The sequence below is a fragment of the Mauremys mutica genome, chromosome 1 (assembly GCF_020497125.1).
Source record: "Mauremys mutica isolate MM-2020 ecotype Southern chromosome 1, ASM2049712v1, whole genome shotgun sequence".
Classification (NCBI taxonomy): Eukaryota; Metazoa; Chordata; order Testudines; family Geoemydidae; genus Mauremys; species Mauremys mutica.
Window position 1 is genome coordinate 189,450,734 of NC_059072.1, and position 144,179 is coordinate 189,594,912.

Genomic DNA, 144,179 nt, shown 5'->3' on the forward strand with positions numbered 1-144,179 from the left:
CCCTCTGGCTTTGGTTGCTACAGCTCTGCTCCCAGGGCAGGGCTGCTCTCTCTGGGCCGTGCTCTGGCTTTTTGGGCTGCAGCTCCGCTCCCATCAGCTTAGCTTGGGGCCCCGCTCTCTCCTTAGCTCGGCCCCACTCCATCTGAACCCAGGCACATTCCTGCTCACACGGAGGACGGGACCCACCCCGGCCTCCTGACTCCTTGATTAGCTGCCCGCCCTGTCAATCAGGCTGACCTGGAGCACTGGCCTCTCCACATTGTTCCTGGAGACTGTCAGTCTCAGGCTCCTGATTTCCCATCGACCGCTCCCTTTTTAGTGCTGGGAGCTAGCAACCAAACACCCCCACTGAATGTTAGTAAGGGGGCAACAGTCCCCTTACATTTGCAAATCACAGAAATTTACTCCTTCTAAATCATTGTGCAGGTTTCCATAATGTACTGAGCATTGGCATTTTTAAAATAATATGTCTGTAAGATGGACAAATAGCAAAACCATATCTCATATAGCTGTCAATGTAAAGTGATAAGAACCAGTGGCAAAAGAGACAGCTGATGTTTTGAAATATTGCTTTGTGACATGACAGAGTTTCTTAATATTTAATGTTTTCCTCCTAAAAGTTTGTTTTTGTCTAAATCTCAGTTTGAATGACAGGACTGTATTCATTTTCTCTCACCAGTAGTTCTGAATGCTATGTGGTATATTATAATCTTGCTTAATATTTGTCTCTACATTCTATTTTTGTTTTTTTGTTTGTTTGTTTTTTAAGTCAAGCTAACGTATGAATTGTTTTATCCAGTCCACAAATTGGGTGACTCGAACATACACTCCAGGACGCTGGGGCAATGCACATTTATAGCCAAAGGATATCACACCTGCCAAAAGCCACCTGTTATTGTCTTGACTCATCAGGGACCCTCCTGAATCTCCCTGCAATATTGAAATTCAAGAGTTAAAAAAAGAACTGCTCTCTATCTTAAAGTAACTTTAGATCTTCAAGCTGCTTTGTCTGTGTGTATCCCAGTTTTGGTGCACATGCTCCCAATGTGCCCAGAAGGGGATCCACATGGAGAAATACTCAAAAGAGAACACCGTTTACTGATTTTTTTTAACATAACGTGTTATCTTAAGCTCTTAGACACCTGTCAGTCATGAACTGTATCAATCATGAAGCCCAGTAGAACCCTTTGCATTAATTGTTTTACTTATCAACTTTAGGTTGTATCCTCTTACCTTGCACAAATCCTGATTAAATGGGCTTTGCACAGGGGACTTCTGAAAAATGTCTGGGGGAAATAAAACCTCTCTTTCAAAGCCTGCAGAGCAGCTGCAGAATCTCTCTCACTCTGTCAGCAACCTACAAGCTGTCTGTGCTTGCTGTATCCTTCCTAATTCATGGTTCTTTGGCCATCGATTACAACACTGATCTCTTGCACTCTGTATAATATTAAGGCCTTGCTTTTCCCTCTTCAGTGGGGCATAAGGGAAAGCAAATAAAAGCAAAACAGGTAGGGAAAGCCTCACAAGCTTAAGGAGTTCAGAGTGGAGCCAACGCGGTATGACCTCCTTTTTTCTGAGAGTCTGCTGTAACTCCCTAAAGGCAACTTCATTTGGTCTAGTCTTGCAGTTATGGGGCACAAGTCAGAAGCAGCATAGGGTAGATCCAGTGAGAACCACATTACGTAGCATGCTCCCATTATAATGTGATGAAAGCAGTCAGCAAAAACACAGAGTTCATGCTGCTAGAAGCAGAACTAAGTAACATTCAGTGCTGCCTGCCTCCCCATAGAGAGGGAGTGCATTGTAGGCTGAGCTGGGGTGGACAATGGCTCTTTAGGAAGCTATGCTGCTAGAGGGCAGGAAGATCATAAGAGAGCAACAGTGTTATCTTGTCACAGAGAAGGGCAGCCCCTCCAAGTTGTTGGAGCTTCCATTTCTTGAGGATCCATGGAATCTAAATGTTTGAAGGTAATGCCCCCTTACTGTTCTCCATCCATCTATCTGAAGTATTTCTTAGGCTTATGTCAGCTTGGTGTTTAAGTCTGGCACCTCACATTTCCACCCACAAACATCTCTTCTTCTTGAGGAGACTGCAGACCAGAAACGGTGTGAAGTTCAATATGTGGCACTTCCAACACCCCATATTGCCCTCTAGTGGTTTTTTTTATGTCAGAAAAGTCCCTTCTGGCCTTAAAGTCTATGAGGTACAAAATAGCTTGTAATCTTTAAAGCATGTATCTTGTTACAGTGTGAAATATGTAAGGCTCTGAGTAGAAATTATATTCTGACAGCGAGTGGCTAGTTTTTAATGATCAGAGGACCAACCAGTGAGCTGTTCGGTAATTAGAAGGAATATAATATTAGCAATGCAAATGGGTTGTTTTTACTTACCTGACAGGAGTCGACTCCTCCTTCATCATAGCCTGCACACATCATATTCTCTGTAATATTATATTCTGGCATCATTTGTTGGCATTTCTCATTTGTTATAAGAGGGACCTCTGCTTCTTGCAATATGTTTGAAGTGGAACCTTATCAAAATACAGAGTATATACAACCAAACTGATCAAAATGCATAGCATAAACAACAGCCATTATTCTTAGTGATTCAGATATTTCACTCTCATTACACAGCACTATCCAGGGCCTGGGTTGCCACGTCATTACTTCAGTTTATACCCCACTAAAATGTATCTAGGAATTTATAAGGCCCTGGCTCACTATCATTAATGGATTTTATCCTCTGCGAGGCAGAATATATTAACTCTATTTGGGGAACTGAGATGGAGGTATATTATATCTAGATGGGGAACTGAGGCAGAGGGTATATTATGTGAGTTGCCCAAGATCACAAAGAGAAATAAGGCTGAGCTAGGATTTGAATACAGGTATCCTGAATCCCAGTCCAGTGTGCTGTGCACTAGGCCCCCGCTTCCTCCTCAGTCATTGGAGTTGTTCTTGAGTAAACAGTAGTGAATGAAATCCTGAGCTTTTATAATAGGGATCACAACTAAATTTTGTTTTTCAAATAACTTAATGAAGACCATTAAAATCAGGGCTGCCCGGGGGAAGGGGCAAGTGGTGCAATTTTCCCCAGGTCCCGGGCCCCACGGGGCCCCCCCGGAGAATATAGTATTCTATAGTATTGCAACTTTTTTTTTATGGAAGGGGCCCCTGAAATTGCTTTGCCCCAGTTCCCCTGAGTCCTCTGGGCAGCCCTGATTAAAATAAATGAATATTATGATGCATGGATCTAAGGACTAATTAAAAACATCGCTTCGACTACCTAGATTCTTTGAGTATATTGTATGATTTTCAGTTGGTCATTTTAACCCCCTACACTAATTTATATTATTAATTATTAACCAAAGTTTTACGGTGCAATTGTACTCTGAAAGTAGCTCAGCAAAAATGGCAGAGTTGTTCCATGTTTATTGCTCTGTGACACCAGCTCAATATGCTTGATTTACAAAATGAAAATCTAAATTCTCAGCCCTGGAAATTCAGCCTAGGCTCTAACAGTCAAGCTGCATTCTTTCCTCTGTAGGCATCTTTAGCAGTAATAATAATATCCTATGAGCTACATTCTGCCATCAGATTCCCCTGTGCAACCTCCTTTGTCTCAGGACAGAATTTGGCTCCGTCTGCAATAACAATCTCTGAAAAGTGGAAATCTGCTTTGTTATAAAATAGAGTATAAATACGTTTCAGGGTGTGTTCATTTCTTGGGATCCAAGAAGCCCAGCCCCAGTTTGAAGCTCTGCCCTTTCAGTACTTTTGGTGGAGTCCCGGAGCAGCTGATTAGCCTGTTGGTCCAGCAGCAGGCACAGGAAGCTATCCAAACAACTGGGCTCCACCCTGTTCTGGACTGTGTGCCATCCTGCTCCTGTTCCTCTGGCTTGATTTCCTGGCGTGTGATTCATGGTTCTAACCTCCAGTTTGTCTCCTGACCCTAACTCCTCTCTTGTGACTCTGGCTCTGACTACCAGGTCTGGCTACCCACAACCCAGCCATGACAATATGGGATCTTTGTTAAGAACAAGCAAACAACCCCAGAAATGTTAACACCGGGCCTGAATTTCAGCCTTTTGTCTAAAATGAGCCTAAATATATTTTTTTAATTTTTAAAAGTTTAGATAAACAGCCTTCCCTCACTGAAGTCTCTCAACAGCTGACGTCCCCTTTTCTTTCTCTCACTTCTGACGAGCTTGTGGTATGGCATATGAACTGGGTGCTCATCCAAACTGAATAATCAGATTTGATGAAAGTGGCCTCCCTCTAGAGGTCTGGAACCAACTTCTTGCACCCAAATGCTCCTGAAGGCTGGGATATTAAAAATCTGGATCTGAATTTTATTTCTCTCTGCATCCTATGTTGCTTAGGCAAGATGAAATTGAGTGAAAGGCAGGATTTCAGCCTTACATCTACAGAAACAAGGAAATGATAGACATTTTTTTCCTTATGAAGAGTACTCCATTATAGTGAATGGCAAAAAAACAGTCACAGTACTGTATATGATCTTTTTAGAGACCTTTAATGCTACAGAAGGTGGCTGAATGAAGAGAGCACTAGACTGGGACTGAGGAACCTTAGTTCTGGCTGTGGCTTTGCCACTCACCTGCTGGGTGATATTGGACAAGTCACCTCACCACTCTGTGACTCAGTTTCCTCAATTGCAAAATAATTATAATACTTCTTTTGTAAATCACTTTGAGAAATACTGATGAAAGATGCTATTTAAGAGGCAGGTATTACTATTACATACAAATCCAGCCCACAAATATTTACAGGCAGCTCACATTGACTTCTATTGTGTGCACACAATCAGAAACACGATAATGGAAATCAAACTGGAAATAAGACATACTTTGTTAACAGGGAGGGAAATTAGCCATTGGAACAACTTCCCCAGTGGTGTGGTAGATTTCCCATTACTTCAAGACTTTAACATGTAAAGTAAAAAATACATCTCTGACATCCAACAAAGAGTTTTCCTCATTATTTTTGTGGTATTTTTAAAAGTGTGGTGACTCACCTTGATATCTAGTTCTTCCCCAGCCAGCAATAGAGCAATTCATTCCTGGCAAAAACTGTTGACTTGCTTCTGGTAAGCAAATAGGCTGTATGTAATCTGTGAAAGAGAAATAATTATTTTAAACTTGTTTCCAGTGTTCTGGTGTTTGTGATGTCAGTTACCAAAATGCACATTGATCCAAACCCTCTCTTCCTTGCTTAGGCAAAATTCCTAACAAGCGCAGGACTGAGTCCGCTATGGTTGGTTTTCCCAAGATTATATCTAATTTATAAGTACAAGTCCAAGTATCCCATTAACCCGTCATTACTGAGTAAAGTCAGGTTGACTAGTCCACCTGGAGCTAGCTCAAATTCATTCATACAGAGTAAATAAATGTGTAAGAGAAGATCAACAATCCTACCTGTATAATTCACTTTGAATTGAAGATGCATCATAGCAATGTCATTATTTTTTGTGCGCTTGTTATAATGAGGATGTATGACAATTTGATCGATCTCTTCAATTACCGTTTGAGGATATGTCAGATTCAAAGTGGTATGCAAGCCCAACACTGCTTTCCACTTAGATGGTATTAAATTCCTCCTAGAGATTGCAAGGAATATTCACAATTATTTATGATCAAATGTAGGACTTGAAGAATTTGCCATGTATAATTTGTATTAATCTTTAATCCCCTCACAAATGAATATATATATACACACTTTGTATATTTTTTCAGATTAAGTGGAGTAGCATATTCTCATTTGAAATTGCTTACCGTTTTCTGACAGCACTAGTGGCCTAATTCTTCATATCACAGAATTATTAGTTAATTTTTGGTATTAAGCCAAAAATACATTTATACAGAATTGCTTGGACAATAGTACAATTATGGAAGAATCATTAATTATTATGACCCTTTAAACCGCTGAAATTAAAAATTCCCATGTAATTAATAATCATCCCTCAGATAGAAAATTATGAGCATGAAATACTTTGGGGATGGTAGACTAAGGGTATGTCTAAACTGCAATTGGGAGGTGTGATTGCAGCACATATAGACATACCCAAACTAGCTTTAATTTAGCTAGCTCAAAGATAGCTCAAGTTACAATAGCAGTGAAAACACTGTAGGAGGGGCAGTGGCTTCTTGAGTATGTACTCAGAATTTGGGGTGGACAAGACTAGCCCATGCTGCTGCAACTTCATGGCTATTGTTACTCAAGCTAGCTAGATCAAAGTTAGCTCAGCTATGTCTAGACATGCTTCAATCACACCTTTTGGGTAAGTCTACACTACGGGATTATTCCAATTTTACATAAACCGGTTTAGCAAAACAGATTGTATAAAATCGAGTGCGCGCGGCCAAACTAAACACATTAAATCGGTGGTGTGCATCCACGGTCCGAGGCTAGCGTCGACTTCTGGAGTGTTGCACTGTGGGTAGCTATTCCGTAGCTATCCCATAGTTCCCGCAGCCTCCCCCGCCCCTTGGAATTTCCGGGTTGAGATCCCAGTGCCTGATGGGGCAAAAATCATTGACGCGGGTGGTTCTCGGTACAGCCTCACCCCTCCCTCCCTGAAAGCAGCAGACAACCGTTTCGCGCCTTTTTTGCTTTGTGAACTGTGCAGACACCATAACACAGCAAGTATGGACCCTGCTCAGCTCAATACCGCAATCGTGCATGTTTTAAACACCTCGCGCACTCTCGTGCAGTATATGGTGAACCAGGACCTTCAAACCGAGGCAAGGAGGAGGCGGATATGGCAGCGCGGCGATGACAGTGATGAGGACGTAGACACAGAATTCTTTCAAACCGCGGGCCCCTGCGCTTTGGAGATCCTGATGGTAATGGGGCAGATTCTATCCATTGAACGCCGATTTTGGGCCCGGGAAACAAGCACTGACTGGTGGGACCGCATTGTGTTGCAGGTGTGGGACGATTCCCAGTGGCTGCGAAACTTTCGCATGCGTAAGGGCACTTTCATGGAACTTTGTGACTTGCTTGCCCCTGCTCTGAAACGCCATAATACCAAGATGAGAGCAGCCCTCACAGTAGAGAAGCGAGTGGCGATAGCCCTGTGGAAGCTTGCAATGCCAGACAGCTACCGGTCAGTCGGGAATCAATTTGGAGTTGGAAAATCTACTGTGGGGGCTGCTGTGATGCAAGTAGCCAAAGCAATCACTAAGCTGCTGCTATGAAAGGTTGTGACTCTGGGAAACATACAGGCCATAGTGGATGGCTTTGCTGCACTGGGATTCCCTAACTGTGGGGGGGCGATAGATGGAACCCATATCCCTATTTTGGCACCGGAGCGCCAGGGCACCCAGTACATAAACCGGAAGGGGTACTTTTCCATGGTGCTGCAAGCACTGGTGGATCACAAGGGACGTTTCACCAACATCCACGTGGGATGGCCAGGGAGGGTTCATGACGCTCGCGTATTCAGAAGCACTACTCTGTTTAAACGGCTGCAGCAAGGGAATTACTTCCCAGACCAGAAAATATCAGTTGGGGATGTTGAAATGCCTGTCGTTATCCTGGGGGACCCAGCCTACCCCTTGATGCCATGGCTCATGAAGCCATACACAGGCAGCCTGGACAGTGGTCAGGATCTGTTCAATTACAGGCTGAGCAAGTGCAGAATGGTGGTGGAATGTGCATTTGGCCGTTTAAAGACGCGCTGGTGCACATTACTGACTCGCTCAGACCTCAGCCAAACTAATGTCCCCTATGTTATTGCTGCTTGCTGTATTCTCCACAATCTCTATGAGAGTAAGGGGGAGACCTTTATGGCGGGGTGGGAGGCTGAGGCAAATCACCTGTCCGCTGATTACACGCAGCCAGACACCAGGGAGATTAGAAGAGCACACAAGGGAGCAGTGCGCATCAGAGAAGCTTTGAAAACGAGCTTCATCAATGGCCAGGGTACAGTGTGACTGCTGTGTTTGTTGATGAACACCCACCCCCCTTGATTGACTCATTCCCTGTAAGCAACTCACCCTCCCCCTTCGAGTACAGCTTACTTATGCAAATAAAGTCACTATAGTATAAAAATCATGAATTCTTTATTAATTCATTATAAAAAGAGGGAGAGAAGTAAGGGTGTGGTTTGGGAGGAGGATAGGAGGGATGGAGAAGGCCATTAAAAAATTTTCACAGTAATGACAGCCTTCTGGTTGGGCTGTCCACGGGGGTGGAGTGGGCGGGTGCACGGAGCCTCCCCCCACGCGTTCTTACATGTCTGGGTGAGGAGGATGTGGAACATGGTGAGGGTTGAGCGTGGTTATACAGGGGCTGCAGCGGCACTCTGTGATCCTGCTGCCGTTCCTGAAGCTCCACCAGACGCCGGAGCATGTCAGTTTGATCACACAGCAGCCCCAGAGTTGCATCCCGCCACCGCTGATTTTCCTGCCGGTCTTCCTGCCGCCACCTCTCATCTCGGGTGTCCCTCCTGTCCTTACGTTCACTGGCATCTTTCCTGTAATTTGATACCACGTCCTTCCACTAATTCAGATGAGCTATTTCCTTGCGTGTAACTTCCATAATATCCGAGAACATTTCATCTCGTGTCTTCTTTTTCCTCCGCCTTATCTGTGCTAGTCTTTGGGATGGAGGAGGGCTTGAAAAATGTGTAGCTGCATGAGGGAGAGAAATATTTAAAAAGATACATTTTACAGAACAATGGTTATACTCTTTCACAGTGAACAGCACTATTCACCTTACATAGCACATGTGATTTCCCTACAAGGTCGCATTTTTCATCTTAATACTGAGTGCCTGCAGCTCTGGAGTTACAGATCTCACAGACAGAGGTCCGGGCATCAGAATTCAGCTTGCATGCGGCCATGGTAAGCCACTGTCTTTCGGCTTCTGTAGTGATTTACCCCTCCCCCCAACGCATGGCTAATACCATGCTAGCTCCCTGCTAATCAACACCCTTCCCACCCCCCCACCCACTGCGTGGCTGGTAGCTTGGGGAAGATCCCCGCTGACCAAACACGAAAAAGATCATCGGCATTTCACTCCTCCCCTCCCCCCGCTTGGTTACATGCAGGAAAGGATTTTTTTTAAGCTGCTGCAGTCCACGAACCCAGTAGGAAAATGGCCATCCCCCTTACTTAAATTCCTGATTTTTAACCAGGTTACCCTGAACGATATCACTTTGCTGAGGATAACACAGCGAGATAAAGAACGGATGCTTCTTGAATGCCAACAATCACCGGGACCATACGCAGCTATGCTTTGCCATGCAATGATACCTGATTACTTGCTACATGCATGGCGTGGTAAAGTGTCCTACCATGGTGGATGGAACAAGGCTGTCTTGCCCAGAAACCTTCTGCAAAGGCTTCTGGAGTACCTCCAGGAGCGCTTCATCGAGATGTCCCTGGAGGATTTCCGCTCAATCCCGGGACATGTTAACAAACTTTTCTAAGTAACTATACTGTCTGCGAATGCATCCCAAGTCCTCAGGGCAAATCAATCATTAAAAAACGCTTGCTTAAAAAACAATGTTTGCTATTTGCAAAGGTACACTCACCAGAGGTCCCTTCCATGGTGTCATTGTCTGCGATAGTTGCTTGGGAGGGCTGGGAGGCTAATTCCGTCAGGGTGAGAAAAAGCTCCTGGCTACTGGGGCTCACGGAGTGCTGTGTGCTCTCTGCTAGGTCATCCTCCTCTTCTTCATCTTCATCTTCCCCGTCCGCATAATCCTCAGACATGGCAGAGATTACAACCCTCACCTCGGAATCCACGGTCAGGGGTGGGGTACTTGTGGTGCAGCCCCCTAAAATTGCATGCAGCTCAGCATAGAAGCGGCATGTTTTTCGACCTGCCCCGGACCTTCCGTTTGCTTCTTTGGTTTTCTGGTAGGCTTGTCTGAGCTCCTTAACTTTCACTCTGCACTGCAGTGAGTCCCTGCTGTGGCCTTTATCCGTCATAGCCTTAGAAATTCTTTCAAATACTTTTTCATTTCATCTTTTGGAACGCAGTTCTGTTAGCACTGAATCCTCTCCCCAGATAGCGATCAGATCCAGTATCTCCCATGCAGTCCATGCTGGGGCTCTTTTCCGATTCTCAGGAGACTGCATTGTTACCTGTGCAGATGAGCTGTGCGTGGTCACCTGTGCTGATGAGCTCTCCACGCTGGGGAAGCAGGAAATGAATTTCAAAAGTTCGCGGGGCTTTTCCTGTCTACCTGGCCAGTGCATCAGAGTTCAGAATGCTGTCCAGAGCGGTCACAGTGGCGCACTGTGGGATACCGCCTGGAGGCCAATACCGTCGATTTGCGGCCAGACTAACCCTATTCCAATATGTTAATCCCGATATTAGCGCTACTCGTCTCGTCGGGGAGGAGTACAGAAACTGATTTAAAGAGCCATTAAAATCAATATAAGGTGCCTCCTAGTGTGGACGGGTATGGCGTTAAATCGGTTTTACGCTCCTAAAACCGGTTTAAACGCCTAGTGTAGACCAGGCTACTGATTGCAGAGTAGACATACCGTTAGAAATCTTATTTTTAATTTTGTTAACCCACAGCTGAAAAAAGATCTAGAAAATCAAAAATTAAGACTATCTGAACATAATAGAAACATAGCACTTAAATGAAAAATAAAAAACAAGTTTGTTTCTCTACAATCTGTATTGATTGCTGAGTTGTATAGGATGTACTTTAGTTAGAGACCTGCTTTATAGTTGAAGTTGTTTTGAATAATCAAATGTCTACTGAATTAATTGATTTACAAACAATATAAATACTTATGAGCCTGGTTGAAGCTGAACACCCAGATTTCTTTCAGTTCTCTATAGTGATTGAAATGCAACAAACATTGGTGTATGTAAAAAACAGCTTTCAGAGTTGTAACCGTGCTAGTCTGTATCAGCAAAAACAACCTGAAGCAAATACTCACCAGCAACTACACACCACACAACAGAAACACTAACCCAGGAACCTATCCCTGCAAGAAACCCCGTTGCCAACTCTGTTCACACATCTATTAAAGGGACACCATCATAGGACCTAACCCATCAGCCACACCATCAGGGGCTCGTTCACCTGCACATCTATCAATGTGATATATGTCATCATGTGCCAGCAATGTCCCTCTGCCATGTACATTGGCCAAACCAGACAGTCTATACGCAAAAGAATAAATGGACTCAAATCAGACATCAAGAATTATAACATTCATAAACCAGTCGGAGAACATTTCAGTCTCCCTGGACACTCAGTAACAGACTTAAAAGTGGTAATTCTTCAACAAAAATACTTCAAAAACAGACTCCAATGAGAAAGTGCAGAACTGGAATTAATTTGCAAACTGGACACCATCAAATTAGGCCTGAATAAAGACTGGGAGTGGATGGGTCACTACAAAAACTAATTTCCACCTATTGTTACTCACACCTTCTTGTCAACTGTTTGAAATGGGCCACCCTGATTACGTTGGCCTCATTACCAGTACAAAAGTGGTTTTTCCTCCCTTGGTATTCTACTGTTGAGAATAGCCCACTCCCACTTTAATTGAATTATCTTGTTAGCACTGACCCTCCCCCACCACTTAGTAAAGCAACTCCCATCTTTTCATGTACTGTGTATATATACCCGCCTACTGTATTTTCCATTCCATGCATTTGATGAAGTGGGTTTTAGCCCAGGAAAGCTTATGCCCAAATAAATTTGTTAGTCTCTAAGGTGCCACAAGTACTCCAAGTTGTTTTTGTAAAAAAACAGTTACTGATGAATACAGACTATCTATGAATATGGTGAAAATGAACTTCATGATTCACAAAAACAAGATGTAAGCAAACACCTCGGTTAATGCTCAAGATGTAGAGGTAATAAATGATTTCTGTTATCTGGGGTCATACATATCCAACCAAGGAGGCTGTTTTAAAGAAATTGGAAGAAATATAGGAACAGTTTGCTCCGCAATTAAAAGTTTGGAAAAAAACCATAGAATTTTAAAATGTACAAAGTTTCAACTGGTGAAAAACTTAATTTTCTCAATAGCAACCTACGGATGTGAATTGTGGGAAATTAAGGCTGCTGACAAGAAGAAAACTGAAACCCTTGAAATGTGGTGCTGGCAAAGACTTTTGCATATCTCCTGGATAGAAAATATGAGGAATGTTTATGTTAGGAGCATTGCTGGAGAGAAGCAGACTCTGTAGTTAGAAATCAACAGGCACAAACTCATGTACTTTGGTCACATCAGGCACAGAGATGGAAATAATTTTGAGACAGTTATCACAGAAGGAATGGTGGCAAGTCGTTGTAATAGAGTATGATCATTGAGGAGATGAATAGATGGTATGAAGTTAATTACTGGGAAGTCATCTGCTAAGTGTTCATAGGTAGCAATGAATAGAGAAGGCTTTAGTAAATTCTGCCACGTCACCAATATTCAGACATAAATAAATGGATTTTACTCTCTTACAATAGTGATAGTTCTTCCATGATTTTTTAAACACTATGTTTTCCTATTCTTGGTCCCCTCTACAGCACTTTAATTGTAGACATAATGGTAACATATTGTAGGAAATATTTTAAAATATACTTCATCTCCTCACATTCTGTGTAGTGCACCATAGAGACTACTTGAGGTGATTAAAACATATATTCAGACAAATTGAGATTTATTCCAATTGTGTAGAGTAGTGTAAATCTTGATCGGTCTCTCATGGTGTACAGCAGAGAGTCATAATTACACAGGCAACACTAAATTTACCTTTATGAGTTATGATGTCATTCTTTACTCTCACACCATTGGGAAAGCCTTCAGTGAGTAATGAAGACACCAAATTAATTACAGATAAAGTACAAATGCTTGATGAGGTATCATATATTTAATGTATACAACCTTCCATTTTCAAAAAAGTGTCTCTTGATTTAAATGACTCCTTACTGAAGTCATTGAAATGGGGGCTACTAAGAACTCTGTGAGCTGGACTCCATCTCTTATTAGGTGAATGAATAATTCAGTACATAATAATTAAATGATGAGCTGGGTTATTAACTGTACCTATCACTAATTTCAGGTTTTTCCCTAGTCTGGTGCAGACTTCAGCAGTAATGTCATTTTTATAAAACTGGGTCCCTGCGGTACATGAGTTTCCACCACAACATTATACATCGGGGGATGGGAGAGAAAGAAACAGAGATTAGGTGTTTGAAAAATCCTACAGAACTGTCTCAAGCCCCCTACATTAATTTTTCCCTCATACTTTCTATTGACTCTGGCTATTCTCCATTTGAACAGTTTTGCTACTGAGTATGATTTTCAAGTACCTAATCTGAATAATTTATCTGATGGGCCTTTGGACCACTAAAGAATTCTTTTTCAACTTTGAAAATAAACAATTAATTTGGCAAAACAACATAATTCTAGCACGAAAAAGTCATTTTACTGAGGCAAAAATAACAGAATATTATTAAAAGCATAAATGTGAGCCTTGATTCTGCAGTCAGATCCATCAGAACATAACAATGTAGGATTGGAACATACCTCCTGGGTCAATGAGTTCAGTCCCTTGCTATCAAAGGCAACTACATCTATTCCCTTTCATAGGATCCATAAGGGGAGATCCCTGTGAATACGTGGTTCCCATTGACTTCAATGGGACTCTATGGGTCTGTCCACACTACAATAAAAAACCTGCAGTACCAAGTTCCAGAGCCCATGTTAGCAGGGCTCAGGCTGAGGGTCTAAAAAATTCAGTGCAGGCTTTCAGGCTTGGTTGGGCTGGAGCATGAGATCTGAGACCTGCTCCCCTTGCGGGGTCTCAGAGTCTGTGCTACAGCCCCAGGCTGAATACCTACACTGAAATTTTATAGCCCCGCAGCCTGAGCTCTGTGATCCCAAGTGAGCAGACCAGGGTCAGCCATGGCCATGCCACAGGTCTTTTATCGCAGTGTAGACATACCCTAAGTGGCTAGCAGTGTTGCCCCATACATATCCAATTGACAGGTCAGGGCCATCCTGTAACCCAGCTTTATGAATGAGCATCTTCCCATCAGGGTACATATACATTTTGGGAGGGTCATCATGGTCTATGTATTAACTTAAGGAGAAAGTAAACATTACCCATATACACAGTGCGCTGCTGAGACCAGCCATTCATCACTGATGAGGGAAGCTCCACATGTAGGTATTTCATTAAAAAACAGCGAGACTACCCAAGGCCAAGCTCCTTCTTTGGCATCACTTCCACCTACAATCCTTGCACTGATCTCCTGAGTTATGAGTCGTTTTCCACAAGCTAGAATTAGAAAGGGGAGGGGAAGTCTGAAATTAATTTATGCCATTTTTCAAGATGTGCCCAAGATACAAAGTTCCAGTCTGGAACTGGATCTGATCTTTCCTAAAGTTTGGGGGCAGGGGTGTGGTGTGGATATCTTCTTTTTGTTTGCACCCATTGTATGTTTAAGTCTGAAAACAACTGAAGATTGTAAATGTTCCTGCTTCATTGTTTATATGAAAATACAGTTTATATTTCACTGCCAAAATCTTTCAAACAATAGACATGAAGTTTATGGAGCCAACAATTTGATTTTTAAAGTGGAAGTTTCTTATGAAATATTTACTTACGTTTATTGTTGCATTGCAGATGAATCACCAGATTACCGAGACACTGTTTGCTGGAATGAAAGCACAGTTGTTAAAAATACAGGTATCTGCAGGCCAGGTGACATTACATAAGTACGTTTAAGTGCAATTTAGCATTATTACAAAACTCCTTCTGTACATCGTTTCCTTATTCTAAAGGAAAACCACAGTGTTAATGTGCAGTAATTTGGCTGTACTACCAAATGCTTAAATGTAAGTTTCAATTATAATATACAATATGGATATTGCACATATACATTCTCCTTTGTTGGACATTTGATTAAAAACACCATATTATAGAAATAAAAATAGCCTAATCTTTAGGGGAGAAATGTCATCTGCTAAAATTCTGAATCCAATACAAACTGAATTCAATATGGATTTTTTGCTGCCTTCTTAGGTGTATTCAGGAACTTGCCACTAGATATCAGTGTAACCAAAGAATTTATATATATATATATATATTAGTTTGATATCAGTGTAGCTTTCATGGAGATAACACTGCACTGTAGACTATATATAGACACATATAAAGGCTTAGGAATTATTTAGAAGAGACATAAAGCCAGAAGCCTGAAGAGTACAAGGCCACAGATCAAAACTACTCAAGCATTTCTGACACCCAGAGGTTTTAAGATTATCTTCATAGCTTGTAATATAAATCAGAGCACTGGGGACAGTGCCTGTGCCACCAATTAAATCTGATATATACAAAAATATACCAGGAAAGAATATCAACAGAGGACTAGTTTAATACATAGTTTGTTTTTTTAAATGTATACAGAGTAATATAGCATGATTATAGAAATGTAGCTATCAATATTTCCCTATTATACAATAATATACACTCTCATATTGTGATCCAGCATCACTGTATAGTTTTCACATTGCAAACATCTATTTTCAGTCTTACATATAACGCCAAGAATGTAGTTTACACCACTGAAGTCAAATTCTTCAGTCTTTACTCAAACTCCCATTGAAAACGCATAAGCCCATGTAAACCAGCTGTGCATTGGGCCATCTGGCAGGGAGGATGAATAAGCTAGTACAGAAAGGGGTAAGGCAGGGAATACACCTGCTTCCAGCAGGATTGCACAGTAACTGGGAACTTTTGCAAATGAGCTCCATCTCCACCAAACGGCCTTGTATGGATTCCATGGAGCTGCAGAGGGTGCAGGAACTAATGCTGCCCACTCCTTATGCAGGTTCAGCGGGAGGTGGGATAGAACGTTAGCTCATCTGGACAGGGCCCATGCCTTCTATGATGGTGATACAACATCTAGCATCTCCTACTCTTTAATCTACAGCAGGGAGCTATGGGTAGGAGTGGCAACTCACTGAGGTATTTCTTACACTGCTGACACCCCCTGATTGCCATGATCAGAGGGACTTCAAATGGTGGGCCTTTACTTCATGTTGGAGCTGTCAGTCTGGAGATTGGTTCTGGACTGTTCATCCCTATTTGTCATTCCTATGTCTGCCAGCTGGGTAGCTGAGGAGGATCAATTCCTCTTAGAGCTGGGTGAAAATTTTCAGTTGAATAGTTTATTAGCCAAAACATGCAGTTTGGACCAGCCTAAAAGCATTTCTGAATTTGGAACAAATTTGCCAAATGCTTTTGGCCAAAACAATGATTTGGGATTAGGTGTGATTTGCAAAATGGACAGAAGAGAAGGTGGTGCCACCACCCTTATAACTTTTAGCCTAAACTTTAGTGTTTAGGGCAGTCAGCTGAATCCAGTTGTCTTCTGTACCTGATATGGAGAAAGGATTTGAACTTGGGTGTCCCATATTGCAGAAAAGTCCCCTAACCACTAGAACAGTTTCAATAGGAGAGAGTGAAACACCCCCACGGCAGCCTATCCTATAGTCCAGTGACTAGAGTACACTCCTGCAATGATGGAGACCTGTGTTCAGATCCCTTTTCTACATCTGGCAGAGGGGGAAACTGAACCTGGGTCTCCTACATCCTGTATGAGCGCTCTAATCACGGGGATAAAGATTATAAGATAGTCAGCACTACCTCTTTTCCTTCCCCTCATGCCCATATTTGGTGAATTTAGCCATTAATTTCCTTTGCTATTATTTTTAAAAGCATCTGGAAAGGAAACAATACATTTTATTTTGGGTCAGATGAAATGTTCTGTTCGACACAAAATGAAACTTCTCTTGACTTTTTCAATTTGCCAGTTTTTTTCATAAGTTTTTATTTTGGGTTTGCTTCTAACCAAAATTGTTTTTCAATGTTTCAGAGCTGCCAATGAACCAGACAAATCAATTATTTGCCCAGCTCTAATTCCCCTCCTCCCCCATTGAAATGTCAGGGAGGCCTGGTGCGTGCTGACTGCTTCCCCTGCGTTACCTCCAAAAGGCCCACTTGTCACACTCTATATATGAGTTGGGCTGGCAGCGACTCCTGTGGTGGTGGTGGTGGTGGATGACTTTGATGTCTGCGTAAATATTATCCTTCCCAGCTGCTCTTAGCAGAAATATTTCTTGCTGTGGACAGTGGCGGATTAGCCACTGGGACAACAGGGCCCATGTCCAGGGGCCCTGGACAATTCGGGCCCCCCCCAAAAATAGGTGCCTTTGTGCTCCGACCTGATCCACCTGCCTGGCACTCCTGACGGAGAGTGGGGTCGGGGCGCGGGGGCTTGCACTGCTCCTCTTGCCCTCCCGGTGCTCCATCCGGGCTGTGGGGGAAGCCCCTGCTCCCTGCCAGGAGTTCCGGGGTGGGGTGGGGTGGGACAAGCCTCCATGCCCCAACCCCATTTCCCTGGCAGGAGCGCCGGGGAGACTGCTGGAGGAAGGGGGTGGAGAGGGGCCCCCACTTGCTCTGGCCGAGGTCCCCACAAATCCCTAATCTGTCTCTGGCTGTGGAGCCTGCCATGCCACAGAGTTGCTTAGTGCATTGCCCCACCTATGTTTCTGGCCCAATGCAAATGTTATCCTTCTGCTAGTAAATAGGTTCCTGGGGTGTCCCAGATATGAACAGTGGTTTCATCTCTGGGTCACATTTTACTATCCTTAATCAGTCAAAACTCCTATGACGTTCAAAGGGAGTTTTGACTGAGTAAGGACTAAATGCAGTGTGGGATCTTGCCTTCATGTATTGATTATTAATTGACTTTTATTATTATTAGTTTATTTTACTAAAAGAAAAACACTCTCATCCTCCTCTCATTGTGTAACATTACAATTTCTGTGAAACTACATGAGAATATAATGGTATCACCATAATAAAGTGATCTTTATCAAGAGTCCAGATGATAAACAGAAAATAAATCTCTTTTTGCAGTAGGAATGCAGTTAAGATGAATGGTCTTCTTCCTTTTCCTCTTGCTGTCCTCATTCTTTAGTGTCTAACTGATAGTAATAGAAGACACCTTTAAATCATAGGCTGCTCTTTAAGATCTCTCATGGCAATGCTTGTTTAGACGTACATTTTATTAAAAAAAGAAAAATAGCTTTTAATGATCCTCCATTACTCTAAGATGGTTTTTTTCCACCACCAGTGAGACTGATAAATATTTGGTATTAACAGAATAGAATTAGAACAGAAAATGTATCAATCAGCTTCCAGCAGGGAAAAAGAAAACTCTGCAGCAAATTAAATATTCTCTATAGCTTTACTATTGTGCAATATGGCTCATAAGTGAAGCCTACAAGACTATTGATGCATCCCATCTTCAATCCAGTCTAAGCAACTGAGCAATTATATGGTGATTTTCTGTGTCAGTGCATCTATCAAGGTTCCAGGAAAATGTAACTGTTAATGTGATAGGACTACTAAGCTTTCTTAGCTCCTTTAAGGCACTGCTTTAACTGAAGTGTAAACTGTCTTGCTAGTCAATGGCAAGCACCTCTCCTTTTATAGGTGTGCCTAAAGCACTGCACCCCTTGTGAATGTAATTCTTTGCAACTATTAAATTCAGGGTCTATAGTCAAGAAAAGCTCCCAATTATTCCAAACCCGTAGGAATCCTTCAAAGTCACATCAGATATAATATAGGGTAAAAGAAATTAGGGGCTAGGATATGGTTCTGAACAGCTCTTCGCTTAATGAGCTGATTTCTGTGAGAAAGATACAGAGACAAAGCCAGAAGAACTATACAGGCCTCATTTTAGTTTGGTTACTACCACTTCCTTAAAACATATCCAAGCAGGAAGAGAAGGGCATTTTTTTTTCTAGCCGGCTATTACATTTGTATTGCTCTCTGTTCTTGTTATAGATTGGTCCCAAACTACCAGTTTTCAGTATTTTCCTAACATTTTATATTTCATATGAGAAGCAGTGTGGGCTACAAGATAGAACACTGGACTGGGACTTAAGAGATCTGGGTTCTTCTATTCTTGCCATCAATCTGAGCGATGACATTGGCCAAGTCACCTCACTTCTCTGGACCCCTTATTCTCCATCTGTAAAATGGGGTTAATGATACTTAGTGTAAAAACTTTGAGATCTATGGATACATAATGCTATGCAAAAACAGTACTATTTATTATTGAAATCACAGTAGCACATAGACGCCCTAACCAAGATTGTAAAATACAAACACACAGAGAAAGTCCCTGCCCCAAAGATTACAATACACAACACATGGCAGAGGAAACAGAGACATGAAATGACTTGCCCAAGGTCACACAGAAAGTCAATGGCAGAGGAGGAATAGACTCTAGGTCTCCTGGCTCCCAGTGCAGTGCCTTATATACTAAGACCACACTGGCTCTCAACTAAAGTAAAGTAGAACAAGGCATTTATTATTATATTTATTTTTATTTACCACTATCATCAATTTGATCCTTAATATGAGAAAGATGTACTGATGCCTACCTTGGTGTAAGTATTAGGCTCTGGTTAGCTGCTTTGGTGATTTTTACAAATGGCCCATTTCCAGTGGATAACATCGCTGATGATGTATTCATGTTTCTAGGAGGAGGAAAAAAAGTGGAACATTTTTAAGATACTCATTGTGTTTCTCTGACTGAATAACATTTTTAAAATGATTATGTCTGGTAGTACTGGTTCCTAGAACAGTGGGTATTTATTCAAAGATTTTTGAGGTTTGAAATCTAAAGGAAAAAGAACGGAAACACACACACACACACACACACACAAAACAACAACAAAAAACAAAAAACCTCCCACAAAAGCCAGGTACTACCTTCATTCTAACACACACTTCTTGAAATATTTCATTTAAGATGCCTTAATAGCATTGAAAGGTCAGGATTAATGATTTTAATGACAGTGAGTTATCAGATTTCTGTTTTTCAATGCCACCACTCAAAAGTATTGCACTGCCATTTTTAAAAGACAGAGAGTTAAATTTTATTATGCAGTGTTCAACAATAGTCAATTGAAACTTGTGTAGCACGGTTCTGTACTCTGGGGGGAAATAACTGTATTATGTACACTGGACTTTACAGAACAAATAGAGGTAAATTCTCTATACAGAAGAGTTTAAAGTGAAAGGACTTGATGGAGCTATTTGTGAAATAAGCTATTACTTAATGTGAAAATGGCTCTAAATTAAGAACGGAAGAGACAACAACCCAGAGGGACAGGAATGGATAAGAACAAGTACAATATGATTGCCCAGTTACTTGGGAGGCTAGTGTGTATGTCTTGGTGGTTAGAATTTTTTTTTCTAAAAAAACCTCAATGTTTTTAAACCTGACTATAGAATAGCATACAAAAACCTAGCCAGCTTGAGAATTTCAGCTGAGCAGAAAAGCAGTGAATTTATTCTCCATTGACTTACACTTTGTGTAATTATCACATCTGTGCAATGTCAGGATAATATACTGCCATTCTAATATGGGAGAATCTTACATGAACTTTGCATTGAAGTAAGTGGCTACACAAGATGCAAGGCAGTGGTGAAGCAATTCTACAGTACTTATGTATGAAGTTGGGAGAGAACTATAACTCTGGATATGAAACTCAACTCTCCCAAAACTGATGGTAAATTCTGATCTGAATGTCTGTGTCCTGAGCCAGTTTCTTGAATGAGCTGAACCAGAACCCAGTGGGTGTGATTCTCCACTGTTACATCAGTTCCATTCCAGTTGCACTTTATTGAATTTAACAAAGCCAGGCTAGTGTAAAAGTGGTATAATGGACTAGAGCATTGGGCTGTAAACACTAAACCCCCTATGTTTGGGAGAAAGTTAACTCTGGATTCAATTCCTAGTTACAAGTCCGTTCAAACCAACTTGTCTAAAAAGCAGTCTGGAAAGGGAATGCACCCTTATTACATACCTAATTTTCAATACAGTAAAGTATCATTGTTTCATATTGTTTTACTGTAATGACAAATTCATGTACTTGAAAAATTCCATCCTATCAGTTACTTGGCCTCACAGGCATTTGCAGGAACATAATAATTAATTTTACCAAAAATACACAGTCAAAATTCTGCTCTGATTTACACACAGTGCAACCTCCCTGACATCTTCAGCTTTCTCGAGGACTGGGGAACTTCTCTAATGGCTAATAATAGGGGAGGGATAAGCTGGTTCCAGTGGCAAAGATCTTCTGTCAGAAACCTCAACATCATCTCTTTAAGGGTTCGATTAAACTGCCTTACAAACCCATCAGTCTGCGGGTAATAAATGGACATTTGTAGCTTTTTAATTCATAACAGGTCACAGACCTGTTGGAACAGTTGTGAGTTGAAATTGGTACCTTGGTCTGTCAGGACTTCCTTGGGGAGAGACACCTGGAGAAAGATTCTAAAGAGCTCTGCAGCCACAGTTTTCACCGTGACATTCTGGAGGGGGATCGCCTTCCCGTCAACATGAGTCAACTGCTCATAGGCCTGTCCAAGGGTGGGGTCCTCCCACTAGTCACGGTTAAAGTCTGAGCCTAACAGGGGGTTCGCCATGAGTGAGAGGCCCACAATCACCCCCTTCATCAGGAAGGTCCTGGTCGGACTTTAGGTATTGCTGATTGCTTGGGTTGAGGTTCCTGGGTGCCCAGTCTGTCCCTTCCAGGACCTCTCCCTCAAAGACACCCTGGGGTTGTTGGGACTCGAGGCTCACAGTGCACAGGACCCCCAAGAAGCTGCTCCACTCTCGACCTAAGATGATGGGCTAGGCCAGCCTTGGTGCCAGGCCCACTGTCATAATCCTCATATCCCCTCTCACAGTCAAGGTGATCCAGGCCTGAGGGTAGGGCTTCACATCCCCATGATACACTGCAGCCATGACCAGCTACGGGTGTGGGGGCTTGACAAGGTCCTGACATACCAGAGTCTGTCCACAACTAGAGTTGACGAGGGTAGAGATCCAAATTCCATCCATGTCTAACAGGGTCGTCACTTGGCCACAGGGGCTGCTTACATGCCCAAGATTCCCTGGTCCAGACTCAGCTGAAACTGAGGAAGGCTTCCAGGTCACCTTTGGAACCCATATTTGTCAGGCTCACAGGCACCATGGGGATAGTTGGGGTCACTGCTCCTCCAGGATTGGAGCTGCTGATGTTGGTACCAACACGGCCAGCTGCTGCAAGCACTGCCATTCTTTGTGGTAGTGTTGAGCCCCTGGCTCTTGAATGAGTTGTTGTTGCTGGTTCCTGAGCTGTTGCAGGCATTGCTGCTGCTGCTGCTCAAGCTGCGCTGGATGCCACTGCTTTTGGCACTTGGTGAGCCACTTGGTGAGCTTCTTGACCTTCAGCCTTCCTGGTTGGGAGGTTCACTGTTCTATCGTCCAACAGGTGACGGGGATTTTATATGCTGCTTCTCTGGGCTTGTCCCTTTGTTTCAGGGGTGAGATGATGTCTGAATTCTCCACCAATTGTAGTGGTCTCTCACTCTTGAGTGGCAAGGGAGGCCAATCTGCCTCACTACAGGAAGACAGTAATCAGTAGTCTATGGGGGACGCTTTTGCCCTCTGGGAAGCACAAACAGTCTTTAGTCCACAGCCTCCTGGTTGGGGCAGACTGCAAGTAACAGTTTATAAGGGGCTCTGGCCCTCTGGCCAGGGTAGAGCACAAACAGTCTTTGGTGCAGGCCTCTCCGTCTAGAATGAGTTTGCAGCCACCCCAGGTGTGAGATGGCAGAGCCTCATACCATGATTCTTTAATTGAATACACATTTTAAATTTGATTGATTGAAAGAGATCCTGTAATAGGGCAAAAACGTGTGATCCTTTCTAATTCAAGTCAAAGCTTCCACTGACCTGACTATCTACTCAGTGCTTTCCTTCTCCTACATATCTTGCTCTTTTTTTCAGCTAAATTAGAACTGACTATTTCTCCCTCTTGCTCCTCTATTTGACTAGTGCTATGCTGTCTGGATTACTGTTCTGGATTTCTCTCAATTTTTCTCTAGTCTTTGACACCTCCTCAAGATAATAGCCCCCTCACTTCCTGAAAGCAAGTTTAAAGTGCTTCTCTGAATTAATCCTCAAGAGTTTCTCTTGATTTATCAAATTACAGCAAGTTAGTTGACTACAGGTTTCTTAGATTATTTTGTTGGAACACATAAAACTGTAAATTCCAAAAACATGTACTGGATTGTAATCTGTTGAATAAAATACCACCTCATTAAAAATCAATGAAATGTCTTCTCTATTCTTTCTTCCTTTTCGGTAAAGATAAAAAGAAATAAAGTGCCTTTATTGGAAAGCTAGTATTGTAATAACTTTTATTTCATTCAGTAGAGCCAGGATTTCAGTTATACAGCATTATTATCTCCATTATGCAAGAGAACATACACAAGGTGATGCAGGCCATGTGTGCCCTGAAAGGTTTCAGGCAACTATTCTGACGAGATTCTTCAATTGTTCTGTCAAGTACTGATCAGCAGTTGGAAACAACAGAGAATAAATATGATTTAAAATGAAGGAAAAAGCCATATGCATTTACAAATATGTCCACTCTTACCTTTGCTAATCCATATTCCTTTCTTGTATGATTTAATTTATTAACATAAAGGGCTGAATCTTAAAGTCTGGATTGGGGAATTTAATACTGGAACCTAAATTGATGAAAACAATCCATTGGAAGTTTCCCAAACAGTGATTAAATGCTTACAGTTAAAGAAAGGAAGGTCCAGGGTCCTTACTGAAATTTGGGAGATCCTGGTACAATGTCCTGCTTTTGCACAGACTTTCTGTGTAACCCTGGGCAAGTTGCCTTAGTTCCCCACCTTTAAAATGGGGAAAATAGCACATACCTATCTCATAGGGCTCCCCAAATTCTCTGCACTTATTAACAGTGGAGACTCTGGCTCAGAAGATATTATCAGGTCCCTAGGGATCTGAATTCTTGCAGTACTGACAGTATCAAGGATTGGGACAAGTGGGAACCTATGGATGATGGCTTTAGTACCAATGCAGCTGGCACCAAGCACTTGGTATAGGATTCCCTTGTTACCATAGATAGGTGAGCAGTCTTTCTGGTTATTGGTAATGAGTGTTGTTCAGGGATGGGCTTGGTCTTTTCAAGCCTATCTCTGCTGCTCTGGGTATGGGTACCTGAACTCTGTACTGAGTCTGTCTTAGATGTCTGACTCCTTTTTGCCTTTGCTATACTGGCCTCACTCAGGTCCGGCACAGACACCTTTTAGGACCTGAGGTCTCCGTCGTCTTTTTGTGAGCTGGTGACAGATAACTTCTTGGAGATTTCCTCATCACATACTTTTGCTTAGAGGCAGATGTAGATGAGGACTTCGGCACCATAAATGTATTTGGTGTCATGGTACTGCCTACCTCTCTGCTGGTCTCTGGTGACTGAGATATCAATATGGATGGGGCACTAGCTGTACTGGGAGGTCTATGTACGGGGGGAGGGCTCTCTCCCAAATCTAAAGTTGGATGTAAATCTTGCTCCCTCATAAGGAGTTTAAACTTAATTTCTCTGTTTTGGGGTGTCATAAACAAATAGTTAAGGGTTAATGTCTCTTTTACCTGTAAAGGGTTAAGAAGCTCAGTAAACCTGGCTGACACCTGACCAGAGGACCAATGAGGGGATAAGATACTTTCAAGTCTTTGTTGTTGTTGTTCGCTCTCGGGACTGAGAGGGACGGGACATCAATCCAGGCTCTCCAAATCTTTCCGAATCAGTCTTTCATGTTTCAAACTTGTAAGTAGCCAGGCAAGGCAGATTAGTTTTATTTTTGTTTTTCTCAACTTGTAAATGTTTCTTTTGCTGAGAGGATTTTACCTCTGTTTGCTGTAACTTTGAACCTGAGGCTAGAGGGGGTTTTCTCTGGGCTATATAAATCTAAGTACCCTGTAAAGTATTTTCCATCCTGATTTTACAGAGATGATTTTTACCTTTCTTTTTCTTTAATTAAAAGCTTTATTTTTTAAAAACCTGATTGATTTTTCTTTGTTTTAAGATCCAGGGAATTGGGTCTGGACTCACCAGGAGTTGGTGGGGGGAAGGAGGGGGGAATGGTTAATTTCTCCTTGTGTTAAGATCTAAGGGGTTTGGATCTGTGTTCCCCAGGGAAGGTTTTGGGGGGACAGAAAGTGTGTCAGACACTGATTTCTGGCTGGTGGCAGTGTTACCAGAACTAAGCTAGGAATTAAGCTTAGAAGGGTCCATGCAGGTCCCCACATCTGTACCCTAAAGTTCAGAGTGGGGGAGGAAACCTTGACATGGGTGGATTTCCCCTTGAAGGAAGTGCAGATCTCGCACTTGCTGGGGGTATGAGACAGAAGAGGTACTGGGAGAGTCTGTCACTTATTGGAATAACCTCACAACAGGAGAGGCACCTCTTGAATCCTGGGAAAATTCTAGGCATTCTCGAGCAAAACTAATGAAAATTTAACCCCTAGAAGGGAAAATCTCCTAGCTATGTAACTATCTCTATGAATGAAAAGATTTTTTTAAGAAAGAAAAGAAAAAACAAAAAGGAACAGTTGTTCTAGAAACTATAACACTGTAAGACAAGGAATTATAAGATAACTAGCTGAGAAAAAGCTAAATATTAGAGAACAGGCACGCAGTTGACTCCATCTTGGGCCAAAGAAGGTTGAGAAGGAACTGAGGGCTGTTCGCCTGTGTGGGGCATGAGGATGTGTGGGGTGCATGAGTGGAACAAATTGGCATGGCTACCAAAAATCTCTGATCAAAAGGACAGGGCGCAAGCACAACAAAGTGGAGCATCTGCAGAGGTGCCATTCGAAGAAGAACTAACATAAGAATCTTAACATAATGGGGTTTGTTTTAAGATAAGTTTGCTGTGAAACTGCATGCCTAATATGCATATACAGTTACTATATTTGCATGCATCAATCAGGTAATTGTACATGCAAATTGCCATCATGATTTGTACAGGCAGATACCTGATGTGTACACAAATGCAGTGACTGTTCAGGCAAAAACAACACACATTTCCTCAGCTAATGATGAAAAATAAGACCCTGAATATTTTCTTGAAGGGCTCCTGATTAGGTTGATTTTTGTAGTTTGCTTATTTATCACAAAGGAGCTTTAGGCTGTACTCTTGTTAGACCTCACAAGCTAAGATTTCACTTAATAGTTGGATGGGTGACATCCACTGAAAACCAGCCTGCTGCAAGAAATAGTGCTGGTTATTCAGTGATGCACCAGTGATGTCACTAGAATTGCTCCCAGTGTAAATGAGGCTAAAATATGGTACATAAAACTGCACTGTAAATGTTGAAAGTTTAAAAAAGCAATGTCTTCAGGATCTTACCACACAGGGAATCTCACATACCACTGATTTAAGCCATAGGTAATTTTAGAGTCACTGGGCCATAGGTGATAGGCCAAATTTTATGGCAGCAGCTCTGAACAGATCCTCTTCTTTGATGAAATTAAGAAAAGGAGAACATAGGCCATGAATTATGATAGACTGTGAAATAGTGGGGGAATACCCTTTTGTCATAAAACTAGACTGGACAAAGTAATAGAAAATATACTGAACGGAGCAACCTGGCACTGGCAGGAAGATGGACAAAATGACCTAATAGGTCTTATACCTGTTCAATTTCTTTGATTTTATTATTCAATCTGGCCAGGCCACTTTACTGAAGTATTTGCCCAACAGCAGGACCCACACACAGCTTTGACGGGGAGGTCAGAGCTTACCTGAGTTCAGTTTACTATGCTACAGTAGGTCTCTTTAAAGAGTAAGAATAGAGTTCAGGGAGACCATCTTCTAACTTCTCAAGCAGCAAGGATGACAGAGGAAGTTAATTAAGTCACACATACAGGGATAAGAAAGAGCTCAACTTCTTTTCCCTTGTAAGTTTGATGCTAGACAAAAACTGTCTTCAGGTCACTATCAAGGGAGTTGAATGTAAGAACACTCTGTCCTCTGACTTACTCCTCTTTGCCACTGTGGGAAGGCCAGACTTTTCTATTTTCATCGGTGGTTGGTCTTTTTCCTTCAGGCAATAAATTGATGTGGGCAGACACCAAGTTTCCCTGTGGACCTTGATTGCTGAAGCTTACTCTTTTAAAAGATGTTCCTGCTTTAGAAGAGAAGCTGCTGCTGGGTCCTCTCTTCCCTCCCCACTGCGCTATTGAGTTTACATTTTTATATGTCTCCTTCTTTACAATATCCCTTTCAACATTTACAAATAAGTATTTTACTTCCCTACTGACTGCCTTCTTCCATGTAGGAAATTATTCCCCCTCTTTGTCCCTTATTCCCAGTTTTTCTAATATAGCTGAAATTAGCACTGCTTTTCTTGTTCACTTCTGCCAAGCGACAGCCCAAGCCAGATCACATAAACCAGTGGTTCTCAAAGCTGGTACATCACTTGTTCAGGGAAAGCCCCTGGTGGGCCGGGCCATTTTGTTTACCTGCCATGTCCTCAGGTTCGTCTGATCGCGGCTCCCACAGGCCGCGGTTTGCCTCTCCAGGCCAATGGGGGCTGTGGGAAGCGGTGCGGGCTGAGGGATGTGCTGGCCGCCCTTCCCACAGACCCCATTGGCCTGGAGTGGGGTAAATCATGGCCAGTGGGAGCCGCGATAGGCTGAACCTATGGACACGGCAGGTAAACAAACCGGCCTGGCCCACCAGGGACTTTCTCTGAACAAGCAATGGACTGGCTTTGAGAACCACTGACATAAACTAGATTATTGTTGTTTCTGTAGTGCCCCCACCACCCAAAAAAACAGTGTTTTTTGCAAAACTTCTCTAGCTATAGGGTGCATATATATTTTTTAAAGTGCAAAATTAGCTATTTCGAGAGCTGGTCAGGTCACAGTACAAGTTTTCATGAACAATTCTTCACTTTTTCACTACAATTTCCAATTTTGACTTTTTAAACAGTGGCGGAGTGGCTTTGAGAACCACTGTTCTAAAGAGCTACCATTACATATCCAAATAACTATAAAGGAGCACAATAAGATGGGCCATTATTCCACAGAACACTGGTATATTACAAATGGACACTGGTGTTATTGGGGTTCTGTGATAGCTCTTGGGAAGTAAGGAGGATGAAGAGCCAATATTTTGATAATGGGGCCTAATATTTTGCCCATCCCTTAGTCGCAGAAGATCAGAGAGGAACCTGCAGAGGTAGGGGACAGGATACAATGGCAGGACGAGGTCCCCACTCAATGCTAGCTCAAATTTCACCTTACCAAGGCAGGGAGCATGGATTAAGGTTTCTACAGAGAAGAACACAGGTGACTGTTACTTGGCATATCTTCACCACTCCTCCTCACTAACTTATTAAGGGTTGTTATTCTATTTGAAGAGTCCATAGCACTAACACTGATTAAAAGGTATATCCCAAAAATACTTATCATTTCTTATCATGCTGCCAGTTCTACCATACTGAGGAATAAAAGACTGAAATGGTCTTTGTCTCATTTATAAGGCAGACAGAGCTCTCAGAAGAAGTATGTCTAATGGCTAAGCAGGATGATTGAGACTCTGCTACTGGCTTGGTACGTGAGCGTAGGCAAGTCATATAACCTATATTTCTTCCTCTGTAAAATGAGTAAAACAGATGTTTTGTGAGGCTTAGTCAATATTTGCAAAGCACTAAATCAGAGTCACACACTGAAGTCCATAATTAATTTTTATGCACTACTTATATATTGACCCCGTGTGAACTGAAAGCACAACTCAGAATTATGCTTAGGACTCTCAGAATAAAACACAGATATCTACTAATTGAGCTAAATAAGTGACTTAATTAGCTGACAGCAGTAGCACTTTGTCCAGTCTAGTTCTCCTACTAGTTTTTGAATGTTATGATTCCTGATGTCAGATTTGTGTCCATTTATTCTTTTACATAGAGACTGTCCGGTTTGGCCAAAAGAATAAACGGACACAAATCTGCTATCAGGAATCATAGCATTCAAAAACTAGTAGAACAACACTTCAGACTCTCTGGTCACTCAGTAACAAACTTAAAGGTGGCAATTTTGCAACAGACTCCAACGAGAAAGCGCTGAGCTTGAATTAATATGCAAACTAGGTACCATTAACTTGGGTTTGAATAGAAATCGGGAGTCGCTGGGTCATTACACATATTGAATCTATTTCCCCATGTTCCTCACATCTTCTTGTCAACTGTCTAAAATGGGCCATCTTGATTATCACTACAAAAGATTTTTTTTCTCCTGCTGATAATAGCTCATCTTAATTAATTAGCCTTTTACAGTTGGTATGGCTACTTCCACTTTTTCATGTTTTCTGTATGTATATATATCTTCTTACTATATGTTCTATTCTATTCATCTGATGAAGTGTGCTATAGCCTACAAAAGCTTATGCTCAAATAAATTTGTTAGTTTCTAAGGTGCCACAAGTACTCCTGTTCTTTTTTGCGGATACAGACTAACACGGCTGTTACTCTGAAACTTTTTTGACAGATGCAATAAAGAATATTGGAATGATCAAGCCTCAGGTGGTTCATTTCAAGAAAGTGCTATATATAACAGTTAGAGACTTTTCCATACCAGAGAGATTTGGATATCAGGCTGGAAATCTCATGAAAAAAAAAAGGCTTTCTCACGAGATTTCTGGATTTCCTGGTTTTGGTGAGGTGAGAAACTGACAACATGGAGACAGCCTCTCTGGCAGTATTTCAGTTTTTCCAGTGTTTTATATCCAGCTAAAACCAGGAAATCCAAAGGGTAGTCTTTTTAATATATATTTTCCAAATCTCAAAACAATGTCACTCTCTACAGATATGTGAATGCTTCCTTTTCTGGACAATTCTGAAGTTGTTCAAACCAGCTAGAGAAGCACATGTTTCTTACACAATAGATGTGTAAATGAGTTGCAGACAAAGACAATAAATAACATTACTTACCCTAGTCCTAGCAGTTGACAAACTTCATTTGAAATCTGCTCACTCCAGTAATCTGCACATGCTATATACCAATTATTCTCAATCCTGAACTGTACCAATCCGTTGATGCTTAGAGAACCATTAAACAGACGCACTGTGGACAAAAACAGACATATGGATTGGCAGGTAGGCTTATACTACTGGAAATATAACAGACAGAAAGCCAGATTCACTAGTGCTGGCAGAGGGAAGTGTAAATTACACAGCCTAGCAGAATTGAGGAACCCTCTGCCCAAGAGGTGACACAACCCAACAGGAGGCAGGCATGCTACTGCCACTTCCTCTGGCCAGGGCCAGCACAACCCATTAAGTGACCTAGGCGGTCGCCTAGGGCACTAACATTTGGGAGGCGGAGACCACAGTGGCCGGATCTTAGGCCACCCCGGTTGTCGTCGGTATTTCGGGGGCGGGACCTTCCACCGCCTAGGGCACCAAAAACGCTGGTGGCGCTCCTGCCTCTGGCATTTCTGACATGGGAGAGAGTTTTAATTTACAGCCAGGGGATCTCAGGAATCTTGTCAATGGAAGCTATTGAGCTGATGTGCCGAAGCAGCAAATGCTCCAGCCAGTCTATCCAAGGCCCCTTCCTGGCCAGTATCATCCTCTTTTTAAACCTATTGTACAATGATTTAGTGACCCAATTTTCACTAAAACCAATTGGAGATTAAGTTAAAACCAGAGCTGACTGAAAATTGGAATTTTAATCCAGTAAGAAATTCTGATATTTCAACATTTGTTTTCATCGTTAATTGGGACTAAAAGTTGAAATGTCAAATTTTTTCACAGAGCAAAAAGTAAAAAAAATATTCAAATGTTGAAATGCTTCATTTTGGTTTTCTTCAACATTAAACTGCATCTCCATGGCCAGGCTCACAGGAGCTGTAATCTGATTTAGCAGCCCTGCCCCTAGTGGAGAAGGATAGCATAAAGACTCCAAACTATGACTCTGGTCAGGCACTGCTTGAAGCTCAGGCAGATGAAAATTATTGTCAGCCTGACCTGAAATGAACCATTACATTTCAATTTTCCCAATGGAAAAATCAACATTTCTTGCCCCTCAAAATCAACATTTTCCTGTGAAAATTTCTGATTAGGTAGAAATCACATTTTCCATTAAAAAAAAATCTGCTAAATATTCCTGACTGGCTGAATATAAAACAGCACACAGCAGAGCTTTGAGAATGTCCTCTTCAGTATGCAATTAGTATATGTATGATCCTTCTGGTATTCATATTGGTGAAATATATCATTACAAGGTAGAGATAATGTATAGTAACTAGTGACTGGCAAACTTAAAACATCAGGAAGCTTGGATAAGCCCAGAAAACATTAGAGGCATCTGCATCGGGAGAGCTCCCTTTCCCTCTCTTCTGTATCAATCAGATCTTTCTGCCTTCCTTTTGACTCTATTCCTCTCTTCTCCTTGAATATCCCCTTGAAATTCTTTATCTTCCCATGAACTACGATTCTCTTTCCCACATCTCCAACAGCCCCTGTAATCCCTGATTCACATATGATTCTTAATAGATTCTCTTATTTTGGTAATGTTGGTAAGAGAAGCAGAGAGTTCTGATACAGGACCCCAAACAACTGCTACACTCAGTCTTCAATATATTAAAAAGTTTCCCTAGGTGAGAGAGGGCTTAGAATATGTTGACTTTTCTATGACCCCGAGAAGCCCCAGGAACTAGAGTATTTGAAGATGGCAGCTAGTTTAGCTTGATTGCAACAGCTGATGAGATCTTGAAATGGGTTTCAGCAAAATTAGGAGAAATTTTGGGGACTAAATGGAGGCTAATTGACTTTTCACTTCTTTTTGAGGCTTAGACTGAGGTTAAGGCTAGTTCTTGTGGGTTTTTTGTTTTGTTTTGGTAACAGCTCACTCAGCATTAGATGTCTAACTCAATAGAAGGTGTTAAAGCAATCTGTGCCAAAAACATCTCTTTGGGATCAAGTACATAATAGAGCAGGAAATGACTGCTTTATCCATCTTTTAAATCTGCAATATAAATAGTTGAAAATCTTTTCCAGCTGTTCTTAGCTACATAATTATATTCACAGATTTTCCTGTAGGTGGAGGCTGCAGGTCAGTTTATTTTAGGAAATTAGGGAAAAGAAAAAAAAAAGACGACGACATTCTCATACTCAAAAAGAACACATTGAAATAATGGTAAGAGTTAAATTCTGCTTTTGGATGCATGCACACAGTTCCAGTTTAAGTCAATGGGAGCTGCCAGCACACATCTATGGTCATATCCTGGCCCTACAAGTCATCTTTAAACCAACCAAAGGCAACAATTTGTATCTGAGTCTAAAAGCCTGCCCTTAAATGTTCCCATTTGTGGTCTACAGGACTTTTGTCAGAAATAGCAATTTCATTTTTTGCCAGACCCAACATGATTTTAACATAGTTTTTGCATATAAATTGTCATTTGGGGGCCATTATATCCATTTTACATGAAGCTAAAGTATGTACTGTGCATTTAATTTTTATTATCTTCACTGATGGTAGCATGACAGCAGCTGTTGCTCTTGTTGTCATGGTAACCTGCACACGTGAGCAGCTGTGAAAAGCAGTCATAATGCTGCTCCAACACCTGTATGAGACAGAGCCTAGGCAATCTCTGTGGGTCAGGTATGGGAGCCAGGGGCAGCTCCAGACCCCAGCACACCAAGCGCGTGCTTGGGGCGGCATGCTGTGGGGGGCGCTCTGCCAATCACCGGGAGGGTGGCAGGCGGCTCTGGAGGACCTCCCGCAGGCGTGCCTGTGGAGGGTCCGCTGCTCCTGCGGCTCCGGTGGTCCACCAAAGCCGCGGGACCAGCGGACCCCCCAGACCCCCGGAGCTGCCGGCCTCCCTCCCGGTGACTGGCAGAGCGCCCCCAGCGGCATGCCGCCCTGCTTGGGGCGGTGAAATGTCTAGAGCCGCCCCTGATGGGAGCAGTGGTTTACAAGCAGTAACCAGCAGTCAGACGGGTTTTCTTAGAAGAGAAATCTGCCTGCTTACTGTGGTAGAATTAACTACACAACTGAAAAAGGATATTCTCCTGGCATTTTAAGTAGCCTACACTTTAAAGTGTTGAGAACACTCCCTGCTTTCACAGGCATATTTGCCTGTTCAGATGCAATGTCACAGAATGACTCACTTTGTTTTCTCTCTCTCAGACTTCAAGCCAGACCTTCAGCTTGTATAAATTGGCACAGCTCCATTGAAGTAAATGGAGCTATGTCAATTTATATCTGCAGAGGTTCTGACTCTTTACATTTGTTCTTTCTTGAATGATTATTTCCTTTAATAAAAAAGTAATAAAATAAAATAAAAGAAATTATCATTATTGAAAATACATGTATTGCTCTTTGGGTACGTGGAAAACATTAACACTTACCACACTCTGCTTCATCAGAGCCATCTTTACACTGCCATTGTTTGTCACAAAGGTTAGCAAGGGGTATACATTCCCCACTTCCACACTGATAAGCATTGGGTCCACAGGGTTCTGCAGAAAGATGAAGGAAACAAAAGCATAATTACAGAGTAAGACTAATTACGCAGATCATCCACCCAACTGAAGGGACAAAACTGTGAATCTAGTGATAAAATGGGCAGGGGCTCTTCACTGGTATTTTATTGTTATGGAAACACATGGGTTTTTAAAATTAATTTATACAAAGAAGTTAAATGGAAATAACTATATGCTAGTTACTGCTGCTCTATTGTTAAATACGATACATATCTGAGGAGTGAGAAAGGAACGAAGACTTCAATGGGTTTAGGACTTCACCCCACAGTTTTCAAAAGTGACTAGAGATTTTGGATACTGGGTGCTCTTCACTTTCCATAAATCAGGCCTCTTTAAGGCATCTCAAAACTGGGCACCCAAATCTGGAGGCACACCAAATCATGAGTCACTTTAAAAAAATCTTGTTTGGGGAGAAATATTGCGGAGGGGCAGGGAGATAGGAAGAAAGGGTGCATGCACCAAGCTAGGTGTAATCTAGTTCAATCAGCTGCATACCAGAAGGTTACATTCCTTCAGAATATACGGCTACATTTGTTTTCTCTAGTTAATATAATTTTTTTGAATTACATTGCTTACAGATTGAATTAGGGAGCAAGCAAATGGAAAAAAATTGCCTATTCTATTGACAAACGTTTACTTCAGTTTACTTTGTCTTTCTGGCTACTGTAGCTGAAATTTTATACCTTTGTTTAAGGTGAATCCATTGTTTTATCTTTTGGTAAAATAAGTGATATAATACCAGGTTAGAGTCATACAAACACATATCTGGCTTTTGACACAATTTTGATTAAAACAATTATACACATTATACACACAATGGGCCAGGTTTCCAAAACTTCTTTGGATCAGATTTTCAAGTGTTCAGCACCCAAAATTAGGGCCAAATTTTCAAAATAGCTCAGCTGCTGCTCACTGCCAAAGTCTTTTGAACCACTTTTGGGAAGAGCTGTTACGTGCCCATTCCCAGTAAACAAAAAGGACAGGATTTTTAAAGGCACCTTAAAATATAGGTAGGCACCACATAGGATTTTCAAAAGTGCCTACGCACCTAACTCCCATTGATTTCAATGGAAGTTAGGCACCTAGACACTTTTGAAGTGGGAGTTAGGTGCCTAAGCACTTCTGAAAATCTCGTATTTGCACTGTTACGCACCTAAATATCTTTCAAAATCTGGCCCATAATTACTGTGTACACTAATCTGTTCTAATTTATCATCCCATGATGGACCAAAATGACTCACAAAGCACTATTCTGATTATTGGGCATGAACATAATTAATACCTGTCGGTAACTTTCCATATATTTATTTTTCTAAAAAAAAAAAAAACCAACCAACTCCCCCCCCCCAAAATAAAATAATGGTAAACATGAAAATACTGAGTCAAATTCTGCCCTAAATTCAGTGGCACTGCACAGAGTTCTAGACAGTTCAGAATTTGGACAAATTTAATATTCTGTTTAAATGATGTTATAGTGACAACAGCTGTCCATGATCAGATAATCCAAAGGTTAGACCGACGTGCTGCATACTGCTTTTGCCATTCCCAATTTCATATCAATTTTTCTACAATCTTAACTTTGTTAGAGCATAATTGTGTCTGCTTAAATCCAGCAGATTGCGTACTTTACTCACCAGGCATGCCAAGATTATAACCAGTAGTGAAATTTGCAAGAAATCCTTTCTGAGTTCCAGATTTGTCAGTAATGAAGAGCACTGTCATCTGGTTAGTGGTAGAGAAGACATCTGAAACAGGGTTTCGTCCTGTATAGACAGCTATTCTCAAGAAAAAGATGAGTACATTGCAATGGTGGGTTAGATGATTTTCATTTAGATGGACTGTCAGATGTTTTTGGATGCCATAGGATGAAAGATATTGCTATTCAAATTAAGAGATAGAAACAGCAACATATAGGTAGTAATTATTTCCCAAGCCTCCTACATCCTTGCAGATGTTTATAACAGGGAAGGTATATATTCCAAACCTGATACATTAATATAGCAACACAAGCCTTGATCCTGTCAACACTTACATGTGTGCTGAGCTACAATGGGAGTACTCCTGTGTGGAAAGTTAAGCACATGCATAAGTCGTGACAGGATCACATAAAGTAAATGTATCCTTATGCCTTCTCATTAACTTCCAAGTCTCATGGATCATCCCAAAATACAGGTAAAAATAGAGATGACTAATTCCTTTTCCATCATGTTGATCAGAGTGCTAGAATCATGCCTGATGTAGTACTTGCCTAAAAACAAGGAATCTTCTCCTCTTCCATCTCTGATTTCAACTACATCATAGATATTTTCCAGTTCAAAATATAGAAAATGAAGCTGAATGTTTTTTCCTTTTCCAGCATTTAAATACCACACACCTAGAAAACAACACCAATTAAAACAAACAAAAACAAACACCCCACTCCCCACACATGTACTTTATATTTACTATAGTATTTGCATTTTGACAGGCCATGAGGGAAAAGATCTTGGGTAAAATTTTCAAAAGCATTTAAGTGATTATGAAGCCTAAATCCTATTTTCATCAGTTACTAAGGGTCATATTTTAAAAGATATTTAGGGGCCTAATTCCAAATGATCTTTCTTGGCACTTAAATCCTGTGCAACTTATATGACATAAGTCTGGCCATTCGAATTATGCTCCTTCTATGGAAAAAGCCTTTGCAGCTTGGGGTGTATTAAAGGGAAATATTTGTTTGACAGAAAACAAACAAACAAAAAAAGATTACATGTGCTCTTTTCTCCACAAAGTGAGAACTCATGTAACCAGAGTTGCCAAAGGACACATATACAGCAGCAGAAGTAGGATGTAACTGACAATCTTTTTCTGCGCACCATGCAATTCTCAGAATGTCTTGAGTCCTATACTAAGATCCCAATTCAACAAGGTAATTAAGCCTATACCTAACTTTAACCATGGCCTCACTACCAGTGACCTCAATGTGACTACTGCACATGCTTAAGTCAGACATGTGATTAAGCATCTTGTGGAATTAGTGTCTGAAAGTAGGATACCATACCTTATTGTGACAACCCCCGCCCCCAAGGATGTGATTTCATGTGATTAACACACCAGAGAATTCACACAGCTCTCCTACGACAACTGAATAAAATTTAAATTTAATTGAAAAGCAACAACAGTGCTTTCTTCTTCACTTCAAGTATCAGTAGCAAATATTGTACATTATCAAAACATTGTGGGCCTGATTTTCTTCTGACTTACTCCAGTGTAAATACTCCTGATTTACACCACTGCGAGAAGAGAACCTCCAATCATAACCACTCACAAAATACACATAAATGTTCTTCCTCGTAAACTATTTTAAAATTAATTATTTTATAGGAGGTGTGATTAAAATGCGGCCTGCAGGTCACATACATCAAGCTGACATAGAGTTCTCCAGTGTGGCCCGTTGCTACCCTCACAGCTTTTAGACAGAAATACAGCCTATAAAAACTACAGCTCCTATATTGCTGTGGTGTGTGCACCAAAACTGAGAGTGGGTGCAATCTTCTTCACAATTTATCAGCTAGCTACCATACAGTACCTCAGCCTCCTGGCAAGTTACCAACATGACCCTCAATTAACAGTCATCCAATTACACAGCAAGGTTTCTTCTCCTTTCTCACAGCACATAGTTTCTATAATCTATTTCCATTTTTATTGTACTAATCCTCCCTGAAGATCTGGGGGAGGGGAGACTTACAGGAGGCTTGGTGGGGGTAGCTGTTCGGGAAATTTTTAGAGCTGAATGTAGTATTTGGTTCCCACAGTTCAAATGGTCCCCCGCAGTCAGCTGAAAGAGAAAGCATTTCAGAAATATGTCACCTACTGCCTGTTTGTGCAACCAATTGCCCAGAAAGACCATGTTCCAGTCAGTAAAATTACAGGTCATACATTTAATGATCACTTAATGGTATTTCCTTCTGCTTTATAGACCTGGAAAGAACAGCAACATTTTTATAAAGAGAATGAACTGCTTTAAACTTTACAGTAACAGTATAAAGGTTCATAGCCAGATGGTGCTATTAATACACGATCCTGAACCACGGGCAGCGAGGAGTCAATCTACTCCAGTGGAAGCACTAAGTCTCAGGGAAGCAGAGTATCTAACAGAGCTCCTAAGGAGTACAGCAGCCGCTCCATTCCTTAGGAAGATATACCGGTAATATGCACTACTGTCCAGGGCCAGTCAGCTCGACTGGCTGATGCAGAGGTGGACAGTACCATGATTCAATCAAAAGCTTTTTTGTAGATTCTATTGCTTATGTGGTTCTTGTGTGCTGCAAGTGTGACCACTCTTGGTGAAGTCCTCCCCTTGAACTTTGGCAAAGGAAATGGTCATGATCTGTCCCTTATTTGATGATCAAGGATTCCTAAGGGCATTACATGAGAGCAAATACATGAAAAGACAGTTTTAAATGTACACTGTATTGTTTGGCTGTACAATATTTTAAATGATTGTTATTCAAGAATTACAACAACCCTCCCCCCCCATAAAAATTAATGTAAACCTTGGAATTTTAGTTAGCAACATCTCTGTCATGTACTCTCTTTCTAAATGTCTTTGTATTTGATTTGCTAGCCTGGGAAAATACTGGATGCTCTTAGACACACCAAAGATACTTTCCTTTCTTCATCCACTGAATAAATTGTTAATGGAGACCATGTGGAACTAAAATGGCAAAGTGGGCCAGATAATTTGCCATTTAAAAATTTGACAAATATGAATATGACAAATTTTTAATATATATGAAAAATAATGCCAAGAAAAAATTTTGGGGAAAGATTTAATGATTTTTCATTCAACTTTGGCCATAATTAAAATATTAACCTGCCACAATATCTTGCATGATTCCCTATACTTCTGTATTGCACACTTGTTTAAGTACTATAGTAAGATTCTAGGGCTGAGATTTTCAAAGTTGCCTAAAGAATTTGGATACCTAATTCCCAAAGGGAATTGAGTTTCTGAATCTTGTAGGCAGTTTTGAATGTCTCAGCCCAAATGTTTGCATCTGAAAATACGGAACCAATTTTGGTCTTGATGAAAATGAACACAACTCCCATTGTCTTTCAAGGAGCTACTCATGCTTACACTAGGTCTGGACATGGCCAACAGTGCTTTATTGTATTCAATTCTTGAGGGATACAAGCTGATTATGAGAAATATAAAATTACAGTGAGCTATTCCAGAGCATCCCGTACCATACTGTACTGCCAATCACTGGTATTACTAGTAAAAAGGAAAAACCTGCCAATCCTTGGTTAAGGCCATGCAGAGGATGGGAACAAGGGAAGTAGGCTGTGCAGTGAGCTCCTGATCTCTAGTGCCAGCAGAGGGTAGGATAGTTCCAGATGATGATGAGAGGGAGAAGAGAAATGTGCTTTCAGGGGAGGCTCCAGGCCCCAGCACGCCAAGCGTGTTCTTGGGGCGGCATGCTGCGGGGGGCACTCTGCCGGTCGCCGGGAGGGCGGCAGGCAGGCAGCCTTCGGTGGCATGCCTGCGGAGGGTCCGCTGGTCCTGCGGCTCCGGTGGACCTCCCGCAGGCATGCCTGTGGAGGGTCCGCTGGTCCTGCAGCTTCGGTGGAGCCGCGGGACCGGCAACCGGCAGAGCGCCCCCCACGGCATGCTGCCGTGCTTGGGGTGGCGAAATGTCTAGAGCCGCCCCTGTGTGCTTTGGAACTCACTTTAGTGCTCATCCAAAAGGATAATTTGCAATCCCCTCTATTGCAAACTACTAACTGGAGCATGCACCCAAAAAATCAGGGACCTGACTCTACCTCCAAACTGGTGGATCCTGCCCTATGTGGCAGCAGATGCACTAACCAAGCCCTGTGAAAAGCTTAGAATTATTATTAGGAATTATTATAATTGTGTTCAATAAAGCACTAGGAGGGTATCCATCCCTACTCCTGTGCAGATGCATTGGTGGGTGAAAGGAAGAGTTCCTCCTCAGTGAGCCCATGAAACACAGGGAAGAATTTAGCCCAGTGCACTTAATAGTACAAATTTTCTAATCTAACCTTATAGAAAAGGCTTTAGCAATGCTTTCAATAGACCTTCTGAACCTCTTTGTGTGTGTGCCTCCCCCCCCCCACAAAGAACATTTCCTCAAGCTATGAGATTTTCTCTCTTCTCTGTTTTCTATGCAGCTGCTTTCCTCAGGGCATGAGAGGGAACCTAGCTGTCTTGCTTGGCAGTGCAAAAAACTAGCCTTGTCCTAATTTTAAGATGAATAATTTAACAGACCACAATTGGATTATGGTCTAAAAAAGAGAGCACTGAAGATGTGCCATTATTATTATTCCTATAGAGCCAAAAGTGTGCATGCCACCATTGGCAGTATGTAGCACCATTTGCTGATGTGAGCTTTTATTTGTTTTATGACACTGCATTCTTCCTTCATTCCTGGACACACAGCTAGAACAGAGGACTCAGGTCAGGGGACTTAGGCCCAACTTCTGCTTCACTGTGTGACCTGGAGCAAATCATTTCACCTCTCTATACCTCAGTTTCCCCATATGTAACATGGAGATGGTAATACTTATCCACCTTTTTAAAACACTTCCAACTTTTGGATGTAAAGGGCTATGTACGTGCAGGGTATTATTATAGTGTGACTATACTGAACAAGTGTAGGGGTTACGTATAAAGGGTTTTTTTAACAGAGAGTTTTGAGAGCTCTGCGTGTGTATCTTAGCCTTTCAAAATATATTTTAATGAAATATGTTAAGGTGAGTAGTCAGGACCTCATGCAAATACATCCAGACTTCAGTGGCATTAGTGAGCCTGCCAAAATGGTTAGCACTCGTAGTATTTATACACCAAATGGAAGAGTTTCAAAAGGGTCATTGCTTTTAAATATTTAAGAGCTACTATTTTAGATAAATTTCAAGTATAATTTCACATTAAATAGCTGGCTAGTAAGATATCTTTTATTCTTGGTCTAGCAAGATATATTACGAGCTGTCTAGAGACAAATGATGGTAAGGAATTATTAGAAGCACTTACAGTATCTGCCATTCTAATTATGATGATACCATTTACACTAATGGTGGTCCAGCTATTTAGAAAAGATGGTATGTATTCTATAATAAAGCAACAAAAGACTTGTATTATAATGGATCTTTAGTATCCCTGATATGCAGTGTTATTAGATAAAAGGGCCACAACTACAGAACAAGCGTACAATGGGTGATAGTTGAATTTCTCAAACACTTATGTCAGTTACTTTCACTTCATTGGATACCTATTAGCTCATTCACATAATCTTTCTAAATGCTAAAACTAGCCATTTGTCTTTTCCATGGAACAATTTTTCTCATGAGTTATGATCTGACAAAAAACCTTCTCTATGCACAAGACATATACTAATTGTGTGTGCGTGTACATATGTGTAAATATTAGAATATTTGAAGTAATTATATGTATAATCCTCTTGGTTGAAACTGGCTGTTTCTCTAATAATGCTATTTTATCTGTACAGGATAAAAATTTTAGATCCAGCAGCTTGAACAGAATGCACCATCCTGCACACCAAGAAAAAAACATCCAATTAAAGATTTTGGCTAAAAAAAAAAGCGACATTTGTAAATCAGTCACCAATTCTAAGGTTTATGATTAATGTCAATTGACTAAGAAACTTTCATGCCTTAATTTCTTATGGAGATGAGGGATTTGGAAAAACAATACATATTGCAATATTCTGCTTGCTTAACAATATCTGATCTTTGTTTGTTTTACAAGATTTTATCTCTACTAACACTCATTGGGCCAAACTTTGTCCTTAGTCACATCCCATGCAACCCCACTTAAGTCAGTGGGGTTTTCTTTTAACTATAGGCAGAAACTGAGCTGCTGTCTTTGAGGATGTGAAACTTACATTGTCAAAACTATAAGGGACCATCAGAAATACTTGGAGGTCATTCTCCATTAGTGACTGGTGCCCTCCAAAAGTTATTACATTCATTTCACAGAAGCATCCAAACTTCTGGCATCAAAATACATTTACCTCTCTAGTCTGCAAAACTGAACTAAAAATCCCCTGACAAGAAGCTCTATTAAGTGTAGAAAAAGCCCAGATGAAAATGGCCTTTATTGAGATATGTCATCATTTCCATTTGACAAACTTCATCTGAAGAGCTAAAGATGAGAATGATAATGAAGGAGAGGTAGTAAAACATTTCTAGATTTGGGAGCGGAGGAAAGGCAATTTTATTTGGACTTTTGGTGGAGTTCCCACTGGGTTATTTATTTATCATTTCTATTCAAAATCTGTATCAGTGTGATTCTGGTGTGTGAATCTTTCTGAGTCATCATGCTTTGTATGTACACATGTTTTTATGAAAACACCTTTGGGGATTTTTCCCAGTGATTTTGGGATATCTTATTCTATGATTTGATTCTGTGGATTTTTCTTTTGGGGAATGTCCTTTTGTTTTGTTGTTCAGAAGCAAACCAAAACCCCAGATTTTGTAAATGCACAGTGAGACAATCTCAACAGACATTAGTATGACTCAGCTAGTGAACAGGAGTCACATGAAGACAAGAGGTGAAATTTTATTGATAGAAAAAATCCTTAAACATTTGATACTCTATTTTTTTTAGGCACAGTGATAAAAGATGATTTATGTCTGAAATGTATCGTTGCCATATCTTTTAAGTATACCTCATTTTGAGCGATTTTACTTATTTTTGTCCTGGAGTTAACTATGATTAACACAAATTTGGTGTCTCCTCACTTCTATTGTTGACAATTATTTACAACAAAAATAAAGAACATTGAAATTGAGGTTACAGGAAGAGTCATTTACCCTAAAGGAAGGACTTCCACTATACTGTAATTTTCTTGCATGGATAATTATTTTGTGTATCTAATTTTGGTCTCTGCCACTCATTGCATTCCACATTTGGGCCTCAGTGGTTAGAGAGGGATGAGCATTGTAGAAGGGTAAACAATGAAAGAATGTGATCTTAATTACCTAATATGCAGAGCAATATATTTTTCATTGCAAGTTTAGCAGAATTAAGCAGTGAATTCCTCCACAGCCATTTAGAGACTGCCTGCACAATAGGAAAATTCCTGCTGAGATTGTCCACAAAATTCTCGCAGGAGGAAGCTCTGGGACATAAGGAATGGCTTAATATTTTCCTTTGATGGCCCCACTAAATGGGTTCCTTTTTGACTATTATTCTTGGCAAGAAATGTCAAAAGCTCTAAAAGAGAAAAAAATAGTGCCAGTAGTCTCACGACACATACATTTTATGTAGAAATTATGTAGAGTTAGAAAATATGTCAAGTTAGAGTTATGGTTCCAAAGGTTCTTAGGGAAGTCCACTTTCTATAGATAGGATCAACAACAGTGATGACACTGGCATTCTATTATGAAACACACACACAGAGATATTTCAGCTGATAATTGGCTTTCTGAACCAATATCATCTGATGGTTTTAGCAGAGCAACAACAGCTACCTTAAAATGGTATGGCTTGTTGTTGCTTCGGGCAAAATTTGATCTTGTGAAGTCTGAGCATAAGACACATTCTCACAATCCTCTAAGTGCTACCCTGGCAAGGAAATACAGTAGAAAAGTAATTGATTTTACTCATGTCTGGAAAAAATATTGGCAAAATCATTAGTGGTCTTTATAAAAAATAAAGTATTATGCAGTATTTTGGACTTTATGCTTGATGCTCGTTACCAGTAACAAACTGCACTCAACACTCATTTTTTTTCCACTGATGACGACACTACAGCAGACATGCCAAACATGCAAAAACCCCCACAGAAATTGGGCTTGTTTTTGGCTTAATTGGCTTGTGAGTTGCTTGATAACTAGTTTTTGGCTTGTAGCTTGTTGTTGCTTGCTGTTGTTTCTTCTTCTTTTTTTTTTATTGTCTCCCAGCAAGCAGGGGCAAGGGGGGGAGAAAGTCAGGGTGCACATCATAGTCCCAGACTGCACGCCGGGGGGGATCTAGTCACATAGAATGTTGGGGTTCTTAGGGACTGGCTTGTTTGGGCCTTGTTTTGAAATGGGATTAGCTTGAGTTTTGGTTTATTGTGAAAGTCAGGGTGCTTATTTACCGCGTGACAGTTGGCAACTGTGCACTACAGGAGAAGGTTTTCTGAGCACTTTTGAAGACAGCTCTATTAATTAATCTAAATGGGCCCAGCCCTGAATCCCTTACTCACATAAAGTTCCCTTGTGCACTGGCCATAATCATAATCTAGATGGGTACAACCAACTCAGTTGCAAAAAAACTCTTAGTCATTTCCACTCTATTTGTGTGCTATGCTCAGTGTCAAAAAAGCTACTGAAATGCTTGGCATTTCAATAGCGTTTTGTGATACTAAAAAGACAATGCCACATTTTACTGAAGCATAATGTCTAGCGGAAGAAATTGACTCAACTCAGATTCCTCTCATCTCTTGTTTTCTAATGTGACATTTGTAATGAACTCAGTATCAGTAATAAACTTGCACAAAGTCCATCTTTGTAGTGCAATATTACTTTGAAGCACTCAGGACTTTTGACAGCTTAAAGAGTAGATAATTTTTAGTATACCTTAGATACAGGAATGCAACAAGAAAGCAAACAAGATATGCCCATAGTTTTCTACCATCCTGTGTCCGCAGAAAGCATGCTTTATTTTCACTATGAAGGACAATCAGGGTGCTCACCATCAATTCCATGCTGAACATATGCATTATATATGTTACATGTTGGTCTTGATACTTTAGATAAATGATTTAATTTAATATTTCAACTGTGCAGAAATTTTCAGTTCTTGTGTGATGGCATAGGAAAATGGATAAACCTCAGCTTCAGAAATGTAAAAACAACGAGGAGTCCTTGTGGCACCTTGGAGACTATGCCACAAGGACTCCTCATTATTTTTACTGATACAGACTAAAACGGCTACCCCTCTGAAACCTTCAGAAATGTATTATAGATTTAAAACCAGGTCAGCACATGGCTGTCAGTGGTAAAACAGAAATCTTATACTGATTCCATCATCCCACAGATGGAACTGCTCAGTGTTTTGGTCATTTATCTACCATTAGAACATCCTTCAACGTTCTTTTGCATTATTTTAAAAACTGGTGGAAGTTTACTCATGTGCTTCAATCTTAAAAACTTTCAACTTCTAATGCTGCTCAAATGGAAAAGTATGTATCCGGATTGAAATTAATTAAGATAGCTTCATCACACACCTCCATGAACCAAGAACAATCCGTGTTCTCACTCAGTGAACACCATATTGCTAGATAATATTATTGAAAACTCACTGAGAATTTTACATAAATGAAGGCCTACAAAGCAAAGAACTAAACTAATTTATTATGGTGATTAATATTAATTTGTTGTCCAAGTTTAACTTTGGACACAGAAACTTTTTGTTGAGGTTTCCTTTCCTCTTATATTCATTGCAAGGAAGGTTTAAAATTAACCTTTTATCATATAACCAGAAAGTTTTAGTTTGCTTTCCTTTACTGATGCTTTACATTTAGAGGTTATGGGATTTTTAGTGGAATGTCAATATTAGTAAACAGTACTTTGAGTAATAGGAAACCCAGCCAATAAATTACCCCCGTTATTTTAATTTCAGACCATCATTATTTACTATATGTTGTCAAGTTAGCAACTAGAAGGATTTATAAATGACAGTAAATCCAGTATGAAACAGGATTCTTGTGCACTTATTGTTCATTTCAATTATTTCGGACCTTCTGGGCACACACAAAGTTTTTTTCTTTTTAATTATCAAAAGTCTCATGACTTTTTTCCAAAAAAAAAAGAAAAAGATAAAAGCCCTCCAAAATAAAACAAAATAAATTGTCACCATTTTTTGACCAGTTCTACTCATATGTTTACTAAGGCACCTAGAAGGATTGGTGGATCAAGCCTACAGAATTAATATCAGATATATTGATTCTACACTGTGTTATATGCATGTTCTAAACACAAAATTATGGTTGCATCAAAGATTATTTTTTTAAAAAAAACCTCAAACAATATAAATTCCAAAATTTTAAATCTCTGTGGTCTCCACACAATGGCTCCTGTGAACTTTCCAGGAATGGTGTAGACAGAAGAGTATGGTGCACCAGAAAGGAGGTTTACAGCCAATGTTTTTAATGGCTCATGAACTTTAAATTAAAGTGTTGTTCGGGAGGAATGTTTGAATGGTGCCCCAAACCTGTGCTAGTATTTGTCTCTAAAACCAAGCTTGGAACACTTGAGGCTTGCCCATTTGAACAAGGAAGTTATCTACCAAGCACAGAGTTTTCAGCTCTATTAAAATACAGATGTGCTTACATACTCAGAGCTCTATGAAATTTTAGCCATGTAATCCCTTACTGATGTCAGTGTGTGGCATGGCCAAACCACCTGGATACTCTGTAATGCTTTCAAAATATAAAGTCTAATATAAACATTAAAATAAAATTCCAGGAAACCTCCCTTTCTAACATATTGTTGAGACAGGATTTGAGTTCTTCAGTGGGCCTTAAAAATTTAGATGATTTATTCTTTTATACTTTCAAAATCTAGGCCCTGATCCTCAACAGATGTAAATCAGTGTAGCCCTATGCATGTCAACAGAACCTTGATGATATATGCCAGCTAACATTTTGACCCCTGATTTGTAACTACAAACAAAAGTATAAGTAATTAAAGAGTTGAAAATGTTTAAAAACAAATATATTCACAGAAAATAAACATATACTTTACTTTAAAACTGACTTACTGGGAAGTGAAGGTGGAGTAGTGCTTGTTGGAACTAAAGTTGGTTCTGGATAAATACTTTCCTTACATTGTCCACTTATCAGTCCAATGTCATCCAGAGCAATATTACTTAGACCTGGTTTTTTAAAAGCATCAAAAATAACCTGAAATTCATGGAAAACATACATTTAGAATGTAATGCTAAATTATCTAACCATCTGTGCCTTCAAAACAGATTTTCCCTTCTTTCATGCATTTTTAATTTCTACTGTAATCTCTGGTCTGGAATTCCACTGGGGAGTCACTAGTGAGAAGAGATAATTCCCTGCTAGAACACTCTGTGAAACAGCGCTACACAAGACTAGATTGGGGCTTATGCTTACAAACAGAAAGATCCACTATATATCAAATGAGTCAGGAGACTGAATACACAATTCTATAATTTCATTATCTATTATAATGAAGTTTCCACACACAGAATCTGAAATCATTATGGTTCAAATTCTCTGCTGGCCTTAATTGTCTTAGCTCCTTTGATTTCCAAGGAGCTGCACTAATTTAATCAGAAGAGATTTACTGTTGTTATTGTGCCCCAAATCTACTGTTACCTATAGCAGGCATATTACCAAATATTAAGTGCTGGTGATCTGAACAGCCAAATGCAATATTCTTCATGGTGTTATAAGGAAACCCATGTTTCCTGGAAAACTGACTATACCCATATTACAAAAGCATTTGTTTACTCAGATGGTAACTGCAATCTTTAGCATTCTTTTCCTGCAGTGGTTTTGCTCAAATGGCTGCTCATCTTCACCATCATCATAAGACTAGTCATCCCTAATACTTATGGAATGAATTTGTTGTCTAATCCAGAATAGCTGAAAGAATTACCTAGTGTAGTTCTACTATAGACTAATTCTTTTTGATACAAGTAGAGTCATTTTTTTATCCGACTGGATATAAAAACATTTCCTTTTGAAGCAAAATTTGAATATATAATTATGTAATTAATTGGATGAACTATTTGGGAATCTAAAGTTTCTGGTCGAATCTCATTAGGGACAAATGCTTCGTATTTCATTCATTGTCAAGGTATTTCAACTTTCAATCAGATTTGGATACGTTCTCAGATTTCTCTTGCTGTGACCAAGAGCTCTCTTTGGATACAAAGCTGGCTGTCCTCAGACATCAGTAAGTCTCCCTGTCCTACCATATCAACAACAACAATAATTTAAACTCTAGAAAATACACAGTCCATTTCTGAAGCCCGTCTTCTGCATACTAATAATTATTTGACAGTAAGTGTCAGTAGACAACAAAGGATATTGCTTTTACAGATGTGGAATACTGCAAACGGTTCCAAAGGTTGTTGGAAAATAAAGTGAAAGAGAGTTAGCTTAAAGTAATAAAAAAGATTAATAGCTTAACAAACCTTAAAGTCAGATGTTTCATTTAATGTTACTTGTCCATAATTCCAGTTGTTTCCATAATTTCCTTCTTTCTGGAAAACTGTCTTTTCCACGTTATTGCTATTCACAATGTTAATACTTAAACGACAAACGTTAGTACCATACATATGATACCTGGAGGGGAAATACCAAGATTTTATGTTATTCTATCAGACTGGAATTTATCTAGATGAGTGAATAAAAAGAAATATCATACTGAAAATACTCTTTCAAGCTTTTCATTGCATACATAACTTTATGAAGTCAAGACGGGTCAAAAACTAAAAGGTTTTAATGTATTTTCACTCAATAAATTCTGGGAATTTGTTTCTAATATCCCACAGATATTTGTAAATTTCTACAATACAGGGTATCTAAAGAATATCATATTTAGACTCTGATAACTGATATTCTAAACACATTTTGATTATGACAGCATCCCTCCAATATGTGTCACCAGACTTCCAGCATGTGTCATTCTGAAGGACTAGCATCTGAAAGCTCAACAAGCTAGAATGGTATTATAATATGAGGTTTTCAGCCTCATGACTTCATTATGGGTTTTTGGCAGTGTGCTAAAGGTTGCCAATCCCTGCTATAGGGCCTGATTCAAAGCTCACTGGAGTCAATAAAGACTCTTATTGACTTTTGTGGATTTGGATCAAGGCCCACATTGTAATTTCTTATGGAACTGGATAGTTAGAAACCTGGAGTGAAATCCTAGCTGCAAAATTCCCATTGACTACAATAGGGCCAGGATTTCACCAGAGGAATCTCTAGTTTGTCCAAACTCTTTGCAGAACTGTGCTTCGCTCCTGCTGCATGCTTAAGCAAGGTTGTAGACTTTGAACCAATTGAACAAATAATTTATGACAAAAAATACATTTACATATGATTTAATTCTTAATTAAAGGTTATACTTAGTAATTATGTAACTTGCAGATGCTTTCCAACGTACCAAAAACTTAGACAAAATTGATCTGAAGCCGGAACTAAAGGCAAGCTCTGCTGTCTTGCTGAAAGTCCTATGGGTGTTGAAATATAAAATCCTGTAAAACAATAAATATCTTTCATTGGTAATCAAGCTGATGAAGTTTGATGATGACACTAAATTATTATGGTCAAGAAAAAAAATCTGGTTAGTAAAAAATACCAGAAACAGCAGTGTTAACTGCAGATAGAGCGAAATACACAGAAAGAGTGGGGAGTGTCACAACAGCAGGTGAAAATGTAAGTGTAAAATTATGCATGTTGGTAAGCAATAGTTTTAAAACTTCTTATATATTTTAATGGGCCCTTAACCTGCACAATGACTGAGCAACTACTGAAGGGGTGAGAATCTGGCCCCATTGAAGTTAGTGGGAATTTCACCAGCTGGGGCAGGATTTAACCCAAGGAGTTTATAGTGAATTAATCAAAGTCTGTCCTTATGACAGTTGTATACGCTTTTGGAGAGAGATTATTTCCCACTCCGTACCCTCCATACCACATAATGGGATGTGGGGGGAGGAAAAAAAGATTAGGACAATAATTGTCCTAGCAATATCAACATGAAACATACATTGTTTGGTAATGTGTTTGCTAGAGTTATCTACATTCATTCTTTGAGGCTAGGAGCCCAAACTTTCTTTTCCAATGTGAAAATGCTAAATGGGGTAAAATTAAGTGGAGAAACACTCTCATTTCAGATCAGAAAGACAATGTTATCCACAGAATTAAGAGTCCTAAAGGTGAAATTCTGGTTCCAGTGATGTCAACAAGAAAACTTACAGATGCTAGAATTTCACCTCTGTTGTATAGATGCTTCATGTCTGCAAGATTCATTCAAATACATAAAAGATTGGTTTGTAGAATGAAATCCATATTAGGTCCTTCATTTCTGTATTGATTTAGAGATGCTCATAATCATGGATTCGTAGAATCTAAGACCACTGTGATCATCTAATCTGACCTCCTATATAACACAGGGCACAGAACATTCCGCCCCGCAAAAAAAATCCCTAAAGAATATCTTTTAGAACAACATCTAATCTTAATTTTAAAATTGCCAGCAATGGAGATTCTGGCACAACCCTTGGTAAATTGTTCCAATGGTTAATCACTCTCACTGATAAAAATGTATACCTTATTTCAGGGTGGGCAAACTTTTTGGTCTGAGGGCCACATTGGGGTTCTGAAACTGTATGGAGGGCAGGTGTAGTGTATTAAATTGCTCCCTGTAGGAATGTGCTACTTATGGTGTACTACTTACAGCTGCCAGTCCTGGTACTCCATAAGTAGCATATTTCTACGGGGAGCAATTTAATACACTACACACTGCCCAGCAGGCACGTGCAGCCCTGCCACCCAGAGCGCTGGTGACACGGCGAGCTGAGGCTACAGAGGAGGGGCCAGGAACTAGCCTCCCTGGCTGGGAGTTCAAAGGCCGGACAGGACAGTCCCTTGGGCCACAGTTTGCCCACCTCTGCCTTATTTACACCTTTGTCCAGTTTCAGCTTCCAGATATTGGATTGTGTTATACGTTTCTCTGCTGGATAAAGAGCCCACTATTGAATACTTGTTCACCATGTATGTTCTTATAGACTGTAATCAAATCATCCCTTAACCTTCTTGTTTTTAAGATAAATAGATTGAGCTCCTTGTGTCTATGAATAGAAATATTTTATAATCCTTTTAACCATTCATGTAGTTCTCCTCTGACCCCTCTACAATTTATCAACATCTTTCCTGAACTCTGGACACCAGAACAGGACACAATATTCCAGCAGTGGTTGCACCAGTGCCAAATAAAGAGAGAAAATAACCTCTCCACTCCTACTCAAGATTCCCCTTTTTATGGATCAACAGAACCTTTTAGCCACAGAGCTGCACTGGGAGCTCATGTTCATATGATTATCCACCATGACACCCAAATCTTTTTCAGAGTAACTTCTTCCCAAGATAGAGTTCCCATCCTGTAAGTATGGCATACATTCTTTGTTCCCAGACGTATACATTTACATTTAGCCATATTAAAAATCATTGGCTATTACCCAGGATGGGCAGGGATGGTGTCCCTAGCCTCTGTTTGCCAGAAGCTAGGAATGGGTAACGGGATGGATCACTTGATAATTACCTGCTCTGTTCACTCTCTCTGGACCACCTGGCATTGGCCACTGTTGAAGACAGGATACTGGACTACTGGACTTTGGTCTGACCCAGCATGGCCATTCTTAAGTTTTTATTGCTTCAGCCCAGTTTACAAAGCAATCCAAATTGCTCTGAATCAGTGGAATGACCTGTCATATTTGTTATTTACCACTCCCCCAGTTTTTGTGTCATCTGCAAATTTTATCAATGATGATTTTATGTATTTTTCCAGGTCATTGATATAAATGTTAAATAGCATTGAGCCAAGAATCAATCCCTACAGGACCCTACTAGAGACACATCCTTTTGTTGATAATTACCTATTACAATTACATTTTGAGACCTATCAGAGTTAACCAGCTTTTAATAAATTGAATGTGGGTCATGTTAATTTTATATCACTCTAGTTTTTTGTGGCACCAAGTCAAATGCCTTACAGAAGTCTAAATATATTACATCTACGCTATTACTTTTATTAACCATACTTGTTAATTTCACCAAAAAAAGACGTGGTTAGCTTGACAGGATCTATTTTCCATAAATTCATGTTGAATGGCATTAATTATATTCATCATCATCATCATCATCATGATATTATGCCTCTGGCGTTTAGGGCAGTGACGAAGCTCCTCCACTCCTGTCTGTTTCTGGCAAGTCTTTCAATGGTTCCCCAGCTATGCCCCAGGTTTTTCAGCTTGGCTTCCACAGCTCGTTGCCATGTTGTTTTCAGGCAGACTCATTTTTGCTTGCCTACAGGTGTCTATCTTATTGCCACTCTGGTGATGGAATCAGTTTCCATCTGAAGCACATGACCGATCCATCTCCAACATCTCCTGGCAATGATGGTGCTCAAAACCTCTTGGCTGCACTGTGTCCACAGATCTTGGTTTGAGATTTTTCTGGGCCAAAAGATACAGAGGACTTTTCTGAGGCAAGTTGTATGGAATGAAGACAGTTTGGACATGTCATACTTTTTCATTCTCCAGCATTCTGCACTATAAAGTAATGTTGAAAGTACAGAGCTCTGATAAATCTTGAGTTTGGTTTTGGTTTTGTTTGTTGATGATTTCCAGACTGTATTTATGCTCCTGAAGGTGTTCCTGGCTTTATTGATTTTGTTCTGGGTGTCCTGGCTTGTTCCACCGTTCTGACTGATGGTGCTGCCCAAGTATGTGAATGTTTCTACATTGGTGAGAACATAATCCTCTATCCGTACTGGTGATGGTGAGGCAATATTAAACGTAATGATATCTGTCTTATTGCGGTTGATTTTTCAGTCCAATTTGCTGGCTGAATGTATTGAGTCGAGTTGTTTTTTCTTGTATATGGTGTTTGGTATGTGATAGGAGAGCGAGATCATCTGCAAAGTCCAGGTTTCAAGGGATAAGAAGAGTGTCCATTTAATGCCTCTTGGCATGTCTTCTGTTATACGCTCCATTACCCAGTCAATGGCAACGTTGAAGAGGATTGCAGATGTGAGACACCCCTGACGTACTCCTGTTTTGACTTCAAAACTGAGCTCACTGTGATCAACACTTCATGTAAAGTTGAAATAGAAGCTTTTGGTGATGTTGATTATATGGAGAGGGATTCCATATGCGCTGGTCCTGTGAATGCTATCAAAAGTCTTCTCAAAGACTATGCAGTTTATGTAGAGTTGTCATTGCCATTCTAAGCATTGTTCTATTATGTTTCATAGAGTGAAAATCTGGTCTTTGCATCCATGCATTTTCCAAAAACCAGCTTGCTCTTTTCTGAGAACGCCATTGACTGCCTCTGATATACGCTGGACTATGATCTTATACAATACTTTGCTTGGCACAGATACAAGTGTGATACCATGCCAGTTATTACAATCACGGAGTGTTCCTTTCTTTGGTACCTTCACTATTCCCCCATTGGTCCACTCATTCAGCACTTTTTCCTTTTCCCTGACTTATGTAAATAGAGGGGCCAGAATAGATGCTGCTAATTCAGAATTTACCTTGAACAATTCTGCATTCAAGTTATCCTTGCCAGGAGCTTTCCCATTTTTTAAGGATTTGATGGCTTGAATGATCTCTTCCTTAGTTGGGGTTTCTGTGTTGATATCAAGATCTTCTTCTGCCTCCTGGATGTTTGCTTCCTCTTTAGGTGGTTCTCTGTTCAGCAATTCTTTGAAATGCTCTGTCCAGCACATTTCTGGTTCTTTTTCAGTTGTTAGAAGGTGTCCTTGTTTGTTCCTAATGAGAGAGTTTGTTGGTGTCTGCCATTTACCACTGATAAACGGCCTCATTTCGTAGACGGTTCCTTGTTCACCATGAGCAGCTGCATCCTCTGCTTGTGTTGCCAGATTATGAATATAATGCCTTTTGTCTGGTCTCACAAGGCGGTTGACCTCCTGGTGTGCCTTGCTACACTGCTTGCGGTATTTGTCCTTTAGCTTCTGGGATTTTGTGTCTAAAACATTTTTCTTCAGGGCTCATCTGGTTTTCATGATGTTGCATATGCTGGGTGTAATCGACTCCTTCCTTCTCTTCTGCCTGTAGCCTAGACAGGCTTCACTGCTCTGTTTATAAATTGCTGTTACTTTGTCCCACTTCTGTTGATCTCCTCATCTGCGTTCTCTTCCTCTTCATCAAGGTCTGCAAGTGCTTGAAACCTGTTCTTTAACTGCAGAATGAAGGCTTTCTGTATTTCAGGGGACTTTAGCTTGTCAATGTTATAATCTCTATGTCCCTTGTTTGGTGGACCCACACTTCAGTTTTAGCTCGATGGAGGCTATCACAAGGTGATGGTCACTGCCAATATCTGCACCTCTTCTCACTTTCACATCTGTCAGTGAGCATCGCCATTTGCCATTGATCATGATATGGTCAATCTGGTTCTTATCTCTGTCATTTGGAGAACACCATGTCAGCTTGTGAATTTCATGATGTTGAAATAGGGTTCCGCCGATGACTAGGTCATTCATATTACAGAAATCAATTAGCCTTTCTCCATTTTCATTCATGATGCCATATCCATGTCTTCCCATTGCTCTGTCATTGTTTGTGTTGTCCTTACTGGCCTTGGCATTCAGGTCTCCCATGACGATAGTTAGGTCGTGGCATGGTAATCTCTCTAACTCCACCTGTAGTGTAAGGTAGAATTTGTCCTTTACTTCTTCATCACTGTCATTTGTCATAGCATTATGTCATTCAGTATAGCACTGAATCAGCGTGATATTATTATGTTTCCCTTTCAGTCTGGCTCTCATAAGTCTGCTGATGGACTTCCATTCAAGCAGGGAATGTTCCACTCCCTTCTTCAAAAGGGTGGCAACACCCTTCCAGAATTGTCCATCATTCCATCCAGAATAGAGCAAAGTTTCTCCTGAGGCTGCTGTTAATCTTCCTGATCCCATCCATCTGTTCTCACTGACACCCAGGATGTTTAAGCTTTAACGTCTCATCTCTGCTGTGACTTGAGCTAGCTTTCCTGTTTTGTACATTGTCTGTACATTCCAAAAAACAAGTTTGTTTTTTGTCTTGGTATTCAGCACTTCAGTCTTCATGCCAGTGGCTTCCTTTTGGCTTTCACCACTGGCAGTCATACAGGTCATTGACTCCTGAAGGCCATCATACACAGTAAAGGTCGATTTCTCTGTCGCTGTTTCCGTAGCATATTTTGTTTTTTATGAGACAGGGTTGTTAGCCCTGTGCCTAACCCCCAACCTGGAGGACCAGGGATCTGTTTTGTCTGGCCCCTCACTCACAGACCAATCTGGCATGATTGAACCTACCAGGAGCAAAAAACCCCCGCCAACACAGACTCTGGGGATCATTAGAGCATGCAAGCTGTCCCGCCACAACAAGGCACGGACAGAGAGGACCCTCCTTTAATTATTTATTAATCAAGTCCCATATCAGCCATTCCATGATCCTCAACTAAATTGAAAAAGTTTTCTTTAGAAGTAGGTGAATGAGAGATGTCTGCAAATATTTCAAGCAATGTACTTCTTTCTGACCCTTGGTTCATTAATTCTCTGAGCAATCTGAATCAATTTGGGGAAACTTGTCCAATAATACATATAGGTTTTCTTTGGAGTTTATGCTGTTTATATGTATTATTATGTAGCATGCATCATTTTGGCAAGAGGAATGGCACCGTATAATACAATATGATGTGAAGAAAGTGAGGTGAGGGTTAAGTCTAATTTAAGTTGAAAGTAAATCTTTTATAGTGTAGGTTTCAAGTATTATGCTGATTTGGTTCTGAGGCTTGTTGAATGTGTATTATCTCTTTTGCTTTTTTGGAGAGAAGCGAACAAAATTGAACGTTTTTAATATCTGTGTATAATGATGCAAGCTCATATGTTTACATCAGACTGAGGCAGTAGAAATCTGAATGTTGAAATAATGGTAATGTTGCATATAAGAACTGTCAGTTTAGATCTAGTGAGGTGAAAGAGGAAACATCTAGAATAAATGAAAAATTCAGAGTTGAAAATCACTGCCAAATGTTTTACTATATGAATTCCATGTTATTTCAACTGATTTGGCTTGCAGAATTTGAGAATGAAAATAAGATACTGTTCTCAAGACTGTTTAGGGAGTGTACATTTATGCATTACAGCCAGATGAATACTTTATACCAAATAACATATTGGGTAATTTTGACTTTTTTTCTTCAAGTACCTTATATTTCTGCAGATAACAATTTTCTGTATTTAATTAATCACTGAATAAATTCTGAATAATTCTCAGTCTCACAAACAGTTTGTTGCGATGATTGAAAGTGAAATTCAAACTACATTGATTAGAATTGATTGGGCTGACAGATCATATAGGGATATTTTTGTTTTCCCACTGAATAAGCATAAACTCCAGATTCAGTTTTCTAGAATGAGTATTCACAATTACTAATTCAAAATGTGCAGCCCATGAATATTCTCTATTTGTTTAAAATTAACTTTTTTCTTTGGATGTTCCTTCTATTAAACTCTTTGCTATAATTTGTTCTTACCTGACAAGTTGCCATATGTATGATCATAATCAGGACCAGATATAAAGGGAAAGTTAGGCCCACTAATTCTCTCCCATTCATTTTTAAAATCTTGAATCCAGTAACAAAAGCCATCTTCAAAATTGCAGTTAATTTTTTCATTATCTGTGAATAATATCAGATAAGAGCGTGAGATTGATGATTTCATCAGCATGTCCAACTGTGCATTTTTATGAAAAAAACAGTTTGAATTTTTAAGAGTGCCTATGAAGATTGCAACATATGGCCATTTTTGATTCACTCCGCTCAAGAGCAACATTATAAAGTTGAAACAGTGTATGTTTTCCTAATTAGCCTAAACTAATCAATTCCTTTGATGCTTGATAGCTAAACAATATACCATTCTCTTTTCTCCTCCTTTCCTTGTGTTCACTCCAGCATTGTTTCTTTTGAAGGCTTCCACGATTCTTTTTCTTTCCCACACTATCTTGCTCAGTATTCTTCCTCAATAAGAAGGAGATCTTGTCTTCTGCCCACCATATTTTCTATTGCAGCTCAGACCTTATGCAAGGGTTCCCAGAGCACAGGAATCTTGGCCAGCCAGCTGCCTCGTGTAGCTGTATTCTTCCCCAGGGTCATGCCTTCCTCACCCCCATTACTCAAAATGCAGCATCCTAGACAGCAATCACCTGTCCAGCCTATGACTAATTTTTTTCCTGACTATCTGGAAACATCTAAGTTTAACTCATGTAGTTGTCCTTCATTTGTCACAAACAGATTGGCTACATTTAAATTTTCTTCCAATATTGCTATTGACTGAAGCTGATATGCTCCTCTATTTCCTTTAACTGTTCTAGGACCATCACTCATTGCAATGAGTTAAGCCACCAGTAACTACACAGTTTAATTCAACGTCAAGTGAGCAGATACTGAACAAATGGTAATGCCAATGATTTTCAATTGCTCATTCTTAAATATATTTCTTATGACATATCCACGAGCTTTAGTTTTATTAAACCTATAATATAAATAATATTATAATGTCTTGATACTGCAATCGGTTCCACATAGGCAGATCTTAAGGCTACACAGATTCATGTTGAAGTCAATGGAGCTTCAAAGAAGCAGAAGGGCCCACCAATAAGGATCCAGACACTTACTGCTTAGCTCACTGGTATAAAATGTGGTATATGTTGCTTTGAATCCATTATAATTTTCAGAATAATCTGTAATAAACTCTGCTGTAGCCTCATCAGAAAAAATGTAAACTGTTCCAGGATTTGTCCCCCAGAGCGAAGCTAAGAATAAATAAAAAAGCAACTATCAGTTACAGAAGGTAATTCAATGTCACTTAAAATAAGTGGTGCTATTATAAAAAGAGAGTGAGCATGACTGTTTCTTTCAATTCTGAATAAATCCCTCTTATAGAAGTGGTAGCTCTATCTAAAAAAACAAACAAAACAGCATTTTTCTAATTAGCTAAAATATAATTACTTTTGTGAGGTAAAGCTCTGCCCTCAGATCTGCACATCCATCTTACTTTAACTTCAGCACAGATACCAGCTAGTGAACAAAGTACATTTTCTAATATAATGACTGTAACTAACCTATGGTTGTGATTTAATTGTATTTTGCAATATCTAACTATTCACATATTCACTCTTCAACTTCATACTTATTTCCCTGTAAATATTCTGGAGTTTTTGATACATGTATAAAATCCAAAACTCTAAGACCAGAAGGTCGACTACATGATTTCATTACTTGAGCTTATCCCCATGGTTTGGTAATTAATATTTTTATTTTTAGAATCAAAGAACTTTAAATACACTATGATTACTTTGTAATTTTATTTTTTAAATAATGTATACATCATAAAACTATGAAAAATATAACAAAATCAATACAGTGTAGTCAAAAATCATATAGGACTGGGAATTCTAAAAATTATTTATGAAACTAAAGGGGTAATGCAATAAGTAACTCAGTCATGTAGTTAGCTTCCTGGTTATGAGCATGAGCTAATACCCAACTGAGGTCAGTGGAAAGACTCAAATTAACTTTAGGGGGGAGGGATAGTTCAGTGGTTTGAGCATTGGCCTGCTAAACCCAGGGACCTAGACAAATTAGAGGATTAGGCCAAAAGAAATCAGCACTTAGGACGGAAGAATCTCATGCACTACTACAGACTAGGGACCAAATGGCTAGGCAGCAGTTCTGCAGAAAAGGACCTAGGGGTTACAGTGGACGAGAAGCTGGATATGAGTCAACAGTGTGCCCTTGTTGCCAAGAAGGCTAAGGGCATTTTGGGCTGTATAAGTAGGGGCATTGCAAGCAGATCAAGAGACATGATCGTTCCCATCTATTCAACATTGGTGAGGCCTCATCTGGAGTACTGTGTCCAGTTTTGGGCCCCACACTACAAGAAGGATGTGGAAAAATTGGAATGAGTCCAGCGAGGGCAACAAAAATGATTAGGGGGCTGGAGCACATGACTTATGAGGACAGGCTGAGGGAACTGAGATTGTTTAGTCTGCAGAAGAGAAGAATGAGTGGGGATTTGAGAGCTGCTTTCAACTACCTGAAAGGGGGTTTCAAAGAGGATGGATCTATATTGTTCTCAGTGGTAGCAGAAGACAGAACATGGAGTAATGGTCTCAAGTTGCAGTGGGAGAGGTTTAGGTTGGATATTAGGAAAAACTTTTTCACTAAGTGGTAAAGCACTGGAATGGGTTACCTAGGGAGGTGGTGGACTCTCCTTCCTTAGAGGTTTTTAAGGTCAGGCTTGACAAAGCCCTGGCTAGGATGATTTAGTTGAGGATTGGCCCTGCTTTGAGCAGGGGGTTGGACTAGATGACCTCCTGAGGTTCCTTCCAACCCTGATAGTCTATGATTCTATGAAATCTTTAAAAATATGCCAAAATGATAATTTAAAACTAGGGTGATATAGATATGTATGTACCAAATTATTCCCTTCTACATTTTTTTCCTTCTTAGCAGAATGGAAACTCTGTGTGGAAATCCCTTGTAATTCTCCCTTCATGGGATATGTAGTGCCCCATGGAAGAGGCCAACGTTCAGTCCCCTGGATCTACAGATCTTGGAGAGAGCTAATGGTGGTAAAGTGCATATGGGTGTCCTATGCCTTTATACTACCACCAAATCTTTTCCCCAACGATTCCTTCAGCTGCTGGGAAGCATGGCTGCTGCAGAAGCAATACTACCAAGGGATCTCCCAACTGAAGCTTCCTGATCCCCCACAAAGGAACCATGCGTGTATAAGGGTGAGGTGAGATAATGTCACAGAGGCAGAATTTCATCTTTCTTCAATATATATCCCTTTCTCCATCCAGACACTATTTGTAGTGCACATTTCCCTTCTCTTACAAAGGCAAAGAAGACTATAATGATAAGGAAACCTCCCAACTTTTTTTATAAATATGTATTTAAACCCCTTATCAAAATATGGAGGTTACTTAAATGTTTTTTTTTCAGGTAAAATACAGGTGGAATCCCACTTCTTTAAAATAAGACACAGTGGTAAATACTATGCCTTGGTGATCTTCTGATTTATTTAGACCATAAGCCAAATAAAGCATTAAAAAGTGACTCTCTCCTTTGTATTTTGGAAAAAAAATTAGCAAGTTACTTTAAATGAGTAAGCAAATATGTTTAGATCAGAACTCTTCAGAGAAAAAAGTAATTTGGACAACTATATACATGCATTTGATTCACCTCAAAATATAATAATGATTGAAAAGTAATCCTGCCTTACCTCTTAAAATCTTGCTTGGTCCTGTACCTTCATAAATATTTAAAATGTCCACATATCGTTGGGTATGAAAGGAAGTGAAGTTTAGTTTAATGGATAATCCTTGATTTGTACTAAAATAACAAAAACAAAAGAAAAAAAGTAAGATTATATGCTTCAGTAATTTTCCTTTTCTGTAGTAAATTAACTGTTCATATGAAGGCTCTTTAATGAATAGTTCAGAAAGGTTATGGGAATTGTATTATCAGCTTTCTTAATCTGTGCTAATCATGGTGAAATTTTAGATGAAGCATTACACTTTGTATAATAGCAAAAGAGAACAGACGGGAAAGCCTCTTCAACAGTGGAAACTGTAGGAAAGAGAGGGTACAAAACAAACCTCACTTAAGCAACTGCTTAATTGATTATCCATACCACCTTTTTTAGGGTTCTTTTAATTTTGCTTAACTAGAGAAATGGACTTGAGAGTTGAATTTTAGTTGTATAGATTTTTATTAAATATCCTTACCAGCAGCAACTAATATAATAAGATGTAGGAAGACAAAACTAATGTTGGACTATGATTGGATAACACAAACTAAAAAATTGGTTGATATAACCATTCAGGTTTTCAGAATCAAATTAAACAACCACAATAGAAAATAATATTTATCCTCAATTACTATCTTGGGAAGGTGACTTAGTTTAGATATTTGACCAAAAATCCTTTAGAACAGGGCCCCGCTTGTGTCATTTGTTTATCAATTCCAATGTTGCTAACAGAGAGGAAAAAAACAATCCAAAGCTAGATCACAACACAGTTTGGTCAGTTACTTTCATAACAATTCACCAACGTCTCTTTCCCAATGGATCTATAGTAGTCAACTGTTATTACCTATTTCCCAGTGAATTATATTAGCTCCAGGATCTAACTAACACTCCTAACCATCTAACAAACTCATACCTTTATGACAAACTGTATAGAGTGAGTGTAGTACAAGAATCTTGTACACTTGGTCTCATTTTATGTCTGTATACACCTAGAATTTAAAAGGCAGTATGAAACCATTCATTATGGTAGCTGAATGCACTTTTTTTTTTACAATCTTAGTAAACAACAGAAACTTTTTCATTTCTAAAGCTACTTTACAATAATCTTGATTGGAACCTATTACAAAGCAAGGACACACACTATAACTCTGTGGGTACATCTACACTACGGGACTATTCCGAATTTGCATAAACCGGTTTTGTAAAACAGATTGTATAAAATCGAGTGCGCGCGGCCACACTAAACACATTAAATTGGTGGTGTGCGTCCACGGTCCGAGGCTAGCATCGACTTCTGGAGCGTTGCACTGTGGGTAGCTATTCCGTAGCTATCCCATAGTTCCCGCAGCCTCCCCCGCCCCTTGGAATTTCCGGGTTGAGATCCCAGTGCCTGATGGGGCAAAAATCATTGTCACGGGTGGTTCTGGGTAAATGTCATCAGTCACTCCTTCCTCTGGGAAAGCAACGGCAGACAAGCATTTCGTGCCTTTTTTCCCTGGATTGCCCTGGCAGATGCCATAGCATGGCAATCATGGAGCCTGTTTTGCCTTTTGTGACTGTCACCATATGTGTACTAGATGCCGCTCACAGAGGCGATTCAGCAGCGCTACACAGCAGCATGCTTTTGCTTTTGCATGACAGCAGAGATGGTTACCAGCCATACTGCACCATCTACCAATCCATAAATTGGTAAAAAGATATATATTTATGAAAATAAAAAAATGAAGAATGCTGTGAAAAGTAAATGCACTGGGAGAGGACTTGTGTAATTAAATATGATGGAGTGAAATTGACCACACTGTTGGTATCATATTATGTTTAAGCTTTTAGTAAAAAAAAACAACAATGAAATTATGTCTTTGTTAAGGAAACAAATAGAAAAGGGAACACAGCTCCCACTGGCCACTGTTCACTGCTCCAGGCCAATGGGGGTGGAGGGAAGTGGCAGACAGCACATCCCTCGGCCCACAGCGCTTCCCGCAGCCCCCATTGGCCTGGAGCGGCGAACCATGGCCAGTGGGAGCCGTGATCGTCTGAACCTGCAGACGCGGCAGGTAAACAAACCTGCCTGGCCTGCCAGGGGGCTTACCCTGGTGGGCTGCAAGCCAAAGGTTGCCAGTACCTGGTGTATAGTATATACAGCAGTATAAACAAATCACTGTCTGCATGAAATTTTAGTTTGTATTGACTTCGCTAGTGCTTTTTATGTAGCTTGCTGTAAAACTAGGCAAATATCTAGAAGAGTTGATGTACCCATTGGAAGACCATTGTGTACCCACAGGGGTACATGTACCCCTGGTTGAGAACCACTGCTCTAGGGGCTAGGTAATAGCAGTTCATATTTGGACACATATGCATAATCATAATTCCTCTTGGAGTAATCATAGCCTCTACAGCAACATTTGAAAGAGTGTAGCGTATGGTCCCCTCACTAGCCTACCTGGAGGTAGCATAATCCAGACAATTATTCACCATGCTTCAAATTCTGGGAAACATCAGGCTAAGGAGCACAAGTTGTCATGCATCTGAAGATAAAATCTGACTCTTAATATATAGTACCCACTATATCTGATTATTAGTGTTTGCCAGAAATTACTAGTGAATGGCACTGCAGATATCAGAAACTGAAGAGTGGTCAATGTGTTTATAAAAAGGAAAACACAAGACTTAAATGTACTGCTGACTAGTTGAGATAAATGGGCATGTTAAGGACCTGCTGTGACAGAACAACCTCAAAGACTGGGACTTTCAAAGGAGCCTGTGTGATTTAGGATCCCAATTGCCACTGAGTTTCAGTAGAATTTGGGTGTCTAACTCCCAAATTAATCACACTCATTGGGTACATGAGGATCACAAGACTGCCATCTTTTACAAAGCCATTACAAGAGCCTTTGCCTCTCAAAGTACTTTTGAGTTTGCCACTTGGCATTGAGTGGGATTTTCAGAAGCAACTAAGGCCCTGATCTTTGAAGATAAGTCCATTGAAATCAATGGGAGTTAAATGTCTAAAAACCTTTGAAGAGCTGGCCAAAGTGACTTAGGAACAGAAGTCCCATTGACTTCCAGCAGAGACTTGTGCCCCTAAGTCACTTAGGCATGTCTGAAAATCCCACTGGTCAACAACAGCGTTATCTCTTTCAAAACTACTGCTTTGAAGGTAATATTTCCAGTAATATTTTATGAAAGACAATATTCTGCGCTATGGAGAGTCAATTGAGTGGCAATACACCCAAATTATCCAGAGCAGACATGTACTTCCATATACAGAAATTCAGTACCCAAGGTTTCTCACACCATCCCTACCACCTCATGCATCAAATATCTTAAGTGAGAAAACTGATGGCATATTTAACTCTTGAAGTTTGTGCCTTGTTTTAAGGAAAGCTGTGTACAGAAATGGAAGAAATTTCTATTGTACATTTTACAGGGACATCTTAACAGAGAATACAAAACACAAGGAATAAGTTCTGATATACAGGAAATGAGAACACCTTACAATCAAATAGATGCTAGGTAACAACGTTTTGAAGCTACTTACCGTATAATCCACTGACAAACAATATTTGAATTATAAGGTTTTGGATAATTAATAGAGTGGAAAGATCCAGAGGAGCCAGTCAACATAAATTTTCCGTCACAAGTTGTAGCTGTAAAGAAATAATTATTAATATTTGCCATAGAACAATATGAAATTTGAAGGTATTGCCTAAATTAAACTGGACTCAGAAACAGGCTTACATCCACAATTTTGAAAATGTATTATAGGGAACAATCCTGCATTGACAGAGGGATAAACTAAATGACCCAATAGATCTTTCCTATCTCTAACTCCTATAACTGTATGATTTCACAATACAAGCTTGACTTTTTTTTGTCTCACTGACACCTTATGGAAAAACACTGTACAGTAGCCAGAGACAACATTGCTTATCTAGCCATTCATTTTTTTGTATTCTCCTTCTCTATTTCATTATTATTAAGTGCATTTGCAGAGAAACAGGATCTTGCCTTTAGAGTTCATATTTCCTACTGCTCATTCATCCTTGAACTCATGAAGGATGTGGTTCACACCTTTTTTTAAAAATCAATGAATTTAAGCAAAAACACAAATGCAAAAAGCCCAGTAAGAACTCATGAAAATGGACAAAGTTTTACGTTTGCACATTTTGAATTTCATAGGGTATTTTTTTGGCTAAAACAGAGGGATTGTCCAAATCTTACATTAAATACTCTTCCTGTATCCTCACTGACATTGATCATTATGGTAGTCTTATTTTTAAAATTACGTAAGTGTTTTCCCCTACGCTTTCTATTTACCATTTAGATATTTTACTTGAAAAATGGACAGTCACTATATTTTAAATGCAATGCCACATATTACTCAGGGAGCAAAAGAAAGTTGGTCAATTTGATACAGACCATAAGAAGTTATATATTGTTAGTAAGAAATTTTTGTCTTTATTAATATGGATGTGGCTATTACCCCATTATTAATAATAATAATGTGTTAAATTTATAAAGCGCACAAAGGTGTAGTATTTTCTTATAGAGGTGTAGCAAAATAGGTGACAGCCTCGTAGAGTTATCACCCCATCATGACTAAGGCAAAGTTTGGCATATGCTTTGTTTGTTCAACAATATCCTTTTGCTCCTCTCCCATCCCCCTTTCCTTTATCTGCTCTCTCTCACTATCTGCCCCTCATCCAACCCTCCCCATCACAGACCTTGGACTGACTGTAAGAGGACTACACAACACAAGGGCATTAAAGCATCAATGCACATATCCAATCAGGCGATTTCCCCAACAGTCACAAAGGGTTAGTGTTTAAAGGTACTGGCACAGGGCTGGCTGGAGTTGTCCCCTAGCCACCTCACTGGTTACTTTGGGCTGTTCCAACTACTTCCCTTGCAGAGAGAGGAGGCATCTCTGGTCAGAGCAAGGCAGAGTCTGAGCTGTCATTTTAACTCCTTCTGCCTCATTGCTGTAGCCTCTGGGAAGCTCCAGCTGCTTCCCTTGCTGGGACAGAAGAAGGTCCTTTTGGTCCAATGTGTGGTTTCCTGGAGATTGCTCTTGTTGCTTCTCCATCCCAGGAGAATCTGGACAGCTCCAGCCACTTGTCTTGGGGGCTGGGTGCATTTAGGATTTAATCCTGCTCTCATTTAAGTCAATGACAAAACTCCCATTAACGTCAAAAGAGTAGGATCCAGCCCATCTGTTTCATGTGCAGAATCTTTTCCTGCCAATGAAGGTTTACTTCTTCACCGCTAACGTAGGTTAATCTCTTTTAGCCAAGTAACAATGCTGTGAAGTAGGTTTATTACGGTAGACAAAAACAGGGTTGTTAGCGCCCATTATGAAAAATAATGTCCCCAAGGGATGAGCCTCCAGACTCCCTTTCCTTAGACTGATGTGCTATACTGCTGCGTTTCCAACAAAACTGTTTAATAATATAAACAGTTTAGGCTTTCCCTACTTCTCTGGAGACTCCTTAACTGCTATTTCTAACTGCCCTTCAGTATTGCCTATTGATGCTACTGCCCATAGCAGAGCCAGAAGGAAACATTTTATTGATAAAACTAGAAAATGAATGTATTTTTCATCATCTGTTGTCTGAATCTCTGCTTAAAAGCTTATAGATTTCACTACACTTTGTCAAAGGCAGGAAGAAACTGTTAGAATTTCACCTTTCCTGTAATGTATCTATACATCTCTAGCATATGCTAAACTCAGTAACACTAGAGGGAGAAAATAAACCAGGCAGGAGTGTGGTGGTGGGGGGGAGGAGGAATCAAGTTTAGTTGTTTAAAGGGAAATAGCACTTTTTGTGTGCAAAAGCACTTGCAACAAGAATTATAAATTGGCTATGAATCTCATTGTAAAACTCTGTGGCACTTCTGAAAAGCCAGACAACTTTAGCTATTATACGGCTGTATTAAGTCACTCTGCGGGATGGGACAGGAGTGAAAAATCAAAGCGGTGGAAAACTTGGCAGGTCTCCCAAATGTGCACATGGCTTATTGCCATTCTGTACACTGGCTCTGCAAATGTTGCTAAGAAACCTAAATATAGAAGCCTGGAAAAGCTCTTCATTTTGAGCATAAGATTTAAGAATCAAAATCTAAAATAAAGGTGATGGGCCAAATAACGTGTTGTCCTGAAACCAGACTTTTATTTTCCCCCAGGCGGTGAAGAGCAGCTTTCAGTGAAAATGTGAACTGAAAAGAATAGGTTGGATGCTTGATCCACCAGGCACAAATTAAAAGGAAAAGGATACCACCAGTAACTCCCTAGAACAGGCTGTAACTCCTGGATTTTGCTTTGTGAATACTCTATATCAAGCTCCTGTGTGACATAATTGCACATCATCTCTGTCTTAAAGACCCACACAAGTTTGGACTCATTTTTACATATTCAATGCAATCTAAAGAAATGTTGCTATGAGTAAGAAATAATGTTCTGATTTTTCAAAGGAACTGAGCATTCAAAGAGTCCACTGAAGTCTCTCTTATTTTACAAGTGTTTCTATTAGTTCTCTACAAAACATAAGCAAAATTTGTGAGCAAAATTGACCTCACAAGCAAACGTGGTTTTGCCTCAGTGCAGGGGGCTGGACTTGATGACTCTCAAGGTCCCTTCCAGCCCTGCATTTTATGATGCTATGAAAAAGTGTTATTTATTGTAATGAAAAACGTATGCAATTACTGTTAAAAAAAAAGAGAGAAAAAAAAGATGAGTTTATTTCTTTAATTGTAGCAAGCAGAATACTTTGTATTATAGATAATATGGAACATTTATGTATGGCTTCAGACCACTGTACAAACTTTAGCTAAGTCATTGGCAGGAACTATTGCATCAAACATTGTTCTTAGTCAAAGGCCCAATTGCACAAACTCCTGAATTCCCTCCAATTCCACTGATTTAATGGGAACTGATGGCTGGGATGAAGCCTATTTGGCTTAGTTTGTAGCGAAGTGCAAGATTACAAGAGATTTAAGAATGCGTGGTGGCTTTTTGTTGTTTTAAACAGCTTTTTTTCCTCTAGTGTTTTGTTCCAATTGTTAAAGAACTATATTTTTTTCCAAGATGGTCACTAACACAAGTCACAAGTTCCTGAAAGGAGAAACTCAGGTGTCCAAAACCCTGATGGACCTGCAGAGTGATAAGTGGTGGTTCTCAGAGGGGAGTATAACTTGGTTTTGAGCTAAGTGTGAGGAGAAGAATGAGATTCCACCCTTAGACAGGTACGAGCAAGGGACCAGAGAGACCAGAAGGGGGCAGAGGTGCAGTTAGCCCATAACAAGAGCAGTCAACAACTTGAAGAAGAGGCTCAGCACCATTTGACATCAGGCCTATTCTTGAGATGTTCGTGAGTCATTTTTGGTACTATTTGATCAGTTTGTCACAACCCACTGGTCCCCGGGGGAGACAGATCAGTACTGTATGTTGCTAACACTGTTGAAAGCATCGCAAGGCATTCTGGGAAGGGTTAAGGATTAAAGGTGTGTGTGCGTGGAATGAAAGGTTTCTTTACAGGCGATGAAAGGCTGGAGGGGGAGGAAAGGAGAAAAGAACGGGTTAACTTGATGTTCCAGCTACATCCAAAGATAAGGAACTGACTCCAGCCCAAGGCCATTGCACACACTCTGCTACCTGCCAAGAAGGAAGGGGGAGAGTCCACCACTCCCACACCACCCAACCAGCCGTGAGACAGGAGAGTGGCTGAACAAATTGCAGGGGCTGCGAAAAGGAGTGAGACAACAAGGTCAATGAGGGAAAAATAACTGTCTCATGGCCCTAAAGCTGATGTGTTTTGGGAAAAGCTGAGAAGGCCACAGAAAGCCGGTTTGGACTGATACAAAGAGCATCTGGAGCAGAAGTCCCTGTACAAAACACCCCCAAAAGAACCCAGGACTTAAAAGCCCTTCCGAGAGCCAAAGCAAGTCGGAGATCACAGTGGACCCTGGATGACCCATGCATGGGATAAGAACTCCATCCACCCCTCTCCCTCTTCTTCTTACATTACATGCAGGCTTGGTCAGCCTCGGGTTGTGTGTGTGTGAGTATGAGAGTGGGTTAGGGCTGGGGTACTAATGCTTTCTTGCTTCCTCTGTGTGATGTGGGAGCAGTCCCAACACTCACCGCTGTTATTTTATTAATAAAGCTTTAAAATTCAGACACTTGGTGCACTCTTCATCTCCTCCCCTAAAGATCCTGAGGCCTCAGCCTGATCACCTGACACCCCAGGCAGATTGGTAACATAAATTTGTCACAAGTTCCATTGCAAACATTCTAGTAAGATGAAAACCAGGTTTGAGATAATAAAGAAAGACCTATAAATTGCCTCAGTTCAGTAGAATTCCCCTGGTCAACTTAATTAGCTTAAAAGCTAATTAAGAACAGTAAGCACTGGAAGAACATCAGATTGAAGTAGGATACCATTATCAACTCTCACAAGCAGGGGCGGCTCTAGGTATTTTGCTGCCCCAAGCACGGGAGACAGGCTGCCTTCGGCAGCTTGCCTGCGGGAGGTCCCCGGTCCCATGGATTCGGCGGCACGCCTGTGGGAGGTCCGCCAAAGCTGCGGGACCAGCAGACCCTCCGTAGGCATGCCGCCGAAGGCAACCTGCCTGCCGCCCTCACAGCGACTGGCAGAGCGCCCCCCGTGGCTTGCCGCCCCAGGCACGCGCTTGGCGTGTTGGTGTCTGGAGCTGCCCCTGGTCACAAGAGACATCTTTGTACTGGTTCCACCAAGAAATTAAGATTAATGCATCCTGGAGATGGGGTATGTGGTTCTGCAGCTGCATAGCAACATCATTTGATAGCACAATGTTGGCTATCATTGATAAATTATTTGATAACGACTTTTCCATTAGATTAATATAGCTGGCTTATGCTGCTTCAGCATTATACCATACAAATATTCATAAAAATATCAAGCCAATCTGTAATTTCATACATTTCTTGAAGAGTAAAATATCTTCTTGAATTCTATTTTTCATTTCTATTGGGATTGGTTTGGAAGATACTTTTGTTGCTTAATATATTGACAAGTACAAGCAGATATAAAGATTGATTCAGAGCTTTACATTCTTACCACATATTTTTTCAGATTCATCTGAACCATCTGGGCAGTTTGGTACTCCATCACAAAATAAGTCTTTACTTATGCAGTTTATGGCATCAGCACAAGGTTCCTCAGGAGGCAAACACTTCACTGAAATAATAATTGAGATAAGAAAAGGGGAAAAAAAGAAAATTATATTACAAAGGAAAACTGACTTGCCTTTGGGACTCCAGCACAAGCCTGATTACACAACAGTTGTGTGAGTTGTATGTCTAACTTGCTTATGATGTTTTTACATGCTCTGAGTCAATAAATAATAGCTGAAAAACATATAAGAAAGGTGAATATTAGTACAGAAGGGTGAATAAGTTCAGAAATATGAAAACTTAACATTCATTTCTTGTTAGAACTATGCTCAAAACTAGGGCGGGTGGACATTTTTTCATCACTTATTTTTTTGCAAAATGAACAAAAAAATTTTTTATTTGACTCAATTGGAAATTCATTTTTTCCTCCTTCAATCATTTCATCAATAATTTAAAATTTGTCATGGAAAATAATTCCCACATTTTGACCAGCACTAATAAAAAAGCCTTTTTCAGGACAAGTTTTAGTAATATTATAAATCTCTGAGAAAAAAATCAATGTTTGTTCAATTTTCTGCCCAGATTCTGCAATCAGCTCCCTGGGGGTGGACTCTTAAATCTCTATGGAGTCACACTAACAGGACTGCCCAAGGGTGTAAGCATCCCTTCACATGAATCTAATTGTTCAATCAGGGTCAAAGAGTGCAGTCTTGTCCCCATTTAAGTGAATAAGAATTCTGCCAATGGAACAGGATTGGACCATAAAGACATTTTGGATAAGCATCATGGAAGTACATACCTGATGGTATGGAGGTGGGGAGAAGGGAAATCACTCAGTTCTACGTACATTTGTTTTTGCCTTTGTTAGTAAATGCATATGAGTGAAGGTGGAAAAGATCTGACTTAAGAAAAAAGCTGCAAAATACTTATAAGAACATAAGATTGACCATACTGAATCAGACATATGGTCTTTGTATTGTATTCGCAATACAAACTGAAGGTGTAAGAAAGAAAATCTGCCATTTTGCATTCAAGCAATAGGCTATACAACTTCATAGCCTTTATATCATAGCCTGTTTTATGCAGAATGGGAATGTTGGCCAGGGCACTGCACATTTGTAATGAGAGTTCCAGCTTTCCACAGGACAACCACCTAGGATAAGCAGAAGAACCTTAAACACACCATTCAATACAAAACACAACACCCCTCTGAAGTATCAGCAAAGGGAACGACCACAAATCTTGGTGAGATGCTTGAACCCAGTAAATTTCTAGACTCAATGAAAAAAACACCAAAAAAACTACACCAAATACCCAGAGATATGCTTTGAGTGAAATGAATATGCAATAAGAAGGTTGTGTTGACAAAAGATATCTTCAAGTCTTTTCATTTCTATTCAAAAAAGCAAACTGCACTGCTATCTTCTGGGCACAAGAAAACTGATATTTTGTTTGAAAATGCTTCTTTTTTATTTTAAGATTGAAGAATTACCTATAAATCACAATCCATAGAGGAGTATAAATTGCTACTGTACATGTAAAAATTACTAATGCTTAGACATATCTGAAATGCATTTGTGTTTCTCATACTTTTCACTAATTAATGATTCTGGGAAATATTTTCAAAGTAGGTGCTAAACTTCCACTGAAAGTCAGTGGGAATTAAGCACCTGAGTGTAATTTGTGTTTTTAAAAATATTCCTGTAGTCCACAATTTGCAAAAATAGCTCTATTAATCCAACACGGTATACTATACAATATCCTTTGTGTTTAGGGCCAGTCTTGAAAGGTCTGCTTTGTGCATGGCTCTCCCTTTTCAGTCAATGGAAATTCTATGTATAAAGTATGTGTAGGGGCAGGCCCATAGTTTGTACAACTGAATGGATACCAAAGTCTTCTATGTAAAACATCAACCTATTCACTATATTTAAATTACCAACCTGAAGTTGTTGAAGACATGCTTGTAGTGAGTGGTTCTGAATCTATGTAAACAAACCTCAAGATTAAAACATTTCAGAAGCACAGTTCCTATCCCTTCTTAAAGGCCTAAAAGAGATCTTCCTACTATTGGAAAACTGGTAATTGTTGCTTTAAAGAAGCCCATATTTGCTACTCTGACATTGTCCAGAGTTACCAGCTCTCATGAGTCTCAAGACTCCAGCTCCTGCAGTCAGGTGAGAATCTCAGTTTTGATTTTCTAAATAGGTAAGTTTCTGTTGCTCCTGACTTTGTAGAAAAGCTTGAAAATGTTAACTTTAAAAAGTCAAAAATCTGTAACATAACATAAATAATCCAACATATATTATTTTTAAATCTCATGATTTATTAAGCCAATCTCATCATAGATGTGTGTATGCACACACATACACACACACACACACAGAGACTTCAGGTAGATACCAGGTTCTTCCATTAACAAACAATAGCATTATCTTGTATTCTCATGATATGCAAAGGTTCTGACCTGATGGAAAGGGGCTTGTAGTGAGATTCACAGGATCTGCTAGAACAAAACACAGTTGAGATAACCCATAGTTTAGTTCTAATCTATATCTGTAAACACTCTAGCATATAGATTTAGTTTATTGATGGTTCTAAAAAAAAATCTTCAAAGTTTGGGTGCTTATCTGTTGGTTAACACCTTCCTCTTAACCTTCCTAACAACAGTCTATTATTTTCTTCTTACTCATGATGACCCAAAATCTCCCAACTCCTCCTGAAGCACCTTCTTCCTCTATCACAGGCCCTTGGCTGCTGATTAAGGTATTGGTTATTGTGCCACTTCTCGGCTCTCTGTGAGCTAAGATCAAGCGTAGTATCTGTACCAGGGGCGGCTCCAGGCCCCAGCACGCCAAGCGTGTGCTTGGGACGGCAAGCTGGGGGGGGGCGCTCTGCCGGTCGCCGGAAGGGTGGCAGGCAGGATGCCTTCGGCGGCATGCCTGCGGAGGGTCTGCTGGTCCAGTGGCTCTGGTGGACCTCCCGCAGGCGTGCCTGCGGAGGGTCCGCTGGTCCCGGGGCTTCGGTGGAGCTGCAGGACCAGCGGACCCTCCGCAGGCACGCCTGCGGGAGGTCCACCGAAGCCGCGGGACCGGCGACCAGCAGAGCGCCCCCCGTGGCATGCCGCTGTGCTTGGGGCGGCGAAATGTCTAGAGCCGCCCCTGATCTGTACTATTGTCAAGACCTCCTCAAGTGTGATCGTGTCATCTTTATCTCAAAAAAGATGTGTTATCACAGCCAGTGAAGAGCATCTTTCAGTTCAGGAGATAGAGGTTTTGTTTTTGGAGGAAGAGCAGACCTGAGTTGCAAATCAGGTGCAAAATGTGTGGTGTAGTTGACAACAAAGATGCTTGTGTGCACGTAGTGATTGATTATTTAGGGTACAACTTTCTCTCATTACAATCGCTTGCAGGGTCCAGTTAGTTTTGAATTAAGGGGATCACTGCATATTTCAGTCTTTCCCTCTGACCCTCTTCTAACTGGCTTTAATTTCTCATCTTTCAATCTGAATTTGTAAGGCCCAGCAGCTGTTGCAACATCTCCATATCAAGGGAAACCTAAGTGTGCCTTTCCCCATAAGATTTCCATTGAGAATTGAACCAAAGCTTAGCAAAGTTATTGCACTAACCATCTCTCATAACATAAGTATGGATAGCTTTGGCTCTATCTAAACCAATCTGAACCTTTAAGAAATTTTTGTTTGGAATCAATGGGTGGGCAAAGATTTATTCTTTTTTTTTTTTTTTACTTTTTTCCAGACTGGTTTAAATCACTAGACTCCAAGGACTTCCATACAAAATGCAAAAGCTTATCTCCTCATTATAGGTGAGTTCAAATCCAAGCATCTTGGATTATCTAAGGTATTACTTCAGGTAACTTCAGTATATCTCCAATGAAGTCAATGCAGCTATGCCAATTTACACAAGGTGAATATCTGGCCCTACATTTGTTATCATACCTTACTTGTGCACACAAGCTAGTTTTCATTTACAAGAAGTACTGACCTGACGATGTTAGAGGTAGGCTTGTAGTCAGACTTTCAGGAGCTGTTGGAACAAAATCAAGTTAAGTGTAAACTTTCTGTATAAAGTATTTTGGAGTTTCACATTAGTGTAGAAATACCGCAAATATTTTTGAGACTGTTTTTTACTTGAATGTTCCTCTGAGCCATTTGAAATTTTCCAGTTCTCTCCTGGTGAATATCTTACCTCTCTTTCAGCTTTTCCTCCCACTCTGCAAGCTCACCAAGGATTACAACTTCACATCAAGCCTTTCTCCCATCTCTCTCTCTCATGCTTACAGGCTCCTCAATCCCTATTCCTTCTCCTCTTCAAGAAGGATTTTATAGAGAATGTGTGTCTGGGGACTCATGGGGACTCATCTGTGACTGTCAGAAGGGACATATCTTTTCAAGCAGCCATCTTGAGTCATATTATCACTTATATTACAGTACTCCTTGAGGCACCTGCATCTCATAAGACAATATTTGGATCAGTTAAATGAGCTGAAATTAAAATGGGTGTGGCAGCAATTTTCCAAAAAGAAAGTTATTTTCTATCACTATGGAAGCTGTGGGACCATAGACAAGTCACTTCACCTCTGTGCCTCAATTTTCTCATCTGTAAAATGGAGATGAGACTTTTCTTGCTATAGCATGTTGAGATTTAGGAAGTTAAAGTGCTATATACAATTATCATTCTAATTATTAATTGGATGCTCAATTCCCGATATCACATTGTTGCAGTAGTCCTGGAGGAATACACAGTTGTTGTCTCATTTTAAGTCAGACCTGTTACTCCCTCACAGCAAGAAAAGTTTGGCTACTCCGAAGCTCACAAGTAGATATATTGTCCTTAGTTCATAATTTTCTTCTACAGAATTTCTGGGATATAGTGGTCAATCATTGCCCACAGTGATGTGCTGTTATATAGAAAAAAAACAAACTTCTAGATGGTTCAAATAGTCAAGATAAATAATGATGTCAAGGCTCTGAATTTAGTCATTGAATAACTAAAGTACCTAGCATGAAATGTGCCTTTAGAATATAGAGTATAAGAGACTTTACACACCAGATGTCTCCCTCCCCTTATGAAGGTAATCAGTGGCTACCTATTAGTATCTCCAACAGAGGTTGAAAATGTCAGTTAATCAACTTCCACATTCAAATTAATTTTTTATCCTCTTCCTCACTGAGATCCTGTTCTGAAACTCATTGAAGTCCATGAGAAGATTCCCACATATTTCACTGGGCTTTGGATCAGGTCTTATCCATTGCTCATACATCTCTTCCCACTGGTACCGAGGGTCCCAGCACCACTTTTTAATCATATTTATGATGCTTAGAATCACCTCATCCACTTATTGACAAGTCAGAGTTTTTCCTTTCTGGTTAAATGCAACTGAATCATCAAAGCTTTTTAAATTCTCTTCTTAATGTTTGTTTCCACTTACCTGAGATCCCACTTTCAGCAATGAGCAAGATATATCATCCTTCTTTCCCTTATCTGCCCCCACAAGTTAAGCAGAACATCTCATTTTCTATGAAGACTAGAACTTCTCACTATCCCTGGTCCGAATGTTGGGTAAAATAACTGTATTTAGTTATGAAATAGCATTATTGGGCCTTAATTACATTACCTTGAAGGACATTGGTAGGCATCACAAATGATGGACACCATAAATAAAGGATTAATATTATGGAATTTCACTGGGAGTCCACCATTATTTACCCTCTTGTTTCCTTTTTAAAGCGTATATATCATGCTGACACAGCCTTCTGTGAAGATGGCTCTACATGGCTCCCAGTGTGGTTTGTGAATACTGCTTCCAGGTTGGCTAAAGGAGATCACTTGAGAACAGCTCACAGGCTATTGGTCAAGATTTTAAAAAATATTTAGGTACCTAACTCCCACTGAGGATTGGGACCTTCTTCTCTACAGCTTCTGATTATATAGTCTCTGTTGTGCCAGCTAGTAAAGGCATCTCCTGTAATGAAATTTTTATGGGTGGACTTGTATACCTGCACACATGCCATTGCAGGATTGAGTGTCAACATCTGCAATGACTTATATGTCAAGATTTCAAAGAAAGCAAATAATTTTCATAGTTACCTGTGATTTCTATGCTGTTCACATCAATGTTAATAGTCTGCAAAAGGCTACTTTTATTTGCTTCAATGCCTAAAACCAGTTCATTCTTTGCTTTCTCATTAGATACCCACTGTGCAAAGTATAGGTTGAATATTACGATAATGCTGCCATTTCTGCCAAACAGAAAACATCACAGAAAAAAAAAGTTAATCACATAAAATACCAAGTGAATAAAATAGATGACATTTTTTAAAATCAAGATTAGATTTTTTTCCTAAAAGATATTCTCTATTTCAAACAAGAATTTTTTTGGTGAAGTTCTGTTGCCAGTGTTTATATAGGAGATCAGACTAGATGATCACAGTGGTCTCTTCTGGCTATAGAATATATGAATCTAATGAGGACCTCGTTCTAATAATAGGTTCCATCCACTAAACTCAAACTGTCAGGGTATAATGGACGGGCAACTAGAGATATGGCGAAAGGGGCTAATTTTTAAAAAGAACTGACCATCTTAGAAACTTGTGGTCTGACTATCCTTTCACTTACATTGCTGTAAATCAAAAGTAACTCCATTTATGTCAAAGGAGTGAATGGTGTTATATTGGTGTAAATGAAAGGAGAATCAGGACCTGTGTTTTGCTAAACCCACACTGAGTCTTGATTAGGTCTCATATTTTAGGCTTTATAACAATGACAGATAGCCTTGAAATATCCACATGATAAAACATCATGTAAAGTACTCATTTTTGTGACCCCAAAGTTAAGTATGTTTGTGTCACAGGTGGATTCCATAAGCACTGGGACTGCTCGCATGAAACAATAGAGCATGAAATAGTGGTTTCACTGAAGTCAATGGCAAAATTTCCATTCATTTCTTTGGGGACAGGCTTTCATTTAAAGTGATGCCCTGGTAATTAGAGCAGGGCAAGATTTTCTGCAGAAATGTTATTTCACTAATAAACGCAGATTTGTGAGACCAAAACATGTGGTGAATTTTTCTCAACTTTGGCAAGTTGTCTCACTTGAAAAAAAAATCCGAAATTTCAAAATGAATCATTTTGACGTGTCCAAACTGAAATAGTTTGATTTTGGGCGTTATATTCACAAAGGGACTTAGGTGCCGTTCCCATAAGTGAGAAGGTGGTGGTGGTATCCCCTTAAGCCCACTAGAACTCATAATCAGCTGGACTGTGGGGAAACCCAGGTTCAAATTCCCATTCTGGAGATGAACCTTGAACCAAGGTCTCTCATACCCCAGATAGCTGTCATTATCACCAAGATATCAGGTCTTTCCCATTGAAGCTGTCCCACTTTCTATAAGTAATTAAATATTAATTGGAACTGGAACCTGGGTGTGCCCCTTCTCAGGTGAATGCTCTAATCACCAAGATATAGGGTTGCTTGTTCTCTCTTTGGCCCAGTGAATATTTCACTATTGAATACAAAGTGGAGCAGCTTCAACAGGCAAAACTGAAAGAATACCAAATAGCCAGATGGTTAGGGAATTCACCTGGTATATAGGAGATCTGGGTTCAAGTTCCTGCTCCAGACTGGAGATATGAACCCAGGTTTCCCACATTCCAGGTAAATGCCCTTGATATAAAAGAGGACAGCACCCCATCCTCCTCCTGTTTTGTGAATGGCCTTAAGTCACTTATATTTCTTTTGCTTTTATTAAGAAATATTTAAAGTTGTCTGCAATTGGGAAAAAAAAACACGTTGTTTAACCTGCAACAATTTTTCTGACTTTTTGATTCACCAAAAATTGCCCCAAAATTTAGTTTTGAGTCAGCCCCAAACCATTTCCTCCTGATTTTTCAGAACTGCCATAAACTGAAAAAGTATCTATTCACCCGGTTCTATTGGTGACCCCTGTTATTCAGGTCTATACTTATAGCAACATCTTGGTTGAGTTGAATATATAATTTTGCTTACTGGAGAAAAGGACATTTTCTCTCCTTGCTGAAAAACAGCAGTGACCATCCTTATTGCAAATTATTTGTGCTAGCAGAGTGCCACTGATTCAACAGCGCTCTTTTATATGAGGTGATTAATCCTATCACTGCACTGAGCACAGTTAGCAATATATTAATAGACTAATTTCTTAAATGATTCTGATAACCTCTAGGCCATGCTGAGTAAACAAAAGCTTGTATTGCTATCTTTGTGACTCAGCTGAGTTCCAAGGGTGAAACAATAACCAGATTGCCCAAAAGGGTAAACAATTTTTTATGAAAAGAGTCAACTAGAAAATGATTGCTGAGTCAAAGTAATAATTTAAGTATTTTCACAGTGGACAGGAATAGAGATTATTCCAAAGAATTTAGGGGCCTGATACAAATTGAAATCAATGGACTCTCCCTGTGACTTCACAGGGGTTTAGCTCTCACTTTAGCTGCACAAAAGGAAAAGAAAAGGAAAACAATCAATTTTGCCATAAAATGTCTAGAGGGCATACATGAACAGGAATGTATTGGGGGGATGGGAATAGGGAGCCTCAAACCTCAGGAAAATCAATCCACTTAGGGTAAATCTACACTGCTGCCAGGGGTATCATTTCTGTCTTGGGTAAATGTACCTGTGCTAGCTATGATTGAACCAGCATGCGAAAAATAATAGCCTAGCCATGGTTAGTGACCGCAACAATAATCCCACTTGTCCCCCGTGGTGCTTGAGTGTCTAGTGCAAGCCACTGCGTATGTCGCAGCAGTCATGTCTCCACAGCAACATCATTATTTTTAGCACACTAGATCAATCAGAGCTAGAGTGAGTATGTCTATCTAACCTGGAAATTGCTCCCCAGCTGCAGTGTAGATCAACCCTAAGATGAGGCATTTTTTCTAAAATCTGAATGCTTGTCAGGTGTATAAATATTAATTAAAATCTATTGGGGAGGGGAGGGGTGAAAATGAAACACCTCTACATATTATTTTGAAGCTCACAAAAATAGAAATAATATTAGATATGTAATCATCTATGATTAGGAAAATGGCCATGGGAGAATATTTCATGCTCACTAACACTTCACTAACATTTCCTCCTGTATGCTTATAAATGGAGAAAACAGCTCTTTACGGATATATGAACCCCCTACACTTTTAAATACATATTAATAGGGCTGCTCTGGGATCCTCTCTCTCTCTCTCTCTCTCTCTGTTTCTCTCACTTCAGTCTCTTACAGTTGTATTAAAAGGAATGAAAATGCAGTGTTGAGTTTCTATGTCTCTTCTCTTTTCTCTATTGAAAGCCTGATTCTCTGTAGTCATTTATGCCCATTCAGAGTCAGCTATGCCAATGCAGGGTTTACAATACTACTAGATCAGAAAAGCAATGTTTTACATGCACTCTGCAATGGAGTAACGGAGAATCAGATGTTTTATTTTATTATTTTGGAAGATTTTGTGGGGGGAAAGTATTGTTAGGGGCATAGTAATTACCGGTACATAGTCTTCTGTCTGTCTGATACAATCCTTGAATGTATGGTACACCAGCAGATATTGCTCAAGAGCATTACTTCTGCTTCAGTAGAACTGATGTCTCCTGCCCTTGTACAAGTTAACATTGTCTGATGACCTGATTTTGGGCTGTTTTTGAACTCTCAGGCCCTGATTCAGCGATCCATCCCTAAGCCTGAGGTCAAGTGCTCTGCTGTGTGCCTTTGAAGCTACATTGAGCATGTCCTGAAGTTGTTAGTGAATAGGGATGGTCCTGAGCATATGCTCTGCTGAATCAGGGCCGCACTGAAACATGAGTGGACTGGACTGAACTCAAGTTTGGTTAGACTTGTGGCATAACTGGCATGAGGGATATTGGAAAATAAAGCTAACCATCCTTTAATAAAACAGAGTATACCCCACGTTTTATATTGTACAAAATACATGAAGTGTGGGTCTGTCTGGGTTATAATAGTAGCCTAATCACTACCACTAAAAAGAGCTGATCCTAAACTGTTGTACATTGATGTAGCTCCATTGGTGCTAGGTCAGTTTAAATCAGCTGAGGATCTGTCCCTCAATGTTGAACTTGTCTTTTGTTCTCTCAGCCACCAAGTCCTGGGAGCACCGTGGATGAAGCACACTCAGTAGAACTTGAAAAAAGGCAAACACATTTTCTGTGAAAATTTTTACAGATTTTGACTTTTTTTTGGCTTTGGAAGAGAAGCACTGTATATTGCTTGACACCCTTTGCCCAAGGCTTGGCATTGCATCAATAGGTTCTGAGAAGAAGCTGTATCCAGAGGAATATAACTACACCGTGCTTTCCACAACAGTGTTCATCAAAGGAAGGAGAGAGATGAAATGTCCCAACGGACTTCTTTGAGAGATACAATCTTTTTTATGCACTGTTGACATTCATAATCTAATGATTTTTAAACTTAAAAATTATGAACTATATTATATACCCACTTGAACTGCAAAACTTCAGAATTCTTATATTCATTCTTCAGCTTACTTGCTTGATAGATTTCATTTATCTATACAAAAAATATGAAAAATTCTGAAGAACTATAATAGTTAGAAATATACACAATTACACATTACAATTATGATTTTAACACTGCACATGTTTTTCTTCCTAAATGAAATATGCTCCTTGAGGTGACTGAAATTAACATTTTTGTCAGTTTCACTGCTGCTATTCAAATAACAGTGGTTAAAGGGACAAGAATCATGTCAATTTCAGTCACCAGCTACAAGAGCTCCTAGACAGCCAGGCCATGGCATTGAGGACAGGGACCAAGGGATATCAGGGTATGTCTACATTACCTGCCAGATCGGAGGGCAGCGATCGATCCAGTGGGGATTGATTTATCACATCTAGTCTAGACCTGATAAATTGACCCCCGAGCGCTCTCCCATCAACTCCTGTACTCCAGTGCCATGAGAGGCGCAGGCAGAGTCGATGGGGGAGCAGCAGCAATCGACACACCGTGGTGAAGACACCACGGTAAATCAATCTAAGTACATTGATTTCAGCTATGTGAATAACGTAGCTGAAGTTGCGTAACTTAGATCGACCCCTCCCCCCCAGAGTAGACCAGGGCTCAGTCTGTGGTCCTGTGCCAGCTGAATCCCCAGGCAGGTTTCTGATGGAACCATCTCATATTTGATGAATCTGCATTTTCCAAAAATGTTTTGTCAGAAATTTCCTAACCAGTTATAACGATATTAGATGCCTTTAAGCAATCAATACAGTTAATGACATGTTATCAGTTATATCCTCTTGAATTAACCATAGACTCTTACCAATTGTTGAACATCAAAGGCAAGAGCCTTGAAGTCAGCTGACGAGTTGTCTTGTAAACCAGGGCTGAATGATGCTCCTGACAGTATTTTAAATGTTCCTGTGGGTGCATGACTGTTTCCATATACTTCAGTTGGATTATTTAAAGAAAAACAAAACAGTGGAAGTTTTGAATTATGTAGAAATGTAAGCAAGAGGTTGCATTTGACTTTTCCAGTAAAGATCATAATAAAATATTGCTACCCTCTCCTTTCACATTCTATTCAGAGTTTTTCTTTGTAGTGATTTCAAAAGAAAAGTCAGATTCTTTTCAGCTGCTTAAAGGACACTATTTCACAACGCTAACAACTTTAAATCCATGCTATTTCTTTCTAATCCCATTACTTTCAATTCTATCTTCATTTCAGAGCTTTCTGGAACCACTATATTACCCGCTGAAAGAGGCAATGACTGGTCAGCTTCCTCCAGTTAGAGCAACTGACTGATACAAGTGAAGCATGGTGGGCAATGAGCTATTAAAAGTTTGTCAGTTCTTGGACTGCAGGCACCAAGATCTCACACTGTTGGCTTTCTACAATTAAAAGCTCTGTGAACGTCTAAATACATGTACACCCCTTTGAGATGCAGCTTTGAAAATACTACTTTCACTGAACTAATTATTATATGGTATGTCTGACTGACCTTTTCTACCAGAACGTACACGATTGTGTGGATGAATTTATAAAAAAAAACAAGTTCAAACAGGAATTCATTCAAGGAAAATCCTATGGCCTGTGGCATACTGAAGGTCAGATTAAAAGATCACAGTGGTCCCTTGTGGCTTTATAATCTATGAAAAAAAATGTGAAAGTAGGTAGCACACAGGGGCGGCTCCAGGCCCCAGCACGCCAAGCGCGTGCTTCGGGCCGCATGCCACGGGGAGGCGCTCTGCCAGTCACCGGGAGGGCGGCAGGCAGGGTGCCTTTGGCGGCATGCCTGCGGAGGGTCCGCTGGTTCCGCGGCTCCGGTGGACCTCCCACAGGCGTGCCTGTGGAGGGTCCACTGGTCCCGCAGCTTCAGTGGAGCCGCGGGACCAGCGGACCCTCCGCAGCCACGCCTGCGGGAGGTCCACCGGAGCCGCGGGACTGGCAGAGCGCCTCCGGCGGCATGCCGCCGTGCTTGGGGCGGCGAAATGTCTAGAGCCGCCCCTGGTAGCACAGGCTAGATCCAGAAAAGGACAGACATCTCACTGCCACTTTAGGCACCTAAGTCCAACATTTAGGCACCAGTACAGTTCTCAACCCCCCTGTCCAGCTGCTGCTCAACTCTGTAGGCATCTAAAGTCTCTAGAGCAGCTAAATTTCTGCCGTTAAAGTCCCCATGATGCTTAAAAATCTGCTAGTGAGCATGCACACAGCTGCCTCAGTCTAGGCACCCAGGTGCCTATCTCACACCTAAGTCCCAGCAGGATCTTCAGACTTGGTGTTTCCTCACCAATCTCACTTGCCAGGACCCAGTCTGGTAGTACAAAAAAAAAAAGAGGTTCACTGCCATATGCCCCTATATAATGATTTTGCAAAAAGTATTTTAAAAAGAAATAAGATAGTTAAAATGATTCATGTCTGCACTTTCCCATTAGAAATGTCATTAACATGGAAACATTCCTGTGACAGGTTTTGATTTTAGTGAAACTGCATTTTCCTATGGAAAATTTTTTTTTTTTTTTTTTACTAGCACTGATGGTGACCGTAACCCACCTTGACTATCGAGGGCTTTACAGTGCAATGTGCCAAGAACCTATTACTACCAGCTGACTGACCTCACATCTCACTATCCACAAGGTTGGGAGATGAAAGCACTGTGCAGGATGGCACTGCAAATCAAAATATTACATAAACTAGTAACATTGTTTGTCTCTGAAAAAAAATGTGATCCTAAGATGTGCTGAGAATCTGCAACAGTACATGGAAATCAGTACCTCACAGGATCAAGCCAGAAGCTTGTAAAATAAAATGGTATTCCAATAAAGGACATTTACAAAAATGATACAGCCTACTTTAATGAAAAACAAAACAAAAATACCCCAACTAGTGCTTTTAATTTTTCCTCTGACACATCGGATCAAATATCATAATCTTTACTATTTAGATTAAAGTCCAGGGGCCTGGCCAAAAGCCCACTGAAGTCAGTAAGTGTCTTCCCATCAACTTCAATGAACTTTGGATGAGGCCTGAAGTGCTTAAATTTTTGCTTATCTTGTTTGTACCAATTATCAGTGGGAAAAAATGGTAATGAATCTTTTTAAAGCAACAGGGTAACAGCAAAGCATGAAACATAAAAAATAATTACAATGACAACAACAGTCTGAACACTTACCAGAGAGCTCCTTTAAAGGTTAAATCTTGACTACTTACCTTGTTGCGACTCCTTGATTAGTATCCACGAAAGTGTAATTAATCCAGCACAAACACACACAAAAATTGCAAGCAGAGCTGCAAGCCAGATTTCAAAGGCACTAAGAGGGATACTTCTCTTAGATAATAATTTTTTCAGACTCATTTCCAGCTAGGAAGTTTATATCAATTAAGAATTGTCACAAGAAACATATAAGCATGACAAAGAGGGCAGCGATCTACATGAACAGATATTTATAGGAGAAATTTGTAAATTAATGGCACCATTAATCTTCATTTACTCTCAGTCAGTATGATGTAGTTTTTATATCATTCCTGAATGGTTATATCAATGTACAGTATATGCTGGTATAAACAGAAAATAAAATTCTCATTAAGGAAGATGATAATGTCTAAGATAAAAAATACGTATGCAAACAGCTACCCAAAGTTGTAAATGTTAATCATCAGCTTTATAATTACCTGTCATTTGCCAATTTTAAATTTAAAATAAATGTTGTGAATACAGTTTATTGCAGTGTGGTTTACTATTTTAGGAGTAACTATGTAAGTATGTGGCCTGGTTACATGCCTTTGCATACCTTGCTGAGTCATAGCAGCCATTACTTACAGGCTATGTGGAACATTTACAGGAAGGTTAAGTTCTTCCAGGGTCCATTGTCTTTGTTGATGGGCCATCAGGACTGTCTGGCTTCTTCATTGTTGTACCTGAAAGGCTTGTTGTGAGTGCCACCCAGAGTAAGCACATTTGAAATACAGATACATAGTCAATATTCCTAACTTTAGAAACAAAAATGATACTTGCATACAAATAGGATAATCATATTCAGCAAATCATAACTTTTCCAGTGACACCTCACATGACCCGTCTAGTACAAAATGCATCATAATTATACCATAATCATATCATAATATCACTGTGAAAAATATGGTGAAATCCTTCATCTGGCAACTCTTCCATCAAAGTCATCAAGAGTTCTCTGCATAAAGTTTAAGTGAATATTGAGTGAGGACTTCTGGATTTCTAGCTATATAAATATTTGCACTACATCCATTTTTCACATTTGAACAAGAATAAAGAATCATAGTTGGAAACTTTTTTTGAATTTTGAATATATGCCTACACAGTGAACTGATGGACTCATTATATGAGAAGTAGCAGAAGAGGCTGCAGTAATCCACAGCTCAGCTGCTTTATGTTTTATGAAGCATGGCATACATAGTCAAGCTATGTATATGCTTGGATTTACTCAAATTTGGCCAAGGGCATAAACTTGAAGGGATGTCTCCAATTCTGGTCATATTGAAAAAAAATAATAAGATAACCGATGCTTTTTTCTCAGTTTCAGTTGGAAACCTTCAAGACTTTGGAGATAGGTATATTTTGACATAATGTTTAATTAGTGGTGGTATCATACCAGTTGAATGCCTTCTTGTACAGTGTCCAAACATGTCTCCCCACTAAGATGTTTTTGCAGGCACTCACCCAGTTCATTACTACAGAGAAAGCACTTAAAAAGGCCCTTCAAGCATCCATTTTACAATATGATAATTCACAATTAAAATAGTGAATGAAGCCCTTTTGCCTGCCAAGCGTATAGTGTTACTGCATCAGTTCTTTTCTCCATGAAATCTCTTGGATGATTGTAATCAAATAAAGAGCCAAATTAGAAAGCCTGGGGAAAGCTTAGTCAAGCACATAAATTAATCTTTTAACTGAAGTTGGAAGAGCACAATCTCATTGTGACACTGGAAGACCAGCTGCCAGCTCTTGTCAAGGCTTTAGGCCTCAGCTAAGCACTGGCAAATTTATTGTTGGAAACCAGTCTGTTTCACCTCTGTGTTAGTATGGTTAACGTGAGTATTGAACAAATAACAATGTGTTTAGACATTATGAAATGCTTGTAAGTTGCTGCATGAATTATTCTCACTTTAATATATTTATCACCGGCTATAAGGTAATATTTAAGTTTTTGTTTTTTAACTTTAAAAAAATGTTTGCTCTGAAACTGTGAACCCAGCCGGAGGGATCATCTCCTGCTCCTCCAGTTCTGTGCATTTTCCAAATTGCAAATTGCAATAATTTATAATTCACCATCAACCTAATTATTTACTGAAGAAATTAATGGATAATTTAGAATAATAAGTGAGAATGTTATGCTCTATTGGTAAACAATTTGCAACCAGAAAAAAGGTGAAATGAATCAAATTATCAGTTACAAATTATTTGCTAAACTGTAGTTCCGTGAATGAATACAGACGTCATGATTGAGTTTTTTTGTTCACTAACGATGTCAGAAAAAATAATTTTGGGTCGATTGGAAACCAAAATTCTTCAGAATTTTCCTCTTCCTCCTTGGTTTCTTTGAATGATACTCAAAGTCAACATTTGAAAGTCAAAATGTTTTATTTTGGAAATGATGAACTACATCTTTTCTGATCTTTTTTTCCTCTTTTTTTTGACTGAAATAATTCAGTGAAACCAACACAAATTAACAATATGTTTAGGTTGTCCTGAATCTGCATTTTTAATCAAAAACAGTTTCAGCAGAACAATTTCACCCAGTTTGAGCTATGAACAACATATTTTTTTAAATATTATAATTTCAAAGAGTACAATGTTTAACTGTTATATGGACAAATGTTGTACCTGTCCCTGTGTTCAAAAATAGAGAGGAATGGACAACTTTTTCTAAAAAATGATTTAGTGTTATTACATATAAGTATTGTTTTACTGATAGCTGCTTTTCATTATCAACTCCATAGTCTCAGTAATCAAATTCTAGTTCAGGTCATTTCCTAAGAAATATATTAGAGTGAAATCCCAGCAGATTGACAGAACAATCACTTTATATTGTGCCAACATTATCTGAAGACCAAGCAAAATTTACAGTATCATTGTGATGTTTTTATTTTCTTTTTTAATCATACTATTGCACAGGGCAAAGAGGTTGCTGACATAGAAAGAGGGGAAATGTTGTATTCAAATAATTCCTCTAATACTCAGTCTACGACAAACACACCCAAAGCCTGACATTCTGTTAATCCGTCTGTGGGGAAATGATTTGGTTACATTCACAGGAATGCCCTCCATTAACAAGATGAAGTGGTGTTTTCAGTTATGGGAGTGCATTTTGCTGTGCAGGCTTCTGTGGAAAGCGCTGGAAAACTGCATCAATACTTCTACGATGAAAACCTAGTAACAGACCGTTAACTTATTTTTGCTGATGCTTATGAACTAGCATTTTAAAACAGAACTCAGGCATATATATGGCTTCCTAGGTTTGTTATACTGGTAAATTCTAGCAATTGCAATGTTAAGAAACACAGACTTAAATGACTTGCCATCAAGCTTTACAATTGCAGAACTTAAATGAGATTCCAAATGAGGACAGTGGCATATTTATTGTCAAACCTCACATGTGGGAGAAAAAAGGCTCACATGATTCTTAATTCCATCCACAGCATGAGTTACCTGCCTTGTTTTTGGTAACGTAAAGGACTATGTGACTCCTTATTTGCGTCTCTCTTGTGCAACCTCTTCTCTCCACCGTGGCACAGCTAGCTTGGGCTTGGTATTGCCTGCATGGCAATGACATAACATACATCACTAGCATTCTATAAAATTCTGTTGCCCGTACAATTTCTTTTCTTGATGCCTGGTTATCCAACTTGAAAGCAATCCAGCAGAGGAGTTACATCATTGTTGGCCTGTGTGTGATATAATACATCATATTTTTGGAAAACATTTGTCAATAATCCATTGTGGAACAACTGTTGTGTTCCTAGTCTTTTCGGAAACAAACTTCCATCAAATTATTTATCTGATATTATGAGTTGCTCAGCACCAAAATAAGTTCCACTGAGGCTGATATTTTACTCATGTGATAGTGTATCAAGGAGCAGTGCATGTGTTTGCTGGTCAAAGCCGGCATCTTGGACCAAGAATGTAGGAAACCCCATGTCTAGCTATTGATTAAACATTGAGAGATAAGATCCATGGATCTGCTCATGTTGGGAGAGCCACAGGCAATGGAAAGACCCACTCATGGGCATACCCAAGAGGAGTATGCTTTAAGCTATTGTCCTAGAACTTTCACACACAAGATTGCTAAATAATAGAAGGTTTTTTAGGGGCACTGGCTGAACAGATGCACAAAATCATACTTTTATGGGTAACTACATGCAATGAAGTAACTGATACATTTACTTTATAAATAGGAGAATGCCGAGGATCTAAAGAATGGGGTTTGAGTATATTCAGATTCATATCACATAAGCCAATATCTGAGCTGTATCATGTTTTGTGCATTCACAATTTAATTAAAATCTGGTTTTCAATAACCCTATGATAAAAAATATAGTCTAAACCCCCTGAAGACATCATACATTTTCTGAAGAGGGTTCAGAAATAGGAACTGAAATTAAGTATCCAGTGAAATGATCCAAATGGATTGCTGGGAACTAATCTGTTGCAATGTGAATTGATCCATATCAGGGAAATAATTAAAAACACACTGCTGTCTTAAGCATCTGTAAGTCTTAGACAACTCAGGTGAAAATAAAATCTGCACATAAAGCAAAACTGGAGACATTGCTGAAAGACAATAAAAAAGTTGCATCCTTAACTCTCTGTGCTCAACGGAGGCCAGCAGGATCTTGCTAGCCTGGGTTGAAGTGCATTGCCAGACCTGAGTGTGGAAACTTTCATTACACCTGGCCACACTTTGCCCAGATCTAGGCAGCTTCTGTTCATCATTCATTTTCTCTAGTACTAGTTCCAAACTTGTGCTCCAACACATACAGCACTGGATAGACGTGTCTCAAAAAAGGGCCACAATCAGAGACCCTTCCTCACATGGAATAACACCTTGCTCTGTGATGAATTCCACTGACTTCAGTAGCACTACTTGTGGAGCTAAGTGCTTCTCACTGTAAGTAAAGCTGTCAGAATTTAACCCCAAATATTTCCATTCATGGCTTTGTGGTTTTTTTTTAAAATATTTGTTTCTGAGTGCTGTGTTTGGTGACATGAAAGGTGGGAGGAAATGTGTGGGTCATGGGAGAAATTGAAATATAAAGCCCAAGTGAATGACAAAAATGACACATGGTGCAAGAAAAACAGTAGGAGAAAAGGCATGAACCATGGACTAGTGAACAAACAGTACATATAAGCCCAAAGTTCTCACTGTCAAAGATAAATAATAGCAAAGGGAAGGGACAGATAAGACAAATTAAGGAGGAATCAGCCTCTTATCTCCACTGATAATGTTAACAGCAAAACACAAAGGCAAAAGAGAAAGGTCAAGAGGGAGTAAAAACATCACTGGTGCTCAGATTAAATTGGTATAAAAGCCAGTGAGTTAATAATATATCAATGACTGGAAAACAGCAGTAAGTCCAAGGACAATATAATGGGGTAAAGGGGTGGCAGGCAATTATAAAATATTTTATCTATGTAGATCTCCTTCTTGGAGACAAATATGGAAATCCTGAAAAGAAAATCAAGATGGATGGTATATATGGGTCTCTGTCCCACCCCCCACTCTCTGTTCTGTGCATTTGAACGAATGAAATTATACTATCTGCAGGTTGTATAGAAGCACTGCTCAACTGTCAGTGTGGATTCACCTGAGCCTTTAAGCAGCTTTTTGAACAAAGAGTACATTGTCCAGGTAGAAATATCTCTACAGTGATGATACTAAGGGATCACCAAGAGATGGAAAAGGAAAAGAGGATAGGACTGAAAGAAGGATTTAAGTCACAGGCCGGAATCATCTATTATCTATTAAAGATATCTGTACTGGGAGATGTATAAAAAGGTGGGGAGATCACTGGTTTTAACTATATATAGATGCACCCTCTTTTTCTTTATAATCTCAGGCATTTCCTGTATATTTCTGATATGCCTATTCATTGGCCAGTTCAAATTGATGAACTATTCTTCAGGACACATTAAAAAAGAGGTGACAATACAATGTTCAGATCCAAAGGTTGGATACTCACATTGCTATTTAAACACTTAAAATGGGAAATGCCTAAATGCCTATTTGAGCCTAAATGCATCTGGATTTAAGGAGCATATATAGAATACATTTGTTATAAATTTTGAGATCTACAGTAAATAAAGTTATATACATAAAACTCAGTGAGCCTCCAGGAGAGGTTGTACTCGAACCTTCTGACTGCCAGTTCTGTACATCACTCAAGTCTTTGGTCAATCTGCGATGCCTCAGCTCTTTGGAAAACCTACTCTAGAACCCTGTTTGAAACTGAGCTCTACCTTTACAGATCTGAAAAAACAAAACAAAAAACAAAACACAAGATGCAAATGACTGCATTGGAGAAGCTGGATGAAATGATTACCAAGTAGCTTTCATTGCCCTCTGGGTCTTCTGCCTTTGATAATAGGCTATAAAGACTGGGATACTTTGTCCATGAGTCTTGTTTGCCACATTGCTTTCAATTGCCTAAGCAAAGTGGAAGAATATGGAAAATCCACAGGACTCTTCAGGTTTCTTTTTTAAATATTTATTTTTATTATCATTGAGGATACAATAGAAATCCTGGATATACTCTGGAGACGATTCCAAGTGGGATTTGTATGTGGTCTAACAGCTATGCTACTTCTAAAATACTCCTCATTGAAAATAGGAGTAACCAAACTGATGTGCAAAACATGTCTGAGAAGAATCTCATTGTAATCTCTATAATGGTGAAATAATTCAAAGTCACAATAATTTCTGCCCCTTCCCCCATCACTAAGCTATTGTACATATATACTGTCAAGGTTCCTCCCCTACTCTGAATGTGGGGACCTGCATGGACACTTCTAAGCTTAATTACTAGCTTAGATCTGGTAACACTGCCACCATGCAGAAATTTCAGTGTCTGGATCACTTTCTGTCCCCCCAAAACCTTCCCCTCCCTGGGCAGCCTTGAGAGGCCTTTTCACCAAGTTCCTGGTGAACACCGACCCAATCCCTTGGATCTTAACACAAGGAGAATTTAACCATCCCCCTCCTTTCCCCCACCAATTTCTGGTGAGTCCAGATCCAATCCCCTTGGATCTTAACATAAGGGAAAAAAATCAATCAGGTTCTTAAAAAGAAAGCTTTTAATTAAAGAAAGAAAGGTAAAAATTATCTCTGTAAAATTAGGATGGAAAATACTTTACAGGGTAATCATATTCATATAGCCCAGAGGAACCCCCTTTAGCCTTAGGTTCAAAGTTACAGCAAACAGAGGTAAAATCCTCACAGCCAAAAGGAACATTTACAAGTTGAGAAAACAAAAATAAGACTAACACGCCTTGCCTAGCTATTGCTTACAAGTTTGAAACATGAGAGACTGATTCAGAAAGATTTGGAGAGCCTGGATTGATGTCTGGTCCCTCTTAGTCCCAAGAGCGAACAACCCCCAAACAAAGAGCACAAACAAAAGACTTCCCTCCACCAAGATTTGAAAGTATCTTGTCCCCTTATTGGTCCTCTGGTCAGGTGTCAGCCAGGTTTACTGAGCTTCTTAACCCTTTACAGGTAAAAGAGACATTAACCCTTAACTATCTGTTTATGACATATACAATAAGCTATGAGTCTTGAAAACACTCTGCAATGATTAACAACCACCTTCCTGTGTGACAACATGAAATCAGTCACTTTGATTCCTTTAACACAGTCAGTCCTTCAAAGAGAATTTGACCATGTACAAAGGGAAGTAGTGGGGAAATAAATGATAAGCATATAATTCCAAACTTTTTAGTTAAAAGTGACTTTGTGCCCTTCCAAATCTCAGTGCCTCTTTATTACAACTGGTCAAAAATGAAGAAAAAAAACCCCATGAAAATTAAAGGAAAAAAATATTTTTTTTTGTTCCATAGGATTTGAAAAGGAAGGAAGTTTTCTGATTGTATTTTTTGGAAACATTTTTATCAAACAAATCTGAGTTTTATTTGTTTTGTTTTCCCCAAATTTTCCCTTGCTCCCTTGCCTTTACTCTCTCCTATTTTTCTTTTGCCCACTTTGTTACTATAGAGTGGGGAAAGAAGAAAGGGGAAGAAAAACAAAAACAAATCCTGAAATAATGAAAAAAAGGAAAAAGGTGGCTACATTTTTTCAGAAAAAAATGGACATTTTTGAAAAAAATTGTGCTCACATTTTCCAATTAAAAAGGGCTATTTTTCAAATAAAAGTTTTTTTCTTTCCCATACTTCTCTCCAGTTCTATTTATCATAGTGTTCCTTACATCAAATTAAAAAATTGTATATATTTTATAAAAGAAACTGATTGCTGATCATCAAGGGGACATGATTTCCAAAAGTAGAGGGAGTTCAACAAATGACAAAAAGATAGGAAAAAGAGGGAAGATCTGAGCACTCAGCACAAAATTGAGATGTTGAGAAGAAAATTAATCAAGGAACCAAAGGACACAAAGACAAGAAATTATTGAATTGCCTATATATTAATGCTAGGAACCTAGACAGCAAACAAGAGAAATTGGAATTGCTCATTTATTGGCATAAATTCTGTCTAGTAGGTATCACAGAAACCTGGTAGGATGATTCACATAACTGGAATGCTAAAATCATTGGTTATAACCTATTTAAGAAGGATAACTTGACATGATACTCAATCTCTCTCAGAAGGATCCACTGAGTTTGCGTGATGAATGTGTCTAGTTTCTTGAGACTGAAGATGAGAGCACTAGTAAAGAATTATGAGAGGTTTCTCCAGTAACTAGTTGCACCATTCTAGATTAATGCATACATTGTAGTCCATTGTAATTACTGTGGAGTATTCTGAATACTAATATTTAGCTAACATTTTAAAATTCACAATTATTTTTAACTTTTTAAAATTTGTACAAGAACTTTTAAACATAGTAAAATAAAGGAAACAAAGGTACTATTAAATTTGCATTCAAGGTGTAAATCCTTACCCTGCTGAATCAATGGCAAAACTCTAATTGACTTCAGTGGGGCTAGAATTTCACCAAGAATATTTATGCATTATTTTTGCCAATGTATAATTTAATTGTTTCAGTATTATTATTATTTATTATTATTTTGCTGGTTACTTTTGATACTTATCCTTTTGAGATCAAGTCTGCAAGTGAGAAAAAGGGAGCCATAAATTACAAATTTAAATCACTTTCTATCTACAGTTCTACATGGCTCTCAAACAATATGTGCTGACTGAAAGTACCATAATTTAGAAAACCAATGGTTTATACTAAGTTCATGCAGCTGAATAGTCAAATATGAACACAAAGGTCAAAGATTTTGGAGTGAAGTAGGCTAATTAAAGTACCTATGAAAGAGTATAGAACATTTGTCCTTTTTTGCAACCATAAAGATTATAGAATTAATAGATATATAGTATAAAACTTATATGAATGATATGGAATTGACGATTTATGGAAAACTGCTGCATAATGTTAAATGTTTGATTTTGGGCTGGGGATTATGTGAAGCAAATTATGATAATTAGATACAGAAATGAAATCTAAGTATTTTCCCACTTACTGTTCCCAGAATTTTATTCTGAAAATAATTTCTATTCTATAAAGCATAAAAACAAGAGAAACAATATCTGAATAGCCAGGGTGGGATATTCAGAAGCACTCAGAAACTCTGGTTCAGAGAAAATCAATGGGATTTATCCATCTGTTCAGAGACAATTCACAAACAGAAAAAAATAGATTACATTTGTCAATAAAGTATTCACTATGAATTTTCACCCAGTTTTAACAAACAATACTCCTGGGAATGGACCATTGTCTACCTGAAGAATAAAAATGCGGAGAATCAGGATGAACATGAAATTAATCAAAAGGAGACTGAGGATCAATAGACAAGTTGTCTGGTAAAGAAATTAAAGAAAGAGAACATCTTAAGGGCAGGTGTGAAAGCCTCAAAAAACCCAGAGTAATGAGTTTATAACTCTTCTGGAGAAATTAGAGAATTACTAGAGAAGTACGAAAGACTTTGTAAAAGAAAATTATACAAATAATATATTTAAAAACTGCATTCAGAAGCATTAAAGTGAAAGGCTTAAATATATAATATGAGAAAAATGTAGTCTATGAACTAACAACCTTAACACAGGTATTAAATAATCTAAATAAGGAGTGTTCTTTCTTGAAATGAACAATGCACATCATTATTATTTTTTTAAAGAAAAAACAGTTTGGTTCTCTTCCCAGTAATAATACTTACTTTTCTACAAGTCATATTTGGAAAACTGTTAAAGAGAAAATTTAGCAGATGTCAAAAAGTGTTAAAAATGATACATTAATCATTAATCTTTGTCACAGAAACATTCAACGATACAGATAAATTAATCTGCTTTAAATCATTAGATGTAGAACACCAAGAGCAAATAAATTACTAAGCGTAGACTTTTTGCATGCCTATTAAAATATGTATATTTGGTTGAACAAAATATTTGCTTAACTTAATCCTTGATCATCACTCCTGCATAGTAGCATAACTACTACCACTCAAACTGTGGGTAGCAGGCATAATGTCATGTACTTCGGGAACATATGTGAGACATCTATTTTCAATGTGTGTTTTTTGTTACTTACTCTTTTTTAAAATACTCATCACATACATTCACATAAACTCAATAAAGATTTCAGAGGGTGGCTGTGAGCAGAAGTTGGAATTTGTTAAATATGAGAAGAACGTTGTCCTGTGAACTCAGGCTGGGAATCACAATGCCATCTATAGAAGTGTTTGAATTTTAAATGTTTTTATCCAACTCATGCCCCCCTTCAAGAAAACATAAACAGTGCGCTAGTCCATGCCTATTCAGGAAAACACAGGCTTATATTTAAGCTTGTGCTTAAGCCCCTTTCCTGACTAGGGATGCTTTCCTGAATCAGGGCCCCTCAGATGACAATTTCAGGTTCAACGCAACTGAAAATAAGCAGATGAATTCAGACCCAATATCAGTTTTGATTGTTAAGAAGTCTCCCTAATCTTGTGATTGACCATTTTTTATACTATCAGGCCTTAGAGATCTTTGCTCTCTTTTCTTCACTGATCTACCCTGTTAGCAGAGAAAAAGCCACACCTCAGTATTTTTGATCCATGACCCATTTAACAGTCTTTTCCTATCTCAATTTGAAAAGAACTCACCCCAAAGTTAAGACACCAGAAGACCCCTGGAGAACGCTCACTTATGTACCTAGTGCAATTTCTAAAGTAAATAAAGCACAAGATAAAAACTCATCACATGCACCTACTGTAAATAAAAGAAAAGAAAGGTAGGGAACCTTTAAAATATTTACAGCTTAAAACTAAATCTTGCAGTTCTGAGTGAATATCATTGCTGATTTGAAAGATTGTTCTTATCCTTTCCATTTCAGTAGAGCACATGATGAATCAATATCTCAGGAGGCTATTCTGAAGTGTACTTTCTGGGGCTGGGACTGTTTTTTTGTTCTGTGTGTGTGCAGCGCCTAGCTCAATGGGGTCCTGTGCTATGATTATACAAATAGATTAAGTAATAATAGTAATAATAATAATAATAATATTAAATAATAATAATAATTAGTTGCCCAAACCGTGTGACTTCATTTTTAATACTTTCTTTCTATTAGTTCAATTTCAGGAGGCTGATGTTAAGGAACTTGGATCTAGTGTCATGGACCACTGTGTGAGAGGTCATCTGTTATCAACAGAAAAAATATATATTTCCAAAGAACACATTTGAATACTTATTACAGCTGTCTCCTCCATACATATTTTACCTAAAATAAATGATGACTCTCCAACTGTTTGAGAGTTAAAGAAATATGGCACTGTCATCATATTAATTTATCTATCATGTTAATTATCTTAACAAACCCAGACATTTTATCAACATTTTCTTGAAGGCTTTGTAGGCCAAATTTTGCTTTCAGTCACAAATCCACAAAGTACAAATCCAGAGTAATTCCATTGACTTTAGTGGAGTTACTTCAGATACACACCAGTATAACAGAGGTTAGAATATGTCCCTATCTGTACATTTTGCCATATATATATATATATATATATATATATATATATATAGGAAGCGCCTCATTCAACCACTCCCTAGCCAACTATTTATTTTATATGTACTGCTGCAATGAATTTGTGGCAGTAGCATCACAGTAAATTATATATCCCTATTCAGTCTATTCCTATAGTTTTTGTTCCAGCAATGATGCCTGCAAGTTTCCTATAATGCAGATTTTGACAAGAGTTTCAATAAAACTTGTTTTCATTCAAAAACATTTTTTTATTTTGACTTCTAAATGGAGCAGTCACACAGGTAGAAGGCAAACAGCAGTGGGACTGTCAATATTTAAGGAATGCAACCTGCCAAACACTAACCTTTACTGATAGTGGGTGAACCTCAAATTGTTTGAAAGCTTGAATAAGTGCACAGAAGTTTGGATGCCTACTGTCCCAGAGGTGAATGTGGTAGCTCAGAATCTTGTGACTAAGCACAAGTCTGCACTGATGTAGAGCTTTCATCTTCTCCACGTTATCTAAATGAATTTGACCTGAAAAATGAGATAAAACTCATACTGGAAGAGTCTTTTTTAATGAAATGTATGATACGTCTTGTTTATAGTTGGGTTGGTCCTATATAGAAGGGGTACACATATACTATAGAAAAAGTAATTGAACATTTTCAAATATCAAGTATGGTTCATTTTGAAGAACAGATTAAGTTTTAAAAGTACTTTTAATTGTATCCAAACCAACTCACCTTTTCTGGATAATAAAAGTAGCATCTTCTATAGTCTTTGTGGAAAGGCCTGCAGAAAGACAGCCATTACTAACACAATGCTTCTTAATCCCTTCCTATCAAAAATTGGTAGAAAAAATTTGTTTAAAACTTTAAAACCATTGTCATTCTGCAGGTTTTGAAAAGGAATTTTATTTATTATTTACTTGAACTTTTTGATAAAAAAATATTATTTTTTGGTTTTGAGATTTTCAAGTTTTAGTTTTCCAGTTTTTTCTCTCTTTCTCTTCTTCCCTCCCACTTTTCCTCACTGAAAAAGGGGGTAAAAAGGAAAAAAATCCAAAAAACCCTCCACTTTTTTGTTTTCAGGTTTCCTTTAAAACCCAGACTTTTTTTTAAAAAGTCATTTTTTGACAAAATTTTGCATTCAAAAATATTTCAGGCAGCTTTACTTTTAAGTTTCTCACAGACATCTGAAATTGTCTGCCTATCAGGCTTACAGCTTTGGAAAAAACTCTCTCTTTGGACACGAAAGAAAGAACTGGGGCCAGAGATTGAAATCAAATAATCATTCAGCCTCCTCTCTCATAATCCATTAGTTACAATAAATTAAAGTTTGGTATATTTAAATCCTGTATAATTTTAATATAAAGAACTGTCAATATATTCATAAATGGCTATTAGCTAGGATGGGTAAGAATGGTGTCCCTAGCCTCTGTTCGTCAGAGGATGGAGATGGATGGCAGGAGAGAGATCACTTGATCATTACCTGTTAGGTTCACTCCCTCTGGGGCACCTGGCATTGGCCACTGTCGGTAGACAGATATTGCGCTAGATAGACCTTTGGTCTGACCCGGTACGGCCGTTCTTATGTTCTTAATATGGAATTCTCTAGATTTATACATACACCTGATAACTTGATGACCATTAACAATCCAAGCTAAAATAACTATAGGGTCATCAAGTCTAATGTTTCAGGGTAAAAGCTGAATGAGGGTTAAGGAGGATTTTTGTCTATGTACTGCATTGCACACAATTTCACTGGGGCTTGGATCCAAAGGCTGTTAAAATTCAATGGAAAGACTCTAGCTGAGTTCAGTGGGCTTTGGCACAAACCCGAGGTGAATTATAGGTGCTTCCCCCCGGTCCCTCCTCTAAGACATCAGACATGTGGTCATTACCTGATGCTGAACAACAGACTAAGTCCCCTATCCTGCGACTGGATTTACCCTGGTGGATCTCACTGTAGGACTGAGGATGAAATAAAGTAACATTCTGATGTGGCATTGCAAAAAGTCTGTAACAGTCCATGCAAAATGCATTTTAATTATAAAATTAGTATAGGAAAACTCAAGGAATTATTTTCTTCAAAAGGAACGGAAGTACACTTTGCACAGATAGTAAAGAACTGCTTGAGAATTAAGAGGTGCCCAAGAATATAAAAGTTAACTAGTTAGTAAAATATTTATAGAACTCTGTGGATTAAATTTCTTCTCCAGAAGATTTCACAGAACTGCAGCAGCAATTTTCTATTTCCTGAAATGAAAAGGAAAGTCCAATGTCACATTTTCATTTAACAGGTATTTAAACAAATTAATTTTACCTTAGAAATTATAGACCATAAAGACTTAAATCAACATTTCTTTCCCACATGAAAATAAACTATAGTGGTATAAACAATTTTATACCAGTATAACAGCGGAGGGGAGAGGATTAGCATTTTAACTATACCTACGTAGTTAAAGTGGTGCAGCTTTTGTGTGTAGACAAGCCCTGAGAGTGTTAAAGATGAGAGAGTGTGGATGAACCCCTGGGTACAAGAGCCCCCTAGTGTTATAAGAGATGAGGGTTTTGAATTCTTCTCTCTGATGATTCCTTGATATTGGGTTAGAGATGCAGAAACCCCAGAAGTGAGTGATTGTATTAATGTTCCTCTCTTTCTGGCCACAGTAGAAGTACAGTTACGGAGGGGAGACAATGGTGGAGTAATATTTTGGATCTGGTTTTTAGATTGGGATTGGAGATCAGACAATTTGAATTTAAACCTGTGCCATGTGTCAACCATTTTGAATGGGGTCTCTCAACAGATACTGCACAAAACAGAACGTGTACATTCATGCATCTTTACTTGGTTGGTTCAAATGCCTGTGTTGGCATTATCAATAGTCTAACACCAGTTACAATCTGCATCCTCAAAACGTGTTGGGGCCAATTGTTTTTGAAGACATACATTGAAATCTGGCCCCTCGAAAGTCATTGGCAAAAATCTCATTTAAAAATTTCTTCCCATTGGGGATTTCACTCAGATATTAAAAATCTTTATGTGCAAGTGTTGTTCTAATGAAAATAGACCACAGACACAGACATTTTTTAAGCATGCACACAAGTGCTTGCTAAGTCCTGGTGCATGTACTTGCATGTGCAGAAATGAAAGCCAGGCTTTTAAAGCATATCCCACAGTTAAAGTCTCTCCTTTCTGTGGGACTTCCTGGGGTTGGAAAGTCTTCTTAATGGTCAGACCCTTGATAAAACCTGTTGCAGATTTTATTTATTTTGGGGGAAAAAACTGATGGTTTGCCTGATCAGCAGGTGACAGAGGTTGGGGTGTGGTAAAAGAGATTGGAGAAAAAATGCATCCTCAACTAGATGTAGCCCCAAGAGAGGACACTACATTGTTCTCCTAAATTAAAATTTTCATTTTAAATTGTTTGGCTTTCAATGTTCTCTCATTGTGTCTGCCCTACTTTTAAACTTTATTTTCTATTTTAAAAGAAAGCTCCCAATTTAGAATTATATTTTCTTTTGAACGTGTAATTCCCATTAGTGCTAATGAGACTTATGTGCAGGCACCAGGGGATGAATCATGTCCCTTAGCTTATTTAATAAAAAGTGAAAGTTGAAAGGAATTGCAGCTGTGCTATTTGAAAGCCTTTACTCTTGTGGTTTACTCTTTCACCAGAACCCCTGAATGGTTTTATAGCTTTATTGAATACAAATGAACTTTATTCTACTGCACTTCCTTTGGGGAATGGGGATGATCAATTCAGTTTATTTAGTAGAAAAGGGAGAAATGATTGCTTTCTTTGCAACGCAGAAACTACCACATGTACCCTCCATTTCCCTTGGATGTGGCTGAAATCAGACAGGATATTTGAATGGGTCACTATCTTTATCCACTTTTGAGAACAAAGAAACACATGTTGTGAGGGTTACAGTTCCATAAGTCATCCTTCTTTTCCCCTTAAGCCATCCTCAATCCTTCTTCTAGCTGCCTCAGTTTGTTTTCTTGTGCCCAGAGGCATTGTTCTACTTCTGCTATCCATGAAAACAAGATCTATTAAAGTTGCTTTAAATAAATCAAGGCCAAGATTATTTCTGAGTTATCTGCACCCCAACAACTTCTGGACAAAACGACTTTTTCCACTCTTTATACTTCTCAATGTTGTTATGAGTGCTTCAAGTTTTCATAACTTAAAATCAGTATGTTTAAGAACATTGTGGTTGGAAACAGAAAAGGGAGATGGGATAAAATGAAATTCTACCTGAACTTTTGACCAAAGTCAAAATCAAACCTGCACTGAACCGCTTCCAAAGTTAAATTTAAATGAAAAAGGATAGGTAAGAGAAAAGTTAATGTGTTTCTCCAATCCTTGGCTCTGCAAAGGTGCCAACCTTTGATATGTAATATAAATTCCACACTCATGTACAAAATGTCAACTTGGAACTGGTAGAAGATAGGACCTCTGCCCCAGCATTCATCATTATTGTATTTGCTGATAAGTAAAAGCTTCTGCAAAGTTACTGTTTAACTTAAACGACTATGAGAATAATATTGGGGTATTTTACTGTGGAACTATAGAACAGATTTAAACATACATGCCTGATGTATGTCATGTGGCTTGGAAAATGAACTGGGTGGTAGACCCTGAGCCAGAGACTGAAAGAAAAAGGGTACTTTAAGGGAACCAGCCTAAGAACCCAGGACTATACATGTGAGCTAGGAATGACATGAGGCACAAAGCTTAGAAAGGGGCTGGAAACAGGGCCCAGAGGCTGGTCTGAAAAGAAGCCCTGAAGGACAGAGAGATTTTTTGTTGGTTTGTGACTATTTATTTTGGACTCAGTACTCAGAAGAGGTTATGTTTGTTGTGATTTGGCCAGAGGGCTAAGCCACATCTCCAGCACATCTCCAGTCTGTGCGAAGCTGAGGGTATGTCTACACGACGGGATTATTCCAAATTTACATAAACCGGTTTTGTAAAACAGATTGTATAAAGTCGATTGCACACGGCCACACAACGCACAATTGTGCATCCATGGTCCGAGACTAGCGTCGATTTCTGGAGCGTTGCACTGTGGGTAGGTATCCTGAAGCTATCCCATAGTTCCTGCAGTCTCCCCTGCCCCTTGGAATTCTGGGTTGAGATCCCAGTGCCTGATGGGGCAAAAATCATTGACGCGGGTGGTTCTGGGTACAGCCTCACCCCTCCCTCCGTGAAAGCAGCAGACAACCATTTCGCACCTTTTTTCCTGGGTGAACTGTGCAGACGCCATAGCACAGCAAGCATGGACCCTGCTCAGCTCAATACCGCAATCGTGGACATTTTAAATACCTCGTGCATTCTCGTGCAGTCTATGGTGAACCAGGACCTGCAAAGCCAGGCGAGGAGGAGGCGGCTACAGCAGCGCGGCGATGAGAGTGATGAAGACATGGACACAGAATTCTCTCAAACCGCGGGCCCCTGCGCTTTGGAGATCCTGATGGTAATGGGGCAGGTTCTAGCCATTGAATGCCGATTTTGGGCCCGGGAAACAAGCACAGACTGGTGGGACCGCATTGTGTTGCAGGTGTGGGATGATTTGCAGTGGCTGCGAAACTTTTGCATGCGTAAGGGCACTTTCATGGAACTTTGTGACTTGCTTTCCCCTGCCCTGAAACACCATAATACCAAGATGAGAGCAGCCCTCACAGTGGAGAAGTGAGTGGCAATAGCCCTCTGGAAGCTTGCAACGCCAGACAGCTACCCGTCAGTCAGGAATCAATTTGGAGTTGGAAAATCTACTGTGGGGGCTGCTGTGATGCAAGTAGCCAAAGCAATCATTAAGCTGCTGCTACGAAAGGTTGTGACTCTGGGAAACGTGCAGGCCATAGTGGATGGCTTTGCTGCAATGGGATTCCCTAACTGTGGGGGGGGCAATAGATGGAACCCATATCCCTATATTGGCACCGGAGCACCAGGGCACCCAGTACGTAAACCGCAAGGGGTACTTTTCCATGGTGCTGCAAGCACTGGTGGATCACAAGGGACATTTCACCAACATCCACGTGGGATGGCCAGGGAGGGTTCATGATGCTCGCGTCTTCAGAAGCACTACTCTGTTTAAATGGCTGCAGCAAGGGAATTACTTCCCAGACCAGAAAATAACAGTTGGGGATGTTGAAATGCCTGTCGTTATCCTGGGGGACCCAGCCTACCCTTTGATGCCATGGCTCATGAAGCCATACACAGGCAGCCTGGACAGTGGTCAGGAGCTGTTCAACTACAGGCTGAGCAAGTGCAGAATGGTGGTAGAATGTGCCTTTGGCCGTTTAAAGGCACGCTGGTGCACATTACTGACTCGCTCAGACCTCAGCCAAACCAATGTCCCCTATGTTATTGCTGCTTGCTGTGTTCTCCACAATCTCTGTGAGAATAAGGGGGAGACCTTTATGGCGGGGTGGGAGGCTGAGGCAAATCACCTGGCTGCTGATTATGCGCAGCCAGACACCAGGGAGATTAGAAGAGCACACCAGGAAGTGGTGCGCATCAGAGAAGCTTTGAAAACGAGCTTCATCACTGGCCAGGGTAGGGTGCGACTGCTGTGTTTGTTGATGAACACCCACCCCCCTTGATTGAGTCATGCCCTGTAAGCAACCCACCCTCCCCCTTCGATTACGGCTTGCTTATGGAAATAAAGTCACTATAGTTTAAAAATCATGTATTCTTTATTAATTCATTATAAAAAGAGGGAGAGAACTGAGAAGGTAGCCCGGGTGTGGTTTGGGAGGAGGATAGGAGGGTTGGAAAAGCCCACTAAAAAAATTTCACAGTAATGACAGCCTTCTGGTTGGGCTGTCCACGGGGGTGGAGTGGGTGGGTGCACGGAGCCTCCCCCCACACGTTCTTACACGTCTGGGTGAGGAGGATGTGGAACATGGTGAGGGTTGAGGGTGGTTATACAGGGGCTGCAGTGGCACTCTGTGATCCTGCTGCCATTCCTGAAGCTCCACCAGATGCCGGAGCATGTCAGTTTGATCACGCAGCAGCCCCAGAGTTGCATCCCGCCACCGCTGATCTTCCTGCCGCCACCTCTGATCTTCCTGCCGATCTTCCTGCCGCCTCCTCTCATCTCGGGTGTCCCTCCTGTCCTCAAGTTCACTGGCATCTTTCCTGTAATTTGATACCACCTCCTTCCACTCATTCAGATGAGCTCTTTCCTTGCGGGTTACTTCCATTATATTCGAGACATCTCATCTCGTGTCTTCTTTTTCTTCCACCTTATCTGAGCTAGCCTTTGGGATGGAGTAGGGAGGCTTGAAAAATTTGCAGCTGCATAAGGGAGGGAAAAAAGGGAGAGAAGTATTTAAAAAGATACATTTTACAGAACAATGGTTATACTCTTTCACAGTGAACAGCACTATTCACCTTACATAGCACATGTGATTTCACTACAAGGTCGCATTTTTCATCTTAATACTGAGTGCCTGCAGCTCTGGGGTTACAGATCTCTCAGACACAGGTCCGGGCATCAGAATTCAGCTTGCATGCGGCCATGGTAAGCCACTGTCTTTCGGCTTCTGCAGTGCTTTACCCCTCCCCCCACCACGGCTGGTACCATGAAAGCTCACTGCTAATCACCCCACTTCACACACCCCCCACCGCGTGGCTGTTAGCTGGGAAGATCCCTGCTGACCAAATGCGAAAAAGCTCATCGGTATTTCACTCCTCCCCTCCCCCCGCTTGGCTACGTGCAGGAAAGGATTTTTTTTTTAAGCTGCAGTCCACGAACCCAGTAGGAAAATGGCCATCTCTGTCCCCTTAATTAAATTCCTGATTTTCAACCAGGTTACCCTGAACGATATCACTTTGCTGAGGATAACACAGCGAGATAAAGAACGGATGTTTCTTGAATGCCAGCAATCACCGGGACCATACGCAGCTATGCTTTGCCATGCAATGATACCCGATTACTTGCTACATGCATGGCGTGGTAAAGTGTCCTACCATGGTGGATGGAACAAGGCTGCCTTGCCCAGAAACCTTCTGCAAAGGCTTTTGGAGTACCTCCAGGAGCGCTTCATGGAGATGTCCCTGGAGGATTTCTGCTCAATCCCCAGACATGTTAACAAACTTTTCTAAGTAACTTTACTGGCTGCGAATGCATCCCAAGTCCTCAGGGCAAATCAATCATTAAAAAACGCTTGCTTAAAAAACAATGTTTGATATTTACAAAGGTACACTCACCAGAGGTCCTTTCCATGGCTTCATTGTCTGCGATAGTTGCTTGGGAGGGCTGGGAGGCTAATTCCGTCTGGGTCAGAAAAAGCTCCTGGCTGTTGGGGCTAACGGAGTGCTGTGTGCTCTCTGCAAGGTCATCTTCATCAGCTTCATCATCGTATTCTTCCCCGTCCGCATAATCCTCAGCCATGGCTGAGATTACAACCCCCACCTCGGAATCCACGGACAGGGGTGGGGTAGTTGTGGCACAGCCCCCTAAAATTGCATGCAGCTCAGCGTAGAAGCGGCATGTTTTTGGCCCTGCACTGGACCTTCCGTTTGCTTCTTTGGTTTTCTGGTAGCCTTGTCTGAGCTCCTTAACTTTCACTCTGCAATGCACTGAGTCCCTGATATGGCCTTTATCCATCATAGCCTTGGAAATTCTTTCAAATACTTTTTCATTTCGTCTTTTGGAACGCAGTTCTGTTAGCACTGAATCCTCTCCCCATATAGCGATCAGATCCAGTACCTCCCGAGTAGTCCATGCTGGAGCTCTTTTTCGATTCTCAGGAGACTGCATTGTTACCTGTGCAGATGAGCTGTGCATGGTCACCTGTGCTGATGAGCTCTCCATGCTGGGGAAGCAGGAAGTGAATTTCAAAAGTTTGCGGGGCTTTTCCTGTGTACCTGGCCAGTGCATCCGAGTTCAGAATGCTGTCCAGAGCGGTCACAGTGGTGCACTGTGGGATACCGCCCGGAGGCCAATACCGTCGATTTGCGGCCACACTAACCCTATTCCAATATGGTAATCTCGATATTAGCGCTACTCCTCTCGTCGGGGAGGAGTACAGAAACCGGTTTAAAGAGCCCTTTATATCGATATAACGGGCCTCATAATGTGGATGGGTGCGGCGTTAAGTCGGTTTAACGCTGCTAAAATCGGTTTAAACGCGTAGTGTAGACCAGGCCTGAGACGACCAACTTTGGGGAAGAAAACTGAGGCAAGGAAAGTCACCCACTCTGACCAAAAATGGATTATATGGGGCAGCCATGTCCCTATGACTGGCCCATACAAGAAGGCTGGTCTGTCCACTAAAGAATACTCCATGTGCAAGGAGTTTGCCTGAGGCATGTAGGGCATGACTAAGGAAAGGAGACATGGCTGATGTACTATTGCACTTCAGTTATTCTTGGCTTCTGGGATGATCCCTTAGAACCAGGGGAAACTGGGTGTAATGTATAGCAGCCCTGAAGATGCTTTATGTTGGGAGGCTGGGCTGATCCTAGCCAGCTCCAGAATAAGCAAAGCACCCCTCATACCAGTTACTGTGTTCAGCCCGAACAAAGAATGGAGAATCTCTTTGCACACTACACATACCTAAATGAAAGTAAGACAAAATATTAGAAGAGAATAGAGGGGCAGTGAAAGTTGAAATAAAATAACTTGATTATGTAATTAAAAGCTTAACATAAAATAGAAGACATTCTATAAATAAAGAAATGGTCCCAAACTCTATGTAATTTCACAGGAAACTTCTTGTCTTTTAAGCACATTATTATTTAGGTAATTAATTCAGAATCAAAAAGCATGCTAGGTTTCTGACAAAAGGCCCCTCCAAACTCTGCCATCAAATTACACTTGTCTACAATTTTTGAGAAGTCGTCTGCTTCAGAGATAAAATGTGCTATTTATTATGTATTTTGATGTGCTAAATTCAAATATGACAATTAAAATAACTGATTGGCTACTGTTTTTAAGTTATTTAAGTTTTTACATTTTATGTCTATGTATATTGTGTAGATAGTAGAGTTTTAATCAAATTGTAAACCTAGGTCTTTTCATGTGTTTATGGTTGCTTTACATGATAATATTTCACCTGTCCTGTTTATGTAACACTTTAAAAATCAGCAAAAGGGTTATATAAATAAAATTTATTATGAAACAAAAGGCAAAAAATTATTATGTACATAGTTTAGTCCTATTCAGTGTCTACTCGGCGCTTCTTGGCTTGTCTCTTGTATTCATTAAATGAAGCATCTCGTCACTGTCCAGCAATAGTCTGCAAGCTCCATTTGCCCTGATAGCGTTTCTCCATTGTTGCAATGTCCTGGTGAAATCGCTCGCCGTGCTCGTCGCTCACTGCTCCGCAGTTCGGTGGAAAAAAAATCTAGATGAGAGTGCAAAAAATGTATCTTTAGTGACATGTTGAAACCAAGGCTTTTGTATGCCTTGAGGAGGTTTTCCACCAACAACCTGTAGTTGTCTGCCTTGTTGTTTCCGAGAAAATGTATTGCCACTAACTGGAAGGCTTTCCACGCTGTCTTTTCCTTGCCATGCAGTGCATGGTCAAATGCATCATCTCGAAGAAGTTCACTAATCTGAGGACCAACAAAGACACCTTCCTTTATCTTAGCTTCACTTAACCTTGGAAATTTTCCATGGAGGTACTTGAAAGCTGCTTGTGTTTTGTCAATGGCCTTGACAAAGTTCTTCATCAGACCCAGCTTGATGTGTAAAGGTGGTAACAAAATCTTCCTTGATTCAACAAGTGGTGGATGCTGAACACTTTTCATCCCAGGCTCCAATGACTGTCGGAGTGGCCAATCTTTCTTGATGTAGTGGGAATCTCTTGCACGACTATCCCATTCGCAGAGAAAACAGCAGTACTTTGTGTATCCAGTCTGCAGACCAAGCAAGAGAGCAACAACCTTCAAATCACCACAAAGCTGCCACTGATGTTGGTCATAGTTTATGCACCTCAAAAGTTGTTTCATGTTGTCATAGGTTTCCTTCATATGGACTGCATGACCAACTGGAATTGATGGCAAAACATTGCCATTATGCAGTAAAACAGCTTTAAGACTCGTCTTCGATGAATCAATGAACAGTCTCCACTCATCTGGATCGTGAACGATGTTAAGGGCTGCCATCACACCATCGATGTTGTTGCAGGCTACAAGATCACCTTCCATGAAGAAGAATGGGACAAGATCCTTTTGACGGTCACGGAACATGGAAACCCTAACATCACCTGCCAGGAGATTCCACTGCTGTAGTCTGGAGCCCAACAGCTCTGCCTTACTCTTGGGTAGTTCCAAATCCCTGACAAGGTCATTCAGTTCACCTTGTGTTATGAGGTGTGGTTCAGAGGAGGAGGATGGGAGAAAATGTAGGTCCTGTGACATTGATGGTTCAGGACCAGAAGTTTCATCCTCTTCCTCTTCCTCGTCTGACTCAAGTGAGAATGATTCTGATGCATCAGGAACCGGCAGTCCTTCTTCGTGGGGTACTGGGCGTATAGCTGGTGGAATGTTTGGATAATGCACAGTCCACTTTTTCTTCTTTGACACACCTTTCCCAACTGGAGGCACCATGCAGAAGTAACAATTGCTGGTATGATCTGTTGGCTCTCTCCAAATCATTGGCACTGCAAAAGGCTTAGATTTCCTTTTCCTGTTCAACCACAGGCGAAGATTTGTTGCACAAGTGTTGCAGCATATGCGTGGGGCCCACCTCTTGTCCTGATCTCCAATTTTGCAGCCAAAATAAAGGTGATAGGCTTTCTTAACCATAGTGGTTATACTGCGCTTTTGGGATGCAAAAGTCACTTCACCACAAACATAGCAGAAGTTATCTGCACTGTTCACACAAGTACGAGGCATCTCTGCTCACTTCGGCTAAACAGAAATGTGTCCCTTTGCAAAATCAAACACTGACAAATAAGAGAGCACGACACTGTATGATTTCTAGAGCTGATATAGGGCAATTTGTTCAGCAGAGTGATGTAAGCTTCGTTATGATTGCATCATCCATGACTTCTAGGAATAACATGATGCAATTCATATCATGTATGACGCAATACCAGCTTCAGATTGCATCATTCATTGTTTTGCCTAAAAAGCAAGTACTGTCCAAACCCAGTCATAGATTTATTCATAGATCCAGTCAAAGATTTATTTTAGTCATTTCTGGTTTAAATTGAGATCCCTTCCCTTTATAACTCACTTATCCTCCGCTATTCCCAAGTCAAGGGTCGTATATACTGACCCAATAGCATAACTTGAAAACTAGAGCCAATCAACAATTTTAAGCATCATTTTCATTCTCAGTGACCCAGAATTAGTAAAGTTTGACTACATTTATTTCAGAAGCATTTTGGCTGCAGAGCAGTGTTATCAAAGATTTGCAGGACTCTGTCCATAATGTGAAGATGTTTCTTTTTTACATTAAAGGATCAATAAGACAGCTGGATAGGAAATTGTTTTCCTGTCATTTGAACATTTTTGAGATTTCAAAACTTTCCCCATTCTGCATTGGGATGAAACTCAGACCTTTCAAAATGTTTAATGGGAAAAAAAAAGACTGAAAGCAAGAGACCAGAATATCCAATAACCCAGTGGTTAGGGCATTTACCTTGGATATAAGAGATGACGCTGCAAGTCCCTTTGCCTGATTCAAAGCAGCAACTTGAATCTGATTCTTCCACATCTTAAGTGAGTGTTATAACCACCAGATTATAGAACAGGGGTCGGCAACCTTTCAGAAGTGGTGTGCCAAGTCTTCATTTATTCACTCTAATTTAAGGTTTCGCGTGCCAGTAATACATGTTAACATTTTTAGACGATATCTTTCTATAAGTCTGTAATATATAACTAAACTATTGTTGTATGTAAAGTAAATAAGGTTTTTAAAATGTTTAAGAAACTTCATTTAAAATTAAATTAAAATGCAGAGCCCCCCAAACTGGTGGCCAGGACCTGGGCAGCGTTAGTGCCACTGAAAATCAGCTCGAGTGCCGCCTTCGGCACGCGTGCCATAGGTTGCCTACCCCTGTTATAGAATTCAGTCTCTCTCTAGCCCAGTGAATGTTTAATTATTTATACAAAATATAACAGCTCCAGTAGGAGAGACAGAGAAAGATCAAACCTAGATTGGTCGTTAACCTAGTGGTTAGGTCACTCAGCTAAGACATAAGAAATCCAGGATCAAGTACCAGCTCACATGAGGGTAGACTCTTTCCTTCTTCTCTCTGCTTTTGGCCAGAAATTCAATCCTGGACCTGAGAAACCTTCCTGATCAAAGTTTTGTTGAAACCAACCCTTCCCTGCAAAAAGTTTCAGTTTAGACAAATAAGCATTTTCTGACAAAAACACATTCAATCAGTAAATTCCCTGCCAATTCTATTCAATAATAGTCTTCCTCATCTCCAATATGTGTGGTATAATTTCAGAAAGGTGACGTGAATCTCTCTATATTACAGATAAAGCCTACAAATTGTAAACTGTCATGAGGCAATTGTATTGATTGAATGCTTACTGTTACTTGAACTTTTGCCTTTTAAGAGGATAATTTTTGGACTTTGTGCAGATTTTATTTCCTCTTACATAAAATTTGGCCCTTATCTATCCCATTAGATGTAAGATTTAATTATATTGACACACAAGCAGGAATGTTTTATTAATCACTAAATGCCTTCAGATGCTGCTGATGGAAGTTAATGTATTAATGTAAATTGTATTTTATTGTGTTCCACAGAATCATTTAAGAACTGGCACTAACATAAAATGTGCAGGTCTAGATGATAAGAACATTCATACAGAATTAAGAAATTATATTCAATAAAATAATTTTATCTCAATCATATTTCTCAGTAACTTCAACTATTAAATATTGTTATATCCTACAGATGATATATGCAACCTCTTAGACAGGATATATGTGTTCTATAACCTTAGGGAGGGGTCTAACCTCTATTCTTCTCAACACTTATTTTACAGTCAGTCGCAGCTTATCTTATTCACTAGAGAAGCATATGAGAAGGTATTTAAACTAAGAACTAATCATGACATGTAACAACAGAAATCTTTGAGCATTTAAAATATGAATGGTAATTGGTAAAAAATCAGTTTCTGATTTGACTGAAAAAGAAATGTGTTCTAATAAAAAGAAGAGTTTATTGAATGTTAAAAGTGAACAAGTTTATTATGAACTGTATATGACTTTACAATCAAGGTTCCATTGCAAAATGAAACAGAGTTACTAGTGATTGGCTGATTTATTCTTCTTTAAGGCATTTGTTTAATATTTGATACATGAATACAATAGATAATAAATGTGACAAGCTTATTTTTCTAGTACAGTATAGGAACAGTTCATACTATCATTCAGTGCTCCAGTCATGAAACTGTACTAGTTATACCTTTTGCTTTTGTGCTTTATATTTTGCTAGAGTATTTATTAGCCCACTAGCTTCTAAGGAGTGGACTGTTCTAAGGATTTATATATTTAATGCACCAATATATAAAATAATTAACCCTCACTATATCACTGTGATATGGTTTGATAATGATTATACCCCCTGCCCCTCTCCCCCCTATACACACACACACACACACACACACACACACACACACACACACACACACACACACACACACACACACACACACACACACACACACACACACGCCTCCAAGAGTCCTGTGGCACCTTATAGACTAACAGACGTATTGGAGCATGAGCTTTTGTGGGTGAATACCCACTTCATCAGATGCAAGTAGTGGAAATTTCCAGGGGCAGGTATATATATGCAAGCAAGAAGCAGGCTAGAGATAACGAGGTTAGTTCAATCAGGGAGGATGAGGCCCTCTTCTAGCAGTTGAGGTGTGAAAACCAAGGGAGGAGAAACTGCTTTTGTAGTTGGCAAGCCATTCACAGTCTTTTTTTAATCCTGAGCTGATGGTGTCAAATTTGCAAGTGAACTGAAGCTCAGCAGTTTCTCCTTGAAGTCTGGTCCTGAAGTTTTTTTGCTGCAGGATAGCTACCTTTAAATCTGCTATTGTGCATCCAGGGAGGTTGACGTGTTCTCCTACAGGCTTTTGTATATTGCCATTCTTAATATTTGATTTGTGTCCATTTATCCTTTTCCATAGGGACTGTACAGTTTGGCCGATGTACATAGCAGAGGGGCATTGCTAGCATATGATGGCGTATATTACATTGGTGGACATGCAGGTGAATGAACCGGTGATGGTGTGGCTGATCTGGTTAGGTCCTATGATGATGTCACTGGTGTAGATATGTGGCAGAGATGGCATCGAGGTTTGTTGCATGGATTGGTTCCTGAGCTAGAGTTACTATGGTGCGGTGTGCAGTTACTGGTGAGAATATGCTTCAGGTTGGCAGGTTGTCTGTGGGCGAGGACTGGCCTGCCACCCAAGGCCTGTGAAAGTGTGGGATCATTGTCCAGGATGGGTTGTAGATCCCTGATGATGCGTTGGAGAGGTTTTAGCTAGGGATTGTATGTGATGGCCAGTGGAGTTCTGTTGGTTTCTTTCTTGGGTTTGTCTTGCAATAGGAGGCTTCTGGGTACACGTCTGGCTCTGTTGATCTGTTTCCTTATTTCCTCGTGCAGGTATTGCAGTTTTGAGAATGCTTGGTGAAGATTTTGTAGGTGTTGGTCTCTGTCTGAGGGGTTGGAGCAGATGCGGTTGTACCTCAGTGCTTGGCTGTAGACAATGGATATTGTGGTGTGCCCGGGATGGAAGCTGGAGGCATGAAGGTAGGCATAGCGGTCAGTAGGTTTTTGGTATAGGGTGGTGTTAACGTGACCATCACTTATTTGCATCCGACGAAGTGGGTATTCACCCACAAAAGCTCATGCTCCAATATGTCTGTTAGTCTATAAGGTGCCACAGGACTCTTTGCTGCTTTTACAGATCCAGACTAACACAGCTACCCCTCTGATACTTGACTCCTCCAAGAGTGAGAGGAAAAGATGAAGTAGCTTACCTGAGACCACAGTTAGTGTCAAAGTCAGAAATGCCTGATTCTCAAACCAGGAGCCATTCCTCCAGCCCATACTGCCTTCATCTCAGATCTAGTGTACATAGCCATCAAAACTGGGGCAGAAAGAGGCTGTGAAAAAGATCAACATTTTATCTAGAAACAGAAACATATTTCAAGTGGGCTGTTCAAAGACGTCCACTGACCTTTAGTCTGCTCCCACTGAAGTCAATGAGAGTTTTACCATTGACTTTAATTAAAATAGGCCATCACTGAGCAGTTTTGAAAATTCCACTTGAATTCAAATGTAGATTTTCTCGATGAGCAACAAGTGGATAGAAAAATACACTGTATATTGTACTTTAGAAGTCCATTACCTGAAATCTGGTCAATTATAGAATTAAAAGTAGTTTCAGGTACTGTCCCTGCCCCCAAGCCCTACAGGTAATATTGTGAATTTACAACTACATTTTAATTTGTTTTCATAGAGAACTGTGATTTTTAGGTTGACAGAATACCTTTAATATTTGTCACAAATGGCCCAGTGGAAAGGAAACTTTATCAAGATGTTTCCCACACTGGTAATAAATCAGCAACACTAATCATAATTAATATTTGAATCAAAGTTTTGGTATTTAATAATAAAAAGGGTGGACAACAACAAACTATCTGCCGGTAACTGGATAGAATGACTCACTTGGACCATGGAATTGGCTAGGGAAGAATTCAGGACTGAAAGAACCTGTGAGAGACTAGAACATATGTGAATTCAGACCTAGGAATATCTTTGATTAAATTTTGTTTTAAATGGGATTTAAATTAACTTTCTACTCCAAGATGGGGTGTATTTTAGGGTATGAAAGTGTGAATACCTGCACACATGAGCACCAAGTGAAATCCACCCCAGGAAGATGGCAGAAGGTCTATTTCCCAGATTTATATATATATATATATATATATAGCCCTAAATCAATGCCTCATAAAAGTGATGAATGTTTCAAAGTGTGAGTCTCCTAAGAAGTTAAACTAAAACTGTCAACTTAAGTTCAAAGTGCCAGCGGTAGACTGTCATGGATAAGTTGTTAAGTAAAACTATTGAACTTCTGCTTTTCAGAAACTGTTACCAAGGTCTGCAGTGTGATCTATGTTGAGGAAAGGAAGAAAAAGACCTACCACCGCATTAAAGGAAATCTAAGGAGGAAGCTCTGTTAGCCTTGAGACTGTGGTCTCAGACAGCAGATAATTTGCTTTTATTAGCAAACCATTAAGTCAGTTGCAATTTATATATTTGATTGAGTTGGTTGAAATTTTTTAGTTGAGGTTTGTGACCAAACATACAGCCACCTCCTTGGATTTCCTTTTAGGATTTATAAGTTAAGTGTTGATTTTTTATTTTTTAACCTGAGGATGTAATTGATTTGATCTCAATCCAATATTGCTGCTAATTAATTTGATTTAATGTCTATTGTTCTATTTATTTTAGTATTGTTAATGGAAGGTTAGGGATGTGTTTCTTGATTTTAATTTTGCTTGTCTATATATTTGATAAAATTGACAAAATTGACAAAATTGACACAGAGTCACTGTTGTTTCATTTCGCGATATAGTCCAGAACCACTGAGAATCTGAGTGAGCTGGTCTTCCCTAATCCTGATTAGTTCCCTATAAAAGAACCCTTTGGCGCTCACAACTTTGAGAACCTGGCTTTTTTCAAAGCATTGAAGTCAAAATTTTCATAAACAACGAGTTATTGAGTGCCTAACTAGAAACTCTTTAATGGAGCCTGATCTTCAGAAAGTGCTGAGCTTCCACCTACTGAAAAATCAAGCCTCTTTGATGTGTCTCAAGTTGGGCACCCAAAAACTGAGACAACTGAAACCACTAGTCTTTTGGAAAATCTTGGCCTTAATTTTTAATGTTGTATATTTCTTGAATACATTTATTTTTAAGCTATATAGGATACAACTGGTGGATTAAATCCCCCCCGCCCCCCCACACACGCTGCTGAAGTTGAAATGTAATTCATCATTTGAATACTAGCTCACATATCTGTGATACTTCTCAATTTACTTCTGATCACTCATTACTCTTTTTCTTCCTTACATTAAAATCAAAACGTTAACCTCTCATTTTCCTTATCTTGGATTGGAGCTTGTCCAATCTTTCTTCTGTTTAGACTGTTAATCACAGCCTTTTCCACAGGTACCACAGACTGCAGTATAATAGGCTAAAATAATGTAATATTTGGACTTCAAAGATTCTATTATATGCATATAGGCACACACCACAAAATAGATCAGCAGAGGGAAAGGCTAGGGTGGAAGTTTATTTCACCGAATATAAACCCACAAAGTTGTTATTTTGCAGCAATTTCAAAACAGAAGGTGTGGAGGGGTATTTTTAATGGTGCGGTAGACATGACTCCATGTTTGTGTGAAGACCTCCAGGTTGACTGATGGGAAATATAAAATCAGGATTATGCAGGCTATTCACGGCCCTAAACAAATAATGTGGGGGGAAGGAGGGGAAGGGTGATGTTGGAGTCTTATGCTGGAGATAGGGACTGTGAGGTTATTGCCAGTCAAAATAAAGGTGAACAAAATGTCTGTCCTGGAAGAATTTTGTAATGAGTTTTTGTAATAGTTTCAAAAATTTGCCCCATCATAGGGAGAACAAAAGCGGGGAGCCTTTTTACATCTCATTGGTAAATCATACTGCAAAAATCAATGCCTTTCTGTACACCACTGTCTTCTTTCTCTTTCTCCAGAGCTGGAACAGCAGGCTCAATAATAATCTGCTATCAGGAGCCCCCGTGCACCTAAACACTCTCTATCTAGATGTATCTAGAACAGTTTGTCAGTCACCTGAAAAAGCATATTAGTGGTCTGGATGAGCAAATTTTGAGGATGAATCCCAGAATTTTATTTTATTGTATGTGCTTTCCATAATCTTACATTTACACAGATATGACCAGATGTTCCTGTTCTATGGCTAGAGTGTGAAATTCTTGAATCCCACATAGAGCCCAAGTTATCAGGCTTTGTGTGTCTGTGCTAAACAGGAACTGAGCTATCTGATGCATAGACCACCTGTCTTGGCCAACGTTTAGTGTTTCTTTCTGGAGTCAATGCAGAGTCCACCATGCAGGACCACTTCTCCCATATTGTCTCCATCCCATCCAACCACACACACACACACAAGGACACAAAGGAGTTCCACAGGAGAAAGGCCTTTTTGTGCCTCTCTTCTTGCAGGAGTGTTTCATCCACACAGAAGACTTCAGGCTCTTTGGGTCTGAGAATGCAGCATACTTATTAGGCACTGGTATTATTCACTGATCAACCACCACAGCCTTGTGTATAAAAATGTTAAGAGAATCTCAGGATTATCCCAGAAAATGGACAATAAAAATGGTAATGCCTCTTCCTCAAAATATACTGAATGCAAATTTTACTTTGTAACTTCATAGTGTTTCTTGTTCATATGCTGATCAGTTCAGTTCACAATTACATGGTGACAACAAAGAGTTTATCCTTTTGTTTTCTATTTTGATTTGTAATTACAAATGTAATTGAATATTATCAATTTCCATTCAGTTTATGAATTTTTCACAGTGCCTCATGCTTTGGTAATTATAATTTAATAGTCAGGAAATTTTTAAAATCTTTGATACTCTGAAACTTATGAATATAATTGCTTATGTTAATGATAAAGTTCCCTTCACCTCACTCTGTAAAGAGACAATATATTCCAGGAAATTATAACTTTGTTTAATTTTATTCCTCTTATTTCTTGTCTTTATTATTTGGTTTATTAATTAATCCTGTAATATAAACAGCCTTCAGAGATGGCATAAAATAAATTAAATATTATCTCTCAGTCTAAGTAGAATATGGTTACTTACTCTATAGTAACTGAAACTCTTTGAGACGTTGTACTAAATGCTGATCCCACTCTAGGTGTGCATGCACCCCATATGTGAGACCAGATATTTTTAAACAGAAACTTTGGGAAGAAGACAGCTAAGGCAATAGACTGGTTCACGTGGAATTCTGAAACCACTTAAGGGATGAATTTAGTGTGCTGTTTCATCACCACTTTGTCCCCATGGAAGGGTCAGTATGGTGGTCCAGCTGTAAGAGATTATAATTTGCTGACTCTTCACACTGATGTGATGACTATGAGAAAAAAACATCTAGATGGTGAGATGATGAAACAAACATTCCTTAATGGTTCTAATGCTGGCTCTGTGAGCTATAGGAGAGCCACATTAAGCTCCTTTGTGGGAGAAGGGTCCTTAACTGTAGGAGAGATATGAAGAATTCCCCTATGGAATCTCAACAATGTAGGGTTTGAAAAGACCAAGAGTGACTGTACTGGAGCATGACATGCTCATATTGTTTCCAGATGGATATTAAGGGAGCTAAAGAGTAGTCGTGCCTACTTCACGAGCAGTACAGAATTTTTGACATCAGCTGGCTTCACATTGTTTTGATCATATGGAAATTCTTTTCTGCTTCAAAGTGTAAATCTCACTGGTAGAAGGCTTCTGACCCTACAAAGAATCTCCTGCACCAGTCAGGAGACAGTCTATGTGAATCCTGCACACCCAGCCAACATCCAGGCCATCAGATGCAATTACTGTAGGTCCAGGTGCAATAACCTTGGCTCTGTGAGAACATGTCTGGATAGATGGAAAAGCATATGGGTGGCTGGCAGGACATCTGTAGGTTATCCAAAAGACAAAATTGCCTTGACCAGTAAGGTGCTGATGACTGTGTCTTTGTTCCTTTTGATCTTTGATATGATCCTGGGAATCCGGGGGATTGGTGGCAAGGCACACAATAGTCCTCAAGACCACCAAAGTTGAAAGACATTTGGAAGGGAGCCAGGAGTCCCTGCAGTGAATACTTATGTCTCATTACCTGCTCTGAAAGTCTGACAGGTCTTAGTTGACCCCTGTTAGGTGCAGAACTCTCAGTCACTCCATGCTGTTGGCACCATTCCCAGGAATTGATCACCTCCAGGGAGAGAGGGAATGATCAAACACATCGACTCCTTGTTTCCTTAAATGCACTGCTACTATGGCTAGACACTTGGTGAACACTAAGTGCTGTAGTGAGCCCAAAGGCTAGACTCCTGTAGTGGTTATGGTTCAGCCCCATTGTAAATCATAGGTACATCTAGAGGGCCAGATGCATGACTATGTGGAAGTATGCATCCTACAAGTCAAGAGCTGCAAACCAATCTTGAGCTTGAAGCAATGAGATGATGGAGGCAAATGTAACCTTCCTGAACCTGAGACAGCCTATATATTTGTTGAGTTTCTTCAGGCTAGGATGGGACAAAGAGACCTTTTTTCCCTTAAGAGTAAGAAAATAACAGAAGTTGAAGCCTCTTCCCCTGCATTTTTGAGGAAACCACCTCTAAGGTTCCTAGCTGAAGCAACAAGGCCACTTCTCTTTGTAATAGGTTCTCAGAAGAAAGGTCTCTGTAGATGGAAAGGGAAGGTGATGGGTAGGGCATAGGGAACAGATTTATTTGGGGTAGCTGTGGTCTATGATTCCCAATATCCATCTGTCTGATGTTATACAGACCCTGTCTGGTGGAAGAGTATGAGGTACATACCAAAGTTTGTGTTCCCCGGATTAGTTTCTATGCAGCTCTCACCCATTCCATCAAATTTGCTGGTGGTGATCACAGAAGAGTGAGGGGCTGAGATGGAGGAAGGTGATGCACCTTGTTGTACCTCAGGCATTTCCTGGCCTGCTACTCCACTAGTTGGTGGTACAACAGGATGAGTGTTGTTTGTTGGTGCGATGGTTGAGGATAGTACACCTTTCAATAGGGTGGGAGAATGTAGATCCCCATTGAATATAGGATTGCTGTGGGGTGCTGTCTATTTGCTTAACAGCCCCAAGCCCTCACAGGGGAAATTCTCAATCATGGATTGTTCCTTGCAAAGGATAATTGAGGTTTGGAGCCTCAAAACTCTCTACATGGTCACCTCTGCACTGTCAGAAGTGTCTATTGCCACCTGTGAGCCAACTTGTCCAGGAGCTGTCCTTTTAAGATGTCTTTTCAGATCCTCTCTGTTTTCATGAGGGAGCTTAGCCATGAAGGGTGTCACTTTGTCCCATGTCAAAAACTTTTATTTGGCTAGCAATGGTGGGCAGCTGGTCACCTTCAGTTGGAGCAAGACCAATGAGTATGCATTTCTTCCAAACAGATCGTACAATCCTTGTTTTTATGCCTGTTTTTGGCAGATCTCAACTTCTCCTAGACAGCTGAGACCACTACAGAACCAGGTTTGGGTGTTGGAGTAAAAATAATCAAAACCCCAGGGGGAAGTTCCTGGTATAATTTCTGACATGTTTTTTCCATAGGTGAAATATTGGCTGTCATTTGCCTCAAAGTTCTTGCTGAGTCTAAGAGGCTTTCATTTATAGGAAGGGCAATCCGGAAGGAACCAGCAGGTGACAAAATGTTGAATTGTTTGAGAGATTTTTTTTGCAGAGGACCAAAGTCTTAATATCTAAGGTGTCCATGATTCATATCTTGAAATTGTCTGGTGCCAGCATTGGTGCCAAGGTTACTGTTTCATCTGGGGATGATGAGAAGAGGTCTTCAGGTGACAAGAGGTGTCATTCAGCTTCCAGGTCTCATTTGTCTCTATATTGTGGAGACTAAGTCTCACTAGTGAAGCTATAGAAGGGGATTTTCTCCACTTCTATAAAGGTGGGGACCATCATCTACAGGCCCAACTGGCTGGGCCCCAATAGCCTCACTAGGGCCATCTGGTGGCGTTCTGTATATGTATGGAGGTTAGCAAGTAGATGACCAGGTCAGCACCAGTCTTGGTGTTCCAGTGGTTGAGGTCTGTAGAGATCCTTTGGTCTCTGGGTGACACTGCTAGTAACCTCAGTGACGACAGGTTTCTCCTTGATTCTGACAAAAAGATGTGTCCAAGGGATGGTGATGAGGAATATGCCTCTTCCATAAATAGCATCATCTGGTAGGGTGGTATCAGTTGGGGCTGTAATGGTACACGTGCCCATATTGGTGCTGAGTGTGGCTCCAATACACTGAGTTTTCACTGTTGGTGCCAGAGTTGATTTTGCTGGGGGTACTTCTGGTGCTGATCCCATATTGATGGAGTTCATTGCAGCACAGTCCACTCTTTTTGCCCACCTTTGACACCATGCTTACCTTGGCTGGAGTGTCTTCCTGTGACCCTCTTATGAGAGCATCTCAAGCTCTACCTTCAGCTATTGCATCAGTTCTTGGGACAGCCCCTTTTGGCACCCTGCACTGATGTCTGAGGCCACTGATAGCTTCATTACTGGTGCCAATGTCAACATCAATGTTGCCACTGGTCGGGCTTCAGTACTACCCTCTTTGCAGAGATGTTCAGTTTCCTGCCTGCTGGATAGACCACCGGAAGACACGGGCTTGACCATTAAAGGAGGTTTTCAAATTTGAGTCTTCTGAATCTAATGCTATTCTCATAGATTGCTCCAGAAGATGGAGCTTCAACCTTGTATCCCTGGACATGTGGGTTTCTGTAGAGAAGGAGAGGTAGACCAATCACCAGCTTGGGATGTGAGACTCTCCCTAAGCTGAACCTATGGCTGTCTTTCAATGGAATTAGCCCATTACAGGATGGACATGGCTTGAAGTCTGTCATTCTAAAAATCTATAAGGGTGTGTGTGTACTGGGAAGGGGTTTGAATATGCTGGAGGGTCGTACAGGAGGGTCTGCAAGCATCTTTCAGTTTGACAACCACTAGAGCAGACTGGGGTTGTAAAAATAATAGAATAAATATAGATCTCCTGAGTCTCAGAGAGTTTAGAGAAGCTTTAGAGAAATTTAGCTGCAGCTAAAGTCTCGTGAGTCGGACACCAGCTAGGTTCTGTCTTGCTGCCACAGGCATTCAAAGGAAACTGAGGGACGATCACGACTGCCAGTCTCAAGCACATGGGGTCATGTGCACCTAGCGTGCATTAAGAAAGAGCTACATATAGACACATACTCAAAGAAAAGCAAATTATCTATTCTTAGTTTAATCATAGTATCCATGCCATGCTTCAACTATTCGTAGGGCCAGATTGCAACCTTAGGCACAGCCCTCTGTAAGGCGTGGTGTATGAATTGTACCATCTCTCACATAGTCCTGGATGACACTGTTACTTAAAAACACATCTCAGTCATGATTCCTCTCCGGCTTTCTACTTGTTCTTACAGGCAGAGGGGAAGGGGTGTGATTTTCTGCTGGACTAAACCAGCAGCAATTTATGACGCGCCCTGCACAGGTTCAGGTGTACTGGTGAGCAAGAAAGGAGGTCAATCCAAGGCTCTGCATGATCTCTAATCCACCTCACTGACCTGCTGAAGGAAGGGCGTAAATGGGACCAGAGCTCCACATACCTGGCTCAAGGAAGGTCCAGATAGCCCATTCAAGGAAATAAAAACAGATGTATAGTCCAAGTCCAAGTCACAATCTAATACATTATATAAAATTCTTCCTTTTTATGTAGCAGAATTACTGATGACTGAGATAAATGTAGGATGTCAAAGGGATCATCATATTATTTTGTCAACATCATTTTCAGTTGCAAACAATATTTCTGCAATATTTCTAATAATGGACAACATTAGTATCTCACTCCCCACACAACTCTGTAATCTGCCTGAACACTAATATAGAGGTGGGATCACTATGGGTAAAATGGTAACTTAAGCTTCCATGCCCTTTCAGTCCTTGACTTCACTGCTGAGGCTGCTCAGTGCCAGTTGTGCTGGAGGCTTTTGTTTTATGAACACAATCATTCTAAAAGCTGGATAGATACTATCAACTTATTTGCCATCGGCCAACAAAGAGGCATCAGATGGTAATGCCTATCACTCTCTTGCTCGCTATCAGCCTGGCCTGAATTTGAACCTGAGACAAAGATGAAGCATTTTGAGAATTATTACCACAGATGAATATTTAAAGATAAAGAGCCAGATCATGAGATAGAAAATCCTTATTTGGAGTTGAAGTAAGGGCTGAAGTCCAGTGTCTCAAAAGTATTTAGCTGCCTGATTCCCATTGAAATAAATGGGAATAGGTGCTTAAATACCTTTGATAATCTGATGTAGTCTGAGAAAGAACTTTAGGTTTTGTCCACATATTAATATCCATAATGGGTGTCTGGAGAAGCTAACTCTCTCTTTTGTTGTGTATATATAAAGAATGTACATCTGTATAGTTTAGGAGAAAGTAAAACTGTTGCATTTTTTTCTCTTTGCTGATCTTGTAGAGACTTGGAGTTTTGCCTGATCATTTCCTGATGCCTAATGGAAAAGATCAAGATCAAGCGAAGATCAGCTTTCACCATCTGCATTCACAGTCTCTAAGAGGAAAAGGGCCAATTTCACAAAACTAAAGTGACGGTGACGGCAAAGGTTCCAAACACTCTTCCCTTCTGCGAAAAACGGAGCTTTACAAGCAGATTAAAAACCAATCATATTTCTACAGTAAAATAAACCCAGGAGTGACCAGATAAGATATTTATGGAGACTGAGAGGAAAGTGTTTTGATTTGGAATCAGGTACCATAAAAGAATGTACAGCTAGGTTAATTCATTTTGCAAACGTCCACAGACTGTACTGGACCTCTTGCAATTTTGTAGAATAATAGAACTAAAATACTCTTCCTAGATCTGTGGGTTCAGCTTCATCACGTCTCTTTACTGGATACTGGCACCTGGATACCAAGGTGACAGGAGCCTTATAAACACCTAAGATGGATAGGCACAGCTCATCTTTATTTAACTACTTTGACACAATTCAGTGTTTGAGAGAATGAGGAAATCTGAGAGAGGTAGCAATAACAAGCAGCAATGTGACCAAGGATAATATTCTGTTCTGACATCTCATGAAACCTCAGTAAAGACAATGGTATTGCATAAGTGTAAATCAGAACAGAATTTGCCTCAGAATCTATCTCCAGTTCTGAGTTTTCATGGCCCATATAGCTTCAATTAGGTAGAATTAGTGAAATTATGAGCTTAAGATTTCTTTATTAACATTATGCCTTTAAAACTATTGGGGCTAGCACTATTGCCTTTTCCCAAAGGAAATGGGAAAAAGAGGGAGCATTGTTACAGTAATAGGTTATGCCTTGAAGTTTGCCTTTTCGATCTATTAAGGAATCAGCTGAGTTTGGAGTTGGTGTGGTTTTGCTCTTTCAAGAGCCCAGTGAGTAACCCACAGTCATTGGGGGAACATGCAAACCAAATGATATAAAACAGCTAGAGATGGGGTTGACATTTGTTTTTTATGGGCCTGTTCTGATGCCTGTTGAAATCTGTGAATGGGAAGGCTCCCACTGACTTCAGAAGGCTTTGGATAAGGCCCTATGAAATAATAGAAAGTTGTTATATAAATAAACTTTACCTATATTTTAATCTTGCTACACTAAATATTAACAGAGACAGACCCAAATGAAAACTTAAGCTATTTATCCCTGAATTTTATTATGTTCAGAATCTACATCTGGATCCAAATATTGTGGCTTGAGTATATCTTTAAAAAACAAAAATGAAAACAAAAACTTGTAATAGAAAAAAAATCAATTCTGCTGCAAAGCATAGAGATGATGTTCAGTTATTATTTTTAACTTACCTGTAAATCTATAGAATATGAGTAAAATTTTCAAAAGCACTTACATCCCCTTTTCAAAACTGATTTAGGCATTTCAAGGCAGGTACACACAGGGATTTAAGCACTGAACTTTAGTTGCCAACATCCAAAATTTAGATCCTCAGACCCTCTGCTCATCTATTGCCTAATCCTATAAGCACCTAAATTCCCTAGACCACTAAAAATCTGCTAGAGCACATGTGCACAGCTGCTTAAGTCCTGATGCCCAGTGCCTATCTCATGAGTAGCCCTGGGAGGATCTTCATACTAGATTTTCCTCCATCTATCTCACTTCTGGGCCTGCTCTGTTAAATGTTGTCAGAAGCTGCCTAACAGAATGGGCCCCACACAGAGCCCAGTCACTGGCGGTGGTGGTCACCTTATAACCTTTAGACTAGTGGTTAGAACACTCGCTCAGGATCTGGGATATTGGAATAAGGACCTGAACTTTGGTTGTCCCACATGCAAAGTAAGTGCCCTAGCCACTGGCTATAGAGTCTTCTCACTCTTTTTCTGGCTCAATGACTATTTAGTTATTTATAATAAGTGGAACAGTTTCTATGGGAGAGATTGAGACAGAGATCTCAGAATGGCCCATATTCCCAGTATTTTTAAAACAATTATAAAGTTAATAAAGAAAACTTGAGCTCAGAATTTGATCAGTTTTGCCCATATCCCTGTTTCAATTCGGGCTGAGAGAGTATTTGAACCAGGGGTCTCCCACATGTTGGGTGAGTGGGCTCCCCCTTGGGATAAAGATTATAAAGGGAAGTAAAGGAGGATGGGGACTGCAGCACCCGCATCAATTTTTGTGGGAAAGGGGATACCTAATACCTAGTACCTAATACCAAGAGGGGTTTCATGGGTGTGAATCCCCAGTGGAGATAGGCACAGAGGCTAGGCAGCCACGTAGGGCAACAGATTTCTGGGCAGCCACCAAACCAGCAGATTTGAATCTGTTGGAGAATTAGGCACCTAACTCCTTGTGAAGGGCAGGGCTTTGGCCACATCCCTCTCATTGGCATTTCCTATTGGCTAATGAGATGGCTCCCCACTCACCATGTTGGTTTCTTTGAATCCTTTTTTAGAAGCCGAACTCTCCCCATGTATTGCATAGGGAGCCTGGGCATGTAACTCACAGTTGTGAAATCCACTTGTCTGCAGGGTGGCTAAACATTAGGCATTGCAACACTGAACCTGAGCTCCCCTTGGGAATCCCACCCTTATGTGCCAGCGTCTATGTCTCTTTGAAAGTCAGTGGGACTTAGGGCCAGATTTTTAAAGGTATTTAGGCACCTAAAGGTGTCAATAAGCACCTAAAGATGCAGACAGATGCTTAGGCATTTACATCTTTAGGATTCTAGATACAGTGAAATATCTGGTTGTAAGTGTCTCAGGCTATGTCTACACAGGGATATGAAACCTGCAGCTAGCCCAAGTCAGCTGACTTGGGCTCATTGGGATTGTGCGCCAGAGCTCAAAAATTGTTGTGTCAATGTCAATGCTTGGACTCAAACTGGAGGGTCCCAGAGCTCAGGCCTAGCTGAATCTGAACGTGTACATTGAGATTGATAGCCCTGCAGCCCAAGTGATGCGAGACCAAGTCAGCGGACTCAGGCCAGCCACGGTCATGCCATAGGTCTTTTACTCAGTGTAGACATACCTTAAGTCACTTTTGAAAATGGGACTTGTGTTCCCAAGTCAGATAGACACTTCTGAGAAATTTACTCTGTGTCACCAATCACAAGTCCCACAGGGGCTTACAAAATTAAAATGTGATGCACGTCTGAATAAATATACAGGTTAGCTTTGAAAGTAACTATTGAGCCTATGAGCCTCATCCCTTCCCAGAAAGAAAGCCATTGGAGCATATCAAAACATTCATTATTCAATTCTATATTTTTAATCTGCAAATAGAAGTGATGGGCTAATCAGCAGCTTGGCTATAAGGTGAATATAAAACACTTACTAGTGAATACAAAACAAACCAATTGCTGAAGGAAAAATATTGTCACAGCCTTAAGGATTTTGAAAGTCAGTAACAGAAGCAATGCACTTAAACACACTTTAAGTTAGGAACTTTCTGAGGTGCTTTGCTGAATGAGGGCCTTGCTGAACAGCCAGTGTACATGAGTAAACATTAATAGAGAAGCATGTGAGTGATGGGGTGGTGAAGATTAGACTAATAGCATGGCTTTAAATGATTTTCGGAGTTGGCAGAGGAAAGAGGGAGTCTGTCAGGAGGGCTAAGGGAATAGCCAGCTGTGGAATAAATAATGAGTGATTTAAAGATATACCCGAAGAACAAATTTAGAAGTTAAACATTTTAAAAAATGTAAAATAGGTAGCATCCAGAGGGACAAGTGAGGGTGCATGTCAGACTCAGCAAAGGCACCCAAGCTCTTTGGCACTGCCATGACTGTGATAAAAAAGAAGTCAACTTCAAAGGGAGAACAACAGGAAAGTACTGCACTATTCCAAGTCAATGAAAGAACCTCACCTGTAGGCATATTCAGCACGAAGGCCAGATATAAGGGGCCAATTTCTGTTCAATCCAGAGGACTGTATCAGGATAACAATGGAACACTTGGCTTGATGTCTACTAAGCCACGAGTAATATGAGAATGGCCATCAGTGGAGAAATCAGGAAATTAAATATAGTTCGGAGTATGTATTAATATGGGATTTTCATAGGAGCCTAAGGAAGTAAGGCAGCCAACTTTCATTGAATTTCAATGGAAGTTGGGCACCTTATTCTCTGAGAATCCTTAGAAAATTTCAGCTTGATGTATAACTCTAAGGGTAATATTGGGTAGCCTGCAAATATTAAATATGAATTTACTTTCATGAGTGAATGAATTGAAACGTAAAATATCTGCCACACCTGTGCCGTGTGCTGAATGGTAAGAGGTAGGCTACAAAAGGCAGGCTGTTCTGATTCTCTTCAATACCAGATTTTTTCCCCCAATATAGAGACGTAAGAAAAAAAACTTGATCAGCAAAGAGTAAATTAACTATTATTTGATAAAGATCTAAGTGCAGCCCACCCAGCAGCTCTGACACTCAAAACTGGTAGAATCTGCCTGGAATAATATTCTTGCTTCACCTAAGACGTTTCATCATTCAGTAGTTAGTGGAAACAACATAAGTGGGTGCAATATGTCAACAAAATTATTTCCAGCTGCTAGGAGCTAAGGAAAACCTGATTGCTGACAGCATTGCTTGAAAAATTGGTTTACAGTAAAATGCTCTGTTAGAATTAGTCTTTTCACTGAATCATGACTCTTTTCAGTGGACAGCAGGTATAGTTCAGCAATGCCTGTGGATAAAAGATAACATATTGGGCAGAGGCAAGCCAAGCCCAAATGTTACATATAATCCAGCTTTGGAAAATGGCCATGGGAATTTAGAAGCTAAACCTCAAATTCTATTTGCCTTTATTTAGAATGATGATGTTAATAACAAAAGAAATGGTATTTTAGTCATGAATTTAAACAAAGAACAAGAAAAACAAAGTTACTTTCCACATGCAAGTGGCTGAGTAGATTTTTGAAACACTGGTAAAGTCATAGCGAAAAAGAAATAACGTATGAAAATCTAAGTATTTTTTTTCAAAATGACCTTAATAAAACTTTGTTTTTACGGTTAAAGACAAAGGTCCCAATTCGGATCTCAATTATATCAGTGTACAACCAGAGTAACTCCTTTGAAAATATAGTAAAAGAAGAGGAAGAATTATTCATATTTCAAACAATAGATACAAGAAAAAAAATACAAATGTATGGAAATCATACTAATTTTGTTCTCCTTTTTTTCTGATTTGCTTTGTGGAAGGAATGGTTCTGTTACTGACTTGTCCTACAGTCTATTCTGCTTTACCCAGATATTAAAATATTTGGATTTCAATTGTTAATTGTTTACTTTTAAACCAATTAATCACAAAACATTTTAAATTGTCTATAAACATAGCCAAAGGGCTAAGAAGCTTTACAATACATTGAACTACAGAGTAAATGAGCTCATTATCAGAGAGACTGATTTGATTGTAGATTATTTACTGAAGCCTTAATTCTTTACTACAGTCTTTTGTTTTCCACTGTAGCCTTGCATTTCTTTAGTACTTGACGTTTCTGATGCCATTGGTGTGGAAATATTTGTGCAGAGTACTGTAAGAACACTCATTGCTATCAGATATAATACATGCCAAGAAAGCTTAAGTTGCATGAACATATATTTTGCTGACATAATTATTGTTGGTGAAATCTTTTAAGGAAGCCTTTACTTGAGAATCAAAGGAAAATCAAAAAGGATCTCACATTTGTGAAGGATAAATCTGGCCACTGGAGGGCATTGCTGCTCTTCATCAAGGTCATTTCCAGAGATAGCAGTTAAAAATCAGAAAGTACAAATACAGCAAACTTAGGTTTCAGTGTATATCTCTATTGAGAGAGAGAGAGAGAGACTTTAATACATTTAATATTATTTCTCATAAAATTCAAAATTTGGAAAAGCTTATATGTGCACTTCCACCATTCCAATTTAAGTTTATGTGCCAGCTGACCTATTTGTAGTATATAATTTATTGAGTGGCTGTGCAGTCACACTTTCAGAAGCAATCACTAGTTGTCTAAGCTTCAAACTATTTGGTTCCTAAAGTAACATAGCTTGTGCCTGGTTTTCAGAGGTGCAGAGGATGCAGAATTTTGATAGAAACCAATGGGTTTCATTTTGGGAAGCCTCAAAATCGAGGTGCCTTAAAATAGTGAACATTTCTGAAAGTGATGGATTAGTACTTTGTATCTATCTGCCCTCCCATCTTTTTATTTTAGTGAATTATTGGCAAACAGATTTTGTTTTTTTATAAATGTGCCAGTTATTTGAAATTATTCATCTTTTGTTTTATACAACCAAATTTCAGCCTGTGAGTTGTTTTGAATTATTTGGTCCAGTTTCTCACTCTTTGATGTTAATGGTAGGCCAGTGGTGGTGTAAAACAGCTGTATCATTTCTGTTTCCTAATTGGATGACTGCCTTTTTTATTAAAGGGGGCAAGGAAATCAATTAATTATGACTGCATTAACTTTTTGGGAGTGAATCTTCTCACTAGCACATTTGCACAAGTATTTACAAAATGTTCATTTTCTATTAATATTCTTGCAAAAAAAATAATTCTTGTGCATTTTTGTGGAAATTTTTCTTGTTAAAAAGGATGGAAGTATGGAAGGAGAAGAAATACTGTTAAAGCCAGTACATGGTTTTTAATCAAACAAATACTGACAAATACTTTTTAAAGTACTAACTCAGTTTGAGCACTGCATATTAAAATGCAACAACAGACAGACATTTTTTATGTTCTGCTTTACTTCTGCTTGAGTAAATCCTGCTACTTTGTCAACTTGAAATATAAGGAAATGGGTAAAAGAAATTGAATATAATTACTCTAACTTCTTGGCACTGAAACAAAGTTACAAAAATTGTTCTCCATGGGAAATGTATTTAATTTTAATGTGTAATAATAATTTACAATTTTAAGGCACTTGAAGGATCCCAAAGAGCTTTTCGAACCGATGCACAAACCGTACTGAGAAATAACTTTTCCCATCAATTTTAATGCTGCCTTCCATGCAGTAGAATATAGTACCTTTCTAACATTGCTCAGCCAAACTCAGCAATAGCGGAGGACAGAAAGGGAAGCAGAATATTGTGGGGCAGCTTCCCTGGAGCGTTGAGCTTCTGCTCGGCACAGCAGAATGGGGGCAATGAGGGAATCTGTAAGGGCTCCTAGAGTCTCTTCCCCCAATCCCAGCATGGTTGACCAGAGCCCAGGGGCTGCTCTTACTTGTGCCATCTGACTATGAGCTTCTAGGGACTATATCCCAGCTAAGGCTAACCAAACCACATTGCACTCTGGCCAGTCCTTCCAGCTCCCCTTCAACCCTGACACACTCCTCCTGACCCCAAATGTGCCCCCATGTTGGTGGCTATGGTGAGGGAGACAGACATAGAAGCTGGACTTGATGACTCTATACCTGCTGGGAATTACTTCATAGTGGAGGGATCCCAAGCAGGGCTATTAAAAAACATTTTCACTCCCTTGGCATTACCAGAGTGTCCCCGAGTTAGAGGCACAGAATCTGATCCTGTATTTCATTATTCTGAGATATTTCAGGCGGGTAGGGCATCAAATTCACTCCCTATTGAAATGCATCTCTCAGCACTTCAAGAAACTACTTAAAACATTTTTTCCCCAAGCAGGTAACTCTACTATGATTATTGTTGCTCCTATATTTGTAACCTAATTTTTTTTTGTTTCTCTTATTTTTCTATATATATAAAAAATAATATTAATTTATTTATTTTAATCGACATGTTCATCCAAGAACTAGTGCCTCTCAGTTTAACAGGACAAGTCAACAGAAGGAAACCACATTTTTTGAAAGGCCTATAATTCAGGAACCTTTTGGTCAAATGACCCCAAATTTGGATCACTTATCCTACCCCACAACCTCCTGAGGGACACTAAATTTTAGTGAAATCTGACTAAGCTGATTGATTTTAGAGGACTTAGGCTGACATTAAAACAGATACGATGCAACAATAACTATAGTGGCACTCCTGCACCACTATAATTAACTACATACGGACTTATATCACATCCCTCACTTCCTCTTGTGAATGTCACATGCTGTGCACTGATTCAGAGCTGTCTGCCATATTTCACCACTGCAGTTGTTGTGTTTCAATAACAGATGAACTGATCTTTTTGTATCATTTTGTAAATTCCTTTGTGATCCTTTGGAATAAATGACAGTATACGCATATACTGGTATTAATATTGTTTCTCTCCTAAAATTGATTTTAGGTCTTGATTCAAGCCTTTATAGCTTCTAGGCTTAATTATTGTTATTCCCCATTTGCTTAACTTTCTGCCACATGATTGATTACAGTTTACTTAAAACTCAACCACTAAATTTCTCAACAATATTCAACTAATAGCACGTTACAGCCTGACAAACTTTTCTCCCTGCCTTTGATGAACCTCAATTTTCTGTCCTCTTTTTTTTTAAACTGAAATCCGATGTCACTGAAAAGCTTATTCTTTTCACGCACTGTGTCAATGCAGTCTGCTGCCTCCTCATAAGGAATTCCAAATCTCTTATTCTGAATATATAATTTGTATTGTATTAAACACAGTTTGTGTGCCTGTGAACACCTGAAAATTGTATATGGGGAAGTGAAGTATTCTGACTACTAAACTAACAATCATATATCATTTTTACTGGTGCTGTCTCTAAATAGTCTACCCCTGGACAGTGGTACTTCCAGGATACATGTAATTGAAAATGGATGTTTTTCTATTGACTTCAATAAAAGCAGGATCGGCTTCTAATATCGAACAATAAAGTGTTGCCTAGTCTACTTATTTTCACTTGTTACTGAACAATTCACTGGAACATTGAATTGTCCTAATAATCCCTGGACACACAGGAAGTATAAAGAGACACAAAGATAGAGATTTTCTGAGCAGTAAAGGGGATTTACCTGCACATCTTTCATTAAAATTAATGGGTGAGGATGGGATTTCCAAAAGCCCTTGTCAATGGAGCTTACTACCTTAGGTGATTTGGAAAATCTCACCCTGAATCTCCTGAGTTGCTTGGAAAATTTCAACCTGACCATGCCCAGAGAATCAGAAATAACACTCACAAACGTCTCACCCCAAATTCCAACCATTGCTACCGTTGGATCCAATTGGATATCAGAAATAGACTGTATTCTCTTTTCAAGAAAGTCATTAGAAGAATTGAGAAGTCTGGCATATCCCATCTGTATTCCATACAATAGAAGGCATTAGTAACACAGATAAAAAGGACCTTACCTTGGAGCTCCATCATTTATGAGCAGTCAGAGCTTCTTTAACTCAGGAAATAAAACATGTTCAGCCTTCAACAATAACATGACTTATAGACATTCTTAAAGTGGTGGAAGTGAGATACCAGGGAGGATTAGATGCCTCAGTAATAGTTTGCAATCTAGATGCCACCTCTACAGTGGCTTACTTTTTGAGCAACCTTCAGAAAACAAGAAGTGTTTTCATTACACTACGAATATGCACATTCTTTTCTTTTAATGAACAATTACCCAGGGCCATGCATATTGAAAAGGTATTCAAAGACATTTAGATTGAACTGTAACATCTGCAATCAAAAGAATAATGAAAACCAAAACATATTAGAAATGAATGAATATAATGACAAAAATAAACAAGGGTAAAATATAAGAATGTAATATTTCTCTTTGTTATCATGAAAATAAATTAAAGCTCTTTAAAAAGACCTATGTTTGCCTTTTGTTATTCTTCATTTCCAAAGACATTGTCAGTAAAAGAATGGCGTTTTCAGGTTAGTCAACACACCTCTTCTAACTGCACTAAATTAGATCACCATTTGAAATGCACAGCTTGCTACAAGAAGTGTCCTCATGCTATCTTGCCTCTTTGGGCATTTACAAATGATTTGAAGCCAGTTCATTAGATTTTTCCCCCTTTCTAAAGACATGAGTGTCCACAGTTTTGATAACAAAAACAAATGTTGGGTATCTTGGGTGCAGTCCTGTATTTCAATTCAGAGCTCTGCTTTTAATGGTGAGTACCATACTTCCAAAAAAGTGGTAGATACCCAAAATAGTATTGTGGTTAAGTCACTGCAGGAGACTTTGAAACTACATTCAATTCCCATCTTTGCCACAGACTTCTTGTATGATATTAGGCAAGTCACTTACTTTGGTTGACATACAGTTTTTGTACAATGTAATTATTTTGGTTAGTGTAGCAGGGTGACCACCTGCACCAGCCGGGAAGGGATTGGAAAAGCCCTGCAGAGGGCTGGATCTGGGCATGGTAAAACCCTGGCTGATTGGGGGAAGTTGCTGCAGCTGGGGCCACGCCCCAAATTGAGCAACAGGGCCTTATAAAAAGGCCAGGGAAGCCAGAAGAGGCAGTCTCCCTCTGCCTGTAGAGGGAGATGGGCCTGGCTGCTGGGGAGATAGAGACAGGGTATCTGAGTGGAGCAGGGCTTGGGAAAGGTAGAGTAGCTGGGAGCTCCAGCCTGGAAAGCTCCAGGCTGCGGCCTAGGATAAGGCCAACAGGTACTGGGGGTTGCAGAGGACAGCCCGGGTGTAGGCCAAGGCAGCAGGTCCAAACCCAACCTTGCTGATGAGTAGGCTGATACCCCAGGGCGTGGGGGCTAGACGATGACTGGCAGTAGCCTTATTCTGAGGTGAAGTGGGGATAGTGGGTGGGGGTTCCCCTGGGAGGGGGGGATCCAGAATTGTGGGATACTGGGGGGCAGCACCCAGGTAAAGGGGCAACAGGTCCGGGAGGGACATGGGGTCAGAGGACAGGTGGATCAGAGGGTGCTCTGGAGCTGGAATGAGCTAATTCCTGAAAGTCACTAGCAGGAGGCACTGCAGGGTGTGCCTGCATGTCTACAGTTAGGAATGTGATTTTTTTGTTTAAAGATATAGATAAATCAATTCCACCTCTCACAAAAGTGCATTATTGTCAGGGACAAATGAGTGAATGTTGCTGAATAAGATTATATGATGGGGTTGCCTGTGAAATAAGAGGATTGGCCTCCCTTCCAGTTCAGTGTCCCAATATTATAGATAGTTCCAAGACACAATTTTTTTTTCCAATTTGCGGTGGTGAAATCTGGGTTTGCCAGTGAAAATAACAAAATTCTGCACTTGACCAAACTAAGGGTATGTCTACACTACAAGACTATTTCGAATCAACTTAAGTCGAATTTGTGGAATCGACCTTATGAAGTCAAATTTGTGTATCCACACTAAAAACACTAATTCAACTATGTGAGTCCACAGTAACAGGGCCAGCGTCGAATTTGGAAGTGGTGCACTGTGGGAAGCTATCCCACAGTTCCCGCACTCCCTGCTGCCCATTGGAATTCTGGGATTTCCCCCCAATGCCTGCTGGGGGAAAAAATGTGTCGAGGGTGGTTTTGGGTAACTGTCATCATTGAACCGTCAATCACGCCCTCCCTCCCTCCCCGAAAGCGCCTGCGGGCAATCTGTTCGTGCACTTTTCTGCTCAGACACAGCACGGGCACCACAGCACTGCGAGCACGGAGCCCGCGGCAGTTATGGCCGTTGTCAACTCCTCGCACTTTATCGTCCACCTCTTCCACAGTCAGCTGCTGAGAAATCGGGCTTCTTTTCAATGGTGCTGCGAGCACTGGTGGACCATGGGGGACGTTTTACCAACATCAACGTTGGGTGGCCAGGCAAAGTTCACGACGCGCGTGTTTTCAGGAACTCTGCTCTGTTTAGACGCCTGCAGGAAGGTAGTTTCTTCCCGGACCACAAAATAACTCTTGGGGATGTGCAGATGCCTATAGTGATCCTCGGGGACCCAGCCTACCCGCTAATGCCCTGCCTCGTGAAGCCCTATGCAGGCACCTTGCACAGCGACAAGGAACTCTTCAAGTACCAGCGAGCAGCGTGACCTGTGACTGTTCAGTTTCTTTACAGAGAAGCTGAACCTGCCCCTGTTTCTTTACCAAGTTACTGTTGACCAGCATCTGCAGTTACATACCCCGTCCACCCTGCTTCCCCCACTTCCAATACACGTTTAAAAATAAAATACATGTTCCACTGTAACTTTACAAAGGTTTCTTTATTGATGACTTTGCATTAAAGGGTTGAAACTGGGATGCAGACTGTGCTGGGTAGGGTGTGCGGTGATGTAAAGACCACCTCTAAACTCGAGGAATGACAGGCTCCTGCTCCCAGAGTGGTCTGCAGTGCCGGACTGGTTGTTTTAACGGAGCCTGCCAGCCCTCCTTTTTGGGACTCTGTGTGCGGGGGCTATGTGGCCTTGTGGCGGGGGAGGACGGATACAGATTCCTCTGCTGCGTGGCTCTGTGGTCCAGGACAGGGACCGTTGCATGAGATCTGTAACCCCCCTCCCCCGCTACAAAGTCACGTACCCCCCACCCACACAGAACCTGCAAACCACCTCCCATACTGACCAGGGTGCCTACTGACTGCACTGTGTGTGTGACCTGCTGCTGATCCTGCCCCCGTCTCTGTACCCTGCTAAAGGTGACTGTCCTATGCAATACCCTACCCCCTTCCCCACCCACCCCTTCAAACGCAGCGTTGTGTAAAAAAGCATGACGGAAACAGTAATTAACAACAAAGTATTTTTAATAATTAACCAGACAGTCAGGGGATGAAACTGGGATTGGGGCTAGGGTGAGTCAGGAAGGGAAGGAATTCTCAAAAATTAGGGTATGAGAGCTTTTGGGTACTTGAGCACTCTGCTGGGGTGCAGTGACAGTTTTCACGGGCCCTGGCGCCACTCCTTCTGGTTACTTTGGGTGACGGGAGGTATGGGACTTTGTGGCGGGGGAGGGCGGTTGCAGATACACTGCGGGGGGGCTCTGTCCTCCTGGCTGCGGTCCTGCAGAACATCCACAAGGCGCCGGAGCGTGTCCGTTTGCTCCCTCATTAGTCCAAGCAGCGTTTGAGTCGCCTGCTTGTCTTCCTCACGCCACCTCTCCTCCCGTTTGCTGTGTGAGTGCTGCTGCTGAGAGAGGGTCTCCCTCCACTGGCTCTGCTGGTCCGCCTCAGCTCAGCAGCACCCCATAACTTCAGCGATCATCTCGTCCCGTGTCTTTCTCTTTTGCCGCCTAATCTTTGCCAGCCTCTGCGAGGGGGATGCTGTGGCAGGTCTGGAGACAGTCGAAGCTGTGTGATGGGAAAGAGGGAGTGAATTCCTTGCAAAGATACATTTCTGCGAACAATGAACACAGTCTAGTCTGTGTCTGTGAACAAGACCATGCACAACACCTATCTCGTCCGCACTCCTGCAGCAGGCAATCCGGAAAGCATAAACTCTGCCCCTGTTCTACCCCATCGCAGTGTCCCCCGACCCTTGCCCTTCTGGGTTGAGATCCCAGTGCGTGATGGTGCAAATTTCATTGTCGCGGGTGGTTCTGGGTAAAGGTAGGCAGTCATTCCTTCCTCCGGGAAAGCAATGCCAGACAATCATTTCGAGTTCGTTTTCCCTGGATTGCCCTGGCAGATGCCATAGCGTGGCAACCATGGAGCCTGTTTTGCCTTTTGTCACTGTCACCGTATGTGTACTAGATGCCGCGGACAGAGGTGATTCAGCAGCGCTACACAGCAGCATTCATTTGCTTTTGCATGACAGCAGAGATGGTTATCAGCTATATTGCACCATCAACCACGCCAATGTAAATTGGCAAGGTGATGATGGGTAGCTGTCCTATTGCACTACACCTTCTGCTGCTGTCATCAGAAGATCGGCCGGGGGGCGCAAAAGACAAAACTGGGAATGACTCCCCGAGTCAATCCCTCCTTTATGGTATCTAAAAATAGAAACAGTCCCGCCTAGAATATGGGGCAACTGTACTAGGGTTTTAGTGTATCAGAGAACTACAGAGCACAGCCGCTCTGTGTCAGATCCCACAGGAATGACGAGCTGCGTGCCAATCACAGGGGGTGCCCCTGTAACACCCTACCAGTTGCTTCCCTCCTCCTCAAGCCTTCCTGGGTTACCATTGTAGTGTCCCCCCATTTGTATGCTGAAGTAATAAGGAATGCAGGAATAAGAAACAGTGACTTGTTATTGAAATGAAATGAGGGTAAGGCAGCCTCCAGCTGCTATGATAGTCCAGGCATTACAGAATCTTTTCTTTACACATGAAGGGCGGGGGCTGATGGAGCTCAGCCCCCTGTTGCTATGATGAAGATGGTTAGCAGGCCATCTACTTATGGGCTGATGATGAGGACAGGTAGCAGTCCTATTGCACTACATCATCTACCGCAAGGCTGATGATGAGGACGGGTACCAGTCGTTTGGCACCATCAGTCACCCATGAGGCGGGGGAGCGGGGGGCGAGGATGCTACCGTAGCGTGCCGCAGCATCGCATCTACCAGCAGCATTCAGTACACATAGGGTGACATTTACAAGAGTCAAGAGATGATTTCTTTCCCTTTTCCTTCTGGGGGTGGGGGGTGGCTGTACATTGACGAGCTATGCCCTGAACCACCGCGGACCCTGTGTTTGACCCTAGAAGCATTTGGAGCTCAGCCAAGAATGCAAATGATTTTCGGACACAGCGGGAACTGTGGGATAGCTTGCGTCCTCAGCCCCCACCCTCCTTCCCTCCATGAGCGTCCATTTGATTCTTTGGCTTCCCGTTACGCTTGTCACGCAGCAGCATGCTGACTCTCTGCTACGCCGTCTGTCCGGAGATTTTTTTAAAATACTTTGGACCAGGCGTAACATTATGGTAATTTTCCTAATTAGATGCAGGAGTCGCCAAGCGAGATCGCCCTGAGGAGGGTCACTGAAGGAGATAGAGAGCACATGCTGCGTGAAAGCCAGCACAAACCAGGGGCCTATGCAGCCGTGCTCGGGGAGGCAATGCTTCCTGAGTACCTCATGAAAGCCTGGCGCGGAAAAGTGTGCTACCACGGAGCACCCAATAAGGCATCTCTCCCCAGGAACCTCCTGTGGAGGCTTTTCGATTACCTCCAGGAGAGCTTCGTGGAGATCTCCCAGGAGGATTTCTGATTTATCCCCCTATATATAGAGACCTCCTTTTCACATACTTCAGATTCCTGTTATATTAAGAATAAAAGTTTACATGTTTAAAGCACTTACCGAGTGATCCTTCCCCTGATTCAGGGTCCGGGTTAATGGCCGGGGAAGGTTGGTAGGGGCTCTCCGTGAGGGTGATGAAGAGATCCTGGCTGTCAGGGAAACCAGCGTTGTAAGCGCTGTCGCCTGCCTCGTCCTCCACAAACCCTTCCTCATCTTCCCCATCCGCGAACATCGCCGAGGAACTGGCCGTCGACACTGTCCCATCGTCAGAGTCCATGGTCACTGGTGGGGCAGTGGTGGCAGGCTTCATAGCGTCCGTTTGCCGCTTTGATTTTTTGGTAGCCTTGTCTGGGGTCCTTGATTTTCACGCGGCGCTGCGTTGCATCCCGCCTGTATCCTGTGTCTCTCATGGCTTTGGAGACCTTCTCGTAGGTCTTTGCATTCCGTTTTTTGGAGCGCAGCTCCGAAAGCACAGACTCCTCGCCCCACACACCGATCAGATCCAAGACTTCCCGGTCAGTCTATGCTGGGTCCCTCTTTCTATTCAGAGATTACATGAATTCCTCTGCTGGAGAGCTCTGCATTGCTGCCGGTGCTGCTGAGCTCGCCCCGATGTCCAACCACGAAATGAGATTCAAACTGTCCAGACAGGAAAAGGAATTCAAATTTTCCCGGGGCTTTTCCTGTGTCACTGGTCAGAACATTGAAGCTCGGACTGCTGTCCAGAGCGTCAACAGAGTGGTGCACTGTGGGATAGCTCCCGGAGCTACTAAGTTCGATTTGCATCCACACCTAGCCTAATTTGACATAGCCATGTCGAATTTAGCGCTACTCCCCTCGTCGGGGAGGAGTACAGAATTCGAACTAAAGAGCCCTCTATGTCGAATTAAATGGCTTCCTGGTGTGGACGGGTGCACGGTTAATTCGAATTAACGCTGCTAAATTCGAATTAAAGTCCTAGTGTAGACCAGGCCTAATACAGAAATCTTAGATTAGCATTTTTGTCTGAAAGTAATAAGTGGCTGAATATAGCTGTGGTGGAAATGACAAAATTACTAAGGTATTCACTGGAAATGCAGAGATTACTGGGGACACTTCAGTATCATAGTACATAGTTTCAAAACCTCCAATTAGAGGGCCATTAACCAAGCACAATTCATAGCAGGTGATATTACTCACCAGATTCCAGGCTGTAAAAAAATTACTGTCATTTATCACATCCAACAACAGGAGATATAATAGACCTGCTGAGATGAACATTTGCTAACTAGCCCAAAAGCCAAAGGTTAGCAAAGAGACATTTTTAGATTTCTTGTAAATTCATCACAGTTCTCCAGTGACAGGATACAAGTTTTTTTTCCCCCCAGCTCCCACGCAAATACTAGCCAGAAATTGGATAACTGAAGCTAACAAAGTACACCAGTGTCTCTTAAATAGTGTTACAGGCTTTGGCTACACTTGCATTTCAAAGCGCTGCCGCGGCAGCGCTTTGAAGCGCTTAAGTGTAATCAAAGCGCCAGCGCTGGGAGAAAACTCTCCCAGAGCTGTCCGTACTCCACTTCCCTGTGGGGAATAACAGACAGTGCTGGGAGCGCGGCTCCCAGCGCTGGGGCTTTGACTACACTGGCGCTTTGTAGCGCCGCAATTTGCAGCGCTGCAGAGGGTGTGTTTTCACACCCTGCTGCAGCGCTGCAAATTTGTAAGTGTAGCCAAGCCCACAGTGTCTGTTGCCTATGCTTGATCAGGCTTTTCTTTATAGAGGCCACAGTTCAGCAAGCTATCAGTATCTAAGTACTTCAGTAGTCCTGTTGTTTCCAGTGGCAGTTGTGTATGCATTCGTGGAAGATGGGTCCTGTCAAATTAACTTGTTATTGTTCTTTGACAAGACTAGTTGATAAAAAATGACAACTGTGTTGATGTAATATACTTAGACGTCTGCAAGGCATTTGACACAGTGCCATGTGACATATTGATTCAAAAATTATCATGACACAAATTTAACATGGCCCATATTAGATGGCTGTAAAACAAGCTGAGAGATATATCTCAGAAAAGCAATTGCAAATCATCCATTGGGGGACTTTCTAGTGGGGTCCCTCTGGGGTCTCTTCAAGGATTATCTCTTCTTTCCTCCCCCTTCCCGCATGCCCTCTGTAGGTGATCAGTCTTGTCCTGGGGATCCTTGGCTAGATAGAAGGGTGCACTGGAAGCTCATTGGATCCTGTGATGAGGAGACGAGATTTTATAAGACCATTCCCCTTCCTGAGGCACCATCCCTTGGGAGCAACAGCTTTCCTGAAGCTCACTCACCCCTTTGGAATTAGAATAGGAGTGGGTCTTTGGACCTTGCTATGGCTCATCATACTAGTTACCCTTTTGGGGCTGGGAAGGAATTTTTCTCATACTGCCAGATAGGTTTAAGGTATGTAGAGTTGTTTTTCTTCCTCCCATTGGCAGGCCAGAGACTCAGTGAGCAGGTTAGGTTTTAGAATATTCATGATTGATTAGTAGGGGGTCTAGTTTCCTTGTAAATTGAAATTAGAAATAGGCTTATAGCAGGGCATCCCCTAAAGGAGATGTCTGGTCCAGACAGGCACCAAGCCATATCCCTATACCCTCAACACTTCTATGGAGGGAGGTTGAGGGGATCCCAGCCAGGGCCGGCTCCAGACCCCAGCACGCCAAGCGCGCGCTTGGGGTGGCATTTTGCCAGGAGGGCGGCAGGCGACTCTGGCGGACCTTCCGCAGTCATGGTCCCACCGGAGCCGCGGGACCAGCGGACCCTCCGCAGGCATGACTGCGGATGCTCCATCGGAGCCGCGGGACCAGAGGACCCTCCGCAGGCACGTTTGCAAGAGGTCCCCCGGAGCCGCGGGACCGGCGTGCTTGGGGCGGCCAAATTCCTAGAGCCGCCCCTGATCCCAGCACTGGTGTTGCTACAAGTTAAACTTTGGGAGGGGCAGGGTGGAGGTCCTTTCTCCAGTTGTATGGTTTATGGAAGAAGGTTGACCTGCAGTGGACAAGTTGTTCGAATAGTTTCCTATGTTGTCATTTCCTAATGTTGTGGTGTACTTCAAACACATTTGTGATGTCTGCTCTTTCTGTCTTGGCAACGACTGATGTTCTGGAAAACACATTTTAAAATGAGATATTCTAGGAGTTCAATCTGTTTAGTAGAGTGGGATTGAAGTTTTCCAGTGGAACATTTTTAGCTGGAAAAATATGGATTTGTCAAAAATAAAATGTTTTGTGGAAATATGTTGATTTTGATGAAATGTTTGTTTTAGAAAAAACAGACTAAAGAATTCTGTTAAAGTTTTATTTTAGGAATGGAACATTTCAATTTGTGTTTCATTTTTTAAAAATTAATCTATATGTATACACACACAATATAAAAAATTAAAAGACAAAGAATGAAACATTTTGCTTTTATCAAAATGAAATGTTTTGATTGACTTGAAAATATTTTTTCTAGAATTTTGTTTCATGAGAGATTCCATTTTTTTGTTTTCATTGATGTGGAATGGGGAAAAAATCAAAATAATGGAATTTCCTGTGAAACAGAAAAATCTGGTTAACCATCCAGCCCTACCATTTAGCTTATCAAAGGAAAGTCTAACAAGTGACTTAATCATAGTATTTACATACCTATAATGGGGAGAAGATGTCTGATAGCAGAAGGCTCTTTAATGTAGCAGATGAAGCCATAACAAATTCCACCAACTGGAAGTTGAAGTCAGAAAAAAATCAAACTCGAAAAAAGATTATGGGGTAATTAACCATTAGAACAGTTTACCATTAGATGTGGCACCATGTGGCATCCTTACATCGAGCCTAGATTTTTCTAATTGATGTGAAATCATAAATTTTGGGGTTAAATGCAGGAATCACCGGATGAAATTTTATGTTATACAGGACAATAGATTTGAGGATGATGATAATGATCCTTTCTGGACTCATAATTTATTAATCTGTAACAAGGAGTGGAATTTGGTCCTAAATATCTGTGATCTCATCAACTGTTTTATGGAAAATGAAGAATCCCAAATTCAGTCTTTTCTAGTATGTGAAGAAGGGACACACTTTCAAAATACCATGCATAATTCTGTTCTCACTTGTACTTGTATAAATCTGTAATAATTCCATTGATTTGAATGTAATCGCTCTGGATCTACATAAGTATAAACGACAGCAGAATTTGGACATTAAGCTACATATATGTTTTGATTTAGGATCTTAAATAAATTTCAGAACAGGTACAATATATTAGTTTATTTGCTTCAGCACACGCTTATAGTAAGGTAGTAGGCATACTGAGGGATTTTGCTGCCGAGTCTTAGCTCATTGTTCAATTCCACTGTAACAGCTTTTTTTTCTCACCGAGTTTCAGCACAAATGATTACTGAAGAGTACTTTTCCTGCTAAACTGACTCCTGTTGGCAGATTGCATTTTGCTTTCACTCATGGACCTTAAATCATTTGCCCCTCCTGGTTACTGTGTGGTGGGTACTGTCTCATTTTGCTGATTTTCGAGATGAGAAAACTAAGGCTCAGACAGATTAAGACCCATATGTTTTAAAGTGAACATGCAAAGGTGCAAACCCTCTGATTCCACATGGAAAATATCATCTACATATAGGCATGTCAGGGCTGTAGACACAGAAGTACATACATACACTAATCCCCGAGTGCTGCATGCATGTGCAATTTAAGCATGAACAAAAGCAATGTGCCTGTTTGTGCACTCACTTTGAAATATTGGGGTCTGTATGACCCCAAATGTCTGACTTTGGATTTGGACTCCCCAAGCAAAAGCTGCCTCTTAAAAGGCAGTTGACAGAGAGTATAGATAAGAGGAATGTGGGACTTTTGCCTACTCCTTGATTTTGTGCTGCCCTTCTTTTGGTATAACCCCAGTCCTTTTTTGTTACCAACACGATCCTGTCAACCTCTTTGTTTCCTTCTCTTAAAAGGAAATTGTAAATTCTCTCATTTTGCCTCTATACCTGGAATGTCACCTCTGCTCGTGTATGCATCCTCCTTCAGCTTCCTTCTTTCAAATCCATTTCCCCCCACAGTCTCTCCAGGAAGGACTTCCAGACCAACACCTGAAATTAGAAATTGACATAATACATGCCTTGCAAAAATAAAAAGCCACATCATAATCTTATTGTACGGCTGGTCAAAAATTTTCTGTCTATACTGTTTTGACAGAAAACCAGTTTTTTGAATAAACAAATTTTGTTGTAAAACGTTTCTACTTCCCATGGAAAATTTTGACTTTTCATTGAAACTAAACACTCAAATCCAGAAATACTTTGATTTGGACATGCTGTTGCAGTGCCTCATGGGCATTGTAGTTGGGTGGCTCATATCCCCTTTCTTCTCTCTGAATTGGGCTCCCCTGCTGCACTATCTTTCCCGTAATGCACCACAACTTCCTTCTTGGACGTCCATTGGCCATGCTGCATCACGACCAATACTATCCAGCTGAGGACCCCAGCCAACAGAGGAGAATGGGGACATAAACCACTCAAACTATAATTCCCACAATGTACTATAGTAGCATTTTCATTTTTTTCCCCAAAAAAGCTTTTCGGTACTCAAATTTTAAATGAAAAATCTATTTTTTTCCACTGGAAATTTAGCCAATTTTCCATGGTTTTTTTCTTCTCTTTGACCAGCTGTACTTATTTTATTTAAGGCTCCCTCCCTGGCCTGATAATCTCTAACCTAAATTGTAAATTCCACAAGTCAGAGACTGCAACTATTTTGGGGCAGGGAACATCTAAATACTCTATAGTTGTATAGTTGTACAGTGCTTAGCACAACAGGGTCTCAATCTTGGTTGGCCCTTAAACACTCTTGTAGTACAAATAATAAATCGTTCTTCTCTCTCTAACGTGCCATATACAGCTATGGTGCAATATACAAATCTTAAATAATAATGGTTACTGCACTCAAAGTGCAATTTGGAAAGCAGGACAACAAGACCTCTCCCACAAGACCCCAGTGTGGCTCTATAATCAGACCTTGGACAAGCAGTGCTGAAGGTTAATATAGATGCTGCACTTTGCAAAAGTCAGCTGAGAGTGTCTGCTCAATAATGCTTCCAGCTGCCCAGAAGAAGAGGCTCTGTCTTTTCCAAATTCATATTCTTCGACAAATGGAACATTATTCTCAGCTGAGCCCACCACCTCAATCCAAATAGTTTTTTAGACTGGGCTTGTGAAATTCCCCAGACTCCTGTCTGGAAGTTCTGTGGGGAAGACTGATGTTTCTTCACAATAAAGATAGATCTCACAGTTTTATTTGCTGACTGCTAGTCATGCAATTCTAAATAGGGCATATTACAAATAATGCTGAAGTTAGATTTTTTTTACACTGGTGTTCAGTTTACTAATGGGATTTTACAAAAGAGCATGACCTCACCTCTTATTAATATTTAATCAGGCAATAAACATGGCTTGCTCAGAATCCCAGGGCTGACAGAATTCTCAGTGGGTATGTTCTCTCTGTTAAACTGACAGTAATTTATTTTGCCATGTATTGGTGGTACAGTATGCAGAGGCTGCACTGTCCCCCGCCCTCACTCCTAGGAATGTAAACTTATTTTAAAACATGTCAACTCTATTTATCCCAGGATATCCCAATCTAAATGTATACAATACCTATATTGCCCCTACCTAAGCTCCATAATATTCGGGGAAGTGGTTCCTACTTCTAGGAATGACTGTATAAACCAGACATTTCTCCGTATTAACTGGGAGTTCTCCATGAGTGACACAATTATACCAATATAAGTCTGTAGTATAGACCTGGCCTCAAAGAAAGTTGCAGAGGATGCAGAAGGACATATGGTGCAACATTAGAAGCTGTGATTTTGGGTAGTGCAGGCTACAGGGAGATGCCAAGGGTCGCCAACCATTATGGTCCATAAAAAAAAAGCCTCCTGCCATTGTTAGTCTCTTAACACTGTGAGTCCCCAATATTTATTGTGTCTCTATTATTTCCCAGATTACATCTGCTCAATTCATAAGGTTTGCTATTTGAAATTGGCAGCCCTGTATACTCAGCCTGGGATCTGACTGTCAAACTGTAGTTTTTCAGTTCACATATCACCAACTATAATCATGTTTCTACAGTTCTAAACTCAATGTGGATATCACATCCCTCCAAAAAACACAGCTAGCATGAAGTGGATGTCTCGGGGAAAAGACTACACATTTTTCTGGCAGGGGAAAATCACTGAAGAAACGTGAGAGCCATCAAGAACTCACTTCTGGGGATGGCTGAGCCACCTACAAATGGATCAGAGAGAATTTTGGCACTATGCTTGTTCACATCTGAAGGCCCAGTCAACCTTGTGTGTGTGTATGCCCCAACACTCTCCTTGTCTTCTAACATCAAGGACCAGTTCTACAACCAGTTGAAGACCACCATTAGCAGGATTCCAAAACACGAATATGTTTTCCTGCTAGGGGACTTCAATGCAAGGGTGGAAGCTGATCATGTAGCATGGCCAACTGTCTTGGTCAACACAGAACTGGTAAGATGAATGGAAATGGCCAGAGACTGCTTGAATTATATTCCCTTTATGACCTCTGTGTAATAAACTCATTCTTTCAGACAAAGCCGCAACACAAAGTTTCTTGGAAATATCCCAGATCTGGCCACTGGCACAAACTGGACCTTATCACACAAGGCGTACCAACTTTAATATCATCCTCATTACCTGCAGTTATCAAAGTGCTGATTATGATGAAGACCACTTTCTGGTATGCAGCCAGGTCAGACTTAAACCAAAGAAAATACACAGATCTAAAGTAAAAAGTTGTCCTTGTATTAACATCAGTGCCATAGCAGACCAAGAAAAGTCACAGCATTATAAGAACAAACTACACAAGCCCTTGACTCCAGTGATTGTGCCACAAGCACCCAGCTGAAGTGGGAGCAACTGAAGAACATAATCTATGACGCAGATCGGTCAGCCTTTGGGAAGAAGGAAAACAAGACCAACAACTGGTTTGATGCATATTCCAGTGTGTTGACACCCATCAGAGAGGCCAAACACACAGCCCAAATCAACTATAAGAGAGATCCAAATGAAAAAAATCTTACAAGCGTTGAGAGTGGCAAGAACCAAAGTACAAGAAACTGCTTGACACTGCACCAATGACTATTGGCTGCACTTATGCAAAAGCATCCAAGTCACAGCTGATGCAGGCAACATCAGAAACATGTATGATGGGATCAAGAAAGCCTTGGGTACAACTTCAAAGAAGACAGTCCCACTGAAATCAATAACAGGGAAAACAATAACAGGAAAAATAACAGAGATCACTGGGTAGAATACTACTCTGAGCTTTACTTTCATGTAAATATTGTTATGGACATAGCCATCAATGCCATCGAAAGCCTGCCTATTATGAAGCAACTCAATGATTAACCAAATTTTGAGGAGCTTAGCCTTGCCATAGATGGCCTCTGAAATGGAAAGGCACCCAGAAAAGACTGCATACCATCAGAGGTCATAAAATGCGGAAAACCTATTGTACTGCAACATCTTTATGAGCTGCTCTGCTTGTGCTGGAAAAAAGGCAAAGCACCACAAGAAATGAGAGACGATATCATCATCACTCTCTATAAAAACAAGGGTGACAGGAGCGACTGTAACAACTATTGTGCATTACCCTTCTGAGTATTATGGGAAAAGCCTTTGCCCGAATTGTCCTGAACAGACTTCAGACCCTTGCAGACAGAATCTATCCTGAATCACAGTGCAGCTTCAGAGCTGAAAGCTCTACTATCAACATGATCTTCTCACTGAGACAACTACAAGAGACATGCAAAGAACAAAAAAAAAAGCCCCTTTATATAGCCTTAATCAATCTCACAAAGGCTTTTGACTTTGTCAGTAGAAGCGGACTATTTGCGCTTCTAGAAAAGATTGGATGTCCCCCCACGCTCTTAAGCATGATTGGATCCTCCATGAAAACATGTATGGCACAGTTCAATACAACGGCTCAGTCTCTGAGGCTTTCCAGATTCATAGCAGAGTTAAGTAAGGCTGTATATTTGCCCCAACTCTGTTTTGGATCTTCTTCTTATTGCTACTGAAACAAGCTTTTGGTTCCTTAACTAAGGGAATCTCTTGCACACAAGATCTGATGGAAAGCTGTTGAATCTTGCAAGACTCAGATCTAAAACCAAGACTCAGAAGGCCCTTATCCAACACTTCCTCTTTGCTGATGATGCAGCAGTGACAACTCACACAGAAGTTCTTGAGAAGCTTGTGGACAGTTTTTCCAAAGCCTGCCAAGATTTCAGGCTTCCTATAAGTCTAAAAAAAGACTAACATAATGTGCCAAGAAGTTGAGGAAGCATTCTCCTTCAAGATCAACAACTATGAACTTGAAGTGGTAA

General features: G+C 40.3%; 1 protein-coding gene across 1 annotated transcript; it reads right to left on the reverse strand.

Moving 5' to 3' along the window:
* Nucleotides 1-774: 774 nt before the first annotated feature.
* TMPRSS15 (transmembrane serine protease 15) lies at nt 775-82,564 on the reverse strand. The gene is given in 25 exon segments (XM_044995440.1): nt 775-930; nt 2,392-2,531; nt 5,036-5,131; nt 5,436-5,617; nt 14,106-14,280; nt 14,610-14,659; nt 19,464-19,559; nt 29,891-30,023; nt 33,314-33,424; nt 35,083-35,223; nt 35,697-35,822; nt 37,173-37,262; nt 46,221-46,362; nt 47,631-47,781; nt 48,605-48,695; nt 55,762-55,905; nt 56,901-57,038; nt 59,516-59,625; nt 63,081-63,189; nt 68,638-68,765; nt 72,691-72,736; nt 74,756-74,952; nt 79,189-79,256; nt 80,029-80,153; nt 82,420-82,564. Coding segments are annotated over 25 exon segments (3,090 nt in total).
* Nucleotides 82,565-144,179: the final 61,615 nt, after the last annotated feature.